This window comes from Lissotriton helveticus, chromosome 3_1, assembly GCF_964261635.1.
Source record: "Lissotriton helveticus chromosome 3_1, aLisHel1.1, whole genome shotgun sequence".
Lineage (NCBI taxonomy): Eukaryota > Metazoa > Chordata > Amphibia > Caudata > Salamandridae > Lissotriton > Lissotriton helveticus.
In genome coordinates this window covers 1,856,426,654-1,856,570,832 of record NC_136061.1, presented here as the reverse complement: position 1 = coordinate 1,856,570,832, position 144,179 = coordinate 1,856,426,654, and the positions used below count along the sequence as shown (strand labels likewise).

At 43.7% G+C, this 144,179-nt stretch overlaps 1 long non-coding RNA gene across 1 annotated transcript; it reads right to left on the bottom strand.

The window, feature by feature from the left end:
- Positions 1-69,547: 69,547 nt before the first annotated feature.
- On the bottom strand, positions 69,548-139,117 carry LOC144823905 (uncharacterized). Its single transcript, XR_013608856.1, has 2 exons — positions 138,788-139,117; positions 69,548-73,947 (listed from the first exon to the last, which is right to left on the bottom strand). It is a non-coding gene; the product is annotated as an uncharacterized LOC144823905 (long non-coding RNA).
- Between the last annotated feature and the right edge of the window lie 5,062 nt (positions 139,118-144,179).

Sequence of the window (144,179 nt, the reverse complement as noted above, 5' to 3'; positions counted from 1 at the left end):
TGACAGGGCGGGAGCCACTCGGCTCCCATCCTGCCATAGCAAACAGCAGACAGGAGCTTGCCCTGGGGGGTGGTGGTCCCCAGGGCCATCAAGGGCTCCAGGAGGGGGGCCGCACGGCCTTCCTCCCTACCAGTGCAAAGCCCCGGTGGTGGTGGTCCCTGGGCTCGGGGTCCGTAAAGGACCCCTGCATTTCCATATTTGGGGCCCGATGTAGGTAAATCTTTTTTACCACTTCTTAAATACCGATTCATACCAAATCGGTATTTAAGAAGTGGTAAAAAAGAGGAGGGCAGATGTAGGTAATTAATTACCGAATCGGAAGGAATCGGTATTTACCGATTCGGTAAATACCGATTCGGTAATGCCCATTGATTCCTATGGGCATTGAAGCCCATAGGAATCAATGGGCATTACCGATTCGGTATTTACCGAATCGGTAAATACCGAATTTTGCAAGGGTGCAGGGGGTGTCACTTTGACACCCTCTGGCACCCCAATTACAGGCATGTGTGCCATGTGACACACAGACATGCCCTTAGGGCATGCACAGATGTGCATGCACACCTGGATTCGGTATTTCACCACCCAATTGGATTGGGTGGTAAAATACCGACTCCTAAAAGCCTGTGGCACTGTTTGCAGTGCCACCTACATGTGAGATATACCAAATCGGTAAAATTACCGATTCGGTATTTTACAGAATCGGTAAATTTACCGATTCGGTAAATTTACCAATTCTGTAAAAATGGTCCCCTACATCTCAATGACCCATTTACCGGTCGGTAACGGCCGAATTCGGCCGTTACCGACCGGTAATGGCCACCTACATCGGGCCCTTGGTATCCCGGGGAGGTGATGGTCCCTGGGGCGTGTTGGGGGCTCGAGGCCCCCGGGGGAGGTTTTTTATTTTTAAAAAGAGCCCCGGGAGGTGGTGGTCCCCAGTGCAGCGTGTGGGGGATTGGGACCCCCCCACGCATTTTGTTCACAGCCCCAGGTAGGTGGCAGTCCCGGGGGCTGTGTGGGGCTGTGTGCCCCCCTGCAGTTGTTTCTGAAAGCCCCAGGGAGGCGGCGGTCCCTGGGGCAGCATCAGGGGGATTGGGACCCCCCCACGCACTTTTTTCACAGCGCCAGAGAGATGGTGATCCCTGGGGCTGCGTGGGCCCCCACGGGTCCTCGCTAATTAATTGGCAGTGCACCCGGGACCTGGGCCACCCGGGAAGTTTTTTAAAACAAAGCACTTCGTTTTTTAAAAATATTTTCGGTGGGATACGCAACCCCATCGCGATTTCCACCAAAATTATTTTAAAAAATGGTTTTTTTGGCACTGGGGCTCCTTGTGGGGCCCCCTGAGCAGGCCTAGGGTGTCAGGGTGTTCTTACCCTACCCCCTTTTATTGTTTTTTTACCTCTTTTTTCTACCTCTTTTTTCGAGTCACAAGATGGTTGCAAACACTTCCTGGTTTGGAGTGTTGCCAGCCAATCAGAGTGAAGCTCGTGTTCGGGAGGGTTCTCGAACCCACTGCTGCCCCAGATATAGAAACTTTCTTTTTCTAATTTATCAGGAACTACTGAACAGATTTATACCATTTAAAAAAAGGTCTCTTTCTGAACCAAGGGCTACATTGTTGCCAAATTTGGTGTAATTCCGTTCAGCAGTTCGGGCTGTAGCTTTGTCTAAAGTTTCCTATGGAGGACAGATATCGAACCCATTCTTTGTCTAATTTCTTACGAACTACTGAACGGATTTACACCATTTAAAAAAAGGTTGCTTTCTTGACCAAGACCTACCTTTTTGTCAAATTTGTTGTAATTCCGTTCAGCAGTTCGGGCTATAGCTTTGTCTACAGTTTCCTATGGAAATTTACATGACGCGAACGCGTTTTAGGACCCCCTTTTTTCTCGGCCCCCGCTTCACAATTCACCACGAAGCTTTCAATACAAGAGCTGACCGGAGCGCCCCACTAGTTTTGAAAATTTCGCTAAGATTCGTCAAACGACACCAAAATTATTGGGAAAACAAAAAACACTTCCTATGGAAACTAGGTCCTAACTATACCCATTGCGGCTTGAACCCTGCTATTTACAAAAATATTCTCCATCCAATTAGTATTGTTATTTTCTATCCCCTTCTCACCTACACTCTACTTTGCCACAGTCTTCTCCTTGTTCCTTAAAGCCACCCTCTTGAGATTCCATACCTTACCACTTCTCAGTCAAACTGCATTTCTCAAAACCTCTACAACTTCCTCCGGTTCAAAGAATTTACTTTCACCTTTGGTAGGTTTCTTCACCTGCACCTAGTCACCCACTTTCACCTGCACGGGTCTAAAGCCACGAACACCATGAACACTGTCATAATATGACTTATTTCTCAAATGTGTTTCATCAGAATTGGGGGGCCACTGTTCCACCTTACACTCCCTTAACCATTCAAGATTATACTTGTATCTGGGTCTTCTACCTCTCATTATGATAATTGGTGATTCTCCAGTGGTATCATGAACAGTAACCCTATACGTCCAGATGGCCTTTTTCACTTCCACATGCCAATCTTTTTTGCACTAAACAGCTCCAGCTCCTTGACTGACACTCATGACAAGGTGGTTAAACCTTTCCACAGTGCCATTCCCACTTGCATTATGAAGTGACGTTGTCTTGTGTTTCACTCCAATCCTTTCAAAATAACTTTTAGCCTCATCAGACGTAAATTGCACTCCATTGTCGCTTAGCAGTACTGCTGGAATACCCTCAGACACAAACACACTATCTAAATATTCCAAAATCGAAATAGTGTCCGCTATTTCTACGAACTCTACTACTGGAAATTTCTCAAAAAACAATAACATATTCCTGTAGTTCTCCTACCAGCCCCAACAGGTCAATAGCCACACATTCCCATGGTTGCCTTGGAATTAAACACTCACTCATTGGGGGACTCAATGTACACTAAGTCTTATCTGCGGAGGAGCACACCTTACAAGACCTTACAAATCTCTCCACCATTTTGTCCACACCTGGCCACTAGAACATCTCCTTAACCACAGCTTTGGTTTGGACTTTCTCAGAATGCCCTTAGTAGCACAACTTCAAAATTACATCACGTAAGCCACTGGGAGGGACAATGCGTTCACCCCTAACAACCAAATCCTTATCCACTGACAACTCCATCCTTACTTCCCCAAATGGCCTTAACTCATCAGACACTAGCTCCTTCCTAGGCCAACCAACATAAATATTTCAATATGCCCCGCAAAACACTGTCCTTATACTGTTCATCCTGTCACTGCCCCTTTTTTATGGACGGAGATCCTGAGTCATGCACCAGTGCTACCTTATAATCATTCCACGGGTCATCCACACATTCGTCTAAAGGAGCAGGCAAGCTTGATAAACAGTCTGCAATTATATTCTCTCTTCCAGGCATATACTTCATTTTATACAAAAAGTCCTAAATGCGCATAGACAATCTAGCAATCCTTGCTGAGGCAGACACACTCCCCTCCGTAGTCAAAAGATTTACCAATGGTTCATGATCACCCCTGATCGTTACTGATTTGCCCCATACAAATGCTAAAAAAAATCTAATGCCCGTGCGCAAGCCAATGCTTCTTTTTCTATGATGGAAGACCTTTCTTCCCCTGGTGACAGGGACCTAGAAGCAAACAAAATGATCTTGTCCTGCCCTTTTACATCCTTTTGTGACCCTTGTTACTCGCATCTGTGGTAATCCAGGAATCCAACCCTGGGTCCAAACTGCCTAATGCAGGTACCTTCTCCAAGTCTACATTGATCCTTCTGAACTCTTCATCACACAATGGACACCACTCGAACTTTACCTTCTTCCTAAGCAGTTGCCTAATATTGTACACTTTCTCCGCAAAATTGGCTATGAACTTGACACAATATTCCACCATCCCTAGGAATGATCCTACCTCTTCCTTGCTGGTTGGGGCGGAGAGACCCAAAATATCCTTTTCCAACTAGGGTTTTGGCCTGATACCATCCTCACTGATCACATGCCCCTAATAAGTTGCACTCCTTTCTGCAAATGTGCAGTTATTAATCTAAACTGTCAAACCCACATCCTGCAGTACACTCAAAACTTTTCTTAATCTCTCATCATGTGTTTTTCTTTCTACCCCGTGTACCAGGATGTGATCCTGAAAGAACAATACTCCCCCCCCCCATTCCCAAATAGTTTATGTATTAGGTGCTGGAAAACTGCGGCGGCGGATGCTAAGCCAAAAGGCAAACGTTTAAACTGGTAACATCCGAACGGGGTGATGAACGCTGTAAGCATCCTTGATTCCGGCGTAAGTTGAATCTGATGGTAGGCCACCGACTAGTCCATGGTTGAAAAATACATTGCCCCATTTAAGGACGAAAACATCTCCGTTATCTTTGGAAGGGGGAATTGATCAATGAAAATGCTATTGTTTAGGTGGCGCAAGTCCACACAAACAAATGTTTCCATTGCTCTTGCGTGCCACGACCACCGGCGAAATTCATTCTGAACTTTCAATCTGTTCGATAACATCCAAGTCAACCAATTTATCTAGTTCCTTACCCACCTCCTCTCGTACCATAATCAGTAACATCCTTGCTTTGTGTATGTTAGGGGTCACATTGCTTTTGAGTATGATCTCATGCTCGAAAGCTTTTAACAATCCTACTTTTTTATTGAAGACCTTTGAAAATTATTCTGCCAAGAGTTTACGTAATCTGCTCCCATCATCTATCACCAACACTTTTTCTTCACTCTTGGGATCAAGCACAATGTGATCTACCCGTCCCAGCACAGACGGTCCTTGTATTGCTAGATACAGTTTACCTCTCGTCTGCATGTCCTTAAAAGAAAAGACCAACATTCTAAATCCCAACATGTCAATGTTTTCCCCTGTGAAACTCTCCAGGTTAATGTCAGATGGAAACAGTTGAAGACCAATTTTGCCACGAAAATCACTCTCCCAAACTTTCTCATTCACAATTGCATATGGGAATCCGAGTCTGTATATATTTTAATAGGAACCCCACCTAATAATATGTCACACATAGGTTTGTTCTAGTTCAACCCTCCGTCCACATTAAGAACAAATGTACCATGTATGCTCTTAGTTTTCTCTGCTCCAGAATATTCGTTTTACTCCTCACTGCTGTTACTATTTGCTCCCTCATTTACACATTTTATTGTTCTTTTTTTTCCTGCAAGCTTTGCAAAGTGGCTATTGATTCCACAGTTGATGCATTTCTGCCTGACCGCTGGGCAGCTTTTATTGTAAGCCAGATGGTCTCTACTGCAACAATGGTAGCATCTTCTGTCATCACCTACATGTTTGTCTAGAGTTTTGTCTTCTGTTCTTTAGTAGGTGCCTTGATTTGATTGATTTGATCTCCACATTTATAAAGCGCTCTGTGATCTTACGGGTATCCTGGTGCTTGCACACGTGAACTAGATTCTGAGACTAAGGAGGGTGTATATTCAGAGGTTAAAAATATCACAGCTATATCTTAGGAAACAGTCAGGTCTTTAATCTTTTTCTAAACCGTGTCAGATGCCAGTGTGCCCACAGGAGTCCATGGTACTCCCACTGCCTCACCACCTCAACCACCACCTGAAATTTCCTCTAGGTAGTGTCTGGAGCAGGGGGGAAGGGGAAGTGGAAAGAAAGAGAGACTGCCTTTGTCTTGTAGAGTTGGTATCTTCTTCACTCTAGGGTCGTGTGGCACCTTCTATATCTGCACCTGGAGAGGACACAAGATATAAACACTCTGCCAGAAAACATTCAGGTGCATTAACAACTAATTATAAATGCGTGCATATGTTTAATCTAAGACTGTATTCCTTAACCCTCCCTTAATTACCTGGTCACTGCTTATGTAAGCGTTGTAATTCTTCAACTGAACTTCTTCTAAGTTCTTATTAGCAATACCTGAGGCTAATTACTTAACTACTAAACCTAACTTTGAGTAAACTAAGGTTAACTGTCTTGCTCAGGAGTTGCTTCCAATTATTACGCTAAACAAGTTCGGTACATTGACTGCCTAATTTATGGACACCCCAAATACCAGACTTTTGCAGGACGAGTCCCGCGCCGGCTCAATGAACTTTGGTTCTTTCTCTATTTCTTCTGAAATTCTCTTCTCTCAAAAAGGCTTGAATCCCTTGTTGCGCATGCGTTCTCTTCTGTCAGCGGTTCTGAATTTCTTCGCACAAGAACACAATGCGCTAATTTATGGTCTCTTGTGACTAAACACCATGCGCAACAAGGAGATGCTTCTCCTCGCTGAAAAGCTACAGTTGAAGTGCGCAGTTCCAATTACGAACGCGCACGTTGTTGGCTCTGCCGATCGTGTGCTGCTGAACACTAGACCGCCAACCTGCTCTCTGCCGATGTCGGTCTGTTCCGCCATTTCCTGCGCTACATTGTTGCAATGTTTTCAAACATTGTTTTAAACAGAGAATGGAAACTAAATATCGTCTCTTTCAACAGGGGTATTTAGACAATTTCTTTAGATTTTTATTTGTCTTGGGTTTAAGTCTCGCATGACTAGTAGCAGCCACAGCAGTCTTGACAAACTGTAACAGGTTTTCCACCTGCCTAAGTTCAGCTGGAAGTTTATTCCATGCTGATGCTGCTGCAGTACTGAAAGCCCTACCTCCTGTATTGGCTTTCCTAACCCTGGGCACTCTTTCCAATTTAGCGGAAGAGGAGCGGAGGTTGCGCACAGGAAAATACCACTCAAATCTCTTCTGTAATGGCTTGGGCCCAAGACCATGCAGAGCCTTAAAAACTATTCAGGGAGACTTAAACTGAATTATCTGCATGACTGGAAGCCAGTGAAACTCAGAGAGAGCCTGTGATGCCGACGATTGGCGTGGTTTCCCCAAAGCTAGTTTGGCCGCCATCGACTGGATTTTCTAGAGTATCCCAATCAGATATCTGTGAGACTCCAACAGTAACGTGTTACAATAATCCAGTCTACTTAAAATAATGCTCCCTACCACCAATGATCTTGCTTGTATAGGGAGCAACGGAAGGATCCCTCGCAATACTCAAATCAGAGCAAAACAGCTAGCAAATGTCTTAGTCACTTGGGGCTCTAAACAATCAAAACTGACACCTAAATTACGTACTACTTTAACAGGGGTCATTGGTGCTGTCACCGGGAATGGTCAGAAGTCCGTTGGCAACGGACGGGAAACCTTCTCGACTGGACAACACAAAATCTCAGTTTTGTCCCCATTGAATTGCAAATAGTTATTACGTACCCATGCAGCAGTGTCTTACATACATTCTTGACATTTTTCCAATGAAAGTGAATGGTAGCCTTCTAACGACAGAATCAGTTGGGTGTCGTCAGCATAATTCACAAGACTGATATTATGTGTTTTCATGATGGCAACTAGAGGTCTCAGATAGATATTAAATAAAATGTCACCCTGTATTTTGCAGTTACCATCCATGACTTTTTCCGAATCTGACTGCTTTAACTCTGTGGTGCATCTTCCCGACATTGCAGCCTTCTGGACAATCGCTAACACTTCCTCCAGCGGGGAATCCTCATTATGCACAATCTTTCCTGGATGGCTGCATTGCTAGAATGCATGACTAAATCATCATGTAAATTGCCAAATTTGCAATCAATAGACAATTTTTACATTCAGAAATGAGTTAGTTGAGGAATATGTTACGGCTTTAAAAAACATAGTCCTCACTTGTTGTTTCATCAATGTGCACGGTGAAATGAAACGCAATCAAATTGTTATGCATGCAGCATATTCCCACTCCCAGAAACATTCATGGGCCAAGGGTAAGTTGCCCAACTATTGACATAGTGAAAAGGGCAGAACTCACTGGACAGCATGCTAAAGCTGTCTTATGTGAAGAAATTGACACGCTGGTGAAAGAAACAGTTGTGAGGATTAGTTTCACAAAAACTACATCCCACCACAATGTGTTACTGGAAAGAAGGATTGTTTCGATAACAAAAATCATCTGCAAGAAGAATCCATTTTCAATTTTCTTTTACAGCGAGATGCTACTGTTGTGGAAACACTGGTCATCTGGAAAATGACAAAAATTCCTGCTCACAAGCAAACATGTTCTGGGTGTGGAGTATTTGGGAATTTTCGCAAAGTGCGTTGTACAAGGAAGGATAAGTCTGTGAAGCTAGTAGAATAGGATTCAATCTCAGACTCAGAAGACACGGGAGAAGGGGAAGGTTTAAACGTATGTGTTTTAAATATTGACATTGAAGTGTTAAATGTTAGGGTTGATGGAAAAAAGTATGTGTCATGTCTATTGATGGGGTGAACATTTTTATAGTTGCAGGTTCAGGTTCACCTTATAAAATTGCAGACAATGATGTTTGGCATGATAAGTTTGATCCTATTTTAGGGGTGGATGTAGAACCTACGGACATCAAAAACGTTCACTGGAGAAAACAATTGACATGGTTGGTTATAGGAAATTTCTGTTTAATTTTAAGGATACGAAAGCATAAGGTAAATGTGATTGTAAGTCAGTGGACCATCATTGCTGGGTCGGAGAGATCAGAGTTAGCTGGATAGTAAATCACAAAAGCACATAAACAGCAGACCAAGGTCGATCACAATGGTTCCGTAAGTTCTTGATATCAGGTGGTGCAACCGGTTCCTATGTAGTGTAGTTCCTATTATCCCAATAGGCTCTGCGCATTGGAATAATATCTTCAATAGTATAGACGTAGGACAGAGGTTAACTAGGTCTTCTACTGACGATATTAGACTTAAAGTTTAGTGTTTGCCAGCTAGCTCAGAGTTCACTAGGAACTTTCTCGAATAGACAAGGAGGAGTTTAACCTCCCTGGATAGACAAGAAGGGATTTAGTTTCTGACAACCATAGAACATGACAACTTTGCTCTCCCCTAATCAAGAGTGTATCTCTAGAGTCGTGTGAAAACAAAAGACAACTTATTTTACTCAGTCAGTTCAGTGCATTCTTAGTTTCACCAGATTATAGAGAAAAGGAAGAGACGGGCGTGTTCAATAAAAAGATGTTATTTATTGATCAGTCTCTTTTCTCATACAAGAGAAATGAATCGCTATTATTGCAATACTTATTGTTAAGTAAAGTGCATACAGTAATAACAGAATTATAAAATAATACTGTAAAAGCATTGATATGGTTTCTTAGCCATATGATACTTAAAATGGATAAAATAGATACATACATATATACATTGACTAATCGTACTCAACTGGTGCTTCTAACTACGCCTACCCCAATGTACCTGACCTAAGCCTAATACGTGGGCGGGAGTAGATAAGTAGCAGTTTAAGTTAAGTTTGCTTTGCCAAGGGTCTGCTTCAAGAATTCTCTGCAAGGGGTTATTCAGTTCAGTACCTGGGATTTAGAAGGCTGGAGGGCTGGTATCTCTATCTCAGGGCTTGATATCCCAGCTGCCTGCGAGGGCGGCTTGGAAGCGCCGGAGCTGGATTTCTCGGCAGGAGAAAAGGCAGCGTATCTCTCTCAGCACGTCAGAAAGGAGGGGCAGCGTCTGTGGGCTTCGCTGTCAGCTGGGCTCCTCGACAAGTCTCGCTGCTCCAATCTTGTCACCACCTCGTGTGTTTGCTTAAGGCAATGTCGGTATTATTTATACCTGAAAGGTGCCGAGATTGACGTAAGGATGGACATAAATACGTCAATAAGGATGTCATACGAACTGGTCGTTCGCACATTCTTTACTGAAGTTCTCGGCCAAATCAAAACAATGGCTGTGGGGATTTCCTAGGTCGTGGTAGGTTTGATTTGTTTTGAGAACACCGTATGCCTATTAGGGGGCTGGAGAAATAGTGCTTGCCTAATGAGATGACATGCGCTATGACCTAATCAGATAACGGGCTTCTGTGCCGTTGTATGGCTAATCAGATAACGGGTTTCTGTGCGGTTGAATGGCTGCTAGTTAATTATTAACCAGACAAGGGTCAGAAATAGGGGGATCAATACAGTACCCATAGGAAATACATCACACCCACTCCACGTAATCTATGTCCATATTTACAAATCTAGGCATAGTAAACAAAACTAGTAGTGCATGTGTATACCGAACCACCCCAAAATACAATCAAATGCATTCTGAAAATTGGAAATGTGAAATACACGAAAAGATGAGTATAGTTACTATATGCACTTCAAGCAGTATAATAAATGCTAAATCTAAACGCATATTTTGAAATCAGCATGAACGAAATGCGGAAATTACACATGAAATGGCTCTTAATACAGAAGAAAAAGTCGAGACCATCTCATCACAAAAATCATAAATACTTGTGAACATGCTAGAGGGTAGCTAATGTATCTAGAGTAGTTAAATTTAGAAATTTTGTTCTCTAAGAATAGTTTTACTTTAAGCAGAAGATAAGTGTCCCAAAAAATCGTAAATATTTTTGGAAATGGATGGGGGAAAAAAAATGTCTCGCTCTCCGTAAAAACTGGTGAGAAAATTTCTTATTGCTTTATTTTCAAAGTTGAAGGCCAAATTCAGGGTGTAGGGAACGCCGTGTGCCAGTTTGTTCAAAGTCATTCTTTCTGCTCTGGTGAAAACATCATATTGTTGAGACTTTCGAAAAAACTGTCAACTGCTTCTTGCGAAAGTTCCACTAACTCGGAAAAATTCATTAACATGCATTCATGAGCATGATTGCCTTCATTGATGTTTCGATCAGCATAGCTGACAGAAGGTCGTACCTGATCGATGCTGCTTTCATCTTGTACTTCACAACTCTTCAATCGTAGTGGTGAAGTCTTCACGAATGCCGTCATCAGGATTGGTAGCCGCTGGGGACAGCACAATGCATGAGCCGTTACCGGACCCAACAAAGTCTCTGCGTCCATTGGCACATCCGATTGTAGTGTCAGACAGGTGTCCAACACGCATTCTTCGCCGCATAGCAAGCACCTTAATACAGGCATAACACAACTTTGCCACATCGGTCTAAATGAAAGAAACCAAGTCATGTTTAAATCTCGTAGCCGTGCTAGTCCAAGGACTTTAGTTATGCGGTCCCGGTAGCCAATAGCTCGGATTGTTTCTTCCATTGTCGCTGGTGTCTTGTCTGTGACGTGGTTTGCCATAGCGAAGTAACAGGATAAAAAATAGGATGCCTGCCACTAGTCCCAAAAGGAGAGGAAGTCCGCCAAAGATGGAATGGACAAAATCAGGAAAAATACCCAGGATGGCTTTGAATGGGGTTAAAGCTCCCGAAAACACTGTCTTAAATACACTCGCGATTCCACTTGTATCAGAAAATTTAAGATTTCGCTCAGTATTTCTGCGAAATGTATGGGGGAATTGGTTGATAACAGTGAATGAATCTCAGCAGTTGTCCTTGCAACTTGGAGATCATACGTTTCTTTTGATGACGTTAACATGGTTGGCGTCTGTAGGAGCACTGTCTTCATTCTGCTTAAAGTATCAATTCGAATAGAAGAAATTTTCAAACTGGGCCATAACCTTGCCTCCCTGTCTCGGGCATCGTTTGGGAACAATACTCGTTCACAGCACATGACCTTCGTAGTCACGGTTATGAGATAAGGTTTTCCGGGCAGCAGACTGCAACATCTGCGATCTACAATTAGAATGTAACTCCCGTTCGAGAGTCTCCTAAAGAATGGTTCTATTTGTGTTGCAGGTGTGCCTAGCTGGTGACATGAAAGGTTATTTGAAGTCCCTTCACATGCTCCATGCAAACTAATACCCTGACACAGAAGTGTACCGCTTAGTGACCTTTCACAATTATTGCCACTAAGGAACACACTTTGTCCTTTATTACTAACACATGCGTGTGTATAGGGCAAGTTCCATGTTGACTTAATGTATCCTTTACCCAACCTTTCATACTGGCCTGCCTGTATATATTTTTGGCAGTATTGAAACTGGAAAGTTGTTATTGGAATATTTATTATCCCATGTATTATCCATTCAATGACAGGTCGTTCTGACATTGTCAATGGTAATCTCTCAAGTTTTTCAATGCTCAGAATTGTATAGTCAGCACCCTTCTGTGCCAAACTGATTTGTTTATCAGTAAGGTTAAAGATATTAAATAGTGACGTTGTGTTGATTAAACGCCAAGGCACATAGCCTGAACGCAGATTTTGTAACGTCCAGCCAAGTTGTACAATAGAACGCAATTGGGACTGACCGTGTTGTAACATCAGTAAGTCTTGCGATATTATATCGATTGCTGAAGACACAATACTGTCCAGTGAATATATTCTGGAGGATAGAGTCATTAACCCATTGTCCACAACAGAAAGTGATTTTTCCAAATTAATACGGTCAATTTCCCGTATTTTTTTCTGCTGTCTCAATTTGAGTTACTTTCCAAACTTCATTGTAAGCTGCATATATAGAGGCCGCTATGAAACGTTTTTGACGCTGTTTGCGTGGTCCCATAATGAAATCACGCAAGTCAGCACCCTCTTGAAGTAAAGTTAGGTGTTGCTTAATTTCTGCCAGTGTGGATGTTTGTAGCCATTGAAGGCAGAGTTTGCCCACACTGTAGGTAGTTACTATCCCTGGATGTTGTCTTTGGGAATATCTAGGGTCTGGCCTGGTCAATTTGAACCCCTGTATTTTGTTCAGGAATCTGTCTTGACAGTTATTAGTGTCTATGGGCCAGATCAACCATTGTTTCCAATCAGGATGTGTTCTGTTTTGGTTTAAAATATGGTTCACGTCTATCTCAACATCTATAGAGCTATTACTGTTCGTTGTTGGCTTTGGAATAGACGGTTTGTTTAAGTCTTTGATTTTGGCTAAGCCAAGACAGGTAGTTTGTTGAATAGTGTCATTCAAAAATATAATTTGTTCTGGGATCATACAGGCTCTGAACAATGATTCTATACCTTGTACTTGCCAATCTTTTGTACCCCAAACAGTTTTTGTTTCAATGTTATTGTTCCAGAAATCAAAACCAAATGTATTCATTTGCTCAAAAAATGAATCTGAATATATCAATTTTGTGTTTGTAAGCATGGTCTTCATACCTGTCTTATTCGACAATTTGAAATAAAATGTTTCTGCATTACTTGTGTTAAACCCTGAAACGTATAAATATTTATCATAAAATGTTTTAGAACTACCCTTTGGAGGAGTAGCACAATGTTCCCATTGGTTATAATTTAAAACATTTCTAGGTTGTGCAGATTTATGGAGATAATGGTTACCATAGTGGTTATAGCAGAACATTTGATCATAATTAGATGAACCCTGCAAATAATCATGTTCTGTAAATTTAGCAGACATTACTAGGTCAGACATCATATCATTTATACTTTCAAAGTCCCAATCATCAGCAAATGTGCTTGGTTTTACAAAGTCACTTAACGAGATCTTAAATTGGTGTGGATACTTCAGGATTTCAACCGGGCCATAGATTTCATAATCAGTATTGTCCCATGCTACACCGCCTGGTATAGGATTGGCTGTGAAGTTTACTGAAGAAAGTTCTCTTTTCTTGACATGTGAAGATGTGTGTGGTTTAAGGACCAAGTTGATTTTCTGGCTTGCTGTGTCCATTTTAGCATATTTTCCCTCAATGAAATGTCCCAAGCATAGTACCATGATGAGCCAAAGTATGAGGATAAATGCACCTAATGTCACCCAAATTTCAATCCATGGAGAAGTCAGATAGGTTCTTTTTAGTTGATGAAAAAGTTCCTTTGCTTTGTCTTTAAAAGTTTTTGTTGATGGCTGTACTTCTGGTTTGCTTTGTTCTTCTGAAGAATCATCGAAGTTGACGAAGTAGCCGGATGCCGTTCTGTCAATTGTTCCAATTGCTTCTGGATTACTTCTTGCTTTTGGCTTTTGCTTTGTTTCATTAGAAAAGTCTGTAGTTACATCATCGTAGGTTGTTGTTTCTTGATGAAAAGCTTTTATTTGGGTTTTAAGAGGTTCAAGTTCCATTGCTTTGTTGCATATTCCTTGTTGTTTCACTGTAGATTTTCCAAATGTGATCAGTCTTTCAGTTTGAACCTCTGTGGATGTAGCAAACTTTGGTGTTCTGCTACTTCTTGGGAGTCCACTTGGCCTACTATTTGTTATCGGCCACATGATTGTGGTTTAACCAGGTCGATGGATATGACTCGGTTCTCCTTTTTACCAGCAAGGGGCGGTAGCACTACTGATCTTGTCCCGTTGATAGACAAGACAGGAACTGCTTTTCTGTAAGAAGGCCCAAATTCCTTCTTTACCGCGATCTTCTCTCTGACCAGATCCCCGACTTTTGGAATCCAGACAGGCCTTGCTGGGACCGGTGGTTTTTCTTCAGTGGTTGTTGGCTGGTGTTTCAACTTTATGTTGCTCAGGTCTTTTCTTGTTTCATTTAAGTCCTGTAAAATAGCCAAGCGATCTTTGATATCAAAGCATTTTTCTTTAACCACTGAAGTCTGACTATCTAAGTCCTGGATTAACATTCTAGTCCCAAACAATAGTTCGTACGGACTGAGTCCTTTCAGAGAATTTCTTGGCAGGTTATTTAGACTACGTTGGACACTTATTAAATGTTTGACCCACCCAACTCCTGAACCTAATTTCTTTACTGTTATAGATTGCTTTATGCCTTGGTTTTTTCTTTACACCATCCCGTTTCCCTCAGGAAGGAAGTGAGAAGAGTCCCGCAATACAATGTTCATTCTGGCCAGGCACCCCCATAAGCTGTTTTAGAGCTAAAGGAAAGATTTTGGTCAGAACGTAACATGCTTCTAGTGTATATGCCATTCTAGACTTGCAAATCTTTATATAACAGTTCCGACGTCAGCCGAAAGTTGGGGTCTACTATATAAGTGAAAATAGTTTTTACATGTTAATGTGACGCATTATTCATACTGGTTTTTATTTTTTTTGTTGATTTGATACATTCTGGAGTGAAACGCCATGGTATTAAACCGTTTCTCTCGCCACTGCGATCTCTATTGCAGTCTGGGCAGTTTTTTACAAAAATGTGATGATGCAGGCTCATGCCTGGCCACCAGTACACTGATTGTAATTCTTCCAGAGAATCTTTTAGCTTAAGGTGTCTGAGACCCTCACCCATATGTGCGTCTGCTATTAACAAGCCTCTCCTGTCCGTTTTTGGAATTACTCTATCCCCCACTCCAGGGATTCGAGCAAAAGGGACTGAGTTTGCATCGATTATGTATGTATAATTGAGTGGGTAATTGATCGGTAGTGCTGAGCAGTCGCTTTTTGATGACGTTTTTACTGCCAGCACAGTTTCACCGTCAATGTATTTTACTGCACGCTTCTCTGTAGCTACGGAAACCGATTTAGTTGCTGCCGCTGTGGCTGTCTCAGCCAATGAATTCCCTGCAACGTGAACGCCATCACGCTGATGACTCAGTGAGTGTATCACGTGAGTTTTTGGTAGTTCTTTCTGTAAAAGAACTACTTGTTCCCAAAGCACTTTTTGCTTTATTGTTGCACCTGTGTCATCTTTGTAACCGTTTTGAATCCATTTCTGTAAATCGTTATTGTATGATTTGACGCAGTAATACGAATCGCACACTATTAGTGTCGGGAATTCGCGATCGGCATTATCTAGCGCCATTTTTAACGCTATTATTTCAGTTTGTTGTTCTGAATTATTTTCCACTGAGTGTGTTTTTGTAAGTAGAGGTCTTAATTTACCTCCGCGCCACACTTCTTTTACAATTTCGCATATGGCGTTGTAAGCCAGCTCTCCCCAAACTGAGGGTTGAGCATGACCGTCTGTATATATTACACAGGCGTACTGTCGTAAAGGCAGAATGTCGATTGGCAGGGGGTATTCTCTCTCATATTCTAGATATTTTAATTCTTTCATTTCCGGGTCAAAATAGTATTTTACTTTGTCTGTAGCAACAGAATTTACCCATTGTATCCATTCTGGATTCAGTGCCGTTGTCGGTAAATTACATGGTGTTGTTAGTGCCTCAAAAGCTGATTCTGCTGTTCTGACTGTAACCTGTCTACCGTCGGCTTGGTATTTTTCTTTTGCCACAGCTGTTTGAACTGCATGAACAATGTTTTCCTTAATGCTGAACCTTTTTTCAGCTTCTGTGTACAAATGTGATTTATATGCTATTGGTACCTTCTCTCCCTCATTAGAGGTCAGGTATGTGAATCCGCATCTTCCTGGGAAGACTCGAATCACAAGGTTGCGTGTGTTGTCACGTGTTTGTAATTTTGTTTTAACTAACATATCTGTTTGTAAAGATCTCAAAATTTCTGTGTGTTTTTGAGTCCAATTGATTCTTTTAAAATCTGGTTTTATAAGATCATAGAGAGGTTTAACTCTCTCTGCATAATTTATAATGTAAGTTCTTCCGAAATTTAGGAAACCTAGAATTGATTGTAAGTTTTTTAGTGTTCTAGGTGCTTGGATTACAGCACATTTCTCTAGGAAATTGTCAGCCAGGCTTTTGCCTTCACTTGATAGTTCATATCCTAAAAACAGGACAGTTAGATGGGCAATTCTTGACTTTTTAAAGTTGAATTTGTAACCCTCTGCTGCGAACCCAAGTATTATGGTGAGTATCCAAGTCATCATCTGTTAGATAGATGTCATCGACATAAGATAATGCCTCGTCATCATATATTTGTAGTAACTCTGTTACTCTTGCTGAGAATAATCCTGGGCTGTTCTTAAACCCCTGGGGCAAACGACAGAATTTTTTTTGCGCGCCATTTATTGATAACGCGGTCAAATATCTGCTCTCTGGTGCTATATTTTGACAGAAGAATCCATTAGAGATGTCTAATGTTGTTTTGTATTTTTTGCGCACTATGTTATTCATTAGTGCAGCACTATGCGAGTTTTGTACTGCAAAGGTTTTGCAACATGAGTTAAGGTGTCTGTAGTCCAAAACAAGACGATATGAATTGTCTGGTTTGGAGACAGGAAACAAAGGATTATTCATTTGTGAGGTGCAAGTTTCAATCACCCCCTGGTATTCCAGTTGATCTAGGATCTCTTTTACCCGTTTTCTAGCTTCTTGCTTAATTGGGTACTGCCTCTGTGCAGTAGGTTGTGATTTTAACTGGATTTTGTGAGGAGGAGAGTCCTCATCCCATCCCACATGGTTTTTATATAATGCAGGAGCTTGGGCTACTGCCCACTTTCTTGCAAGTGTATATTTTTTATGAATTGGAATATGATTTGAGAAGGCAGGCATAATTATTTCTTCGCCATGAGGGCACTCCCTGACAAACTCTGGTGGCCAGTCTCTTTCAGCTAGAAGGATATCATAGCCCTTGGAGAGATTATCCCAAAAGAGACCCCTTATTTTCCTAGTCTTATCCCCTTCTATACGCAATGTTATTTCATATATTTTATGAGGTTTGCTAACTCTGGTATCTGCAGTTTCCACCTGAATGTATTCATTTGTGTCCACTGTCTCCAGATGATTCATAAGGATCTTGCGAGCTATGCTCACTTCTGCTGCGCTGTCTAGCATTGTCTGAGCCCATTCTCCGTTTTTCAGCTGTGTCCTCAGTATTCTCGGCATGGTTGATTACTTTAATACTGGCTACCTTCTTTTTTGGAAACTGTAATTTTTTATTTTGATGAGCAGGTTCCTTGTCTTTGGACTTGACGTGCTCTTCCCTGTGTTCTGGCCGTCCTCTTCTTTCCGATTTCTGCGAAGAAGTCTGAAAAGATTGAGAGGGACGTGTATCAATATCTTGATATCTATCAGGTTTCTTCAGATTATCCCTATTTCTAAGGTTGTATTTTTTCTCAGAGGGCTCCCTTTGGGGAGACTTGTGTGTGGAAAATTAGTACGGGTTTGGTAAACATTATCTGCGCCATCTTGCCTTTTCCCCTGATGCCACACTTATTGTCGTGCGCACCCATCCATTTTAGGTGCCTCGATCAGAACCACCCTCTGCATGCCACTGACCCCCTCACTCACTGGCCACCCCCCGCTCTCACATGCCCTGGGTCATAAACCCCTCTTCAGCGCAGCCCTGCCTCAGATTCCCATCCTGTTCCCAGCGCGACACCTCCCTTCATTCCTTTCATGGTCCCAGGTCCCTTTGATACAAACCCCCTTTCCTGTGTGCCCGTTTGTCTTCCTCGTTCCCAGGCCGCCACCTAGCTCTGCGGATACTGTTTATTGCCCCCCCCCCGTACAGTAGGAAGCCCCTCCCATTAAAGGACCCTCGAGTTGATCAAAGCCCCCACCCTATGAGATCCGATCAACCCCCCACATTCCGTGAATCGGCGGAATGTCCAGCTGCGCGATGATCATAACCTGTTGTGACCGGGGTGGGGACTTCAACTGTAAATGTGTGTGGGAACGGGCCTGAAGGGGAGATTCCGAGGATGTCCTTTCATACTTCAAAGCATTGCAAGAATGTGTTACCTGCAATAAAATTCGTAAACTGTGTATAAGAGGCCAGGCCTCAGAGATGCGGTTAGAGCACCTCGTGACGATACTGGCTGTCCGAACTGATGTGTTCTCCTCCGGAGAGAATAAACCTTGTTTCCTGCCTTCCAGTCCCCAGCGCCTGCCTCTTCATTAATTAATATTTTGTGGGTTAAAGAGGCGATACCGCCGGGCAAATATTGATTGTGCTTGACCTGTTTTTACAATTGGCGTCCCAAGCGTGGGGCCCATCAGCGACACGTGGATCCAGTGGGAGAGGTCCTGACGACAGAGTGAACGACTGCAACGATCGGGAGAGCTCTTGCCCAATAGACCCTCGTCTGGCAGCCGATCATCCGTACTTCACTGGTTCCGAACAGACCTCTCTCGAGTGATCTACGGTCCTGACTGGGAACCATCAGGAGTGCCGTGAAAAATACGAGGAAAGGAGGACGATCGGGCGCTGGATTCGGAAGACAAGAAACTGTCCATACGGTCCGGGTAAGGTCGTGTAAACACGACGAACTGCGAAATGATTGTTTTATTTTTTTGGAAAATACTAGTATTGCTCTTTGTTGATTTATTTGGAGATTCGCTGTCTGCAAACGGAGAAACGACAGGCTCTCTCTCTCTTTGCAAGCAGTGAAGGATAGGTAACGCAGCCAGCGTGCCTATCTTTCTCCCCCACTGATTGATTATTTGTACCCACACTGATTAATTGTTTTTGACCCCGAACTACTGTTCGCGGATTGTTTTCTGGAGATTCTCTGTCTGCAAACAGGAAAGAACAGGTTCCTCTTTGCAGATAGTGAAAGGGTAGAGGACGCAGACCTTTTTGCGGGCCTACTTATTCTCCCCACTGATCGTTTATTGACTGTTTTGGTTCATGAGGTATTCACTGCCTGCAAACAACGTAGAATAGAAATATTCTGTCTAGTCTTTGCACGCAGTGATAAGATAGGCAGTGCTGACTTTTTGTCCTCGTTGTGAGCCGTCATGTCTGTCTTCGCCCCACTGATTGATAATTGGTTCAGCCCGGACCGTTTATTAGAGGTGGACCATCTAGCTCCGCTGGAAGGCACCCCTAATAAAGACATGTTCACAAAGTATGGATTAGTTACCATAGCCTATAGTAAGCTGTGGCACAGGTATACCAAAGAAAATCAAGAGAAACAGTGGCCACTGATAGGATCCTTCGACCTTGATAAAATAGAAACGTTAGAAAGAGCCCTTTGTAGTAATAAGACAACGCCTATTATGCTCGACAGTCTCGGTATGTGGCGCAAAGAAGCAATGCAACGAAAGAAAAGAGACGAAGTCAGAGTAGGTAAAGGAATATATCGACAGGACAACCCCAAGACACAACGACCCGAAAGTAATCCCCCGACACTACGCACAGGACGACCAGACTTAGGGCAAAACCAATGTGCTTTTTGTAAATGTTCCGGGCACTGGAAAGCCCAATGCCCGACTCTACTGAACGAGGGTAGGAGCAGAGGGCCGACAGAAATAACAGGCCGGCAGAAAGGGAAAAGGCGTGAGACAAAGATGAATCAGACTGACACGGACAGGCCAGATAGAACCACCACGTTTGATTATGCCCGATGGCACAGATTTCGCCAGACCGATTTCAGCGACATGTTTGAGTCCTCATAGATCGAACAACGCTAAGACGGGAAACCCAGTCTAGCTCTAAGTTACCGGGTGATGAACCCAGTACTACCGCTACTGTTCCCTAACACAAAAAGCCACCCTTTTCGGATAACCTACAGAAACAATACACAGAGTAGTCTCGGACAGATTAAGTATACATTCCATTAATGAACTCAAACTTCGAGTGCAATGGGACTGATCACTCTCTGCTGCCCCCCCTCTGTAAAAAGAAAAAGCAATTACAGGCCTGCATAGACAACCCCCCATTACCCAGACATGCCTGTCCAAACAAAATACCTACCCCCACTCCGGAAGTTCCCGAAATGCCGCAGGTCACCGGTCACGCCCATCCGGAAGGTGAAACACACAGCACGTGTGGGGCGGGGCCTGCTGACAGCCATCGATCGAGAAGATCGCCAGTGGGATGTCCAGGAGGCACCACGGGCCCGGCATGGAATGGCCTTCTCGTCCTCTTCTTCCTGGGGCGGCGTCCCCCGGGCCACGAGTAGGGAGGGGGCGGATGCAGATGACCCCCTCCCTCGTATCTCCTGGTCCGGCCATCACAAATACCTCCGCTGAAGAATTGGTACAGGGTGGGCTGGGAGGGAGAGGCAACGCGGACGAGCCTCTCCCACCTCCTCGGATAGGAGGTTTTCCAGCCCCGGTCCGGCCATCACAAATACCTCTGCTGAAACTGGTACAGGGTGGGCTGGGAGGGAGAGGCGACGCGGACGAGCCTCTCCCACCTCCCCGGATAGGAGGTTTCCCAGCCCCCGGCCCGGCGCCGAAATCCTCCAGCCGGGCGGCGCCCATACTTCCGCAGCACAGGACATGCACCGCGGCGCCCATACTTGCGCAGCACCGGACATGCAACGGCGGCGCCCATACTTGCGCAGCACCGGACATGCAACGGCGGTGCCCATACTTGCGCAGCACAAGACATACGATGGCCCTCAAGTGTACTTGTGGAGCACGGGAGGTGGGGTGGCCATCATGCATGCCCATGAAAGAGGGCAGTGTGGAGTGCACCGGGAGAGGGAGACGGCGCGAACGAGTCTCCCTCGCCCCCCCAGGTGGGGGCACCACAGCTGCACCCTAGCCGAATGCCCTGCTCCTACGGCACGGTGTTCCATTTTTTCACCCCAAAGGGTCTCTTCCACTCTTGCAGACTCGACGAAGGGCGGCTGCTGCGGGGTCTCAAAATGGCGTCTGGGCCCCCTGGAAGGCGGGTCTAGGCCGCTAGAGTAACTTTGACCAGCAATGTAACTCGGACGCTTGCCCACCGGGGCACAAGCCCCCACCTCCGACAGCATCCCCACAGCCTTGAAGATTGTACAAAAGTCCCCGGAGCCCTCGGCCCCTGCAGGCTTCCGATGAGGAACAAATGCCTTGATCGCCAACGAAATAACCAAGACATAGCCACCCCTTCTGTTAGCACGAGTTTTTGAACTGCCGAAAAGGACTCTGGTCCAACCGCCGGTTGTGGGAAACATTCTGTCCCTGATGCTACTTCCGGACTAACCCGGCCCCGCCCACAATGGCGCCGGTATCAATAGGAACTTACGAACACCTCGTGGTGTTTTTAGCTAATAAGACTTGATGTTCTGAGATATGTATATGATCCTTTGTACACTTGACGAAAAAGAGGGAGGGTACACTTGACGAACATGTAAAAAGGATCCCGTTAAAAATGTTGTTTTCAATGTACGATTTATTATGATATTATTGTAACTGATACATAACCTCGCTTATGACACCCACCCACGGTATGCATATAGGAAATTTGATTGCAACTAGTCCGACTGTGCTTCCAATTATGAAAGGAATGCCCCTTGATCCCTCAACTATCGATAGACGTTTTTAGTTTCCTGCAAATGAATGAATAAACCCTTTTTACATGTTTTTAATGCTGCAAAATAGCCCCCCCTACTGTACGCACTTTAGCCATCGCCGTGTCCGGCCAAATATGATTGCACCCTCATATCTACGCTAAACGATTGTGCAAATAAAGGTTTTCCAAACTATGAACAGGTATTGCATGCTTTTTGTAAAATGTGGGATCAGCGGGAGAGTTTTTCTGTGCGCTCTGCTTTGTTCTCTTTTTAAGGTTATTAGAAGACGGTTGCTCAGCCACGGATTGAGGATCGAATCTAAGGCACGATACTCTGCCCCCGAATATGCGACTGGCTCAGGAACTAATGCATGGAGAAGGACCTCGACTTCTGAGGACGGGTAAAATGGAGTGGTGTAAATGATAGAATGTTGTAAAGGTATGGTACTCAAAGGTACTAGGGAACGGGGTTGGCCGAAGAGCCGATATGCCTTAGAACATCACAGCGTTGGGAAAGATTTAAGGACCACGATAGCTAGATACATCTACCAACCAGATACCTCGCACTAAGCACCTCTGATTTTTTAACGTTTCCCTACACACGGCCTATAATGCCACACTCGGACCGTCTCCCTCGTGAGCAACCTATCGCTCGCCATCCTTGCCACACTGATGCCCCCCCCCCCTTGGCTTCAGAAACCAAGACCCCAGGGATTCTATCCCGAGGAGATAAGACGAGTACGTGGTAAGTAAAGGACTTTCGTGCCCATGCATTTAATATGCTCGAATGTTGTCCCCCTCCCTTCCCCTCTTTTCCTCCCTCTACAGGTTACATTGAAATCACGACTGAGGTGTGATGAAGATCTGAAGCCTCGCCATGTCTGATACATGAAGCGGACTAACGCTGCAAGGTGGCACCTATGCACACCCACAAACTGCTCTTGTAACGAAAGAGCCAATAAGTTGTATGATATGATGAAACCTGATCACCCCTAATCCGTGTTGCGTGAATGGGCACATCTCACGTACGTCTGAAACTATGAGAAAATGTTTTTATGCGACTGAAGCGTTGACTTAACTAGTCAAAGGACCGAGAGTGCGAGAAGTGCGACACAATGGTGCCTTTTACTCAATGCATGTCCCTTGTACCCGGCCTAATGCTCGTCCGTCCCAAACTGCATGCTTTCGAAATTCTAACACAGACCCGTAATGTCTCATGTTGTGAAATGCACGGAATAGCCTATCTTAATACACGGCCACTCCCCATGTCGCACGAGTACTATTTAGCCTATTGTTGCACATCTCTCTCTCTCTCTCTCTCTCTCTCTCTCCCCCCCTCTCTCTCTCTCTCTCTCTCTCTCTCTCTCTCTCCTCCACACTCTCACTCTTCTGAACGACTAGCACCTAACTGGCAAACCGCCACCCCTGGTACACCACCCAATTGGCTCCAAATACCGCAAGTATTTGCACAAATTTGTCTTAAGAAAAATCACCTTGATGCCATGTTACTACCTCTCCTTTCTGCTAAATATTGATGAAACTTAGGATTGGCCATAATGGAAAGGAAAGGTAAGACGACTGAGGTTCCCTAATCTGACCCGTAACAAGGGAACTACATGTCAGTGGCTTTTATGATAAAAATGCCTCAGGTAAACACGACCTTCCCCGTCCCGAATTGTCTCAATACCCAAACAGTAAAGGTGATCGAAACATCCCCATCTTCCCAGAATGCCCCCAGTTTTGTATTATCTGCCCCGGACGAGAGTTTAAAAACTGTCCCTCACCACCGGTTGTAAGAGATGGGTCGACTTACAACTAACACAGGCCAGCCGTTGTTCCTAGAAATGATTTGTTGATGAGCAAGCTACAGAGTTTAGAGTTCGAGAAATGTCACTGAACGCTTACCAACTGAACTGTGGCCTTCTGCTAGATAACGCCCTCATGACACAAAGCAAGACGATAGTCCCTCACCCCAGTTTGCTATGTTCCTAGTTGTTTTCCATAAGACTCCGGTCACCCCAAGGAATGAGTCGGATAGTTATCGCAAGCCCCCGGTTTTTTTAATATAAAGTAGTCAGGTTGTAAGAGACTATGTAGAAATTAGAGTGATGTTTGCAAAGTTAAGATTAGACCGAAATGAAGAAATTGTTACAATAAACCCTGTTAAAAGTAAAATGTTTAGCCGAAAGGTAGGATGCATTGGTAGAATGGAAAACTGTTTAGCCTATGTTCGTTCCTCAGAAAGATACCTATCAGACCATGGTGATAGCACGTTGCACTTTTTCGTAAAATATAAAGCCCTGGAGAACGGTATAGCTTCGTGAGGCTCGTACTAGGAAAGTGGGTCTCTGCCAGAAGAACTGACGTGACTGTAATAAACAAAATGCAATGAATAGGTACCAGATCTCGTACCACGACACTGAATGTAACACCAACAAACACCAAAGAAATAGTTACGAAGGAAAGTTATAGGAAATCCAGCAAGCCCATCATCAATTATTTATATGTTGGTTGTAAACCCCAATGTAACGGGTGTTTCTCAGTTGCTTGGAGCTGGGAGAGAAATAGACTTATGTGATTACCTTCCTCTGCCAGATTTTCTAAAGACTGTCTTTTCAAACTCATTTAAGGGTACCACTGTCGGAGGAGAGAAAGACCGGATGTGGGAGCACGCGGCCTGACTGCAGATCGTGGGACATCTGCGACATTGGCCAAGGCGAGACCGCAACAGTAAGAAGTCGCAGGACGAGGCACTGTTTTCGACAAATTGAGAGGAACGGGCTGATCTGATGCCCCTGCTCGATGATCAACATGTGCCGAAAAGTCCCCGCCCTCTGAACTCGGTCATGGACCCGCCTACCTGAAATTTTCCGTCCCCCTGGTCTGTTCCCGATCTGGCCCTGCTCCATCCCCTTTTCCTCCGACCTACCCTAAGGACTACTCACACACCCCCTTCTCCCACCTGAACTCTTTTGACAATCGACTCGACACAGGGCGAAAAAGGACCTTTTTGACCAGGAAAACGAGAAAAGGGTCATGCCCTGTAAACACAGGACCTAGAATAGAGCTGGACCCATAGCTCCACCGCCGGTGCTCAACAGTGCCAACAGAAGACTACAAAGAATGCTGAGAACTCACTAATAATGGTCCATGACCATAGGACTTCCCCTTCGAACAATGACACCCCTGATTATCATTTTTACTACGTCTCATTTCTCTCCCAGCCACCATTGTATTGATGGTGCTCCAACCGAATGCGATAAGAACTTACATATGTAATAACCTATCAGTTCATATTCCGAATGACTATAAGCATCTATGAAATGTACTCAACGCTCTCACTACAGAATCGTTTTTGTCCGATATTGCATTACTATGACTTTCCTGCAAACGAGCTTATCGATAGGCCCGCCTCCTAAGACGAAAGATTTTAAATGTAATGTTTGTAACTCCTTCACCTGGGTTCCTACTTCTTTACTTATGACCGCCACAGTAGACATGGATAGGAAATAGGCCAGCAAGATGTCTTGGAAATGTTAAAGGGAGGACTGTGGAAAATTAGTACGGGTTTGGTAAACATTATCTGCGCCATCTTGCCTTTTCCCCTGATGCCACACTTATTGTCGTGCGCACCCGCCATTTTAGGTGCCTCGATCAGAACCACCCTCTGCATGCCACTGACCCCCTCACTCACTGGCCACCCCCCGCTCTCACATGCCCTGGGTCATAAACCCCTCTTCAGCGCAGCCCTGCCTCAGATTCCCATCCTGTTCCCAGCGCGACACCTCCCTTCATTCCTTTCATGGTCCCAGGTCCCTTTGATACAAACCCCCTTTCCTGTGTGCCCGTTTGTCTTCCTCGTTCCCAGGCCGCCACCTAGCTCTGCGGATACTGTTTATTGCCCCCCCCCGTACAGTAGGAAGCCCCCCCCCATTAAAGGACCCTCGAGTTGATCAAAGCCCCCACCCTATGAGATCCGATCAACCCCCCACATTCCGTGAATCGGCGGAATGTCCAGCTGCGCGATGATCATCACCTGTTGTGACCGGGGTGGGGACTTCAACTGTAAATGTGTGTGGGAACGGGCCTGAAGGGGAGATTCCGAGGATGTCCTTTCATACTTCAAAGCATTGCAAGAATGTGTTACCTGCAATAAAATTCGTAAACTGTGTATAAGAGGCCAGGCCTCAGAGATGCGGTTAGAGCACCTCGTGACGATACTGGCTGTCCGAACTGATGTGTTCTCCTCCGGAGAGAATAAACCTTGTTTCCTGCCTTCCAGTCCCCAGCGCCTGCCTCTTCATTAATTAATATTTTGTGGGTTAAAGAGGCGATACCGCCGGGCAAATATTGATTGTCCTTGACCTGTTTTTACATGTGTCCTTGGTCCGGAGTTCTTTCTCTCCGCCGAGGAGACCTTCCTCTGGACTGGAATCTTTTTTCTTTAGGAGTGGATTGTTTATTTCCATCCCAGCTCTTTTTGTGAGTGTTTAGATTATTTTTAATAAATACTTTTTCAGGTTTTTCAATAAGTTGGGGTTTCACCGGTTTTCCACCCAAACTATCTCTTCCTAGTTCTTCATAGGATTTTTCTATGATTCTGGCAATTTCAAATGGTTGGTCTGCTATATCTGTCTCTTTCAATCTCTGGCGGATCGCCACATTTGCTGCTTCTCCTTTTATATTGGCTAATAATATTGCCGAGACCTGCTTGAAGTCTTTTAGTAATTTCATACCAAGAGTTAAAGCAGGTTCTGGACCGTATTCATCTTGAATTTGTTTTAGCACATCTGGTATTACTGACATGGATGGAACACCATGTGTTTTTGTGTAAATGGAAGCAAAGACTGTACCCCAAGTGTCACAGTCCTCCACATGTGGTGCGATTCCCATTGGAAGACAGATAGTCAGAATCCTGTGTTTCTCAACCGGGGTGGTATCTGGAAATACCGCCTCTATTTGAGTGATTTTTTGTGCTAACCAGAATGGAATTTGTTCCCGTTTTGCGGGTACTTTACCTAGACAGGACTGTATGTTCTGTGGTGTAATTTTATTTGTGTTCCCCTGGTGAGGGATCAGCTGTGGAATTTTAATAGCTGGTTGGACTGTTGAAGTCCGCATTACATATTGGACTAATTGTCTGTGTATTTTAATTAGTTGTTTTAGCTGTGCTAAAAGATCTGGTGCAGACATTTCTTCAATGTCTGGATGTGGTGTGTATCCGGCTAGGACCAGCCACGTTGCTCCTGGTCTACCTAGTGGACCGAGCCTGGTGATGTGATTATTATGTTTTAGGGCGCCATTAAACCAGAGCAGGTGCTCTTGGTATTTGAGTGGTATTTCCACCTCCTCGAAAGGAGTGTACTCATTAGGAGGTTCCTCTATTTTGTAATAGTGGAAGTCCTTTGTTACAGCGTTTGCTGCTGGAAAGTTTATCCATGAATAGAATACCTCTGTCTGCCGATATTCGTGTGCCTCAATTACGAATATGACTGTACCACCTCTCGGTGTCAGCCCATTTTCTATAAGTTTTAAAGTTATAGATTTCCTTATGTTGACCGGGATGAGTATTGCCTCCGGGTCTTGCTGTAGGAGACTATTGTCAGCCGCTATGAGTTCAGCTGCTATTCTAACTGTCTCCCTTTCTTCTTCAGCTTGTGACATTCTAATGTCAAGAAAGTTATTTTATTTATTTGCAGATCAGGTTTCTATGGAAACAAAGATTAGATGCACAATATTTTGGAACAGTGTATCCTTCAACGTTGAATAAACCAAGAACCATACATAGGAGTCTCCTCCTACTAAGTTTGGCGGATTTAACCTTTCACCCACTCCAGACGTCTTTGGAGTATTATGGGGAAAAGGGGTCTGTGTGAAAAAGCACGACTGAGTTACTCTAATGTCTTACGTTAGATTTATCGCCTATCCAAACAGTTGGGCGCCATGTAGTGTAGTTCCTATTATCCCAATAGGCTCCGCGCATTGGAATAATATCTTCAATAGTATAGACGTAGGACAGAGGTTAACTAGGTCTTCTACTGACGATATTAGACTTAAAGTTTAGTGTTTGCCAGCTAGCTCAGAGTTCACCAGAAACTTTCTTGAATAGACAAGGAGGAGTTTAACCTCCCTGGATAGACAAGAAGGGATTTAGTTTCTGACAACCATAGAACATGACAACTTTGCTCTCCCCTAATCAAGAGTGTATCTCTAGAGTCGTGTGAAAACAAAAAACAACTTATTTTACTCAGTCAGTTCAGTGCATTCTTAGTTTCACCAGATTGTAGAGAAAAGGAAGAGACGGGCGTGTTCAATAAAAAGATATATTTATTGATCAGTCTCTTTTCTCATACAAGAGAAATGAATCGCTATTATTGCAATACTTATTGTTAAGTAAAGTGCATACAGTAATAACAGAATTATAAAATAATACTGTAAAAGCATTGATATGGTTTCTTAGCCATATGATACTTAAAATGGATAAAATAGATACATACATATATACATTGACTAATCGTACTCAACTGGTGCTTCTAACTACGCCTACCCCAATGTACCTGACCTAAGCCTAATACGTGGGCGGGAGTAGATAAGTAGCAGTTTAAGTTAAGTTTGCTTTGCCAAGGGTCTGCTTCAAGAATTCTCTGCAAGGGGTTATTCAGTTCAGTACCTGGGATTTAGAAGGCTGGAGGGCTGGTATCTCTATCTCAGGGCTTGATATCCCAGCTGCCTGCGAGGGCGGCTTGGAAGCGCCGGAGCTGGATTTCTCGGCAGGAGAAAAGGCAGCGTCTCTCTCTCAGCGCGTCAGAAAGGAGAGGCAGCGTCTGTGGGCTTCGCTGTCAGCTGGGCTCCTCGGCAAGTCTCGCTGCTCCAATCTTGTCACCACCTCGTGTGTTTGCTTAAGGCAATGTCGGTATTATTTATACCTGAAAGGTGCCGAGATTGACGTAAGGATAGACATAAATACGTCAATAAGGATGTCATACGAACTGGTCGTTCGCACATTCTTTACTGAAGTTCTCGGCCAAATCAAAACAATGGCTGTGGGGATTTCCCAGGTCGTGGTAGGTTTGATTTGTTTGAGAACACCGTATGCCTATTAGGGGGCTGGAGAAATAGTGCTTGCCTAATGAGATGGCATGCGCTATGACCTAATCAGATAACGGGCTTCTGTGCCGTTGTATGGCTAATCAGATAACGGGTTTCTTTGCGGTTGAATGGCTGCTAGTTAATTATTAACCAGACAAGGGTCAGAAATAGGGGGATCGATACAGTACCCATAGGAAATACATCACACCTACACCCGCTGCTTAGGGATGTGAAAATTACAAATGAAGAAGCCAAAGCGGAAGGTGCACTCAAAATGAAGTCAATGGAACAAGAGATGTAAGGTGAATATTTCTTCTTTTATTCAAATTGTTAATTTTCAATAAGCATAGGCACAGCCAACGCGTTTCGTTCCCATTAGTGCCGTGGGAACTTCATCAGGGCATAAGTATGGAAATCACGAGAAGCAAAAAAATATATAGGAATAGCAGTTTCCAGACGGAACTTCTGGAATATGTAGTCCTTAATCAAAGGATTCTAGGAATTCTATATCTATCATACGTCCTGGTTCCCTGGATATTCCAAGTTGAAATGTGGCTTCATATAACTCCAATCCTTAATGACAGACAAACGAAATATATTGAGTTCAAATTAGACCTGATTTAAGCGTAAAGCAGCAATCCGGCACCTCGCTTGTAGTGAGGCAATAACGCGGTGTGAATAGCACCAACGATTTACCCCAAAAAAAGAAGAAGTGGAACGTAGCGGTCCAAATACGACATAGTTCGAGCGTGGTCCAGCAATACGGCACCTGTAATAGGGCACCAGCGATGAGAATCACCACGAATGGAACAATCAAGCCCTTGGTCGTATTTGGAGTTATTTTTACATACTATCGCCTTATCATAAGCGAGTCCAATCAGGATATCGAAATCCACGAGCTACACCTTCCTTACTTATTCTAAAGTTCGCAATAGTTCACTCAAGACTCTAAGAAATCGTTTTCTATATACTGCCAATTAATTAGTCGCTTTTGATACTGTCTGCTCTTCGGGCATATATGAAGCCACATTTCAACTTGGAATATCCAGGGAACCAGGATGTATGATAGATATAGGATTCCTAGAATCCTTTGATTAAGGACTACATATTCCAGAAGTTCCGTCCGGAAACTGCTATTCCTATATTTTTTTGCTTCTCGTGATTTCCATACTTATGCCCTGATGAAGTTCCCACGGCACTAATGGGAACGAAATGCGTTGGCTGTGACTATGCTTATTGAAAATTAACAATTTGAATAAAAGAAGAAATATTCACCTTACATCTCTTGTTCCATTGACTTCATTTTGAGTGCACCTTCCGCTTTGGCTTCTTCATTAGCTGGATAGTACTTTGAATCCCAATAGCCCTGAACCAGTTTTATCACTTTACCCTGAAGAAGAATTTACATTTTAAATTCTCACACCAAAATATTTACAGGACAAGAGGCAAACTGTTAGGATTCCTGTCACACTAAGGGTCCCTCACCTTAATTCCCAGCACTTGTGTGGAAGTAAAGATCTTCCACCACTTCACTCTGAGGTTAATCTATGGTATCAGAAGAGAGTACTATAACGGTGACTAACCCTGGAGAAAGGTGTATGGGAGAGAGAGAGTGAATGAGTGTTCTGGTGTGCCTGGAGTTCCCATGCAAAGATTGGTGGGTGGGTGTTAATTCCTATGAGCTAGACTTCTAAAACTCCAGTGATAAGGAATACTCCTTATGCCAGGAGAAAAACTATGCAACAAGAACGCAATCACTTAGGACAGCTATACATGAGTGCTCTACAATTAGCCTGAGGTGTAGGTCCTTAATGGAACATACCTAACAAGAATTACTATAAGAAATTTGAGTTCTTGTGGAGGGCCCTTGAACACTGACATTCCTGTGCTTAATCCTGAGCCTGTATCCTGTACTCTCTACTCAGATGATTCTGAACTCTTTATCTGTCCTTAAAATTGCGTAAGTTCTGACAACTAAACCTTTTCCTTCATCCAAGTGTTTCTTATTCAAACTCAAATTGCTAGGGTGTCTTTGAAGATAACTTGATAACAAAACTAGAAGTGCCTGGTTAGTGCACTAACCGAAGGTCCGTGCAGTGGACCAAATTAACTTGGGCATTGGGGGTGTGTGACAGAATGAGGGTCGTAGTTAAGGCGATGGGGGTATGGCCCCACCACCTAAACAAACAGAATCCAGGGTTCAAGATTATTAAATGCTTTCTCAAAGAGACAGGTAAGTGTATCTGACCCCCAGCTTCCAGGCTACAGTGTCCGGTTCAGTCTTGTTGCAGGAGGCAGGGCACGGAACTCATGGACAGCGTTGAAGAAAATACTCATAACATTATGAGAAGAGGAGGTAAAAGAGCTCTCCCTTCAGACAGGTCGATAAAGCCAACCCAAGGGCCGTATTTGAAAGCCGTATTTATAGCCTGTTGTGCAAGTATTTGTCTGGAGCCTTTTTGACGATTACTGAGTATTTCTTGCTAATTACAGGGCTGTCTCCGGCAGGAAACTGGTGCAGGAAATGGAAAGTTGAGTAAACAAACACATTAGGGATTGGAGCCTTCTTGAATATTCCTGAGCCTTTCCTGTCAATTACAAGGCTGTCCTGGGCAGGAAATGGAAGTTTGGGTAAACAAACATATTAGGTAATCCAACTGCAAGGAAGACAGCAGGAAACTGATGTCTTTAATTCGAAGGCAGGGCAGTTTAACAAATAACAAGCAAACATATCAGGCAGCCTTGAGCACAGCAGGAAACGTTTATTCAAGCAAAAATTCCAACAATGTGCAATTTGTTAAGCAGATCTTTTGACAGTCTACACTTACTAAAAGTACATAGAAGGCCTTTGAATTTAAACACTCAGCAGAGCAGAGTACATGTCACCTACCTAACTGGAATATAGTGGTGATAATGAGGAACAAACAGCGGAGGCAAATTGGGGTGTTTTAGATTCAAACATAAAATTATCCTTAAACCTAAGAGCTGTCCTTTGTATACACAAAAATAGGGAATATGCCCATAACATTAAGAGAAGAGCATGCTAAAGAGCTTGCAAAGTTGCACATGTCTGCTGTGATAGGAACAGTAGAATTCTTTGAATGGGTTGTACCCTTAGTAGTGGCGTAACTTCCCAATGGGAAGTTGAAATTGTATCAATCTGAGAGACCATAACAAAAATGTTTTAGTAGACCAATTTCCCTTACCCAAAAATTATTGAAATGCTGCCCTTAACCAAAGGTGTTAAATGGTTCAACACTATGGGCTAGATGTAGGTAAATCTTTTTTACCGATTCTAAAATACCGAATTTTACCGATTTGGTATTTTAGAATCGGTAAATTAGATGTAGGTAATAATTCGGTATTTTTTACCGAATCGGTAAGATTTGGTCATTACCGAATCGGTATTTGCCATTGATTCCTATGGGCCTAGGCCCATAGGAATGAATGTCAATTACCGAATCGGTAATTACCGATTCGGTAAATACCGAAAAATTCAAGGGTGGCACTTTTACACCCTATTGCACCCCTGATTAGTGCTTGTGTGCCATGTGGCACACATTCATGCCCTTAGGTGTAAATGCACAAATTTGCATTTACATAGGAATTCGTTATTTACCACCAACTAATAGTTGGTGGTAAATAATGAATACTTAAAGCCCTGTAGCACTGTTTACAGTGCTACCTACATCTCAAAACACAGATTCGGTAATTTTACCGAATCGGTAATTTTACCGAATCGGTAAATTTACAGATTCGGTAATATTACCGATTCGGTAAAATTACCGAACCTGTGTTTTTTAATGCCCTACATCTCAGTATCCAAATACTGGTCAGTAACGGCCGAAAATCGGTATTTTCGGCCGTTACTGACTGTATTTGGATACCTACATCTGGCCCTTTACATCTTACTACTGACTATCACCTGGTACCACAACATCCTGAGAGCAGGAGTCTCACAACTTTTGTCACCCTATTTGGATGTTACCATTTTCTGAAAGTACTGTTTGGCCTTGCCTCTGGTGCAGCTATGTTGCAGGGGCCAATGCACAATCTGTTTAAGGATACCAAATATCAGTCTTCAGAATGACATCCTAATCATGGATAGGAGTAGAACTGAGCATGAATTGGCACTAGATTTTAACATATTAGAATAGAAAGGCTTACCTGATGACTACAGCAAATTTGCAATAATACAACATATCTTAGTCATGAGGGAATTGGAGAGGGTATACATCCAAGAAAGGCTAGGAAAAGCCATAAAAGCTTCACCTACACCTACAATCAAGGATGATGTAAGGGCACTTTTAGGCCTAGCTGAGTTTTATTTGAAATTTGTCAAAGATGTTTTGAGTAAAATATACCATATTCATAAACTTTTGAAAATCAAAAACAAGTTTGAACTGTCAACTGAGAGTCAGATCTCCCTACAGGGGTGTGACCCTGTGTTAAAAATGTATAGTGAGAGCAAATGCAAGCATTAGAGGCATCGGTGTTCTTTTAACTCAACTGGATACAAGTGAAAAAGAAAGTGTTATTGCTTTTGTTTCTTGTTCTCTGATAGCTACTGAAGTGAAGTATTCTGTTATTGAGTGAGAAGCATGTGTGTGGGGTCTACAACATTATAGACAGTACATTTGGGGCACACATATTATACGACAGTGTGATCACAAACCCCTCACAAAAGTACTAACTACCAAGGAGTTGCACGAAACGTGCAAACATTTCACAAAATTTTCTGTTAGGTTATTAGATTATAACTATGAATAGAGTACACTCATGGGGTAAAAAAGGTGACAGATGTTTTAGTCCATTTGCCTCTGCTTTTGAAATGTGTTCCCAATGACTATCTGAGAAATATTGTGTGGCATGTATGAAAAGAGCGATTTCACGTATACCTGATGAAGAATGGTCAGTCGCCAAGGAAAATGATCAGGTGATGGTGATGGTGAAAGTATGTGAAATGAGAAAGGAGAGGGATGAGTTGTGATGGTATTTAAATAAGTATATTAGTAACAATGTATGTGGAATAGATATATGAGCACCAGTGCAATGTGTGGTATTGTACTGTGTTCATTCTCTGTAATGTAATACAGAACTTCTGAATGTGAGGATTCTGTGGAAGACGGGCTCTCTGGATCTGTGTTGCCAATACGCTCCCCGGTCATATTACAGTTCCAGGATGGTTATGAGGAGAAATATAACTTGTCTTACAAAGTTCTGGTGTATTTATCTTTACAGCCAACTGTTGAAACTTGCCAATCTGTGTCTTTTGTTGGCAGAATTCCAAAGGATGCAAATATTAACTTTTGGCCATCAGTTCAAGACGATGAAAATAAATTGTATTTGCCAAGATAGCCATCTGAATATTAGTGCATAATTTCTGATATGATCTACTTTCCTTTGCACTGTGCTTTGGATCTGCTTCTTACAAGTAGTCAAATTAACCATGCTTGCCACAAAGACCCACTAAATCTGCCCATTACCACGTCTCCCATCTTCCTCATCACAGTCCTAACATGTGACATGAGTCTTCACATTGGGGATTTCTATTTTTTTAATCTTTTTTTTTAACTCAGCCCCTCCTTTGTATAACTTATTCCTGGTCCACAGCACTTCCTGTCTTGTCTCTTACCTCCTTTGGGGATAGGGCTTTGATGTTCTCCCTTTCAGTAAGTGTTCAGACAGCTTTCCTTTCTATCAGTTTCACTGCTGTATCTTGACAGTCTGTTTGAACTAACTATGCACTTTTGATTTGTGTACGTTACCACTGTGTTACTGACTCAGCGACATTGTCTGCTGGCTCATGTGTTCTTTTAATATGTGATGTTCTGTAGGTTTTATATTGGATATTAGTTTTTTGTTTTCCCTGTCCTGTCTCATCACGGATACTCCTTTGGTGGCATGCTGCTGGGGACGCAAGGCATGGTCAGCACTGCGGAAGTGTTGGTTGGGGCAGACCGTGCTGAGCTGGTCTTAGTTTTAGTGTTCCTATGCCATTTTGGCTGTAGTATGCACTCCAGGGATTGTATTAAACACAGGGCCTCATTTATGAGATTCTCACGCAGGGCAGCACAGTGCAGAAAGTCACCTCGCTGCGCTGGATTTAAGTCAATACGGTACATTCCTGTCCTTTCCCTTGCACCGACGCCCTTTTGTCAGCCTGGCACCAACGCAGGAACCCGTGCAAGGGTGCCTGTGTTGCATGCAGGATTGTTTTGCAGAACGCAGCACACATCGAAAGAGGAAGAAAGGAGGGGAAATAAAGATATTTCTCTTCGTTACTCCTCCCTTGGGAGCACCCGCGCAACGCCCAAGGAACACCTACCCAGAGCAAAGTAACTCAATGCAGCAAATTTTGCTGGGTTGCGTTTCTCCAGATTTTTTAAACCATGCAAAGCAGCTTTGCGTGTCTTCAAATATCTTACTTAGAGGTTTGCCTCATGCATGTCCCACATTGCGTGGTGCAAACGTGACGCAACCCTGTCATAAATGAGGTCCTAGGTGCCTGGGGTGTATAACAGGCTTGTCCACCTGCTTTCTACACTATGAGGGCCCTTTGCTATTGCCATTACAGGAGAGACCACATATGCGTATGCATTATAATAGGTTGCAACAGTGCTACATGTGCACAGGTGGGATTTCAAGAGAGTATTCCCTCATTTGGATGGGGTGTGGACCCTAGCAAACGAGGAAGCACTTTGCCTCTGCACATGCGCCATATCACAGTTTCAGAAGCAGAAAATTATTAGGAGGCACTGCAAATCTTGTGTAAACCTTGAAAGGGAGAAAAGGGACCACCTTGTAGAAAGATGCAGTGACTAACTGAAAGGTAACCGCCTGCCTCAAATAACCGGCAGCCTCAAATAACTGATCCTTCTATCACTAATGTGCTGTTTCCATTGCAGGAACATGTTTTCGACTACAGTTGGAAGAGCGCATTTGTTGTGATGAAGCACAGTCTTTTTTTTTTAATGTTTAATAAGTGGACAAATGTGGATACAATATAACATATGCCTAAAAGCACAATAATATAAAGGATAACAAAGAAGCAAAATATAATAGGCAATAAATCATAGTAGAAAGCTGTTTACATTTTAAAGATATTATGGGGAAAAGAAAAGAAGGGGGAAAGGGAAAGAAAGAGGGTAAATAAGGGGTAGAAATAATAATTTACAAATCCTAATTAAGAAGGAATATGATAAAAATGCTCCATAAAATATAATATATGATAAACAAGTCAAAACTGTTGGAATAAAGATTTGCCAAAATTAGAGAAAGGAGGAAAGAGTAAAGAAGAAGGAATTCAAGAGTGTTGGAAGTTTTCAGAACGGTGGCGAGAATCAGCATTGATTGAAACTTTGTTTAAATATATAGTTAATGGTAACCAAGAAACATCTCTATTAACATGTGGCTTACATTGGGATGCATAAGCAACATCTAACCTATGATATTGGCAAACAGTATTTCACCATGACTTAGTTGAAAGTTTTGATAAACATTTCCAATTTAACGCAATTTGCTGAAATGCTAAAGCTAACATGAGATCAAATCACCCTTTTTCACTAGATGGCAGAGTGATGGATTCTGATAAACTTCCCATAAAGAGAAGAAGGTGGGATATGGGAGTATGGAAATTAAAAGTGGTGCATAAACGAGACCAAATTTGTGACCAAAAAGAGACTACATTGGGGCATGAGAAGAGGAGATGAGAAAGGTCTGCTGAGGGGAACTCACAAGACCAGCATTTCTTGTTGTCTGAGTGTGTAAAATTAGCTCTAAAGATGGGTGTGAGATACATTAGAAAAAACATAGACTGAGTAGTAGATGAAGATCTAGAGATCCTCAACGACCAAGCCCATAACCTATTCTACATATCAGTAGAACAATGAAAATCTAATTCCGATTCCCATGCAAGTTCCACCTCGGTTTTATACGATCGGGAGACGTAGAGTAGTGAATCTTGTGTATTTGAAGAGTCATCATTAGGGAGGGAATAGAAGACATTCAAAATTGATTCCATAAGAGTAGAGAATGTATATAAAAATATACTAGGACATTTGAATGTTTCTTTAAAAATTAGGAAAGAAGAAGGAGAAGTTCCATCAAACAAGTCTTTCACCCAGATAATCCCTTTTACTCTCCAGGAGGACCAATATACAAATCTAATATTAAAGGTAATAACACGACTATGCCAAAGAGGAGAATGTATAAAATAATTTCTGGTAATGGTTTTAGGATGAAATTAAGGCTTTAGGGAATTTTTGGCAGTAAAGGAAAGAACTTCATTAATCGAGAAGGGAGTGAATAAATAACGTTAAATTTTAAACCACAGGGGTGTAAATAGAGAAGGTTCCAAGAGGAGCCAATGAGAAGCTTGTTTTAAACAAAAAGCTTTGTGATATAATCAAAATCTGGAAAGTTTACTCCACCTACAAGTCTCGGTTTCCTTAGGTGAGATAAAGAGATTCTAGACTTTTTGTTTTTCCACAAAAACTTGGAAAGAAGAGAATCTATTTTTTTTAAAAAGGTAACAGGAATGAGGACTGGAATCACAGAAAAATTGTATAATAGAATTGGAGTAAACATCATCTTGATAGAATCAGGATGACCCCACCAAGAAAGAAAAAGGGGATTCCAAGAAGACAAAAGCTTGGAAATATGATCAAGAGCAACAGTCATGTTTAAGTTAACAGAATCTGTAATAGAATTAGAGAACCAAATACCTTTATATTTGTTTTTAGTACTGTTCCAGTGAAACCCTGTAGGCTCAAATTGTTGTTAAAGGCAAAATTTAGTAATTGGTAAAACTTCTGTTTTATCGGAATTCATTTTATAACCTGAGACTGCCGAGAAATCAGAAATTTCTTGCAGTAAGAAAGGGATGGAGGAGTCTGGATTAGAAATGAAGAGCAAAATATCGTCAGCATAAGCAGATAATTTCAGATGATCATCACCATTTGGGAAACCAGAAATAGAGGAGTTGTGGCGAATACGAGGGAGGAAAGATTCAAGAGAAAGAACAAATAAAAGGGGAGATAGTGGACAACCCTGTCTGACGCCACTATGAAGTGGAAAGTATGGCGAAATTTGGCCATTAACGATGGTGGAAGCACAGGGAGTAGAATATAAGAGAGGCCAGAGCAATAAAGTTAGCACCAAATCCATGCCAACGAAGAGATTTAAATAGGAAGGACCAGTCTACTCTATCAAAGGCTTTTTCTGGGTCAATGGAGATAACCGCAAGAGGAAAAGGTAAAATAGAAGCTTTGTTTGAAACATTAAAGAATCAACGAGAATTGTCAGAGGTTAGTCTACCCTTGATAAATCCACATTGTTCTGGACCTATCAAATGAGGAAGAAAGGATTCAAGAAATAATGCTCATAATTTGGTGAAGATCTTATAGTCAACATTTATTAAGGAGATGGGTCGATAATTCTTGCAAATTTTGGGATCCTTACTGTCTTTATGAATAAGGCAAATGGAAGCCTCCATAAAGGTACCGCTCGCTTTGCCCATGGAGGAGAAATGTTGAAAAAGTTTTACAAGTTTTGGTAACAATAGATTAGAGAAGTGACAATAGAATTCAACGGAGAATCCATCCGGACCCGGAGATTTGTGCAACTTTAAGGAATTCAGAAAAGACAAGATTACCTAAAGTGAAAAATCTTTATCTAAAGGAGTGAAATCTAAACCCAGAGAAAGAGGAGGAATAGTACTAAGATAATCATCAATTTGTGAAGGAAATGGGGGATTTTCAGGAGTATAGAGATCGCTATAAAATTTTGTAAACTCATTTAGGATTTCCTGATCCTTGAAAAGAATTTTACCATCCGAAGTTTGAATGGAATCAATGAATGTTCTTTCTTTTCTGGATTTTAGATATTTAGCAAGACGATAACCAACCTTATTGCACCCACCGTAATATCTGGCACTACTACGAAGTAAAGTGTAAGATGCATTGTCTGTTGAAATTTTATTAAAATCCATCTTTACCCGAAAAAGCTCTTGGAGGGTGGATTCCGAAGAGGAAGTATAGAATAGATGTTCTAATTGTTTGAAATAGGCTAATAAAGCCCTGTGTTTAGTAAGGGTCTATGTCTTCTTCTTGGAGACAAAATCTATAATAAAGCCAGTGGCTTTAAAGCTATCCCACACTGAGACTGTGGGGGTATAGAAGAGTTGTCATTTATAGAAAAGAATTCTTCAGCAAAAGAAGTGAATGAAGATGAGAAAGATGGATCTTGTCAAAGATAATTATTAAATCTCCATCTGGCAGCACACTCTCTTAATCTGCGTGTGACAGACGGTCGTAAGTGGGACAATGCGCTGTATTCAAAATTCTGCCCCTGGGCCAGTATAGCAGATAGACTGCACTGCAACGTGGCGCACCTTTTACTGGGTGCATAACAGGTCAGTACGTCCTATACAAATGAATGTGGTCTACCCAGTGCAGACAAAATATGTGCGCCTGCACTGGGAACAGCGCATTAGTGAAAGGTGGAGCAGCTGTTTGAAGCAGCTGGTCTGCCTTTCACTGTGCAGGCAGCAACCTGACCTTTGTTTTAAAGGCGGTCAGAGATACCCATGTAGTAAGTGAAAACACTCGCCTGCAGGGAAATCTCTGGGGGAGGCATAGGATCCTCTTTTCCCCCTTACAAGGGGGACCCTTGAGGGCATACTTACTGTGCACCACCTCTGTGTAGCACACAATCACTACAAATTCTGACTCCCTCTTTGCAGCTCTGCCCATGTCTATAATGTAAAAGGAACGTGGGAAACCCAATAAACCCTTGGAGGCTTGGGACATGTAGCAATTGATAGGTGAGGATGCCTACAAGGACCGAGGTAAATCAATGGTTTATAAAAAAATATATATAACATTGATTTAACTCGGTCTTTGTATGTAGTTTTATTACCTTGTACTCTTTCCATTTGCTTTAATTAAATAATCTGCGTTGTCAAAATATGCACACCCGGGTCTAAATTGTTTTTTGGTTGATTTATCATGATACAAATAAGCCAACCTGATTTCTGATTGTTCATTAGTCAGTCACCATTGGTGGACTTGACAATAGATTCATTCAAGCTATTAATGTAGATTCAGTTTTTCTAAAACAAATCCCTTGTAGGCATCCTTACCTATCAATGTCTATAATGTGGCATGGAAGTATAATGAATGCCACCTGCCGATCGCACCAGCAGACATGTAATGCTGGCACCAATCTGTACTACAGAAGGGATTACACAGGCATCTGCAGTCGCTTTTGTAATACCATCATGCTCCAGGGTGGCACAAAGTGGACACACACACCAGCTGCTCTCTTGATTATATGTACCCAGGTCTACTCATGGGACCGTCTTTTGTGGTGTGTTGGGTAGATGGCGTTTTTTTTTAATATGGCATTAGTTTCCATGGCTTGATTGTTGACTTGATAATGCAGGAAAGCTGGAACTGCAAATTGTTCCTGGTCCAAATATTTATATCTCGGTTCTTGTGCTTTTGGCACTCTGGTTTCAGTTCTAGAAGTGGACAGGTCGTAGATGATGCCATACTGGGTGGATGTTTGTTCCTGCTTCTGTGACTTTTCTGCTGTGGTGTTCAGGTTCTTGGGTATGTTGTTTTCATAGTTTGTGGGAATCATCTTCTGGATGCGTTAGGTTTTTTCTTTCTTTGCTTGTGGAGACTTGTCCTGGGTGCTGTGGCTTTATGGGACTTGCTTCCAGTCGCTCCTCGTTGTTTGGCATTTCATAGCACCTTTTCACTTTACTGAGTTTCGGATACGTGCTTTGCTTTGGGTTTTGTGTTTTCGCTGTTTGGTTCTCTCTTGCAAGACTGTGGGCCGGATCGCAAAATATTTTTGACTGGCAATGGCATTTCTTGTCCTCTTGGTAAGTTTAGGGGGGCTTGGTGCAAAGACCTTTTTCTACTGTATTTTGAAAGCAGATTTCTGGAGGGGATAATATGTGGCTGGAATGTTTGTATATTTTTGCCTTTGTGGCATTTTATTGTGGTGATATTTTCCGTTATTGTTTGTGCTGCATTAGTGTGACATATTGCACTGTTGTAGTTGAGTTATGTTTTAACTGTTTTGTTGTACCCTGTTATTTTTCAATAGTTATTTCATTTTTACTTATGTATGCTATTTTGCTATGCTCTGTTTAATGTAGACATGTAGACATAGCAGCGTGTGATGCTACATTTCCAGCCAAAAGGAATACATGCCTTTGAAGTTCCACAAGCAATCTTTACTATTGTGTAGGGTTGTAAAATAGATAGTGCTGCTCCTTCTCTTCAACTCTGTAACTCAGCCCAAAAGTGCAGCAGACTCATTTTCTGAAATTAACATTTGCAGTGATCAATGTATGTGATGCGGTCCCCTCTCTGCACTGTGTAGTGCATGCAGATGGTGTTCTAAGGCGGTGGCTGGACTGTCAGATAGTTTCTGTTTTCCTCCCCTTCATTCAGATATATGTTTCTGGCTTACTGTAGGTTTGCCCTCCGGTTTGAGTCTCTGCAATGAATATCCTGCTTCCGCTTCTATGGGTTGTCTTGGCTTTCTGTTCCCACTCCAGGGGGCATATTATCAAGGGATTTATCTCCGCTTTTTTGGCTTTAAAAGCCAAGAAAGAGGAGATAAAATGATCTCCCTATTACCTAGCTGTCGCTAACACCAGTTAGCGACAGCTAGTAGGAGATAGCGACCATCTTGGGCCCCGCTTTGCATATCAGAGAAATTTATCACTAATGACATGCAAAGTGGGCATGCCAAGATGTTAGCGACTGGAAACAGTCGCTAACATCGCTATCTCCTATTACCAACTTTTGGAGATCTAAGCGCGAATATCTCCAAAAGCTAACACCTGCCCTGAGTAGTTCTTAGCCATGTAATCCAATGGGAGGGGGATAACATGGCTAAGAGCATTTGCTCGGTAATGCATGAATATCGCTGACTTTTCAGCGATATTCATGCATTTCGGCCGATTTTTATCGCTTAGGAGATAAACCTTGATAATATCAAGGCTCCTAAGCGATAAAAATCGTCGCTACACGGCGATATAATTATTGCCGCTAAGCCAACCTAGCGATAATTATCGCTAGTTGTTGGTAATATGCCCCCAGGTTTCTTTCTTTGGCCACGGGTTTAGTGCAGACGTTGCTGATCTAGGTACTGAAAGGCACATCTGTTTCTAGCACCTAGACACCCCATGTGATCGTGCCTTTTACCTATGCTGTGCCATACTGTGAAGTGTGGTGTGTCTGCTATTTGGAGTTTTCCTGATAACCTAGTATCAGCCTTTTTCTCACCCCAGGTTACACAATCAATTGCCACATGTGTATTACTGTTTCAGACACCGAGGCAGCAAGTCCCGATTTAGATGGGTTGCTCCTGACTTTTTTAAGTAAAAATGGCTCATAGTTTCTCCCACTTAACGCCAGGGTCGGGGTTGGGCAAAATATAGGCCTGGGCACAAAACAAAACTTGGATAGCTAAAAAAGTGGCTCACAATTGCAAGTCAGCCTGTTTTAAAGTTTGAAGACCCGCTGTAAAAATGTTTTGCAAGCTATGGAAAACTGATTGGTTTTTGACAGTCGTGGCTGGCATGGCTCACGGGTGGGGTGGCGGGGGAAGAGAGTGGTCACGTGGAAAGGCGGGGTCACGCGAGGAGGCGTGAGTTTGAATAATGTAATTTTTTTTTACCTTTCCTGGATCCCGTATCTTTACTGCTGGGTCTGCTCCTGCTTTCCTGCCTCTGCAGGAACAAGAAGCAGGCAGCCTCCCTCCCCTCCCCTAAGCCAATCACAATGCTGCAATGGCAGCTTTGTGATTGGTTGGGACGCTGACCACACAGGCGTCTATGGGTAGGCCATTTTCTCTATGTAGGCTGCATGCTGCCTCCATGCAGAAAAGGGAGAGTGCGCATGACTGGTTTGATTGGCCCCAGAGGGCCGACCAAACAGTCAGGGCCCGCAGCAATGAGAAAGTCACTCCTCCCCTGCCAGAGTGCAAGACCCGCCCACCCCAACCAAACCCTTCTGTTTTCTCACAGTGCAAGAAGCAGAAACATAAAATTGTATTTATAATACTGTTTTATGTTTCTGCTTCTCGCACTGTGAGAAAGCAGTGGGCGATGCTCCTCCGCCCACATGAAGGAACCGCCCCTAGTTTTTGTCTTGGTGCAGGCAATGTTTGTGGTAATATCAGGGAAATAAACAGTACAAACTGGCCCACCTGGCTATAAAACAGGCCCAGAAACTGCTAAAAAAAGAAAAAACTGCCCACAAACTGATCTGTCAGACCAACCCATCAGGCACTCTCTGATTGCCCTATAGGCCTGCCAGTCCAACCATAAGGCACCCTCTTAACTGTTTCTAGATAATTGCATGAGTTCCAGTGGCTCATGCCTGTCGTTCATTGGTTAGCTTTCTTGTGCTTTAGCCTCTCTGAGTAAAAGTTGTGGGTTCTACCCCCACGGTGGCCATAGACCTAATGCTGTTTAGCGAAATTGTGAATATTTATTGTTATGTGTAGATTTTCCTTAATTCTTATAATTGCAGGTTGGTTCTGTAAGTCAAATACTTGTCTTTCATCTGCACATCATGAGTGCAAGTCCCTGGTGAGGCCTATTCAGACATTCAGGCATCTGACCTTGCTAAAGTGAGTACTGTTTAACTGTCAATAATGCTTTTTAAATCTGGATGCTACAGTGCTGCAGTTTGTCATATGGGTGTAGGGCAGTTCTTCTTGCTGTCCTCCGCTGAGTTCCTGGTTTCTTTGTACTCAACGTGTATTAGGCTCCTGCTCTTCCTCTATTCACCCTTGCAGTTTGGTGATTCCTGCCGCTTTCTCTGGGTTTTAATGGTAGCTGCTCACTTGGGTATTGACTACTCTAGGCAGCTTGTGCATTTGCTGGTTCTGAGTGCATGCTCTTGATTCTGCATGGCCAGAGTATTAACCTTTTAATGGGTTTTGAGGACTTCTCTGTCTATTGTGTTTGGCTATATGGAACTAGCCCAGGTTTTGTGGTGGTCTCCTTGTCTTGGTTAAGTGGTCTTGTTGCTCAATGGCAATGCACTCATTTGTGGACCTGGGGTATATCATTTGTGCCCCATTTTGTGCCCATCAAGGCATATTCCATCTGCAGTGGCAGAGACAGGGGTAGGCCGTCGTGAGTTGCCCGCCAGGGAACTGTTTTCAGCCTGTTAGTAGGCGTTGCCTCTGCCACTACCCGATGGGGTAAGATACCTACCACAATAGGGTTGGTCTCTATAAATACATACATTTGTGATTGCGAGTGCGTGTGACCCATGCACATATGAACCTTTAGTGACCCAATGCTTTGTACATTAGGTTCTCGGTCCTGATGAACTGCCGTGATCAACAATGACAGTAATTGGCAAGAAACAAGTCAACCATGTTGTATACTACATTTTGAGCTAGATTGGACAACCGTTTCCACTTCCAACCACTTATTGTTTTAACCATAACTAGGGGACCCCAATATTAAAGATGCCAGGATGCGCCTTAGTCATTTTTAGACTCACATCACACCAATCACACCTTCTCAACATACATAGTGCCCTAACTCTCACACTTCACATCGGGAAAACAATAGGAGATCCGGCAAATAGCCCTCCTGAAGGGACTGTTGGGCATTGCAACGCTGGGCCAGAGAGAAGCTGCCCCAGGATGAAGCATGACACCCATTAGGGTGTGTGAGGGCCACTGCTCCTGAGCAATCATATCCCCCGATATGGTTCCTCAGTTGATCTCCCCCCCACCCGAAGCCTCCGCTCTGCCAATCTCGCCCTTGCCACAGTTCCTCGTATCCGAAAAACCACCGCCGCCGGCAGATCCTTCTCCTACCTCGCCACCAAGACCTGGAACGCCCTCCCTACCAGCATACGACAGACTCAGGACCTGCTGGCCTTCAGAAGACTTCTCAAGACCTGGCTCTTCGATCAGTAGCGCCCCCGCGCGCCTTGAGACCCTCACGGGTATGTAGCGCGCTTTAGAAATGCAATGATTGATTGATTGATTGATTGATTGCTCTCCGACCTCCTCCCTGTTTCATCTTTTCTTATAGGAACTGCATACTCTTTGTATTCACATATTCCAGCCAGCTTCTGTGGTGCCCTACCTGTGTTTGCTATATGCTTGTCTTTGACCCTGTACAGGGCTCCACTGCTTTTTGGCTAGGTTTGCACTATAGAAGTGCCACATACATATTTACCTGTGTTTGCTGATCTATCAGCCTGGTGGAATCTTGGGTTGCTTTCTTCGTCTTTTTTAAGTATCTACCATTTTCTTGCCTATGTTTGGGTTTGTTCCTGATTTCCTACATAGTCATTAAACCATTCATAGTGCATTGATTACATATTCGTCTTTACACTTGTGGTGGGTTGTCCTGTACCCTTGCCGTAGCTATTCAGTGCTATGATTTTCTATGATGGTGAGTTCAAAGTTGGTGCTGCTGCAATTAGGTTGAACAGCCCCATTTGGTTGCAGAATATTTCCATGTGGTTTGCATGGCACTATGACTTCCTAGATTTATCTTTTTCTTGGCTGATTCAGTTTACTTGAGCCCTCTTCTACCTTGGGGTCAGAGGAGTGTACTTGGCTTTGAACTGGGTCGGCTGTGTCAGCTTTTGACACTCATTCTGCCTGTTGGTGGTGACCTGGGACCCTGTTTCTTCCTGGGCTCTCTCATTCAGTAGCATGAATCTCTGGTTTCATGGGGCTGAATCTCTGGTTTCATGGATCTGCATCTCCAGTCTGGGGGTGTCACTGTCCTTGTAGGGCTCTCTACTCTGGTTCCTCGCCATGCTAACTTGTTAGCTTTGTTTGTTCCCTGCTCACTTCTGCAGTTAATGTTCTGTGCTTCATCCTACTGGGCTCCTGCTGTTCATGTTGACTTTGTTCTGCCCTGATAGGTGTACGGACTTGCGACCTTTTCTTTCTAAATATTTTAGTAACACTATTTCCTTCGATGGGGCAAGTCAGATCCCATCTATGCCATCCTGTGTCTGGCATAGGGATTGTTTTCTCCTTTGTGTTCATCACAGGGTGTATATCCCTGTCAGTGTGTTCCTGGCGGGTCCTGGCCTTCTTATGGGATACATTTATGTAAAGTCTGGCAGGTTATCTTGTCTGGGTTCTGAAGGTGGCAACTGGCAATGTTTGACACCGAATGTCCAGCCATGGACTCGTTTGTGCCCTCTTGGGCTCTGCCCCTGGTTGTTCGTGCCCCTTTTGTGCCTGTGATCGTCTAACATTCTCTGAGTTTTCTAGCGGCTCTTGCCTCAGCTTCAGGATGGCCATTAAGGACACTTTTGTGTATCGCAACTTGTTTACAGTTTTCTTCCTGGTAGAGTGTGTTTTTTCATGTATTCCTCAGGGTCCCTTACTTTTGGGATCTGGTTTTGCAGGTTGTGTTCTGGGCTCCCATTTTTACAAGGAGTTTTCCCATTGCATCCCCATCGTGTAATGGATCCTCTTTGTGTTTGTTGCTCACACGACTCCCTTCTACATGTCAAGGGCTGTGTATGGCCTGCTTAGTCCCTTAGGCCCTAGGCAGGGTCAGTGCTCCCTCTCAGTGACTGATCACTGATGCATGCTTTTTATTTTGGCAGACTCCTTCGCATCTGGGCTCTTACTCTCTCATACTGATGAGCTTTATGTTCCTGCTACTATACGAGGGGAAAGTTACGGAGAGCAGGTTCATCTACTTTCCCTGGTGTAGCTCTATGGCTTGCCCATCGACATTTAAAATAAATGATACAATCTTATGATTGCCATCTATGTCTTCGTTGCTCAATATAAAATCTGTTACCTTGACATGTGGTCTCATCAAAGCCTTTACTAAGACCTGCCTTAAAACCATGTGTCCTTAATTCAACACACTTAAAAGTGCAACATAGGGATCATTAGGTTGTCAGGTTCTCTCAGATAACTAGTGCTCATGAAAGATATCACATCATGTCATTCAAGGAGCAAACTGGATAACGTCCTCACAATAACCTTGGTTGTTCGGAAGACTTCTCTAGATGGCAAGGATTTTATAGGGACTAACAAAACTGTGCATATTCTTTAATACTTTCAAAATTGTACTAGTCTGCAACAAGGCTTTTCTGAAACTATCTGTTTTAAATTCCCTTATGAGTTTTCAGGCTTGAACCTTCATGTTACCACATGTCTGCAGTTTGTCATATCTCCATTCCCCATTCTTTCAGCCTTTGCTCAACCAAGTCTATCTCCATCAAGTTCAAATGCATCACTTTCAATTTCGATACTTATGATATTGTGATCCATTGTCTTCCCTTGTCAATAAGTGTGGTATGTTATTTTGAAATACTTAATTTTGGAGTTTAGTCATTTGGATCCCAGTGCCAAGCACGGTGTGCCAGCTTGAGTGTTCTTCAGTACTCCGATCATTATTCTGAGTATTATAAGTAACAGCACTCACAACGTTGGTCTCATAGACTATCACACATTGCTGTTGAACTTTACTTTGTACCTATTCAATTGCTTTTTGATGCTGGTTAGCATTGGTGTTAATGTGTTTTACCATTTTCTTGATATGACTGGTCCAGAATGTATTTCCTGTAAATGAGAGCACTTGGTATTTCTATTCTTTGATCAATTTTTCTTCCTTGATATCAAGAGTTAATCTGTATCTTTGTCTACCAACACGAAAGTCTACCACTTTTCTTTTCTACAATTTCAACTGTAATTACCCAACCTCAAGCACAAGCAGTGGTTTGATATAGGCTATCCGGCGCCACTTAGAAAGTCTCACAATTTATTCTAGTACAGAAGTTATTTCTTACGGTGCTATAAGGTAGAAGGAGCCACTTAATCCTTCCAAACATGAGCATACGCTTCAGCAAATTCCAAAACTCCTTAGCACACGTATATCATAGTACAATCATGTATAGGCGTTGCCACACATTTGACACAATCACAGTACGTAGTTGTCAGTTAGTACAAGTATTATATTTATTCTTGATCGCTGGAAGTTCTCCACACAGCCGACACGTGTTTCGTTGTGACTGGGAGTGTAACCCACGACTTTTTCAAGGCTATTTCCAGATCTGTTCTCTCTTAGTTAATATGCGTTGATAATTCCAACCCGCATGGGGGTTCTACGGGGGTCTTCTGTTATGCTATCCACTTTGTGTTGTCCACAGTGTCTCCACATCCCATTCTATTTTAGTTTGCTTTCGCCCGTCTTGTTTGGTCCGTCGGTGCTCCCCGTTAACAATCGAGCGAACGCGCTGATTGTTAACGGGGAGCACCGACGGACCAAACAAGACGGGCGAAAGCAAACTAAAATAGAATGGGATGTGGAGACACTGTGGACAACACAAAGTGGATACCGTAACAGAAGACCCCCGTAGAACCCCCATGCGGGTTGGAATTATCACCGCATATTAACTAAGAGAGAACAGATCTGGAAATAGCCTTGAAAAAGTCGTGGGTTACACTCCCAGTCACGACGAAACACGTGTCGGCTGTGTGGAGAACTTCCAGCGATCAAGAATAAATATAATACTTGTACTAACTGACAACTACGTACTGTGATTGTGTCAAATGTGTGGCAAAGCCTATACATGATTGTACTATGATATACGTGTGCTAAGGAGTTTTGGAATTTGTAATTACTCAACTTTGAAGTCAATTTGGCTGCACTAAGGCTGTTCTAAAATCATTTGAGACTGAATTGAAGTAGCGTGGCTGCAAAATCATATAAAAGGGATTTATTGGCCGCAATGTTCAGCCTAAGTGAATCATATAATCCCAGAATCAATTGGCTTTCAAAGTTTTCAATGTAAGGAATAAAAAGAATGGATTCCAGGCAGTACTCTTGTCTAAGCTCCTCTATTTTGTCAAAAGAAGTAGTATTCCTTCAATTAAAACCATAACTTACTGCTACTGAAACTAAGCAGATGATTATTTTGTGCCACTACAATTGTATAAAAGAATAATCTGCCTGTTACTCACGGTTCTCATTATAAGTGGCCTGGAGTTTGGCCTGATATATATCAGTTTTGATTAAAATCCAACTATATTTAGTCTGAATTTTTAAAGGGCAATAAATAACTCCCACTTAGGAGCTTGTCTCTAAAAAAATAGACTAACTCGAAGACTTTGGTGCTTATCGCACCAAAGCCTGTATTTCCCAATAATAACGGACATTTTTCATCTGATAAATTTCGGCAGGTTTGACAGTTGGAATTGAATCGGGGAAAATTGTGGGAGTTACCATACACATTGCAATTAACTGGGCCACTTGTAATTAGGGCCCATTGCAAAAAATCTACACATAGATTACACTATCTCACTTCTAGAGTATATATATTGACCACCATTTTGAATGCCAGACATTAATCGAAAGAGTACACTTGGTGAAAGACTGCATGGTTGAAAGTGGTCATTTTGGAATAACCTCCTTAATTTTCTACATGTTAAAATCGACATTTAATGCATTTTCCACGCGATCTTTTTTCTAATAGTGAGGATTTGTATTTGGGCCTTTTTTATACAGAAGTACCATAACTCATATGATGCAGGATCCAGGCACACTCCCTGGGAACATTGTGGATTTAAGTATCTGAGTACTTTCATCTACCATTCTTGATTTAACCTAAATGGATGTGAATTTTGGTTCTCATACTCAGACCTCCCGGTCTTTTCGCACTTCAGGGATGTTGACGTTTTTTAGCGTTGTGACTGTGTGTGAGAGATTCTACCTCATTAACTTCTAAGATATGACTAACAAAAAGTATTTTCTAAGTTGTCAATCAAAAGCTATGGAAAGACCGGAGAGCCAAAATATAGTGTATGTCAGAATTTCCCTAAATACCGACTTTCCACTCGCCACAATTTAACAAATCCTGTCCTATATAGCAGGGGAAATGCCTTCATTTTTTTCTTTGATAATTTTTTGTAATAAACTTTCCAGGGAAGACTTTTTCTAAGAGCACTACTGGAAATTAAAAACAGTCACAGGATTCCAGGTGTACTACTGAGAATTTATTTGTTTAATTCCTTCTTTTTCCATGCATGCACAGCCAGTTGGCCATGCACAGTCTACAGTTGGACGCTTGAAAATGCCTACTCGATAGTAAAATTGCATTTCTAGTTGATTCATTTGTTTTGTGTCAACTGAGAAAATATTTTTAGCAAAAGGGCAACACGAGGCCTGTCGGAGGGAAAGGAGCAAATGAACTTGCGGTTTTGAGGGAATTTTAATAGAATATAGGGTATGTTGTTAAAGTTAAGAGTATCATGGTGATGTACTATGTTGCAGATCAAGTAATCATTGAACCTTGCTTTTCCCCTGAACGGAGAACGGACAATTTGAGAGACCTTAAAAGCATTGTTAACATTTTGGTTAAGTTGAACAGATTTGAAACATTGTTAAAGGTACTGTCACAGCATTGACGTGTGTTACCCATAACTATGTGCATATTAATGTGAAGATAATACCTTGAGGATAATGGCTTAAAGAGTATACTGAATTGTAATCAAAATAACAATCTAAGAAGTCTATAAGAGTATTTCCTAGTAAGGGAGAACGCATATTAGACCATGGAACCAAAGTCCTCCACATGATTTAAGATGAAGGTTGGGTAACCTAAGAGATGGCACCTCTGAAGAGGTTTTGTACTGAAGAAAAATTAAATAATGTAATTGATATTTTGTGTTTTAGACTCAGCCATGTCTGGTAAGAAATATACTAACTATGCAATGACCCATGGTAACATTGTAAGTCTTCGTCATATTTGAAACGGCACACTGAACAATGGTTTAAAATTATGATACCATTTTGTAGTGTAAACTCCTATTCACAAAATGACGGGGTTTGCAAACACAAAATAGTATTTGGACATGAACTGAAACTCCTTTGACAATCTGAAACTTCGACTTATAAAAAAGGATATGTGACTCAGTCCGGAGTGCAATTAGGTAGGGGGCATAAAAAGTATGTCCAATCCTAATTGCGAATCGGAATGGTATGCATCAATGGTTTGTGACTGCATTGCCTTTGCACACAATCAAAAAGTTACCAACACCTCAAAGGAAGAAGTAACTGATTAGCAAAAGGGAGAGCTGTCTCAGTGGGTGGAATGGTATTTGGTGGTCTCAAGGAAAGTGGGCTCCTCTCCAAACAGAAAATATTTTTGGGGTCGAGCCTAGACAGTGCAGCTGTCAGGTGATATGTTGTATGTACTTTGTGGGGTCTGACCCATCCCACCAGTTCGGATTGACTTCTGTCTGTGTCAATCCAAAATCATTGCCTGCAATTGGCTAATGGTTGGTGCATGCCCCACCTTTTCTTGGAAGTTAACTCCCATGGAGTATTGCCTCGGGCATGAGCAGCGCCGTGCACGCTCGCTTGCCTGCATCTTCTTGTTTGCTTCTGCCTGAATGCACTTTCAGTGGGCTGACAGCAATGAACCTCTGCTTCAGATGCACAGCACCTGCCCCGCCCCATAGAGTATTAGCACAGGAATCTTGTTTTGTAATTGTTCTCAGCACCTTTAATTTATTTACATGCCTCATTTGTAAAGGAACGGTGCTAAATAAATAGCGGGGTTTTCCGCCTTGCTAAGAAGCGTTCCTCTCTGGTTTTTGTTTGCTGTTTTATATATCAACCGGAAGGTATCAGATACCATTACGTGAGCACCAGTTCCTTTACAAGCGGACACATTTATTTTTAGGCACAAGGAGATTACGTGATTTGACCAGGATCACAGGATGTTTGAGCAGTCCTGACGAGACTCGAACCGGGTTCCCTAGCTCCGAAAGTCGAATGCTCTAGCCATTCTGATGCTCTAGCCATTCTGATGTGCTGCTGTACAGCCAAGTACATGTGTATTCCAGAGCTCTTGTTGAAGTGCTTCGGTTCTGACAGGTGAGGGTGCCATGACAGTGTCTGGGGCAACATGACCTGAAAGAGCTGAGCGACGATTCCCTGCCACAAGAAGGCTACATGGGGTTCAGCATAGGGGCGCGATCTATGTTGATTTATACAAAGGACCACGTAGTACCGTTTGCATTGCAGATGCCTTATCAGGCCTATAAGAGAGTTCAGGGAGTGTTTAAATGCTTACACATGATGTGCTGAGTCCATCAGTAATGCACTTCCTGTCTGCCTCAGTTAATTGAACAGTGGCCTTGCATACAGAAGATGCTGCAGAAGCACTGCGTGAAGATGGTGATACGTCAATTTCCTTCCCACTAAAAGCACAGTTTATGTTACTGGCAGTGTCTGTCTGAGCCTTTTCTTTGCTTGAAACAAAATCTGCCTTGTGCCTGTGAATAGATAACTTCCACAGTGGTGGATTGTTTGTATGAAGGAAGTGGTGTGAACCTCATGTGCACAATTTGGTCATGTTGTTCCTCCTCTATTGAACTAGGTGGGGTGATCCACCTGCTGTTCCTAGTGTTTACCTTTTCCCATGGCTTTCTGACCCATACATCATGTCTGCTGTTATATACATGACTGGCCTCCCCAGCAGGCCCATGCATACACCTGAATTAGTTGTGCATTTAATCACGTTCTCACAACATACATATATACAGTGCTTAAACATTGTGACATAACCTCTTTGGACGGTTTTTCAAGTCTGCACATTAGATAAGACAACAGGCAGCTTTCTGATACCCAAAAGACATATGCACAAATCCACTGTGCTTTCACTGTTCTCTCCAGGGATTGTAGCTTGCAGTATGTTGCAGTGTTGATGTTGTGTGCTTTTTGCTACATTGGTGCATAGAGTCCTATGCTCGCTTGCTGAACAGAATGTGTAGCAAAAGCGCCACTTCTCATCTATGGTCATTTCTACAGGTGCGGTCCACTTCTTGAATTATTCAAAGGGGGCTGGTGGTGGCATGCCTCCAGCAGAAATAGTTCTTGATTCACTGTACATGCCTTATAATCACAATAGCATTGCCTCTGTACTTTGCTTCTCCTGTTTGAATGATTGTTGCACTTCATCTTCCCCTTTATTGGTCTTCATCATAGCAGCAAGTTCAGTTTTCACAGTTCTGTCATCAGTTTCCAAGTGAATTAAGTTTTTGCTCCTCAGTTGCGCCCATTCGGTTAACTCTGTCTGTTGGGTGGATCTGTTCCACCAGGGGACTCTGACCTTAGCCAAGTTCATGCTTTTTCCAGGCAATCACATTTTCTGACCCGCAAGAAGTTGCTGCAAAGCTCCACACAAGCCATGCTCTCAGGCACCAGGCACCCCACCTAGCCTCTCTACACCGACAGCCAATATGGATGATTTGCAAGGCTTTCCAGGAAAGGCTTTAAAGGGAGTATTGATTGCAAAGCAATGTAAAGATTGAGGCCAACTTCTCACTTAAACAGTCAAGGTACATTTTCCTGCATGTCATCTCGTCACACATCACAAGCAGACTATGTCCTTTCTTTGGTACAGTGTAGTGCTAACTCATCTTTCTGTAGTGCAGAGAATAATTTCCAGTTCCTTTATGCATATAAACACACTGTCATGTTCAATAAAGTGCAAACCCTCTTTGCTTGTGTCAGCTAATAATATTTGCAGGATGGAGTTGTATTGTGAAACAGGCAGTGGCAAACATGATGAATTCCTCCTCCGGTTACCCCTCCACCCGAAGCCTGCCTCAGCTTTGCTCTGGGACACATTCTACACTTTTGCACATATAGCCTGTGGCACTAACCGGGGGAGGAAGGAACAGTCTCGGCAGATATCTTATTAGTCTAAAATAAATTATTCAGGAAGTAGGGCTGGAAGCAGATAGAAGGAAAATATAATGGAACTGGTTTTCCAAGACGATTTGCGCTATGAAACCCTGCTGTATGCTTTTCAGGAATTTGCATGAGTCGAATAAGTTCAGAATGAGGCTGCCGAGAAGTAATATTGCTGCCATCCAGCTAATGTCTGAGGAACAGCCTCCCATGCGCCTTCTTAAAACTGCGCAAATCTACTTCGTAGGCATTAAGGGCCAGATGTATGTACCTGGCATTTTGCGATTCAAAAATAGCGATCTTTACCAAATCGCAATTTTGGAATTGTGAAATGCTATGTATGTAGGAATCGCATAATATTTTGCGATTCCTTATTATTACCTAATTGCGATTTGGTAAATAGCTAATCACTATTATATAATATGATTCCATTCATTCCAGTGGACCTACAGACCCATGGGAATGAACGGTATTACATTTGCCATTACAAAATTGGTAATCGCAAATTAGCGAATGAAAAGCCAAAGGTGCCCGGGGCCTAAGGCCCCCCTGAAGCACCCCCAAAATGTAAATAGTTCAAATGTGTGCACAGCATTGCACTTTGAAAAATGCATTTATTTTGCATTTTTCGCCATTCGCACATGGTTACCTCAACTTGAAGTTGATGGTAATTAACGTTTCCTTAATGCACAGTTCACATTTAGGAAAGGCTTCTTACATGTGCAATAGGGATTCGCAAATTGCGAATCCCTATTTGCATTTGCAATTTTGGTAATCGCGATTACCTACATTGTGAATGCCTAAGCCTTTTATAGGGAAAGGCCTTTTTCCGTACACAAATGGGCTGATTCTGCGAATCAGCCCGTTTGCGAGCACAAAAAGGCTTGATGCATCTGGCTCTAAAGGAAGACAAGGAAAATATTTCCAGCCAGTAGAGAGGGAGCATGTGCTCTGCTTAAAATATATACAAATATTTATTGTATATCCTCTGTAAAAAGGTTGACAACCAGGGCTGCCAAGTCAAGGTCCCGGACATGACTCTCCACATGCTGCTGGTCCCACAGCACAGTGCACAGGGCAGCATTCGGTCTTGGGATGCGCAGACAGCAGCATGCATAACCTGAAGGAACACACTTAATAAAAAAGGAATATAGGGATTGTAGGGTAGGCATAGGTAGAGTAGATGAGCTTGAAAAAATTTACATTTCAACTTTTTATCTACAGCATTTTGTTCACTTCTATCAAATCCGTCTTTGCGTACTTGAATGCAGTAGCAGTTGGAGATGCACCTCGTCTCTGGTTGTTGCATCATGCAATGCTGTTGGCTTATTTGGCTGTCTTAGTTCAAATGTAGGGTGGGAGCGAGAGATGACGCCATCTCACATCGGATTTATTCTCAGAATCTGACTGGCGCTAAGGAAGAACGATGAAAAGTCAACATAAGTATACGGATGACAGAGCCATTTAGAAATGAACAAGGAGCAGTGTGTGTTTGCATATCTACAAGGAAACAGCAGGAGGGAAACAATGCTCCAATGAGCGACAGAGGCTTTGGTAGGGACAATTCTCTCCCCCAGGATTAGTGTTGGTAAATTTTCTGCGAGGCAGCAAGGTTTTTCTTCGGTTTTGTGCTCGAGCTGGTTCTTCTGTCAACATAAAAATCAGAAGAAAACAAAACCAAGCACATTGGAAACAATTAGAGGCAATGAGAGGAGAGGATCAAGGGGCAAGGGGCACTAGAACCACCAGGTCCTGCATGCCTTTTGTCCTGGTACAAGATGGCAGTCTTTAAAAAGAAGGTCTGGACAAGGAGACCATGCAGTTGGATCTGGTCATTACCTTGAAGTCAGTGAGTATACTCATGATCTTAGCTGATGCACCCACATTCTGAATTACTACAATAGCCTTGGCATTCTGATGGGCTCTGTAATGTTCATGCACTTAGATTAGAAAGACTGCAGACCGAACGTGTCCTTCTTTCAGGATCGATGTATTGCTCTTTCGTTTGTTTATCCCGTCGGTAACTTAATTCTTGTTTAACTTGTAGAAACTCCCGCCAGGAAAGAGAGCACCTCCGATAGAACTGTGAGCACCTTGTAAACCAGAAGCGCCTTGTGACATGAGAATCCTGTGCTAACTGGACAGCTAGGATCTAAAATCAGACAATATATATTAGATGGAACCTCAAATGATACAGACATGGTTGAAATGTTAATCATTTTGTTGGTTGTGCATCCAGCTCAAAATTATAATTTTTATCGCTTTCATGCTTGTGTTTGCGAAAATGTCATTCCAGTTTACAGCTGCATGGCCATTTTACATCAGCACAGTTCATATACACATGTTATGCACAAATCACATAACAATTTGTGATCTCTCCAGCTACCACATTCCAGGCAGTGTCAAACAGACCATGTCTGGAATGAAATACAATAGTGTGATTCAGAGGATAACACAACTGCAAGAAACGTTTGAGTTATACGCAGCAATGTTTTTGTATCGCCATCTGATTGTTTGGTTTCTGTTGCTTTTGTTCTCCCCTGAACACCCTTGGTGCTAGCTGCTTTTCCGGTCTCCTTGGTAATTCCTCATTCTAAGTCCTCTAGACAGTGCTGCTAGATTCTTCTCTGCTGCTATTGGTAATTTCTCATTCTAAACCCTCTACACAGTGCTGCTACCTGCTTCTCTGGTCCGAGTGGTAATTCCTCATTGTAAGGCCTATAGACAGTGCTGCTAGCTGCTTCTCTGGTGTCATCAGTAATTCCTCATTCTAAGTCCTCTAGACAGTGCTGCAGCTACTTCTCTGGTCCGAGTGGTGATTCCTCAATCTAAGTCCTCTAGGCAGTGCTGCAGCTCTGTCTCTGTTCTTTCATCCACTACACTAGGTAAACGCATTGTCATTTATAACAGCAATAGCTCCAACTCTAAAATAATGCAAGACCTATCGCATTGCAAATGCTTGTTTTAAGTAGCATCTGTTTTTTTCAGGAACAGAGCCTGCTTTAAAGAAAATGTTTCCTGTTTCGTAATGTGAACACAAAGAAGCAAAATCTGCAGTCCCTTGGAGGCCAACATTTTTTGTTGGTGGCCAGGCCCATGAGTTCATAATATTGGGTTGTCTTCTTATCAATAATTAGCTATGTCATTTTGCAACACCATCTTAATGGGTAATTTGCAGTGTGGAATCGGTTGCATTGTAAAATGATAGGATCATCACACAAATGAACCACTGTTTGTATATATGCATATATATATATGTATATATATATATGTTTGCAGTCGCAATCGGCAAGCCAAAGAAAGCGGGCACGCCAGGTAACCGGTATATTCAGCTGCTTTATTTTCAGTGAACTTAAACACTGACTCGTTTCGGCTTCCACAAGGCTTTTTTTCAAAGTGTACGTAGATGTATGTATATATACATGCCTATTTGCCCCAGTGTTTTGAAATGGTGGACACCGGGGCTCATTTTTAGAGATTGAGACGTCTGCTTCATCATCAGAATGTGACCCAGAGCACGCATGGAGAAAGCAGAAAAGGTAGAAAGATGTAATGGAAAGATAAGGAAACAGTAACAAAGTCAGAAATCAGGGTTGGAAAAGAACCTGCAAGATTGAGATAGAAAGACAGGTGGTGTAGAGTCATGGAAGAAAGAGGCGCGACCTGTAATTAAAACTACGGAGCCATGGTAATTCGCAGTCTCAGCATTCACCGACAGCTCCATTCCATAGGCATGTGAAATCCTAAAAGGGAAAGCCAAGAGTCCTTAGAATGCCAGCTCTAACAAAGAGTGCCAATGACCTCAACCTGGATTGAGAGGATGTGTGGTCCATACACAGCTTGGAGCCTCTGGGGAGTCAGGGCTCAACAGTGAAAGGAGGATGGGATTTGATAGTTGAGATTGATATGGATGTACTTGTCAATGATGATGAGACTTTTGGCAGTCTTCGATTCTCCGTTTGTAATACGAATCTTTCACTTGCCCATGTTGGACTATATAAGTGGTACTTGTATTGCAATTACTCTAATCTTGTGAGAAAATGCGGGATCGGCTACTATGATTGGTGATTGAAATTGAATTTTTTTGATACATGTAGCAAACACACCAAATAAATTACAAAGTCTGGAGGAAATAAATAGACAACAATATAATTATAATCGTTTCATCGTGTTGTACAAAAGAATTGTCATATAGCTCCTGTATATCCTTATATCGTGTTAAGTTAGCATAGGTACATTTGAGGTTTAAACGCCATTTTTCTTTCTTGCAACTTCTGCACACGACACTTAATTGTTGACTTAGCTTTCAACCTAGTAGTTTGCCGTGATGTATGTGAGAATAATATGTTATTGCTCTGATAACAGCTTTGCTTAATAAACTATGTCTGCACGAAGAGTGCTGAAGTTTCAGGAACAACACGATATGGAATTGTTATGAGGTCTGATCTCCACGCCTTCATAGTCATAACACAAGTGCAGCCTTTGCCAACTCTGGTTTCAGGCGGGATTGATATTGCTTTGCACGAGGCACATAGAACACACTTGATGCGGTGCACATGCAGAGAGAGCGGGTGTATGCTGATGTGATTCCTTCATGCTAGGACACTAAGGTATGGGCCCGCCCTGAAACAACCCAAAGAGACCTTCTTAGCTAATAATATAATATATGTGTTAGGGAGGGTGAGATATAAGTGTTGTTAACTCTTATTCATTACAGTATGTTAACATGCTGTCACCATTCGCTTTTTATGTCTTAGTAACTATGCTGATAATTCTGCTACTGATAATAAGTATACTTGTATTATCTAAGATACTGCGCCTGAGAAGACGGCATTAGTAAATAAACATTTCAAATGCACATGTGTCTTCTTTACTCCATGTTCTGGTTTGTAATGATAATATAACGAAAGAGTGTTCATGAGTCCCACGTAGCCTGAGGTACTGTAAGTTCATGTTCTGGTTTGTCTAAACATTGGGAGTTTGATATGTCCAATGAGACACTGTAGCTAGCTCGGTAAGGGGTGAGTTGGTTGCTAAGGTGAGTTTTGGGACACCCTAATTTGCCGAGGTTCCACTCCTCTGTGCACAGTTCTGTGTGAGAACAGAAACCCTGCGACATGGCGCCCAACGGTTTCGGTGGTCTTATATCATGACACTCGAGTAGTTTATCGTTCATACCTTAACCCCTTCACCTCCGTTTCCGGAAAGCGGGGTGTCGGTGAAACCTACCTATTTTTTTGCGATAGGTATTATTCAAGCTTGATTCTTTCTTAAACGGTTTCTTTGAATTGCTACCCAGTTGTGCTACAAAGTATTCTTTGTGTTTTCTTGTTTCCAGTGTTGTCATGGCGGCGGTGGCCATTGCGCAGCATAGTCGCGTAGCGGTACGCAACCATCTTCAGACGTACCAGGTCCCGGTGGATGGGATGGCTGTGATTTTCGTGGTATGTGCAGATCCAGCGTTCCCTTACGAGTTGTTTTACTCTTGGGTTACGTTTCCGGCTGTGGACGCTAATTCTTGTTTGTTCCACTCCTACACTGCCTCGGCTGTCCCGGCTGAGTATACACCGTACAGGGCATTGGAAATACCTATTGATCATTGGCAGCATCGAGTTTGGTTTGATGGCGCCCTCCCCCACTCTTTGTCCGCTGCGAGGTTAGGTCCACTCTCAATTCCTGGCACAAATTGGCCTGCGTTGGGTGGCTTTACCCCGCACCCGAATCACGGCGCTTGTACCCTGCAGGAAATTCGTAGGCTGCATGTTGTTTCCATTTCCGTGATTCGTGCATTAGTGCAATACATCGGTCGCCACCTCCCTGGTGGTCCCCAGGGGGGTGCGGCCGTTCCCATGGATCGAGGCGGAATGCGTCTCAATCCAGTGATGGTTAATTCGGTTTTTGGTGCTCGTCCAGTTGACAACGATGACTTCCCATTCTGGCTTGCTGAGAAGTTTGATCAACTGGAGGCGGTTTTTCCGAATTCTACTCCTGCTGATAAGCATAGAATGTTGACGATTACTTTACCGAAGGATTTAACTCCTGAACTTGTTGACTGTGAAAGCTGGGGAAAAACTTTTGCGGCAGTTTATACAAGGTGCTTCGGCACCCCGTCTATGACTGCCCTGCCTGACATCATTAGATGTGTTCAGAATGATCACGGTCCGGAGGCAGCGGTTGAATTGGGTATGCGCCTGTGTGGTTCTTTTGAGATTGTATGTGATCTCATTCTCTCCAATGTTAAAGGAGATGCAGTTAACTTTCAGGTGTCGAATGCTTTGGCTGCTCTGCCCGATGCCGACAAACCCCGTCAGTTGGCAAAAATTGTAGTGGCCGCTTATAAGACAATTGGCCGCACAAGTAGAGGTCTGAAATATTTTGCAGTAAAGGAGAAAAACCAACCTCAGGGACAATCTGCAGTTGCAGATGTCCCGCCCAAGTCCAAAAAACAGAATTGGCCTAAAAAACAGACACAGGGGAAGCAATATAAGCAGACTCAGGATTCTTTTCCTGCGCTTCAAGCTCCTGCGCCGACAGAGAAAGTATATGATTTGCGCGATCGCGCGATGATTAAATCACCTGATCGTTTTCAGGGTTCTGATCAACGCTCTCCTCGTTCCTTACAGGAAACATCGGCCCCAAAGACCGGTGGAGGAGGGGGTGGACGTGGACGTGGTGGCCAACAGGGACGTGGTCAGTCCCGCCAAGCTGACGGCGCAGTGAAGCAGGAGGATTCTACGCCTAAAAGACCGCAGTTTGCGAAAAAGAAAGTCGCAGCCTTAACAGCGCATCGATATGCCACAGATAGTGAGAACGCGGCTTCGGAATCTGACGTGGGCTCTGACCTTGCTGGACAGCGCGGCGGAGATAACCATAGTCAGAGAGGCGCTGCGTCCACTACTGAGGGTGACAGCGACTGATGTCTACGTTGTGATAGAAACAGCGGATACGAGACTTGCTCCCCCTGAAAGACTATATGAAATTGTCCTGTTAATTGAAGGTGACATACAGCGTACCGTTAAAGGTGTCTTTTGGGAGAATCTGTCTTCTACATATGATATTTTACTTTCGGAGGCTGACTGGCCCCCACCTTTTGTGCTCGCGGCGCCGCGAGGGGAGGAGGTGATCCTACCCAGTTTCGCGAAAACTGTCTCGAAAGAGCATGCGCAGCATTTTGCAGACGAGTGGGCTCGGGCTCTTGCGCCGGCTCTGTACCGTAACCAATGTGGTTGGGATAGATTGTCGCCTTGCCACGAAATTCCGTTGCGGTCTCAGCCGCAGCCTCAACCTCAATATCCCATTCGGCGTGAAGCTAAATCTTCCGTCGCGGAAATCCTTGAACAATTGGAATATCAGGGAGTTATTGAAACGTGTGTGTCACCGATGAATAATCCCCTTTTTACTGTGAACAAACCTGACGGATCATATCGTTTGGTTTTGGATTACCGGCATTTAAACTCGCATTGCCGTAACTGTGCGGTACAGAATACCCACGGCTCTGCCCTAGTGGATAGTCTCGTGCGTAAGCGTTTCAAGACAACGCTTGACATATCCAATGGTTTTTATGCCCACAGATTGGACAGCTTTAGCTCCCAATGGACCAGTTTTACGAGCGCTGGAGTCCAAAAGCAATTCCGGCGTCTTCCAATGGGCTATAAGAATTGTCCTGGTATATTTACCGCTCGCATTGTCTCTATTCTGGAGGCACTCGACCCTGATGCTTTTTCGTATGTGGATGACATATATCTCACAGACGACGATATTTGGGAGCATCTGTGTCGTGTAAATTCTGTTATTTGCAACTTCGCTGACATGGGTTACAAATTTAACTTTGCAAAATCGCACATTGCTGAACACACAGTGTTGTTTTTGGGCTATGAGCTCAACAATGAAGGTAGAGGTTTGGCTCCTCACTTCTTAGAGAAGTGCGCACAATTGCGCGCTCCTACAACACTGAAAAATTAACAATCTTTACTGGGCTTTTTGAATTTCGGAAGGACATACATTCCGGAATATGCCCAGCGTGTCAAGCCGTTGTATGCGTTAATACAACCTACTTTCTCAAAATCATGCTGGCTGCCTGAGCATTCAGCCATTTTGCAATCCTTGCAGGCTGATCTGCTCGCTTCTGAATACTTACTGACTCGTGATAACCACACCAACCTGGTGATAAGAATAATCCCAGGGGCGGTGGGTTTCACGTACCTGACTTTTAATGAGGGAGACACAGTGCCTATTGCTTACAAGTCACACTTGTACACTTCGGCTGAATTGCGGTTTCCCACTGTGGAGAAAGTTTTAACTGCTGTACAGATGGCGATTCTTAAAGAACGAGCTCTGTCACAGGGGAAGCGCATGTTAGTGGTAACACCCTGTCCTCATTTGGAGGCAGTCACGAAAGCCAGTGTACCGAATTCAAAAGCTTTGCACCCTCGGTGGATTCAGTGGGCTGCGTCATTGACATCCACGGATGTCACGTTCATTTTTGACGCTTCCTTACGGTCGCAAGAGTACTTGCAGTATGAGTTCGTTCATCCTGCTCCTCTGGCTATGCGACCTTTGGAGGACTTCCATTGCATCATTTACACTGATGGGTCAGCGCAGGTTGCGCATGGCTCTAAACATGCCTACGTTTCCGCATGCGCTATTGTGGTAGGTGCTATGTTGAACGATGAGTTCATTTCCAGGGAAGTGCACACCTTGCCCCTGGGCGATTGCACTGCACAATTAGCTGAGCTTTGTGCTCTTTTACTAGCGTTGGAGTACGCAGATCCAAGTGTTACTACTCTGATTGTAAGTGATTCTTTCTACTGTGTCCAGTCTTACAATGAGAACTTGTTCTTTTGGATTCAAAATGAATTTCATGATTCCAAAGGTAGCACAATAAAACATAAAATGATCTGGGTTCGAGTGGCAGAGCTTAAGGCTTTGTTGCCTCTCGTTTATGTGATTCATACTCTCGGTCATCAGCGCGTAGGAGTTCACGCTGTTGGCAACTCGCTTGCTGATGAAGCAGCGAAATTAGCAGTATCTACATACTTAGTTGCAGCGGTTACTAGGTCACAAACCAAGATTGATAGCGACATCTTGGCAGCAGTTGCTGCCTCTGAGAAGGGAAGTAAGCATCCTGCGGGATTCCCTTCGAAGTACAAATACCATTAAAGTCCCGAAAAGGTTCCTTTTGTGACAATTCCTGACGTTGGGGAACGGCTGATTCCCAACTCGGATCGCAGAGCAGACTTGATTACAGCGGCACATGAGGGTGTGGCGTCTGCGCATGCGGGCGTCTCGGCCACTGTAACTCAATTACAACAACGTTTCTGGTGGCGGGGACTGTACAAACAGACGCGTGATTATGTCCTTCTTTGTGACATATGCCAGCAGATTAAACCTTCAACTGCTACGCGTCCGCCACAGACTCAGTTGTACATTTCTAATAAACCACTAGGTTGTGTTTATTTGGATCACTGCGGTCCTTTTTCATCTGATACTGCGTATAAGTACATCTTAGTAGCAGTTGACTCATGCACACGCTTTGTGTGGGTATGGCCACATAGCAGCGCTGATTCACGGACTGTCATTAGAGATTTGCGTATCTTTATAGGGATTTTTGCCTGTGGTACCTTCCATTCGGATCAGGGTCCGGCTTTCGCCTCTAAGGCGTATAAGGATGCCATGACTTCGTTGGGGGTCCAAGTCAAGTTTTCGTCTCCCTACAGACCTGAGGGTAACAGTGTAGTTGAGCGAATGAACCGTGATTTAAAGCAATCTTTGACAGCCCGAGTTATAGGCACTGGCAGAAACTGGCTGGCTCACCTCTATGGCGTGCAGCGTGCTCTTAATAATCTCCCTAGAAGGTCTCTGGGTGGGCGGACCCCATACGAAATGCTCTTTGGCATCAAGATGTACGTCCCTGACCTTGACGGTCTAGACTATGTGGTTCGCGCCACTTGCTTTGACGCAGATGAACATTGCAATGTTTTACAGAATCTACAAAAGACCGGAGACAGTCTTGCAAAGGAACATTTGCCCTCCACGTCGGATGATGCGTTGCAGATCCCGGTAGCTGGCTGGTTACCCCAAGTTGGCGAACTGGTTCGAGAGAAGATCGATAACAAGAAAGAATTTGGTCCTTCCTATCGAGCTCCGGTTCCAGTCCTTGGAGTGAAAGGCACAAGAACTGTCATTTTACCACCACTTCCTGGACGTAAGGAAAACAGGTTTATTTCAATTGACAATGTCAAGATACACAGAGTGGCCGATTCTTCTTAGCATGACACCGGCTGTTTCCTGTCCTTCCATTGTGAGGAATTCAGTTATGCCCACTGCTTCTAATATTGAACCTGAAGTGGCCATCGAATTACCTGCTGTTTCCAGTCCGTTATTAAATAATTTACCCGGAACTAACATTGATGAGATAGACTATACCTACCCCACTGATTTGTCCATGCCTGACCTGCAAGCTCGTTTAGCCACGGAATCCAGATTTTCGTTTGACTCTGCTTCCCTTGCCTCGAAGAAACACTCTCGAATTGCAGTTTATGCTAGCCTGTGTAAAAAACATTTTTTGATACCCCCTTGGACTTACATTTGGCTGGTCCTTTTTTCAGTTTACCTTTTTATGTCAATTGGTTTCGTGTTTTATTTTTTTCGAATTATGAATGGACACTATGTCGAGGAGAGAACTTGCATTACTCATTTAAATGGAACTTTGGCCCCACTTTCCTCTTCACATTCTACACACAGATTAAAAAGAGACTTGACTTTGGTTAACATCACAGCATGGCCTGTCCTTGATGGAATCGTGTGGGATGCAGTTCGGTTTCAGATTCATGGCCCAACGGAAGTCGTTAATGTCCCTAATGTACTTAGAGTGAATATGGGGGATGTGGTGAAACAAAACATTCGTTCTGATGACTGGGATGTCAAAGCTGTAGAAAGTTTATTTTCTGATTTGCAATACTATGCTGCATTTGATGCTGAGGATTTATATTTAGAATCGGCTAATTATGGTGAATTATTCTGTTACCAACATTATGGCAATCACTTCTTACACAAAACATCATCCAGAAGGGATGCTGTTAACTTTACTCAGTGGGAACATTGCCCAGCGCCTCATCAGGGGAGTTCTGAAACATTTCTGACAAAGTATACTTACTTCACTGACTTTAATCAGTCCAATCCCGAGTCCTTTTATTTTAAGTTTCGAAAAATGCCAATGTCCAAGGTTAGACTTACCGATACTAAATTGTTGTATTCCAAGTCCTTCCTTGATCAATTAGTTACTGGAGGCTATGAGTTATGGAAGGATACGATAGACCTTAAATCAGTTTGGGGTTCAAAGGCCTGGCAGGTACAAGGCACTGAGGCTTTGCACCGTGCATGTCTCATCCCGAATCATATGCTGTTTCTGAATGAAACAATTTCCCAGACCACGTGCTTTGGATTGGCTACTTGTAAAAAATTAAACGCTCCTTCTTTCCCGGAGTTAGAGGAATATGATGGTTGGAGTAATTTTACTCAGTTATCCATTAGAGAATTACAGACTCTACTTCTAAATTCCTCCTTTAACATTTCCAGTGTGAATCCTAAGGGTTGGCTGCTTTGGCACCGTAGTGCTGATTCTTGCCAACATAGATTTTTGAATTTAACTGACGGTTTTAAAACTGTTAGCTCTGATCCCCGTTTTGACTTAGATCATACTGTCACATCGTATTCTGTAGGCAAATTGTGTCAAAACTGGCTGAAACATTCAACTTTACCTGCGGTTAAGAATCACCTTTCTAAACTAAATGCAGACGTGGACTTGAATGATTTCATTAAAGGCCCGGCTAGTGGCAGGTCGAAAAGGTGGTTATATGGGGTTTACAATGAAATTTGGAAGCTATCACAGATTGAGGCTGCTACACGCCTTAGGGCTATTGATCAAGCAAATCTTGAGAAAGTGCTTGCAGTTGTCGACAATAGCATTAATGTGCTTTCCTCTAGAATTTACACATTGGATAATATTGTGTCGTCGGTCGTCGACATTGTACATGATGAAGTGTCAGTATTGTACCATGGTCAAAATCAATTACGATCAATCATGCAGTTTGCATGGACCCTTCAAACACTAAAAATGGGTAAAGTTCCCTGGGGGTACATGAACGTTTCTTCTTTGTTTGCACCGTTTAATTTGACTGACAAACAACGCTTACTTTCAATGCGTGATGCTTCCTTTTCTATGTTACATATTGAAAGGTTAGAATCTTTACCTTTTTCCGTGGCTGAAGCCACTGCTGCAACGTGGCTTATCCACGGTTTAATAACGCTGCCTTTTGCTTTATATAAATTTTCAAATTGTATGAAATATGTACCCATAGGTCGTTATGAACCTTTAGGTAGCGGTTTCCTACATGAGGTCTGGTCACTCCCATACACATACAGATGTTTTAAGGATGACCAGGAAGTTTATCTGACAGGGGAGGAGTGCACCGAGACGCCAGATCATTCTTTAATGTGTAGACACATACAGTTACACGGTTCATGCAACAAGGACCGACCCAATATGGCTTGCGTTTTACAGGGCACGCCAGTTCCTGCTATCATCCCCACGTTTAAATTATTAGAGAATGGTAGTTATTTAATGCTCAATAATGAGGACTGTTGTAGGTTAATTAAAGGCATTCCTTTCATAGTAACAGTAAGTGAGCGGGTTTTTTGCTGCAGAAATGTGCTTTATCCTCCCACACGTGAACATAAGGAGTCTTCCATCTGGCCACAGATACCGACCTTGGGAGCAGAATTCAGCGTCATGGCAAGAATAAGGGCTCTTTTGTCCCAGAAAGAGGTGGCCTTGAGCTCGGCCCGTGAAACTTTCGTGCTTCACATTGCAAACACCCGTACAGAGGTTCAGGCTCTTTTAAATACTGATTTGCCTTTGCATTTCGGAGCGATGGTTCGAACTATCTTTAACGCATCCTCCACAAAAGGCCTTGCACATTTTTTTAAAGTTGTTAGCAGTGGTCTCGTGACTTCCTTTGAAAAGATTTTTGGAGTCATCCCTGCTTTCTTCCATTCTATTTTTTCATCCTTGTTTGGAGGGTTCCCGTTTTTACTTGCATTAGCAGCTGGCGCGCTAGTGGTTTTTTGTCTCTTCAAATATGGATGTCCATCCTGTGCAAGACCCCGCGCAACAGCTACTGACGCGGTTTCGCAACCGCATGCTTGAATATTATGGCACACTGCCGTTGGCGACATTGAGCACGGCATATGGATTATCTTTTCGATTCTCCTACTTCACCTGTGTCCAGCCTGTATTCCACTGCCTGACCTGTGATTTCCAGTGGGCCATTGATTTGTGTCTCTGCGGACCGGTTTCTCCTGACGTCGATTTTAATCAACTGATGAGTCCTATCATTGCTCACGAGTTGGTTTGTTCTGACGAGAGGATTATGGCCTTAGCAGTGGCGCATGGACTAATTGGTCCCTGGGATGTGTTGTCGGCAGCACGGAAATTCTTGGAACTGAGTTTTCTTGAAAACCCACCGAGCTGTCCTCTGATGGTTATAGAGGATCCGGTGCTGGAGGAACACGTATGTTCCTTTCATCTTTTAAATTGGATGGCTGAACTGTTTTTGGATGCGGACAGTGACTTCATATTGGAGGCTGTTGCTGCTTATTTTTCATATACAGTTTTGTCATAGACACTGCTTCGAATTGACTTGCTGATTTATAGCATTTCGTTGACTTATTTGTCATGAGTTTTTAATTTTTCTTGCCTATTGGCTTGAGCCACATTATATTTTTGGGCTATTTTTTAGCATTACCTTTTTTGATCTTTAGTTTCAATTCATGCTCGTTTACTGTTGAGTTCTGCTCTCATGAGATGGCACTTCTGTTATCATATTTAGTCCGTTCTCGGATCATGGGGGGGTGTCATATAGCTCCTGTATATCCTTATATCGTGTTAAGTTAGCATAGGTACATTTGAGGTTTAAACGCCATTTTTCTTTCTTGCAACTTCTGCACACGACACTTAATTGTTGACTTAGCTTTCAACCTAGTAGTTTGCCGTGGTGTATGTGAGAATAATATGTTATTGCTCTGATAACAGCTTTGCTTAATAAACTATGTCTGCACGAAGAGTGCTGAAGTTTCAGGAACAACACGATATGGAATTGTTATGAGGTCTGATCTCCACGCCTTCATAGTCATAACACAAGTGCAGCCTTTGCCAACTCTGGTTTCAGGCGGGATTGATATTGCTTTGCACGAGGCACATAGAACACACTTGATGCGGTGCACATGCAGAGAGAGCGGGTGTATGCTGATGTGATTCCTTCATGCTAGGACACTAAGGTATGGGCCCGCCCTGAAACAACCCAAAGAGACCTTCTTAGCTAATAATATATTATATGTGTTAGGGAGGGTGAGATATAAGTGTTGTTAACTCTTATTCATTACAGTATGTTAACATGCTGTCACCATTCGCTTTTTATGTCTTAGTAACTATGCTGATAATTCTGCTACTGATAATAAGTATACTTGTATTATCTAAGATACTGCGCCTGAGAAGACGGCATTAGTAAATAAACATTTCAAATGCACATGTGTCTTCTTTACTCCATGTTCTGGTTTGTAATGATAATATAACGAAAGAGTGTTCATGAGTCCCACGTACCCTGAGGTACTGTAAGTTCATGTTCTGGTTTGTCTAAACATTGGGAGTTTGATATGTCCAATGAGACACTGTAGCTAGCTCGGTAAGGGGTGAGTTGGTTGCTAAGGTGAGTTTTGGGACACCCTAATTTGCCGAGGTTCCACTCCTCTGTGCACAGTTCTGTGTGAGAACAGAAACCCTGCGACAGAATCAGATCCTTGGCAGTTAAAGGCAGAATTTTCAGAAGAGTGGCTCAAGATAGAATTCAAAGTTTAGCGACTATACCAGGTAATCAAACAAAATGTGTTAATACAAATTTAAAATAATATATTTATAAGACAAATAAAAAAATCATACAAGACAATTCTCACAATGGAAACTCAATTATGCGGTCAGGGAGAGAAATTCACGGGTCTTACTCTGTGGGTGAACTGATTAGGTGAAGAGATTGTGTGGTAAAAGTGAGAGATTTTTCTGATAAGTGGGGTGATTGAGCATAATGTGACCAAGTCACTCGGAGTTAAGATCAGAGAAGACTCTGAAATGTTACAAGTGAATGATGGAGGAGACTATGTGATGAGTATGCAAGATAGAGCAACGGCAAGCGATGAGTGTTGATGAGTGAAGAGACTGAATAAAGGGAAGTGTTATTACGCAAAGGGGCCTATGGATTGAAAGGGTGGATTCTTGGGGAGTGAATGTAAGCGTGCCTGAATACGTGATTGGGTTGATGCATGACAAGCAGGTGTGTTGTGGGGCCATGTGAGGCAGAGAAACATTAGGCTAATATTTCATTATTAGTAGGGATTTTATTAAGTGCAACATACACTCTAAAGAGTCTGTTGGCTCTAGTAGGGACACGTTCTGACCATATTGCCAACATAGGTTGGAGATGTAAAGCTCGTTGTCAAACAGCCAAGTTGTAATGCTTTTCTGAATTTAAGCAGAGAAGGCTCAATTATGACTAAGCGAGTCTTGGTAAACATGAAGACAAGCATTTTTACCATAAGACCCAGTACTTCCTGAACATGGCAGCGCAATTTGCTACGCCAGAATAATTCCAAAGAATATGCATGGTTACCTCTAAAAGCAGAAAGTTGCAAAGAAAAACCTTGCTTATGCGCAAGCACGGTCCTGCCATGCCCCCATTAATACCACACACAAAATGAAGAACAGTACAAGGATTGTACAAGGTGTACATGTATATATATATTTATTTTATTTCACACAGGACTGCCAAGAGTTACATGTGTCTCGGAGCTGGGTACAGGTGCACAGTATATGACATCACCATCGAGTGGTCCCCGTGTACTTGCCAGGGGATAGGGTAACAATTTTTCATGAGTCCGCCTGCCTGGTTCACACAATGACATACCAAGTGAATGCTAGTGTCTGCTACAATCGAGGAAGCAGTGCGAATGCTAGGGGACACGGCGCCAGCCGCGGTACAGTGCTTCGGGTCACAATCATGGGACAAGCTAAGACTACTTTAGGTTTCAATCTAGTATATTCTATAGTCTAACTGCATTATTGCATTTATACGCTTGTTTCTTTAAAATTCAAAGTAAAGAAGGTACAGAATTGGGGCATGGGTGGAAGAAGATGGACAATCAGTGCTGTCTATTTAGGAAGTGATTTGCAATTCATTCAAAGTGTCGGCAAAATTGCATATTTCCAGAAATATGTGTGAAAAATTGTTAGGGTGGTTTTCCATGTTTTGATGCTGTCAACTTATTCCCACAGCTTCACCCCCTACTGCCTTCTTTTGAGTCCAGCCATCACATTGGTACAGGAAACTAGAAACACGTAGTAAATGAAAAGTTACCTTTCCTCATATGTGTACATTTTGCAAGTGCCACTGAGAGTGATTCACAGGACGGTGTAGGCAGCCAATGGTATTGCCTAACTGTACAAACCCATATTTGAGTCTAGTTGCATGTTTAAGCGTTGCTTGTCTCACAAGGATCATTGGTTGTAGTGGTAAGAGTTGCACAATTAGAGTGGACAGCTTAGTAAGAAAGAGTGTAAATACTGTACCGAAGAATTGAAAAGACCAATCACCAAGATAGCAGCTACTATGTCTTCTGATGAGTCAAGCGAGTGGTCAATTGCAACAAGCAGTAGGCAGTGCAGCTTTTGATATTGCCCTAAGATCAGTTGAGCCTGCAGTACCAGTGTCCCTTACCTCCCTGCCGTATCCCTTCCTTTCATGTCTGACAAGTGGCCTCCCTCCTCCATCAGCTTCTTCACAGTGAACATGTGTTTCCCTGCCTACTTCCCTTCATCTGCTGCCACGAATGCTAAAAGGTCTGTCAGGCAGTGTTCATCTGAGTATTTGTATTTTAGGCCACTTCAGCATCCAGTCAATGCGCTTAGTCAGTGTTCTGCAGGCGTATTCCGTTATTTTAACATGATAGCCAGTAAAACATAGAACTAAAAATATTTCTCTCCATTACTCAAAAAAACTACCACAAAGAGCAACAAAAGTGCAAAAAGAAACTCAAATCTTTTTAGAACTACACCGTCTTCCCTGATGAAAATGTATACAATAGGTATTATTTCAATAGGAAGTACCCGTATGTTTTGTAAAGGTGCCACTAGGAAATGAAAATAAAAAGCAGAGTCCATTTTATAAGTGGAAGGAAATGTTAGTTAAAGATCCGTTCAATTGGTAAGGAGGGTGAAAGATAATCGAAAATGTATTTCCTGACTAAGAAGGTGCCGAAGAGACAATTAGGCAAAGTATTCTAGTGAGACTGACATATACCACGAAATTAGTTTATCTTTTGTGATAAGATTAATAGCTATTTTTGAAATGAAAAAAAACGATTCAATACTTAAAATACAGGCTACACATTCAACAAAACAACTAGGCAGAGCCATTATGCTCATACTACTATGAGTACTACTACTAATAAGTACATAATTATAATATCCAGAGATCCAATCTCCATCTGAAGAATCTTGGAAGTTGGATGTTCAGCCTCAACTCAAAAATTAATCAGTATGGGCGCGTCTTCCTGAGTATTCTTTGAAGTATCATTTTACTGAGCATCCAATCCCATGAATGCCTCAAATGCTGCTGGTACCAATATCCAACGTCATTCTTAAAACCAGATAGATTTTGGACAGGAAGACCTACATTTCAAATACCACATACTCACCAAAACTCCTTTGCCAAATATCTTACTCCCATGAAATTGCCCATTATCAATATTATTCCACACTGTTCACCACAAACGACACTGCTAAAAATTCCACACAATCAATATGTAACTTATGCTCCACCAAAGAGCACTTTCCCCTAGTAACGTAAAATCCATAAAGGCCCATTGTAGGTTCCTACCCAGTTCTGTACGACTACAGGGTAACACTTAAACATACAGCACTATCATCTATTGCCCAACAGCCCACATCAAGAATCTCATCCTTACAACCTCCCTGAAAACTCGTCTGCCATTTATACATATTGTGTTACCTGTAGAATTAATGGTCTGCAGTCCTTATCTGGTTTGTTTTCAACCCTTTTATGATCCTAGAGCAATTTGCTGAAAATAGGTTCTCTTTGCAGAGCTCAGCAGATTAAGCAGTGGGTGATGGATTATGAGAACCTTCAGAGTTAAGAATTTCTAGTGGGCCTGTCTAAAGGGATTTGTATATATTTACAACAGGCCAACACCTCCAGAAGGTTGTTAGAGAAGGGTCGGAATAGGTTACAATTCCAATAGCTGATTCTGCCACATCTTTGCTGGCTCCGTACATGCACCAGTCAGACATCTGGCCTGTCCATCACTAAGTTTGAGCAGACACTAAAGCTCATCCTTGCTGAAAACAAACTCATACGTACTCTTTTTGTGGAGGGGTCACTTCACAATGTTATGTGAGATAATATAGAAGAAAGAAAGGAGATAGCTGAGTATTGCCAGACTTCAGGTAAATTGATCAATGTTATGTTCAATGAAACGTTTCGGCCATGGTTTCCATGTACGGAAAGACTAACTCATTCCAGTTGAGGTCACAAACAAGCATCTTGATCAGGCAAAGGGAAGCCATAATTTAGCGCAATGTATAAGATAGTATATCAGCCAACTCAAATGATAAAGCCTCAGTGAGATACCTCTCTGAAGAATATCAACGCCTATCTTTCTTGATTTCGTATTATTAGATTATGGGAAGGTGAAAGGAAGTTGTTGGAAACTAAATCCATTTTTAATCTTTTATCCTCATCCCCTAAAATAGGTGCAAATGTGCGTGTATAATGTATGTAAAATTGTCCCCAACCAACAGAGTATGTGATTATATTCTGGATCAGGCAGCTAGATGCAAGAAAGAGCAGCCGTTCAGCATGAAACAATAACATTTTCTCAATGACTTTTGGTGCATAATGTGCCAATAATAGTTATATGTCCCATTTGTTAATAGGTCAAAGAAGGTGGGATACTGTCAATTGAGTTAACACCGCCATTCTAATGTACCCACATTTATTGGTGAATATGAAGGAAAGAGGGGTATTTAAAGAAAAGCGTATGGGAATGATGTGATCGTGACACAAATGTTACCCTGGGGTTTTGGAAGATGGAAATTTACATGTCAGATGGTACAGGAAGTGTGTCGTACTACAAGACATTGCAGTAAAGTTTGAAACCATTCCAGAACCATCCGTGATCCATGCTTCTCAAATCATGGGCTGATAGGGAAGCACGCGTGGAAGGCTAGTTCAGCATCAGCTACTCACGTTATGCCATGTTCTTGACATCATTGAGAAGGAGTAATGGAATACTGTAGCCAAGGAGAGATTACTGGAAGCAAATGGATACCCTCCCGGTGTAGAACTGGCAATGCTCTTAAAACTGGACATCCTAGAGTTATGTAGGCTTATTTGACTATCTACTTATATTTGATGAGTATGTGTGGTATCCGTTACATGCATTTGATATTTAAACAAACTGTACAGTGAATTATGTTTTTGTTTTTCTCTCCTTCACTTAAGTTTCATTTTTTCCGAGCAAAGAAAGCCACTCCCAGAATCACAGCAAGAGCCGCCACTGCCACGCCTCCTGCAAGGAGCAGCGGTCTCATGTTCTCAAAGAAGCCGCCAGTGGGCTCCGCCTCGCCACTGTCCCCCTTGCTGTCCAAGTCAGGGGAGGTGCTGGAAGGCTCCTTGCTCCCAGTTTCCACCCCAGTAGGCTTAGGGGGGTTGCTATTTGTTCCTGCTGAGACTTCGCTGGCCCCTGGGGTCTTCTTTGCTGCAGGAGTCGGGGTTTCTTTGGATGCGCTTTCCTTCTTTTCAGCACCAGAGGCGGGAGCTGTCCCGGCACCAGGGGCAGGTCCAGTGCTGGCTTTTTCAGATTTTCCACTCTTGCTTCCAGTTGACCTTCCTTTTGCCTCCATGATGAATTAGAATTAAAGATCTTTTTTTCTCCTTCCCAACGGAGAGTCTTGGCAATTACAACTGTTGCAAGTGGTCCAATAAACAAAGGACTTCAGTACACCATTAAGATGAAAAAAGTACTTAAATCTTCCTTGTGGTATTGCAGTCACCAAAATGTCCTGTATCAGTTCGGCTCATTCCCTTGCCCTGTTAATGAGATGAATCCTGCAAAACAGAACAGAGCAAGCCACTGTTAACAATGTAGAATATACTGCAGTCAAATCTATTAAAGAAAAAGTGAATAATATATTTATGTGTTCAACTGAATATTTAGAGCCATTCAGAATTACCAGGGTAAATGCCCACCAAGTTATATCTAAAGATAAGATAGAAATCTGCATCCACATATCGACGGGTAGAGAGAATCAGCTGTCCTTGGGCAACAACCATCCTTATTGGCATATAAAAGGCATAGTATTCCAGAACTAACCAGAGTTTCACCTCCTCCCTCAGGACTGCTGAGGACCTCCCTTCTGCTCGCAGGTCAACCACCGAAACACTAGTAACACCAAGGAGAGCTTCCTTCATTGGCTTAGGGATTACAGGTACAATTGTGCAGATGCAAAAGTAATGTTGTGAGCACACTTAGATATTTAATGCAAGCCTGTAGATTATCGAGCTTACTTTCAAACGTTTTTCAGCTTAAGTACCACATTATCCTGTGTTTCGATGCAAATGTACCTCACTTAAAACTCATAGTATGCCTTGCATGACCACAATTGTTCCTTTTATTTAATCCTTGAACATAAATAGTTTACATTTGACTCCAGAGTACCCTCACTTAGTTACATTAATAGCCTGCACTTTTGTATGATACATTTTGATGTGTTGACTCCAAATATACTGCATGAGTGCTACTGCAGAGCACAAAGTAAGATAACTGATTAATTTAACACAAGCAAATCCTGAAAATAGGTTAAACACTCTTGAATTGAATACGTCTTTAGGATTTTCTGTACCATACGTTTCTTTGCTCGATCTCAAGGGCTCAGGGAAGGCAATTAGTTTTCTAGAGTTTACACTATAATAAACAGTCGCCCACTTACTTCAGAATTTAAGTACCACCAACTGGAATTTTTGGGGACCAATCTAAAGGAGACACAGATAACATGCTCAAGATCATGAAGTGCATCCACTCAGGAGGCCCATCGAATCCCTGCCCATTCCACATCTTCCCCAGAGCAGCCGCCTCCATCGCCAGCCAGCTTTGCCACACCATCAACTGCCCCATCGAAACCGCCACCTATCCAGAACGACTGGATACACGGCAAGATCAACCCCCTGCTGAAGAAACCATCTGCCGAACTGACAGAACTCAAGAACTTGTGACTCATCTCCCTCCTCCCCTTCCCAGCCAAGGTCATCAAGAAGGCCATCAACGCCCAACTCTCTGAGTTCATCGAAGAGAACCATGTCCTGGACACCTCCCAATCGGGCTTCCGAAGCTACACACAGCACCAAGACTGTTCTCCTTGCCACCACCAATGATATCTGCTCCCTACTCGACTGGGGAGAAACCACAGCCCTCATTCTACTGGACCTCTGGCACGGATTTAACACAGTCTCCCACCGCACCCTAATCACGAAACTCCACTGGTTCGCATATTCATACTAGCTTCTGCACACAGCCAATGATGGACAAGTCCTACCATATCCTTACATAGAAAGTTAATGGCCTCAGTGACAAATTCAAATGAGGTGTGATCCTTAACCATGTCAGGAAACTGGGTCCAGATGTTCTCTTCCTGCAGGAGACAGACCTAATGTGTAACCATTGCAAATTTCAGGGGCACCAGGGATACACTTAGGTGTGCTAGATGGGTTATGCCAAGGGTGCGAGGGGCTTCGCCATTCTCCCCATAGGTAATTCGATCCCACCTGTTCTATCAAACATTTCCCCAGACCCAGCGGGTCATTTCATCACCCTCATAGGAACACTAGAGGGACAAACATGGTCTATTGTCAGTGTATATATCCCCTCGAGACTATGATCAACTCCCTGCTAACTGCTCTGGTGGCCCAACTCACCTTATTGCCCATTGGCATCGTTCTAATGGGAGGACACTTTAATGCTGCGATGAACCCAGTATGTGACATCCTCAGTAGTAGGTCGACTGTCAGATCAAACCTTCTTAAAGCGTGGAGAAGTGTGGCTCAACGGTTAGAAGCGGCAGACCCGGAGGCTGAGGTCGGCCTGGGACCAGGGTTCAATTCCCCACGCGGCCGGGTGCAGGACCAATGTCAGCGGGCCGATAATTCTCGCCTCTGTGCCACTCTAACCATGGGGTCCCACGCTGCAACTCTGGGCAATAGCTTGCTTAATCTCCACTCTGGCCCCACCACCACCGGGGATGCCTGGCTTCACCTTGGGGATGCCCTGTAAAGGGACCATCTCACAGGGAAAGCCAGGACGGGTTCCCCAGTGGTAAGCGCTGGGACGCTCCAGGGTAACCACGCGCTCTATAAATCCAACATTCATTCATTCATACATTGCTTCAATTGGGCTGTGTGACATTTAAGGCCTTATTACGATATTGGTGGTGCAGCACCAGGTCAGTCCCACTACTGCACCAGCCAGAGCCGTGGTCAGATCACCCACCAGATTTTCCCTGAAAATAGGCGCCCAATGGGAACACCAAAAATAGTTCCTTCATGGCATGGACTGTTAAGTCCATGCAGTGTAGGAACAGGGGTGCATGCACACAGGGGAGCACATGTTGTGCCCTCTGCATGCATCCCCATGAGGGTCCGTCCCCCTTTGTTTCCTCTGCGCCACGGTGTTCATGGAGTAGGAACCTCCATGAACTTCCAGGAAACTGTAATATGCTTGGCAGGAAAGCGGTGGTCACACCAAGCATATTGAGGCCTCCCGACCACCGTGGCGGCTGTCGTGGGGAAATGGCGGTCCGACCACCCTAATCATAATATGGAGGTCGGGAGATCGCCACCGCCACACCCACATGAGTCAGGCGGTCCGTGGACCGCCAGACTCATAATCGGGCGCTTAGAGGCAATGGCACACAGGCACCCAACGTTTTATCTAACTCTCACTGCTCCTTTTCACGCATAGACCATTTTTTATGCCAGCTACAGGCTAACCAGGGGTGAGAGTAGTGAAAATCCTCCTTCAGCTTATCAGACCATTCTCTGGTAGTGCTACACCTTGAAGGAAATAGGCAGACCAATCTGAGTGACTGGCGCCTCTATACATGGTGGCTACAAGGCGGCATTTCATCGGCCTCTGGGATGCAATATCTACATACTTTTACACTAATATTAATTTAGGAGGCCTTCAAGGCACTGGCCGATGGCCGGATTGCACTCCTTATCACCGGCTCCAAAAAAAGACAGAGAGCAGGAGGTAACTGCAATTTAAACTGAAATAACAGACTCAGGGGCATATTCTCAAGGAGTTATCGCCGAGTTAAGGGCACTTTATCGCAGCCAAAGTCGCGATAAATTTAACACCCATTCACAAGCTGGTGCTAACAGCCCATAGCACCAGTTTACCTGCGATAGCAGCCGCAAAAAACATCGCCACAGATGACACCAGCAACTATCGCTAATGAGATGCAGGGTAGGCGTTCCCGAGCAAAAAGCAGCGACAACACCACTCCGCAACATTCTCAACGGCCAGCCACGTCGGCGATAAGATCCCAAAACAGGCAATAAGGCGCGTTAGCAGCAGGAAACTAACACCTGCTCTGACCTGGTGTAAAATCAGACCACAGCCTGCAACACAAAAGGGAGGCCAGCCCAGAGCCACACCTGAAGAACAACAGATGCCTTGGAGCCACTGAACATGCAGGCCTGACACCCAAGAGGGCAACAACACCCACCGCCACCCTCCACCCTCCACAGGACCACCCGCCCCCCCCCACCCTCCGGACCAACACAGAGGCAGTGCAGACAAAAACAGCGACCCTTTGAAAACGCACCAACCTCACAGACCCAACAACAGAGAATGTCATTGCCCACTATAGGCTCAAAAGGACAACCCTCCTCCGCATCCTGACCACCATTGTACACAGGCTGATGGTACCAACACAGCAGACAACCAACATCCCACCTCAGAGCAAGCTGCTGGCCGTGATGCACTTGTTGGCCACTGGTACCCTCCAACCAACATCCGCACAAGTCGGAGGAGTCACACAGCTAGCTCAATCTAAGTCCCTCACAAATGTCATGGATGACACCATCAGCTTGGTACACCACTATCTATACTTCCCATAAACTGCACAGGAACAGCCGGAGACCAAGCAAGGTATCTATGCCACAGCTGGCTTCCCACACGTGACAGGGGGCAATTGACTGCACACATGTCCTACTAGTGGCCCCTGGCAACCCTGCACACAATAAGCGCAACAGAAAGTGCATGTATCCCACCAATGTGCAGGCAATATTAGACCTCCGAGGAATCCTCGCCAACGTCGCCGCCAACACCCCAGGCAGTCTGCATGATTCCTACACCTTCCGACAATCCATCATCAACCTGCGCTACTAGGATGGCGCCCCCGGTAATGCACTGCTCGTTGGCCAATACCAAATGAGCACACCACACACCTCAACTCCACAATCATGGAACTCACAACTCTGGGGATGCACATGTCACAAGCTCACATACAACATGCACTCCCACCAGACACAACAGCACAACTGACTGTGGGAACCTGGGCAAGCCATGTACATTAGCCATCAACGGCATGTCACCTCAGCCACACAATACCAGGATGTGGGAAGAGGTGGGGACCAGACATGTGTGAAGGAGGCAAGTGACTGTTGAATATGTACACAATGCCAGGTGTGGCCTGGTTGTGCTGGACAGACTGCAGTATGCAGAACACTCACATATTCATGTCAAAAGACCCTGCTAGTGTATGGAGTGCAGTGGACAGTGGACGCAACCATGTCACCCCAGCCAGTGTTCCCCCCCATTAAGCGTGAGCGGAGTGGGCTGGCCCGGCATACACCAGGCCAGCGTAGGGGTGTTAATAAAAGGACCGTAACTCTGGGCGTGGTCCTCTTCTGGAATGCCCAACATCTCTACCAGGGCGGCACCTCTCACCCCGCCACAAGGCCGTCGCCGTCGCTGCGAGTGGAGTTGCCTGCGACCCCGTGCGCCTGCTGCACCCCGGGACGCTGGTCCCCAAACCAGTCCTGCCTGCCCCTGTACACGCAGGCCTCAATACCCACCTGTCAACACCGGCGTGAGTCGAAGAGGGCCCACCATGTGCCGGTGCAATCTCCAAGCCCAAAGGCCGCGACCTTGGCAGCCTCCTCTGACCATCACGGCCTCCGCGAGCAAGGCCTACAGTACTCCTTTCATGTTGACATACTCTACCGGCAAACACAGTGGACAAGTAGGTCACACATTTGGAACTGAGTCTTTATTACACCATGGCAGAGTACATTCATAAAAGATGAGTTCATGTCACTATACTCCCTTCGATGTGGTGACACCAAGTCTGTGCATAGCATCACAACCACACGTGCATGTGGGCCCACGCGGACTACTGCCCTCAGCCTACGCTGCGCACGAGTAGGTCACACATTTGGAACTGAGTCTTGATATCCTGATGGGCGAGTTCATATGTACAAGGGACGTTTGATGTCACTATACTCCCTTCGATGTGGTGCCACCAGGCCTTAGTAGTACATCACATCCACAAGATTCTGTGGGCCCACGCGGACTACTGCTCTCGGCATAGGCTGCGCTCGAGTTGGACACAGAATTGGAACTGGACGTCGATTATGCAAAGGCAGATCACATATCATTACACGCAAGGATGATGCATTGCATCTTAGCGGAAAAAAAGGATCATCGTTACGGAGGTGGTCAAACACCACCGACAACTGCCCTCGTGTCACTAACTCTGTGCATCGCAAGCCAACGACACGTGGCTGTGGGCCACCGCTGACCACTTCCTCCGGCCTACACTGCAGTCCAGTACCTCACAGAGTCTTAATTTAGCAATGGTGGAGTTCATATCAGTGTACTGGCATCATCACAGACTACATCCCCTCTCAACCCTTGTGCCACTAAGTCTGTTCCCTGACATTCATGGACACTCACTGGTCGTACATTAGTGGCGACTGAGTCTATTGACTAGGGGGTAGTTTTCATCCTCATGTAGCTGATCCCGAATTGGTTCTGGCAACGAGGCTGTCACTTTCCACTCCACCATTTGCTGCATGCGGATAACATCAGACCTTCCGCATAATGCCCTGTAGGACACCTTCCACTGTCCCCCACAACCCTCCGCAACATTCACCTTCGACATCAATGAGGACTCGCCCAGTCTGCATGGCCCTACCTTAGTGCACTGCAAGTCACCGTCCCGTAACAGGGTGTCTGTGCTGGCCGCTGTACATCCGGGGTCACTAACTTTGTGCTGGTCAGGTCCGGGACTGCTTCTTCTGAGATATTGGATGGCCCCTGAGGCGATGGCCTTGGGGTCATCACCGCTATGTGTCTGTGGCCCTGCGCTGTCTGCTGCTTCCGACCTCAACTGCGGCCCACTAGGGCTCACACATCAAATCGAGCCCTGACTGACCCGGACGTGGCATCACCGCAGGAGGCACACGCCACCCTGCCAGGACCAATTCTAGTTGCCAACTGCCAGTGTCGAAACGGTTGTACTGACAGACTGACGGAGTTGCTTGCACCTGTCGTGGATACCATCTTCTGCCTGATCCCCTGCTCAGCACGCCGGCTGCCACTTACTCAGTGCACCCCGAATCATCGTCCATAACTGTTTAGGTTATGTGCTGTGGAGAGCTCACAAAGCAATCTCACCTCAGGCAGTGTGGGACACCTGGGACGACGATGATGGAGATGATGCAGGTGTGACCCCCCCTCCCACTCCCCACCACTGCATCTGCCTCAGGAATGTCCAGAAGGGACACAATCCTAGACATTCTCTTCACATGGGCGCGTTCAGCTTTAGTGCCCCAACCTCAGTGCACTGAAACTCACGGACACTTCAGTTTGTATGTTGGGTGACCACTGTACTTGCTCCGGCTCCCTCCATGTTGCTCAGCAGTTGACTCTGTTATGCAGGTGTTTTCATTTTCCGTTGCACTGGTGTCCACTGTTCAAGTCGTTGCCAGCACAAAGCACTCCGTGTGGGCTGGCATACACTCCCCCCCACACACATCCAGCACAGGCGTCACTGTACATGTGGCCTGCCAATAAATGGCTGAATCACCAAGAAGGAGGCAGACTTTCTGACAATGTCGGAGGGGCGAGTTCCTTATTTTTATATACTACCGAAAACACATAAGAATGTGTTCCCCCCCCCCGGGAGACCAATTGTCTCCGGTCTGGGCTCACTTCTGGAACCCCTCTCACAATACTGTGATTTCTTTCTAAGACCTATAGTACAATCAACCAGTACCTATCTCAAGGACACTAAGAGTTTTCTCCATTTGCTCAGTACAATCACTTTGCCCAGTGACCCATGTTTCCTTGTCTCGATGGATATCGAGAGTTTGTACACCTGCATTCCGCAGGATGAGATCATCAAGGTAGTTAAGGAAGCACTAGACCGAGTGGTCTGGAGTTTCAATACTACCCGTGACTTTGTAGTTGACTGCGCTACCCTCGCCCTGAAACGCAACTTTTTTGAATATGATGGCCAGATCTATTTGCAAGCAACAGGGACATCAATGGGCAGCACCTTTGCCCCATCGGTGGCAGGGCTCTATGTGTTTGACTTTGAGTCAAAACACATACTGCATCCCATGAACCCATACGGCAATAACATCGCCGTATGGAAACGCTACATAGACGATTTGTTTATGATTTGGCAAGGAGATGAGACCACACTAACAGAGTTTTTCTCATGGGTCAATACTTGCGATGACCACCTGAGATTCACCCATGAACACTCCCACGAGGAACTAACTTTTTTGGATGTTGCCATCAGGAGGGAAGGTGATCGGCTTGAGACAAGTACCTTCTACAAGCCGACCGCAAAAAACAATTTACTACACTTCACCAGTTATCACCCACGGGCACTGCGGGAAAATCTTCCGTATGGCCAGTATCTGAGGTTAAGGCGTAATTGTAGCAATCTGTCTACCTACAAACAACAAGCTACTGCATTGACCGCCAAATTGGAACACAGAGGGTACCCGAAGGGGATAATTAAGAAGAGCCAGAAGAGGGCTAGACACCAACAAAGGGATGCTCTTCTGGAAGATAACCCCCCAACAACAAATGGTGAGATCCCTCTAACATGTGTGACAACTTTCAACCCGCTATCAAATGCAGTGAGCAAGTGTATATCCAAAAATTGGAGGATCATCACCAGCAATAAAAAACATTGGCAGAAGCCTCTTTTTTCATATGAAAGGGCTACTAGTCTCAAGGACTCCCTGGTCCACACGCGACCAAGGGATGACAAAATTAACAATCAAATACCAAATTTTCTCAATGCATGGGGTTTACCACCGGTCACTGGTCACCACCCGTGTGGGAATTGCAATATTTGCCACCTCACCTCCCACACCAAGTTCCTTGACCTGACAGACGGCACACGCTGGGAGCAGCGCTGCCATACAAATTGTAATACCTCAAATGTCGTGTATTTGATTACATGTAGGTGCGGACTATTATATGTGGGAATGACATCCAGACGTATAAAAATCAGAATCTGCGAACATCGCAGTAATATACGTTGTAAAAAATCATCAACCAAACTGACATCACATTTCTTACAATTCAATCATACACCGAATGACCTAGAATGGACAATCCTTGAGCACTTGGATAACGCTTCTGAATCCACGTTATTTGAGAAAGAACAACGCTGGGTGTATCGCCTGGGCACTAATAAAACTGGCCTCAACGATGATATACCATGGGCTAGTGTGCTCAAGAGATAGAGAGGTTCAGCTTTGACTTCACTTGACAGCATTTCCATCTAGCTAACCTGCTTAATTTCACCGCTTGGCAGAAGTAATTCCTGAGTACCCTTTAAGTACCGCACGATACACAGAGACTGACCTAATATCAGATATACATAAAACTTATGCTCAATTATGAACACACTTTCGGGTTTCCACCCCCCTTTCCCGTTGAAGTGACCAAATGCTGGCCCTTTTGGTGGCCTGTATCTGTATCCTTATTTGCGGTGTAACTCTCATTAGAATATAGGCAAGGTATACACCGTTTAGGAACATTCACCTCCAATGCATATATTTTTTGCCATTTGTGTACATGACGGGAGGACATCCGTTGTTTAATAATAACCTTACACCTGGGGTCCTAATATAACTTACGGACATTTGTGTGTTTAAATAGTTTTGGCCTTTTTGACATTCTAACAATCGGGTTGGGCTATCCCGAAATGCATTTGCATCTGAACCGGGATTCGAACCCCATCCCGTGCACTCTCCTTTCCAGGTCTATTTCCCTTTAACCTGGAGGGCGCGTCACTAAGCAAAACATGTGATCTACCCACGTGTGCCTCAGAACCTATCACGGAGCATGTGTTTTTAAGCCACTCCCCCCCCCCCCGGCCTCTCACGGCATTCCCGGAAGACAGCAGCCGAGCAGGTACATTGCGGGGAGCCGCGGAGGTTAAAGTAAGTTCTTCTTAACACCGACCTTCCCCTAATCTAAGTTTTCCGAGGGTCCTGTTCTGGCTAACTCCGTGCGGTCTTGGTTTCCAACAGATTTACACCGCGTGAAGATGTCCCGCGCTGTCTGTTCCGACGGGGCATGATTTTGCCTCCAATGAGGTTGGTTCATTCACCCATTTCCTCTTCTTAGAAGGGGGTGCCCTTGTCAACTCATTGTTATCGATCCTCACTATCTGTGAGTTTTATTAACATACATACCTTTCTAAACACTGCATTTTTTACCACATCGTTTTATAATGGTGAAACGAACAATACACTGCTCGCCACGATTTACCCAGCCGAGCAAGTGACTGATACCCGTTACATTATTTGGACGGGAAATCAAGTTGATCTAGGTGCAACTAACCCCATGATCTGGGGTAACACCTCATGTTTGGCGTTATGCTAATTAATTCTGACACCACAACCTGTATATCACAGTGATCAGAACTGCATCTGATAGAAGAAATTAATTGGCTAATTTCTCTCCATGTGTGTTTGTTTGTCTGTCTCCTTTTCCTTTACAGGTTTTTTATGTATCGCTACTGAATCGGTAGTGATCAAATCACGAAAATTTCCTGATTTTCAACACTGTACATATTTTTCACACTACGAGCCTCCTGGGAGGGTGCGCCTTAGCGCGCGCACACCACCGGAGGACTTTGGCTAAGGTCCTGACGAATGCTGAGCAAAATGCAACTTACAGCAGAAACATGTTGACCATTGTTTGATTCTGATTAGGACTCCGGTTCCTTAATTCAGAACCTGAGGAGTCCGTCCACCTTGTTTTTATTTAATGCAGGCTGGCCATTATTAAAGATTTTTGTAAAGGCACAACGTTGCATTTTTTAATACACTTACACTTTCACTATTAGTCACCTCCTAATTTCGGCACTGTTGCACTCACCACATCCTGCTCCGCTGTAACCAGGCGTCGTAGCACGCTGGGGGGACACTCGGTCACCCCAGCGGGGACCCAATGATGAAGCATGTCACCAATTAGTGGTGAGTGAGGGTCCTTCTAATAAATAAGGTTCTTCCCTCTTTTCAGCACAGGGTGATTATTAGGCCCTTTAGGTTTCTTCCTCAAAGTAGGACCCATCGGGCGTACACAGGGAGACAGTTTTTCCTTTCCTTGCTAGGTGCTAGCACGTGTGTGAGTATTGATCACATTTGCGACACCAAGCGGGATAATATCACACTCTTTTATTTTTTATTTTCGATATGATTTAAATCCCAGTCACTCCTTTGTTGTTATTATATAATTAATCGGGGTACAGGAGTGTCCACTCATGCCCTCCCTCTCTTGTTGTTATTGATCTGCCAATAAAGGAGCCAGGAGCATGTGCCCCTAGCCAGTCCTACAAACTATATAAGTGTGTCCCTGTGGCCTTGTTGTATGCATGAGGGCACTTGGCCCTGCAACATTACATTGTGCTGTGTACAGCGGGCGCAGACATGTCACCGCAGGCAGCGGGTTGGAGCTTGGACATGTAGCTTTGTCGTCACCCACTCAATTCGTAAGGGGAGTGGCCTGGGCTGTGGGCTGTCATAAGCAGAGCCAATGTGGGTGTGTGACTGCTATTTGCGCGCCCCTGCATGGTTCGCTACTGTTAATGTGCATCTGTATGTGTATCTATGGCAGTGTGGGTCTCCTTTGTGGGGTGTAGGTGGTCCTTGATGGATAATAGACACCCACGTATGTGATCTAGTTCGCTTTCCATGGGTTCGGATCCCACCCACACCTGTTCGGCCACCTCCTTTTGGCATTTTGACACCTGGCATTGGGGTGGGTGGGTGTGGGTGGGTGAAGTGTTGTGAGCCAGCTGTGCTTGCGGGTGCTTCCTTCTGTGTGGTCTGTTGCAGGGTCTGTGTTCTCCTCTAAGTAGCTTGGCTGCCTGGGTCCCGGTGGTGAGTTGTGTGGGATGTCCATGGGTATTTGTAAGGCAACGGTGTCGAAAGTGTGGTGGTCCTCTCCGACATTACAGATGTGTGGTCTTCTGTGCTCTGCTGGAGGTGTTGTGTGGCCCTCTGCAATGTGAAGGGGAGATGCATGTTGACATTGTGTTGACATGTATGCTGGCGCATTGTTCTTGTTTACATGCAGACTGTATGACAATGTACATTGTGACTGTTTGGGAGGTGCAGGATTTTGATGCGGGACCATGTACATTTGGACTAAATGACGGATGTGAGGTTGTACGCGTACATTCCCATCTGACAGTTTCCTGCTCTGTTGGATGTAGTTGGCCTGTTTCTGCACATGTGCGGAGCCAGTTGTGTCCTCTGTTCTGCAGTGTCGGGGTTGCACATTGTACCACATTGTCGTCAATGTGGGTGTGCTGTTGTTGCTATGTGTGTGTGCTGCAGTGTGCCACGGGGATCAGGGACATGATCCAGGGTTATTGTGGGTGTGCAGTGTGCTACTCATCGTTGTGCATGTAGGTCAGTGTGCCCATCTCCCCCCGTCCCCCCAGTCTCTGGTCGTTGCTCACCCTGTTGATGTTTGGTCAGGTCTTCTCGGGCTGTGTCCGTACTCCCTACTCCTTGCACTGTCTCCACACTGATGACTGTGGCCTCGGTTTCCTCCAGTTCCTCTTGTGGTGCAGGACTCCCACCTCCAGTCGCCGTTGCAGCCTTCCTGTTGGCAGCGGGTTTGTGCCTGGTTTAGGTTGTCACATCATGCCAGCGCCTCTTGGCCTCCTCGATTGGCCTCCTCGACACTCCGACTACATTCACAGTAGTCTAATTGTGGGTCAGCTGATGGTAGTGTTCTGTCACCTCCGTGATGCTGATCCAGTTATCCAGCGGACTGCACCCTGTCTTCCTCTCCCTCTTCTCCATCTTCTCACTGGCCTTCCCCGACCCCATTGTTCCTGCTGGTGGTCTGTCGGAGTTGTGGGGTTCACATCAGCCTCTGTGCTAGGTCAGGTTGTATCCATGTTGCTACGCACTTTAGATTGTTTCTGGTGTGTTATATTTGTAGCTTTTATAGTGCATTTTCCCACCAGACGTGTAGGATTTGCAGGCCTGTCGCTGGTTTTCACTGGTTTTTGTAATGCGATTGGCGTCATCGCAGGATTTTTTGTGTTCACGTTTTGCATTTTTGCGGCGTGACGTTTATTTTTTACGTGGAAATTTGACACGTTTTCTGGAGGCTATTGCATGGTACCGCCATGTTGAGAATGCTTGGTTAACAGGGCGTAATTTTCCCGAGATAGACTGCGATGTTGGAAGTTGCATTGAGTAACTTTTGCGATAGTTATCACATGTTCTTGTGAATATGCCCCTTAGAACGCAGTATCGCTCTCACGGGGGGTACAGAGAATACATTGCAACAGCTAGCTGGAGTAGTTGAGGTAATGCGACAGTTTAGACTAAATAGAGCCAAGCACAATTGGATAGAGTCTCAACATCTTATTTATGAGTGAGGTGACAAAAAGGGACTTTCCTGTACTGACGGACAACCCAAGACCTGAAATCCAGGGTAATCCAGTGTGTGCTTCACAGCAACGGTGAGCTGGCCTATGCAGCTAACTTTGTCGTGGAGACCTTGGCGAACTTTCACTCTCTGCTCTATGAGAGCCCCCCCCCACTGCACCTACATAGCAGTGTATCCCCTAAGGACAACCCATAAAAAGGAACTAGAGGCCGCAATCACAACAAACGACATACAAAAAGCCATGGTCTCCCTGAACTTTGGCAAGATCCCAGACACGAACGGGTTCCCAACAACATTTTTCATGTGCTACCCCTCCCTGCTGGCCTCATTTTTCCAACTGTTTCCGAGGAGACAGCAGAAAAGGGCCACCTGACATGGGATATGAGAGGAGCAACACTGTCATCCATCAAAGGGGAAAGACCCCTCTGACGGCATCTCTTACTGCCCGATCTTGCTGCTTAACAAAGAGATGATAATTCTAGTCACAAACTACTACAGGTCATTCATTTTTCAACAAACCGGACCAGAATGGCTTTATGCCAAAATGCAGAACTAGGCACTGTATCCAACGATTGTAACTAATTTTTACCAGAGCTTGGGCATTGCAAGAGACAACAGTCCTAGCGTTGATTGACTTAAAAAAGCGGTCCACTTGCCCTTCATGTTCCACATCCATCGCAAGATTAATTTTGGCACCCGCTATATGTCATTGATCCGAACGCTATGCTATAAACCTTGGGAGCTGGCCCGGGTTAATGGTGTGCTGCCTTCCCGATTCTTGAAAGAGGCACCAGGAAAACTACCCCCCTTCCCCCTCCACTTTGCATGAGTATTTGAAACCGAGAATTCCAATTCACAGGTATCTGCTGGAGTCTCTTGACACTGGTATATGTGCAGAAACCAGAACAATCTGTGCCTAGACGGCTAGATATATTACCTGTCAATGGCGAGGCTTCCAGCCTAATGTGGAATAATGATAAATGTCGATACTCACCTCTATCTAGTCCTTGCCCCCCTGACACTGCTAACTGTCCCCTTACATGGACAGATAGATGGTTCAAATACCAGGGAAAACACTTTGACTTAAACTGACATCAATCCTTGACTTTTAACATCATCACCTTACTCCTTACCATGTACAGGGAAATTACAGCCTGGGCCAAACTCTCCTTATCAATCATAGGGCACTGAGCATTTTTACAATGGTGACCTTGCCACGATTCATGTACATCTTCCAAAACTTCTCCTATACCATACCCCCATCCCTCTCAGCCGAATCAATGGTTCACTCAATACATTCCTATGGGTTGGAGCACAACCAGGAGTCTCTCTTACTCAGTGCACACAAGGCCTGTTTGCCGCTTACGTTTTTGGGTATCACAACTGGTGAAAATAATGACTGGATATTTTGGCGAATTGAACAACACATCCTACTGCTTAGAGCAAGGCATCTTACAAGCCAACCAGGGGGCATATTTACAAGCCCCTATTGCCACCACAACATGCTATATATTAAATCCACAACCAACATCCCGCATGGAACAAAATTTATGACCAGAGCATCACCTAACCTCAGAGCGGACGGTTTACAACCATTACAACGCAACTTTTACCACGCAGTGCTGTTACAACGCAGGTTTTACTACGCATACCATTACAACACATTACACTGGGGGGCGCTCTAGGATAGGGAATAAGTTTAATTTACTATCCAACACCTTCCCTACTATCCACGGGGACTGGAGTTGGAATAGTAAATTAAACTATTCACTATCCATCACCCCCAAGTGTAATGCGTTGTAATGGTATGCGTAGTAAAACCTGCGTTGTAACAGCATGCGTGGTAAAAGCATGCGTTGTAACGTCATACATTCAGAGCGGACATTTGCATAACAATCTTCAAGAATGGAATAGTATTGATACAAGCCACTAACGACGAACTGGAAAAATTTGAGAATATCTTCTCAGCCATAAAATGTAATATGGAGAACATGAACCCTCGACTACACCGGGCTCATACTGACGATTCTGTCTCACACAACAACCCTACTAGTAGTAGCACAATAACAAGAGACCACCAAGAACAGGATCAAGTTACGCAACTAAGAGACTCGAGGCCTTTACAACTCCAGAATTCGTCTACAGACAACTTAGTCTCATTCAACAGTAATCCTATAAGTATAAATATTACCCCGACCAGAGACCACCTGGAACCGGATCAAGGTACGCAATTAAGAGACACTAGGCCTTTACAACTCCAGATTCTGTCAACAGACCTAGTCTCACCCGACAGTAACCCTATAAATATTACCCTGGCCAGTGACCGACAAGAACCTAAACGAGATACGAAAATAAGAGACACTTGGCCTTTGCAACTCCAGAATATGCCAACAGACAACCTAGTCTCATCAGATATCGACCCTATAAATATTACCCCAAACAGAGACAGACAGGAACACAAACAAAACAGCACTCCAGCTAGAAGCCCACAGGAACAATTCATTCAACCAGGAGCCATATGCGGAAAAGAAAACATATTAAACAGGAATGAATTAGAGAGAACGCGAAATACAAATAATAATAACAACAGACGTGGTTCACCAAACCTGGATAGAACGATCAACGACGCAAGCAATAACAAAGTAGAAAAACAACCAAAGGAAAGTACCAAGAAGTCTTTGATACATTGCTCAGAACGGAAATGCGGGAACAAAAAATGTGAAGATCGAAACATATTGAAGAGTACTCACTCTGCGGCACCTAAGATCATGAGTAAAATCTTCGAGATCCATGCACAAATTAGCAACTTATCACAGGAAATAAAAAACGCTATGAAAGGGATAGAGAATCTATGTGCTATCACAGAAAATACTCACAACGAAGTAGAACTCATCAGAGAGCTAGTAAACACAGCATTCGATATCAACAACAAAAGATCAACGCCAGTATCAAACAGACAAAACAGACCAGATAGGAATCAAAATTATTTAACTGAAGAGGACATACTATCTCTACTCCGAGAATACGAGACATCAGACCCCAGGAAGGCGCAGGAAATCAAAAGTGTACCGATAGACGTCAACAGAACAGCTACGAGGAATGAGAGGAAACTAAATCTCAACAACTTACAACAAATCCATCTAACCACTAATCCGTTAAACGTGATCACAACCAGAACGGAGGAATCTTTAAAATGTCTACTGCTCAATTGTCGATCCGCAGCGAAGCATGCCTCTGACATAGCTGACATCATCATCAATCAGGAAATAGACATAACAATCCTTACCGAAACCTGGCTATCTGAATCCTCGTCCCCAGTCTTGGACCTTCTGGTGCCCCCACACTATAACATATTGAGATTGGACAGACAGAAAAAGACAGGGGGCAGTATTGCCTGTATCCACAGATCGAACGTAGAAGTCTGCCAATTTCAATCCGACCCCCTCGAATCATGCGAATACCTAGGGCTCAATGTAAGATCGGCAAATAAACAGATTTGCAACCTACATGCCATATATCACCCACCCGGAAACAAAGAGAACTTCATTGACCAACTGATGGAGATCATCACTGCCAACGCCAACACCAACATTAATAATATATTTTTAGGTGACTTCAATCTACTCTGGAACGACAACAACGACAAACAGGTCAAAGCCTTCAAAGACTTCTTAGCCGAACTAAAACTATCTTAAGCTTGTCTTCAACCAACACACTCGAAAGGAGCAACATTGGACTGGATCATCTCAAAGAATAATGACATCTCAATGCTCTCCACAAAACCTTGCGACTGGTCAGACCACCACGCCATAACTTTCCTAATACCATCGCGGGAGAAGATAAAAAACATTCATACTAACAAAAAGAAAAGATGGATACGAGATACCAGAGACTCAAATATGGATATTCTAATTGAAAGCTGCAAGAGAGACTTAAACCCACCTGTCAACATGAAAAAGGTGAACGACCTAACAAACCATTACAATACCTCAGTAACGGAAATAGTCAATGCCACCATACCACTCAAATTGAAAAGAGTAACGGAAAAGATTAAAAACCCATGGTTTAATGGAATATTGAATGAAGAAAGACGTATTTTGAGACGCGCTGAAAGAAAATGGAGACAACACCCATCTTCCCCTGAACTGAAATCACTCAGAAAAATCAGAAGCGAATATAACAAGAGGATCACCAACACAAAAAAGGAATTTATCAGAACAGAATTGGATAACGCTAAAAACAGACCACGAAAATTGTTTGAAATTATAAAACAGCAATCAAACAAGATGGCAAAATCTGTCCAAGAGGTCACCAAAACGCAACTAAGTTGTGAAGAATTCTCTACCTTTTTCGCTAACAAAGCCAACAAACTATCCATTTCCATCTAGATGTGGCGGACGACGCGGATTCAACTAAATTGCTGGACATTACATCCCCGCTGGGCCTTACACCTTTTGTGATGGGTCCAACACATGAGAAAGGGCATACCCTGGACCAAGTGTTTTCGTCGGCCCCGATTGTTGATATTGAAACCCTGCCGGTGCTCTGGACGGATCACAGGCTGATTAGGTTCTCCGTGTTAGAGAACGGGCGAACGAACAGCAGCGCCCCTATACAGCCCAGATTAGCCTCGAGATGGCTGCATAGAGTGACGCCTGACATGTTGGAGCAGGCGCTTGTGGATCATCCATGCCCCTTCTCGGGCAATTTGGAACAGGATACTGAGGCTCTCCAGCTGTGGCTGACTGAAAGGTTGAATGACCTTGCCCCAAGGGCGGCCCCCCGGTCCACGGCAATACGGCGATCTGCGCCGTGGTTTACGGAGGCGCTGCGCGCAGCTCGTGGCCAATGTAAGGTTGCTGAGCGAGCCTGGCGCCTTCAGTATGACGGGATGGCCAAACTTGCCTACAGGGCGGCTGTGAAGGCTTATCACCGGGACATCCTGTGTGCAAAGAAGGAATATCTTGCTAGGAGGATCGAGGCGTCGGCGAACTCCTGTAAGGAGATCTTCGCTGTGGTAAAGGAGTTCACGACCCCCAGCTCCAACCTGCCCCTTCCAGTGTCATCTGACGCGTGGGCATGTGATCTGGCCAGTTTTTTTACAGATAAGATCAAGGCGATTCAGGCCTCCTTCTTGGAGGGATCGGAGAAGGGGTGCTGCGGCTCCAGGGCGGGACATGTTCCATCGTCCATGTCTGTCGCTGTGCTGTCGGATTTTCCAGCTGTTTCTAGCGATGCGTCCCTGGCGCTGTTGGCCAGCCTTAAATCGGGCTCGCCGCTCGACCCCTGCCCTGCCAAATTTCTGGCCGGGATGGCCGCGGTGGTGAACCCACTGGTCAACCCCCTTCTCAATGCCTCATTGAGGGAGGGGAGTGTCCCACGCACCTGGAAAAGGGCGATGGTGATCCCCCTCCTGAAAAAGCCTGGTTTAGATGCCGAGGTTCTGGCCAATTACAGGCCAATTTCTCTTCTCCCGGCTCTGGCCAAGGTCACAGAGAAACATGTGCATGGCATCTTGTCCGGTTTCTTAGAAACAAACAATCTACTTCATCCATCCCAATCCGGATTCCGTCCTAATTTAAGTACGGAAACGGCTTTGCTGGAGGTCTCGGAGGTCATTCGGGAGACTTTGGATGTTGGTGGCAAGGTCATGTTGGTCATGTTAGATCTGTCGGCGGCCTTTGACACCGTCCCCCATGAGGCGCTCCTCGCCAGGCTCCATGACATCGGCCTTAGGGGGACGGTGTTTAAATGGTTCACATCTTTTCTTGAGGGCCGCCGCCAGACGATCTGGGTCTCTCAGAGCTCCGCTGAGATGCCGCCACTGGGAGTCGGAGTTCCACAGGGATCTGTGTTGAGCCCGACGTTGTTTAACATCTTCATGTCCCCTCTGGCGGCCTTGGTGGAGGCTTATGGGGCCCAGATCGTCTCATACGCGGATGACACGCAACTTCTCTTCACATGCGGAAAAGATCAGGCATTTGATGGAGAGAGCATCCGGGGGTGCTTGGAAATGGTCTTCGACTGGTTCCAGCGGAATAGTCTGAAGGCCAACTCCAGTAAGTCGGAGGTTTTATTCTTCGGCTGTGCCACTGACCCTGAGTGGCAGGAATGGTGGCCGTCGGATATGTGTTCTCCTGCACAGTCATCACTGGTCGCCAAAAACCTGGGAGTTAAGCTGGACAATAAGCTTATGTTGAGAGCGCATGTCCTTGGTCTGGCTGGCACCTGTTTTGGCATCCTGAAGATGCTCCGCAAGTTTTTACCATTGCTGTCTGTGGAACATGGATAATCTAGAAGATAAAGATACCACCGCCCTCATGTCAGAGATGGAGGTTTGTGGCTTATCTCAGTTGGTGACAGTACCTACCCATAAAGGAGGGCACACCTTAGATGGTATTTTCACCAATCTACAAAATTTAGTAATAACTGACATCCTTCCCATGACCTGGACAGATCATTACCTAATATTAGGCACGATAAAAATTAGCGATGCACTTTCCGTTAAACCACCCCCTTCAATGCGGGACTCTTTTAAAGCATGGAAAGATATCAGTATTCCTGACCTTAGAGTATTCCTGGATAATTCCAAACCTGTTTTCTCTACCGACCCAGAGACAGCTGCATCGCAGTATCAAGACTGGCTGGTCCACGCGACTAATGAATTAGTACCAATAAAACAAAGGTCCAAAAACAGAAGTGCTCCTTCGGCACCCTGGTATACGGAGGAACTTAAAAAACATAAACAGCTTTGTAGAAATAGGGAGAGGCACTGGAGGAAAAATTATGATGAGGAAAGTAAAGATAAGTACAAGAAGCTGTTAACCCAGTACAAACTATTGATCCTGGAAACTAAAAAGAAATATTATAAGGAGCAAATTGAGAAATGTAGTAATTCCAACAAAAAGCTCTTCGATATAACCAAACAACTGGCAGGAGCAACTCCTGATCTACACCCTCCAGCCTCACAAAAGTTTTGTGATTCAATAGCCTCCTATTTCTTTACTAAAGTAAATGACATCTTCTCGTCATTCACGTCATCTGAACATCCAAAAAGTAACGATTCAAGGAGGCCAAAGACCGACAAAACACTCTCGCAATTTGCGGAAATTTCGGATAGTCAAACCCAGGAAATTATCAAATCCATTAAATCCGGCTCAGCACTGGACCCCTGCCCATTGAACACCCTACGCCCTTTAATGGATATCCTGATCCCGGCGATAACTCACATCTGTAACCAAATGTTTTGTACTGGAACTTTTCCCATCCCTCTAAAGAAAACTTTATTGAAGCCACTCCTGAAAAAAGAGGGCCTAGATAAAGCAGAGCTAAAAAACTATAGGCCCATTGCCAACCTTCCATTCCTAGCCAAAGTGGCAGAAAAGGCCATGAATACTCAACTTGCGGAGTTCATCGAGCAAAACCAGCTGCTCGATGAAACGCAATTCGGATTCCGTAAGTTTCATGGTACAGAGACAGCCCTCATTAAGGCAGCGGATGACATTCGTCTGATTCGAGATCAGGGGGGTTCAGCATTATTGGTTCTTCTGGACCTATCGGCCGCCTTCGACACGGTCGATCATAAGATCTTGGTCGATCGTGTCGAGGGGATGGGCGTTAGTGGCCTGGCCAAGAAACTGCTAGCATCGTTCCTGGCGGACAGATCTCAGGCGGTCGCCTTGGGACAATTCGAGTCAACGGAGTTGTCCCTCCCATGTGGGGTACCCCAAGGTTCATCCCTGAGTCCGACACTCTTCAATATCTATGTGTCGGACCTCGCAAACACCATCAAAGCGCATGGGATGAACCTTACCTCATATGCTGACGACACCCAGTTGATCCTGACGGTCAGGGATGATGGGGAAGCAGTGGCAGAAAGTTTTAAGGCAGGACTGCTGGCTATCGGACGATGGATGTCCGGAAGCCGCCTAAAGCTGAACTCTGAAAAAACAGAGGTGGTAATGTTTGGTCACCTTAGTCCTAGCTGGTCCCCGGCATGGTGGCCACCATCTTTTGGAGCCGTGCCTAAACCAACTACGAAGGTGAGAAACCTAGGTGTCACCTTCGACGATAACCTGAACTTTATGGCTCATGCCAACCAGACGACCTCGGCAGCTTTTTATAAACTACGCCTGGTAAGAAAGATCCTACCATTTCTCCCTGAATCTGTGGGTAGAACCCTGATAAGTGCTCTTGTTTTGTCAGCACTAGACTATTGTAATGGCTTGTTTGCCAACGCTCAAATTAGAGTTATTAAAAAAATGCAACTAGTACAGAACGAGGCGGCCAGGTTACTCTCGGGTGTTCCGAGATTTAAGCCAATAACTAACACCCTAAGAGATCTTCACTGGCTGCCTGTAAAAAACCGAATAAAGTTTAAAACCTTGTGCATTGTATATAAAACACTACACCAACAAGCCCCACAATTTCTGAGAGATCATCTTACCCCATATCAGCCTTCTCGGCTACTTCGGTCCGCAAAGATGAACGATCTGGTAGTACCACGCACTAGATTGGTTAACTGGGGAGACAGACGCTTCTTGGTGGCTGCCCCGAAATTGTGGAACACACTCCCGCAAACCATAAGATCCAGCCCTAATTTGCTGGTATTCAGGAAGCAGCTGAAAACATGGCTGTTTAACCTCTAGAGTCCAGAAGCCAAAGTTAGGAGAGACTGCAGTTTACAGCGCCGAGACGCCTCCGGGCATTTGTTCGCGCTATACTAAATGTTAAAAATAAAATAAAATAAATAAAACATAGGCGGATTACGGTGCAAGCTCTTATTGGATCCAGGTTGGATTATGCGAATGCCCTCTTTTTAGGTCTCCCGGATTATTTGGTTCAGCGCCTGCAGGTGGCACAGAACTCTGCTGCTCGTGCCATTTTTGGCCTGCACAGGCGAGCACGAGTTTCTGTGCTGCTGCAGACGCTTCACTGGCTGTCCATCCGTAAACGAATCATATTCAAATCTTTGACGCTGATGCATAAAGCACTTTTTGGCTCAGGCGCCAGGTATTTGCAACGGAGGCTGTCCTTTTACTGTCCAGCCTGCTCACTCCGGTCAGAATCTCTTTTCATGGCCGTGGTTCCGCGTGTGAGAAAGGCCCGCACTGGGGGTCGCTCTTTTAGCTTTAAGGCCCCTCAGCTCTGGAACTCGCTTCCGTTGGTTTTGGGTAGTACTTCTAATTTGCTTCAGTTCAGGAAGAGCCTAAAGACCTGGCTTTTTAACCTCTAGGCCTTCTATTTTCTTTCCTTTGCTGTGTGGCCTGTTGTTTGTCTGTTGTGTTATTGACACTGAGCTGCATGTGGAAAGCGCCGGGACACTCTTTTAGAGTAGCCGTGCGCTATATAAACTTAATATAACATAACATAACATAACAAACTGGAAGAAGAACTTAAGATCGCTGCAGATAACATCAATGACAATACACCACCATCACAAGCTGATCCAAATCATGCGGACAAGACGACTAAAAACAGAGCACACTGGGATTCGTTCAAATTATTGAACCAAAATGAGATTGTTAAAACACTAGCGACCACTAAACCCAACAACCTTTATAACGACCCATTGCCATCGAAATGCCTAAAAGAAATCAGCCATACTTTGATCCTAATATGGACAGAAATTATAAACGCCTCACTCTCCCAGGGGGTCCTCCCAGAAAGCCTGAAGGCAGGACAAGTGGTCCCGATCATCAAAAAACCCACAGTCGACCCAACAGATCCAAACAACTATCGCCCAGTGACCAACATCCCTTTTCTGGCCAAATTGATAGAGAAATGTGTACAGAATCAGCTGAGCAGACATATCGACAACTTCTCACTGCTAGATGACTGTCAATCGGGATTCAGAGCTGATCACAGCACGGAAACAACTATCCTACACATTGTCGATGATGCACTTCGAGCACTAGATCGCAATCAATCTTGTCTACTCATCCTAGACTTGTCATCAGCATTTGACACAGTTAATCACGAAAATTTACTGAACAGACTTCATGACAGGATGGGAATATCTGGCATTGTACTGAAATGGTTCGAATCATTCTTACAGAACAGAACTCAGAGATTCCTAGGTAACCAATCGCTTTCTCGTTCATGCCCAAACACAATCGGAGTTCCACAAGGATCCACATTATCTCCTTCATTGTTTAACTTGTACATTGAACCGCTTACAGAAATTCTGAAGAAATCAAAAATATCGTACCACATGTATGCGGACGACACGCAACTTTACATCAAGATTTCGAACCTGGAAGACATTACCACAATGAATGAAGCCCTCAAAATATCGCTAAAATGGCTAACCAACAACCATCTCAAGCTAAACGCAAACAAAACAGAATTTTTACTTATCACACCACAAAAGAATCAATCCGTAGTGAAGGAATGGTCCAAAATGATCACAGCGTTAAATTGCATCCCTACCCTAGTTGACTCGGCAAAATCACTCGGAATCACATTGGATGAGAACCTTGATATGAAAACTCATATCAAAACAATGGCAAAAAACGCACGTTTCCACTTGAACTATTTGAGAAAAATGAAATGTTTTCTATCGGAGACTGACTTAAAACTAGCTGTGCAATCACTGGTTATATCACAGATCGAATATGGATGTACAACGCTAGCAGGACTACCAAAAATCTCCACAGCACCCCTAAAAGCCTGCCTCAATGCAGCAGCAAGGCTTATTACAGGATCGAGGAAATTTGACCATATATCCCCTCACCTGAAAGCTTTAAACTGGCTACCATATGAAGCTAGAGTACAGCTGAAAATAGCATGTATCACTCATAAAGCGATTCATCACAACACACCTAAATATCTCGCCAACAAAATAGAAATTGCAGGAAGAAATAGACCAGCCAGAACTGCAAATTACCTACTCCTGAGACCACCAATCTTCAAGAAGAAAAGAACATATGAGAGGTCATTCTCAGGCGTAGCCCCCAGAATTGGGAACTCCCTTCCCGCAAACATCAGAAAAATCACAAACTCTATCATATTTAAGAGGGAAATTAAGCTCTTTCTTATGAGTAAGTTCCTCCCATAGATACGACATATCGCCATCTAAGACTTATTATGGGGCGATCGCTAGAAATTCACCATAGGAAGGGAACTGAAAGAGCCTTAAATGAAAACAGTATATTAGATACTTATAGACTAGGTCTAAAGTAATACCAATTAAGTTTTTTGTTGCTAAGATCTTGTTGACTTCTACACATTGTTGTTTCAACTCATGCCATGCGATGTTAAGCGCTCTGATACCCACGGGTCTTGTACACGCTATAGAAAACTGGTAATAAATAAATAAATAAATAAACCTCACTTTTTGGGACGTGGTGATAGGGGCTTCGCCTTATTTACAACGTGCATTGTGCAGCACACATGAAACAGAAAAACACCATTGATTGTTTATATGCAGGAAGGCATCCCTTCCTGCACATAAACAATCATAAAAAAAAGACATTTTGTAACTTCTATGTGTGCCACATTAAGCAGCACCTACAGAAGTTACAAAACGTCATTCAAAGATTGTTTATGTGCTATAAGGGACACTTTCCTGCACATAAGCAATCTTCCCCTGCAATGCAGACCATCTTGCACCAGGTGCAAGGGTGCCTGCATTGGCGCTAAACAGCTACATTTAGCACAAACATAGGGGGAAACGCAGGGCTGCGCCATATTGTTGTAAAGTGGCGGACTGCGGTTGTTACTTCCATGGTAAGTATGCCCCCTGGGGTCTTAAAGAGATATTGGAACTCACCTGGGGACATTGGAACTCACCTGGGCACTCCTGATCTGCTGGCACAATGCCCTCGAGTTTATCAAATGGCATAAGACCATTATCAATTAAACCCCACTGTGGTGAGGGTCCAGGCTACTGCAGGTCTCTGGGATAAAGGGGTTTGAGCCTAAGACCTAATCAGCATTTCCAAAATAGGGGATGTCAAGTCCTTTGGCGCACTGTCCGCAGAATTCCAATTGCCCAAAAGTCTATTCTTACAATATTTACAGCTCCGACACACTCTGACAAAATACAATCCCCTCCTACAACATGTACATCAATTCAACTCACACGAGCCCATGGTGATTATGGAATGCCTAGAAGAAAAATGGATCTCCTGGATTTTGTAGATCACTGGTGGTGAATGCACTCGATCCCCTAATGCATCTCTGGGCCCACTGTCATCAGGACATCGGCCCACTTAGGGATAAAGAGTAAAAAGCCAAGATGGCCGATCGATGTTTAGCTGTATCGGCTAGGCTTAGACTAATCAGTTTTAAATTCTTCCACTGTGTGTACTACGACCCAAATAAGTTATGGTATATGGGATGGATAAAAGATATTCACTACACGAGATGCTTTGTAGAATATGCAGTGTTTTTCTGCATGGTATGGAGATGCTCTCTCATTGCTGCATACTGGACCACGATTCCAAATACACTTAGTGGCGTAAGTGGTCTATATACTGAATCCAACTCCTAGGCATGCAATTTTCGGTATTGAGGAAAGAGGGGCCAACAATGTGGGAGTTCACCATCTAGTAACCATCGGCCTTCTGGCGGCGAAATGCGCAATTGGTCAATGCTGGATCACACCAGCCCTTCCAATGATCGCAGAGTGGACAGGGGCAATGGACCCATGTGCAGCAGCTGAGAAATCAGTTTACACAGCCTGTAGCTGCTCATGAAAAGACAATAAGATATGGGATGCACTGTGGGACTTCTCCAACTAAATGTACCTTTTTAGGATGATTGCTGGTCTGGTTTCCAATACCACGTATGTGAAGTTATGCGCTGTGTAAAATTGTGTGAGTAAGCTATACAATGTTCAAAATATTGTTATAAAAGCAAAAAAGAAAGGTTTCTAAAAAACAAAAAAAGATTCCAACTCACATCATAACTGCTCATCCATAAGTGTGAAGCCCCAAGATACCCACAGTTTTAATTACAGTATACGTCTTGCTTGATTCCAGCATATGGGGCTGTCAGCAACTGGCATTCTGGCCTGATACCATTGTCATTGGTTCATTAGTACTAAGGGCCCTATTAAGATGTCGGTCAGTGAGCTTCTGACCGCTTGTCGGAGGCTCACCGACCAACATTGTAGATTTAATGTCTGACCGCCTAATTACAATGTAGGCGGTTGGAGTTTAAACTGGCCGATCAGACCGGCTGGCTTCCAATGAACTCAAGGAGCCCGTCGGCCAGTCAGAAGCCGCACATAATCCTCTATGGACTGCATTTCTGCCGTGGGGATTATGATATCAGTTTCCAACAGGCTTTTCATGTCGGGCATGAAAAACCTGTCATAAAGCAACTTTTGGGGCCCCCTTGCCTCAGCGGCCTCCGGCTGGGGGCCTGGGGTGCACCTATGGTGCCTCCCAGTTAATCACGGCGGAGAGATTAACAGAAACTCCCTTTTCTCTATGGGAGCTGTGCTATGGCCGATTTACGACCGCAGCAAAAGTGCCCATAGAGAAATGGGAGCTTGCAACAGCACCATGTGATAGACCGGAGCTCAGTCGGTCCTGAGACCGCGACGATGTCTGTACTAGGCAACTCCGACCGGCATCGTAACAAGCCCCTTAATGTGCTCCATCCACCTCTCCAAGATTCATCATTCAAGCGGCACACAAAATGTCTTACCGTTGGTCTAATAACCTTACCCCATTTGGAATCTATTATTTCGCACTTTTGGCACTGATGTTCCCACAGTTGTCACCCAAAAGGCCTCACACTCCTGTGTAACCCCAAATAACATTTGACACCCAAAGCTCCCACATTTGGTATTTCTCAATTGATATCCAAACTGTGCTTGTGAAAATTAGGGTGTTATGATATCATCCAGTATCTAATTCCTACCGCATTATGGAAATTCCAATCTATGCTAATTAGACACTTTTGAAAACTGCAATGTATGTGGCCCTATGGAAACTGTATAATGTTATCAAGTTTTCGGGGAGTATGGGCTGGGGACAGTAAGAAATCAGTTCCAAAATAATGTTTCCTTTTGAAGCCTGTTGGATACAACATATATATTATATGTGAAAATAGTAGCTTTAAACTGAAATAACCAGAAATAGGCTATACATAGCGCGCTAACTTTTTCTTGTTTGAATTTGAGGTATGTCAATTTTAAGCATCTAGGGCCCGATGTAGGTAAGTCTTTTTTACCACTTCTTAAAAACCGATTCATACCGAATCGGTATTTAAGAAGTGGTAAAAAAGAGGAGGGGAGATGTAGGTATTTCAGATTCAGTAAATACCGAATCGTTAAGATTCGGTATTTACCGATTCTGTAAATACCGAATCGGTAATGCCCATTGATTTCCTATGGGCATTGAAGCCCATAGGAATCAATGGGCATTACTGAATCGGTATTTACAGATTCTGTAAATACCGATTTCAGCAAGGGTGCAGGGGGTGTCACTTTGACACCCTCTAGCACCCCCAATACAGGCATGTGTGCCATGTGGCACACAGACATGCCCTAAGGGCATGTCTGTGTGTCACATGGCACAGGTGTGCATGCACAGATGTGCATGCACACCTGAATTCGGTATTTTACCACCCAATAGGATTGGGTGGTAAAATACCGAATTCTGAAGGCCTGTAGCACTGGAAACAGTGCTACCTACATCTGGGTTTTACCGAATCGGTATAATTACCGATTCGGTATTTTACAGATTCGGTAAATTTACCGTTTCGGTAAATTTACTGAATCTGTAAAATATTGGCCCCTACATCTCGAAAACCAATTACCGGTCGGTAACGGACGAAATCGGCCGTTACCAACCGGCAATTGGCGACCTACATCTGGCCCCTAAAGACATAATGAATTTTATGAAATTGGTCCAGAGAGGCTTGGGAGATATGGAAGTCTTTGAAAAGCCTCTCAATAATTTAGGGTTATCTTGAACATGTTACACAACACTGTATAGTTTACATTGGAAGTAGTTGATGCCAGTATATAATAGCTGCATTTTCAAATTAATTTAGAGTATGGTAGATTTCACAATGATCGTTTTCCTAAAAACCCATACAGATCCAATCAATACAATAGAGAGCCCCCTATGTAAGCACTGAAAAATGTCAGAGATAGGTCATGCCCCCAAAATCTGAGGTGGTTGTAAACTTAAACAGAGAGGGAATGTGATCATAAAATTCTTGACAAAGTCCAATAAAATCCAATTTAATAATTTGTGATAATTCATTTAATCTTAAAGCAATATCTGACGAACAGTAGTTTACGTTCATTACAACCTTTAAAATTTCAGGCAGCTGCTTTCAAATAATTTTAGTTTAACTTAAAAAAAATCCTATACACCATTTTCGAAGTCATCATTTGCCTCATTTAGATTTGTGGAGCAAATCTCTATTCAGGCAAAAAAAGGTGTTTGCGTTAGAACCCAGATTACAAATTGTAAAGTAATTTCACAGCTTAATGTTTTCCCTGCACAAATTCTTCCAGATATGACCAGGTTCTACATGGAGGAATATTCATATAGAAGATAGGTTTTAACAAGAGAAGGAGTATATAGGATCAGTAAGACCAAGATGTGATTTTATGTTCACATTCTCCTTTTGAGTAAATCCAAGATACTTGGAAGAATTATCCATGTAGTATTTAGAGACGTAGGCCCTCAATATGATTGGCCCTGGATAATCTTGGTTATTTCCCTGCCTCTTAATTGCCATTACTCTGGGTCTCAGTGTTTCTACCATTGCGGAAATAACAGGGATTTCAAGCTTTTGGGTATATGCATGAAAATCACTCTTTCCACGCCGATTCCCACATGTTTTCCACACCACAGCTCATATTTAAGCTGGGCTGGTAATTCACATTACTGAGTTCACTAGAATTATCAGGCCACTCTCAATGAGGGCCTTAAAGTGAATTTAAGATATTATTTTTTAGTGAAAGCAGAATGAGAATCAAGTGAAAATCCATGATTTTTATCTGAACATAAAAAAGAACATGTCCTTGCTTGTCCTCTGGTAAATGCAATAAGGAAACCTAAGGGTCAATTATCTGATGTCAAATTACTGAACTCAAGCTCACACTACATGATTTTTCCTCTTGTGATTCTATTGATGTGGTATATGGCTTCAAATAACCATCTGGTATGTGAGCAATAGCAATAGAAAGGTGATAAAAGCATGTCCTTTAGATGAATAGGTTATTAAAAATTAATGAGCAGTAATCTCTCCCTGCTTGCCATTTTAATTAGCGTACCACATTGTTGCACTGATAGGAGTTCATGTTGTGGAAGAAATTAAAAATCCACTTAAAGGTGACAACTTCACATTGGCATCATTACAACAAAAGACACTACAGGTACCCCGGCACTCAAAAAGTGATACCTATTTCCCCTTATGTCCAACCTTTATAAGCAAGAATGCATTTAATTGTCTCAATGTATCACTGATAACAGGCAAAGATGGATTCGTAAAAAAGGATGTACTTTTTAATTTAGGCAAAACGATAGATTAGGACATCATAATTTTCAAATAAGAGACATATGGGCCAGATGTAGGTAAAACTTATTTACCGATTCTTAATTACCGAATTTTACCGATTCGGTAATTAAGAATCGGTAAATAAGAAGTGGGGGTATGTAGGAACATCCAGATGTTCCATTTACCGAATCGTTAAGAATCGGTATTTACCGATTCGGTAAATACCGACCGGTAATGCTCCATTCATTCCTATGGGATTTGAAGCCCATAGGAATGAATGGGGCATTACCGGTCGGTATTTACCGATTCGGTAAATACCGATTTTGACAAGGGTGCAGGGGGTGTCACTTTGACACCCTCTAGCACCCCCACAAAAGGTTCAGGGGCCATATGGCAGGCAGACCTGCCCTAAGGGCAGGTCTGCCTGTCATATGGCACAGGTGTGCATGCACACATGTGCATGCACACCTGAATCGGTATTTTAACATCAAATACAATTTGATGGTAAAATACCGATTTTGTAGGCCTTGTGGGACTCAGAAGAGTCCCACCTACATATCAATTTTACCGATTCTGTAAATATACCGGTCGGTAAATTTACCGACCGGTATATTTACCGAATCGGTAAAATTACCGATTTTCCCTGTTTACCTGCCCCTACATATCAAATGCCAAATACCGGTCGGTAACGGCCGAATTCGGCCGTTACCGACCGGTAAAACCCTACCTACATGTGGCCCATAGAGACCCAATGTTCTTTCAAAAGAACATAGCAATTAGAAAACTAGTTTGTAAAAGATGTAAGAGGCTCTATAGTCGTGATCCAACTGCACAACAGCCGACACAAGTTTCGTCACATCCGGTGACTTCCTCTAGGCTTTTGACGAAGAAAAGTTCTCTTTAATTGATAGATACTATTTCTTAAAATTGGATAACAACCGTGGCCACGATATGACCGATGTTACTCGTGGGCTGCTGCCCGCCCACGAGATTACGAGTGAAATTGTGGTCTAATGCGCGGGCAGGCAGCCTGGCGGTCTTGCGACGGTGTAGTAAAAAGGATCAAATGTGAGCCTTAAGCTGCATCGCTGCGGGACCACCACTGCGCGTTCCAGCAGGGCATGGACTGTAAAGTCCATGCCGTGTTGGAACTGGGGTGCCTGCACACTGGGGGGGCACAAGGTGTGCCCCCCTGCATGCACCAAAATGCAAGGGGAACCCTGTAGGGCCTCTTTTGTTTCCGGACTGCCAGCAATTTCATGGAGTAAGAGCCTCCACAAGACCACTGGTGGTCAGGAAACTCGTAATATGCATGGCGGTGGCACAGTAGCACGACCAGCATATTGTGAGTCCCTGACCGCTGCGCCACTGCCAGGGAATGCAGTTCCCTGGCGGTTGCGGCGGTCCGATCGCCAAAGTTGTAATACGGTGGTCATACTGCCGGTGAGGCGGTGGCCGGTCCGCCTCCACCATGCCACTGTGAGTTTGGCGGTCCACGGACTGCCAAACTCATAATCAGGCCCTAAGTAGATAGACTGATGAAACAGAGTCTTTTTTAAAATGTCTCAATAGATTTCAAGATTACATCTAATATATTTTAAACAGTCATTACTTTGTATATTTTTTTGTTCATATTGGGATTGAGACATATATATAACATGATTTGGTTGTGTTATGTTGGGTAAGTGTGACTAGATCCATTGGTGGTTACTTATTCAGTATATGCTTTCTTTATATTTAGTTTAATTTAGGTTAATAATTAATTTTCTTGTACATTACTTCTTTAACATAATCTATTATTACAGTTGTGCTCAATTACGATGTTCTTGCTTCACTTAATTTTTGGGGATTATTCTGCAGGACACATAGCATTTTCTAATTTCCTAAGACTCATTAGTTAATGTAATAAATGGAGTATTAGACGAAGACATTACTGGAATGCAAATACCATAGAATCCCCTAACTGACTGTCACATGTTTATGTTTATCGCTGTTGTGTATAATTGTAGGAGCTAGAACTTTGAAGTCTTGATTCTTTATGTTATTTATAAGTGACAAGACAAATCGCTTTTGTATTAGGGTTTTAATGATTGTAAGTGTTATTATTAGGGTTTCCTGTTGCCATTCAGAATTTTTTGTGATTTGCATTGGGTATTTTCCAAAACTTTGACACATTGTTAAACTCCTTGGTTATAAATGTTAATGCATTTGGCCACCACAAAAAATGTATGGAAAATGTGTTTTGAGTGTTAATAAAAAACATTCACAGGTAACATTAAAATTGTTACAAGACTTAAAATTGAAAGAAGAAGGTACCTAGAAAAAACGATTTGTAAACATTGTTAGCCATTTTCACGTTTTCTGAATGTTTTTCTAAATACTAATTCTGTGGTTGGAAAAAATAGTCCCTGGTGTATTTTTGTGGTGCAGGAGTGTATACCCCAACCATGTGTGGCTATTCACTTCCATCCGCCTTTGACACCAACAGATATAAAGTCAAGGAAAAAGGGATTTCCAAGCAGAGCGAAACAGATTAGTACCTTTTTTCCAAAATACATTCGGTAGGGGCTGCAAAATATAGCAGTAAGAGAAACAAGTCATGGCTATGGGGGTTCAGGCTGAGGCATATGAAGCAGCTGATGGAGTCACTTACTGTTATTATTTAGTGAACAGTGTGCACTATATACAAGTCCGCTGGAATTATGCGGCATGGGAGTGTCAAATTATGCGCAGGGTTGAGGAAATTATGCAGCAAGAAAAGGCAAATTATGGTGCGTAATGCGGCATATTTTGTGATAGTATTACTTAGTTATTTTGACCTTTTTACACTTGATAACACTGTCTGGGCATTGGTTATACCTCATTAGGACCAGTTTAACAAAAACAATATAGCAATAAGCAACAGAAAGGAGACCAGTCAACCTTTACAAAGGGCAACACGTGTTGCTACGTTTTTAGTAACTTTTGAACCATCTGAGAAACAAAATTCTTTTTTGTTAAAATCTGCAGACTATGGAGCAGATGATGGACTATGTGGCATATGGGGCAAATCTATAATTATGCGAAAATGCCGCGCCCGCACAATCGTATAATTCCCGTGCCCTGACTATATAAGTTTGTATTTACTCACTTTCATTCTGACCTCTTTCGTACAAGTTCTTAAAAATTCACCTGTTCCATCAACTCTTTAATTAACCCTCAACTGACTCTTGTCACATTCCCCTTGCTATCCCAGTCCTGTTGTCACTTTTAGAAGTTCTCAATACCGTCCTCCTAAACAAGAAGGCTTCGCTGCAAATTTGCATAATATATTTAATGATGGTGGGAGATCCATTACCTTTCATCATGCCGATGATAAATATTTTTTCTTCCATACATGCGACTTTCCTTATGCAAATCATTGTCATATCTGATTGTGGTTCAAAAGAAGCTAAAACCACAAATCCCAGAATGCGGTGAGGGTACAATTAAAGCCCAGACCTAGAACCTCGTCAATATTATTAGTAATCTTCTCTCCTTGTAACATGATGTCCCCATGCCTGGCATCATGTACTGGGTTTAGAAATCACAAATAACTGTGGTTTCCAATTTAAAATAGATATGTTAAATTTTTATTGGCGAATCAAAATCTGGGTTGTTAGGTTTAAACTGCAAGGTATAGTTGTTATTCAGAAGTTGGAATTCTTAGTTATGTGGACTGTGATCCTATAATTTTAATTCAGCATATAGAATTTCAAGTGATGTCAAGCTACTAGAATCATGCCCATAGTGGGCATCTACTTTTTGACTACGCATATGATAGTGTCATCTCTAAAAGAACATTACGCATTTTTAGAAAGTGACAGTAGTGTGTGTTGGCATCCAGCAGCGCTAGTATGTCACCTTTATATTAACAAAGATAAGGGACTGTTTCCTAAGGTTTTGTGTAGGTGCTCGTGTGGTGTAAAGTGATGCAAGGATTGCGTTGATGTACTTACCATTATAACAGCCGTTGGGCACAGCGCAAAACTGTGAAGTGATACACAAGTGCCCCCGCAACTGTTAGTTAATAATCACCCCCATAACAGAAGGAGCAACTAGCATGGCTAATGGACTATTAAGTCTCAAAATGCACTGAGTCGCAGAATTAGCATGGAATAACATTCAGAAACTAGTAACGGACCATTAAACATCCGATTTCTCATTATATGTAAATGTTTCAAATACTTTTTAATAGTGAAGGACTTCATTTTTACTTTTTGAGTAATTGACACACACCTCCTTATAAATGTTACCTAAGATTTACGTTGCTGTATGTATTGGAGTTTATTACTTATCAAAACATTGTGTGTGCAAATAAAAAAATTATGACATTTCGGATCCATTTTTGAACATTTCAAATTGTACTATGAAGGACGTAAATTTTTTTTTTCTTATATAATTCGAAGATCTTTTCTACAAAATGTGTCTCCTTTTTTCATCCCAGATCAAGTATTTGAGCATATATATTGTTTTACAAAGTGTGTAATGTATATATGCATTTAAATTTACTCTCACTCTGTTGGGTGTTTTTGTGTTTTTTAATGAGGAAGCCTGTGTTTCTCTATTTTGTGCAGTCTAGGTTAGCCAGTTTTGAATGCCTGCATTCATTCTACAACGCCTTACATGTTTGGGGCAGTGTCAGAAGCTAGCTTGGGTATTACGTCAAGTAGTAGGGGTTACACATAGGATCAGCATTACATTTGGGACAGTGTGCTGAAAGGGCGTTATAAAAATGTGTTAAAAATGTACTTCATGTTTCGTGAGGCACTTTGGAAGCTTGAACGTATCCGTATTGGGGAAAATGGAAACTGGGCATTGTGGACGTATCACAGCTTTTTGGAAACAAGAAACGTGACCAATTTGATAACTCGCATGAAACCACACAAGGGCATCCTGGAGACCAAGACATACGCCACCGAGGGCATTTAGGAAACTGACCATGGATTGGAAGAACTAGAACCTGTATGTATGGGCAATCTGGGTTATTATGAAAACCCTAATGTGTACTAACTGTGTTAATATGGAAACTGCAAAACGTATGCAAAGTATACCCACAAATATCACTAATAATCATGGTAAAAAGCGCCAAACTAAATATGAACCCAGGAGCATGTGGCCAATATGTGCGGCCTACAGTATTATTAAGTCTATAGTCACATTTTCTGTAATATAAAACCCTAAAAATATGCTGATGATGTTTTTCACAGCAAAAGTGACAATTCTCTCAAATTATTTATGAAACCTGAGTATGTAACATCCAAGTATGACATTTGTTTGAGGAGGGGCGAAGACAGAGCAGGAGTGACCAAAGCACTCGCTGCTCAGAAAGGTAAGGATTAGTGTGGCACTGCCAACAGCAACCCCAGTCTGCCATAAGAGTAAATACCATTGTTTAAAAAAAAAAATGGCAGTCACATGACAGTATTTTGGGACTTAGGAAGCCATGTAATGGTTCTATGAACTGTGAAACTTCCATGTTCTCTGGATTATTAGGTCAGTACTCCTACATTTTCTGGTCTTCAACGTCTTGCATGCATTGCTCTACCAACACATACTGAGGGCTTCAATATGAATCTCTATGTAGTGCCAATAGGGTCACTAATATAAGTTAATGGCCGCAACGGAATTACAAGATCTGAAAAGCTGTTGAAATCCCTAGGTGAAATTTCTGGGAGAATTTAGGACCTACCAGTGGAATTGGTTATGGTATTCCCCATTCCCCTGGTAATTCCTTGGCTCTTAGGGGGACTTCATGGTCACACTTGTATTTCCCCTGATTCACTCTCGGGGTAGAGAATACTTAGAGGAATAACAAGGCACTTGGAATGATACCCGGTATGTTTTACACTTTTGTTACTATCACTGTACAAAAAAGGTCAATCAACACTATCATCTGATTCCTCGAGAAATTTAATTTAGACTACCACTCATATCCTTAACATGTTATTCATTAAAAAACACATTCCATGCTGCAAGTATCTAAAATTGCCTAGACTAGAATGGAGGCATAAGCAAAACCAATATACATCAGCAAGAAGACAGGCCACCAAAGCATTACTGGAGTGTTCCAAAACTCTGCACTTTTCCATATAGACACTTGAATTGCCACCAAATATGATCTGGCAGTAGTTTGGCAATGCAAGCCATGGTATCAAGCAGAAGAAACACTTTTATTTGTCCTCTTGACACTTTGCAGTGTTGAACATCCCATGCTACATCACTCAAGTGTGTTGATACATCCAAGGGTCAATATTGTGTTAGAAATGCCCAGGGCTGGTTACAAGACAAAATGGTCTGTGGCAATGGAGGTCTAGATTAGCCTTTTATATTGGGATGATGATCAGCACTGGTTGTGAATGGCTTTTGTCAGGTTCTTTAAACTAGAATGTTGATCAGCTGTGGTTGTGGATGCCTACAGCCAGGTTCTTTAATTTAGTATAATGATCAGCAGAGGTTTTAGCTGACTTAAGGGTGGGTGCTTTAAATTAAGATAAAGATGAGCTGTGGCTAGGTATGCCTGCGGTCAGGTTTTTATATGGAGATGACGATGATCAGCAATAGTTGTGAGGTCTACAATTAGAATTCTTAAACTGAGAGAATAGTAGCCACCAGTAGCCGTGGATGCCTATGGTCAAGTTTTTTTAAACTGTGACAATGGTGATCTGCAGTGTCTGTGGACGGTTATGGTCTAACTCCTTAAACTGGGATCATGATGATCAGCAGTGGCTGTGGATCCCTATAATCAGGTTCTTTAAACTAGGATGATCAGCAGTGGTTGCCGATTCCTACGGTCATTCTCTTTGGTTGTATGTTCGAACCACGCATGCATTTACCACACATGGCTTTTCAACGAGGTCCGAACCATGAATACATCATTAGAACGCATTCCTTTACCATGCAAGTCATTACAACAACTTGCTTTAGGGAAAGTGCTGGACTTTGGAATAGTATAATTTATTATTCCAACTCCAGTCTGTGCAACAGTAGGGAAAGTATTGGGTCTAAAAGTCCAACATCAGTCCAACAACTCTTTCCCTAAAGCAAGTTGTTCTAATGACTTGCATGGTAAAGGAATGTGTTGTAAAGACCCATCCGTGGTTCGGACCACATTTTAAAGGCACAGCGTTGTTCGTGCTGCATTGTTAAGGCGGTTTACCTTCTCTTTAAAGTAAAATGATGATATTCTGCAGTGGCTTTGGATGGCCAAGGGTTAGGTTCTTTAAACTTGGCTCATGCTGATCTGCAGTGGCTGTGGATCCCTATGGTCATGCACTTTAAATTGAGATGATGGTAGTCAGCAGTGACTATGGGTGCCTAACGTCAGCTATCCATGTGCCCTGCTTCCAAACTGAAAACACTGCTGATGATCAGAGTTCTGGCACTACATGCCAGGATAATTTAATCACTGTGCCCTCCAGGGAGGCTCAATAAGAGTGTTCCCAAGGCTCAGACTTCATTAGTGCGCAGTCATATAACTACAATTGGAAATCTGGGAGACCGCCACTGCCAAGACTTACTTGGGATGGGTAATTATTCAGTTTATTAGTTTATGACAGACTCAATGCTGGTTGAAGGGCTCTCTTCACTCAGGCACAGCCTAGTTTTTCGGGGCATGCAGGAAGAGCTACACCGTGATTGGAAACCGCAAGCATGTACTGCTACAGGCAGTGGGGGCAGCCGCAAAGCTAAAGTAGGGGATGGGGGAAGATAGGGGATTAGGGGAATAATGTATATATTTTTAACTTACATGCCCTGCCACTAACTATGACACTGCCGGCTGCCTCTGTGCTTCTCTAATCCTGGCAGTCACTGGCGCAAAGTACAGGCTCCCCACCCAATCCAGATGCTGCTCTCATGCTATACCAAGCATGAGAGCAGCGTGGGGATTGGCCTAAGTGGGCTGTTCAGTTGCTATCTCAGGCACAGGAAGCCTGCAGCTTTTCTCCAACCCAGCTGTCAACACAGCTGGGTTGGAGAAACCCAAGTGCCCATGTCTGTTTGGTCAGCCTAAGATGATCGGCCAAACCGACATGCGCACTTTACAGTGCCCATCACTCCTCCTCCCTGCCATGGCCCAGCCCCACCCCGCCCAAGACTCCCTGGCTCAGTCATAGGAAAATAAAATAATAATATTCTTTTATAATCATTTAATTTTTTTCTGACTGACTTTGACCAATGGGGTGACGCTCCTTCTCCATTACGGAGGAGCCACCCCTGGTTACAGGTATGAATATGAACAGGAGCAGAGTGACAAGCTCTTGTTAGTTGATCCGAGGTTAGAAAAATGCCAGGTTTGCCTGGTGCTGGTCACACAGTGAAAGAGAAGAGGGAACTAACGCCAGGTGTTTGTGCTATGGAGTAGCAACCAGCCTGCAGGAAATTAAGGTAGCTCAGAAGAACACTTTCCTATTACTAGCCACAAAAAGAAGTTATTTTTTTTATGGGGATAACTATTTGTTTTTGCCAATTCAGGAGCTCTGTTCCATCCATAATAATCTCATCAATACAGTCCTGACTTTGTACAATATATATATATATATATATATATATATATATATATACACACAGAAACATGTACGTACACACACTCACAAGCATGTCCTTATGTATTCTAGAACTTCTTTATTGTTTGTGTACTTTTATGCCGCGTCACCCTTGCTTACTATAGTGTTCCAAGAGAAGCACTAGTGTATATTTTACCTGCTGAGTCATTTCATAATTTGTACCAAAATGAAAAAAAATGAAAGTCTGCTTTGATATTAATTAAGTGTTGTTAATATTTTTAATATGTTGAACATATATTTGTAATGTTTATGTTGTACCAATGTACAAATACTAGTAATACCTTGCACTTTTATGACTCGCACATTCAAATAAAGAATATTTGATTTTTTTAATTGAAAGCTTGCTTTAACTTTCAATGTTTTGTTTTGTTTAGAAGAGGTGGTGCTTGGAGTTTAGACTCTAGTTCACCAGGGGGGGATACGATTAAGATTTCTGATCCATTTAATGGATTTTATGGTTTTTTTGGGGGGTGGAGCCATGGTGGCGATTGAGAACAGAATGAGGTGATGGTCAGATCAGTCAATGTGGATGAGGTTGGAAAGGGAAGCCAAGTCATTGTTGGCAATGATGGTGTCAAGAGTGGCCCCTTTGGTGTGGGTTGGAGATTGGCAAAGTTGTTTGAGGTCACTGATCTCTAGAAGATTAGTGAGGAGGTTGCCTGTGGAATCGTCGGTCTCATTCCAGTGGAGGTTGAAATGTCCTAGGAAGAGATTTTCTGAGTTTGAAAGTGAGGATTGAGTAAGAAGTTCGGATAGTTCCTCAACGAAGGGAAAAGGATCACCAGGAGTGTGGTAGATATTATGTGGTTAAATCGGGGGAGAACCTTGAAACTTAAGTTCGGCTTCAGGGTATTCAAATGTTGCTTAACAATACACAACCAGATTTTGATCTGGTCATACTACAGAGACAACTCTACTAGCCATCATGAGAGAACTTAAAATGAGTCTGGATCAAGGAGGGACAGCAGCAGTTATTTTGCTGGATCTCAGTCCTACCTTTGATACAGCCCTCTCATGCAGGGTTACAGCAAAGATTACAAACATCAGGAGTAACTGGTTTAGCACTGAATTGGTTAACATAATTTGTGGAGGATTGAACCTATCAGGTGTATGACAAACTATTTCACTCAGGGATTTTCTCACTGAACAGTGGAGTACCCCAGGGATCTTCACTGAGTCTCACTCTTTTTATTTTGTGTGTAAACCCATTGACAGAGATCGTTTAAGCCTGCGGTCTCCCAATTGCATCATATGCAGATGACACACAGACCGTTATCTCTTTAACTCAGGATAGCCACTTTAAAACAGACCAGCTTAAACCTTGCCTAAAGGAGGTTGCAGATTGGATGGCATCATGCAGTTTGTAACTTAATGGAGACAAAATGGAGGTGATGGTGTAATCAGCAATAATATTAATTGCTGGTCCACTGTCTGCCGGCCTGAGTCTCCAGGCAATTGTCCCCAGCTGAAAGTTATGATTAAGAGCCTTGGAATCTGGCTGGATTATAAACTAGCCTTTGAGATTCAAGTTAGGAAGCTAGTGGCCAGCTGCTTTGGCATTTTGAGAATGCTAAGAAAGAAATTAAGCCTCCAACACAAAGGATCATGGTTCAAGCATTGGTTCTCTCTCTCCTCGAAAATGGAGATTCTCTTTACTTAGGCGGCCCGCAATATATCACAAGAAGTCTGCAGGTGGTTCAGAACATAGCAGCTTTCCTGCTTTTAAAGATATCAAAGTAGCAACATGTGTCAAGCTCTCTGGCCTCTCTGCATTGGCTCCAGGTTAAACAGAGAGTCCAATTTAGGACTCTTTGTATTGCTCATCGAGCTCACTGTGAAAAGCGTCCTCGGCTGCTTCAACATATGATGCAAATATACAGGCCCTTTAAATAGATGCTTGAAATCCTCCACCCTGAACCTAGTTGAGATTCCAAGGGTTCGGAAATTAGGGAGTGGAGGTCGGGTTTTTTCCTGTCTAGTGGCAAAATGATGGAACGAATTGCCTGTTAGATTAAGGAAGATGAAAGATAAAAGTTGCTTTAGGAAACTGCTGAAAATCTAGTTGCCTGTGTAATTGTTATTGAGAACTGAACTTATTCATAGCTCTGAAAGGCCCTTTTTCGTAGCCACACTCTAAACAATTTCCAATTAATTGACCAACCAGGAAGAAATTGCTTTCCGGCAGAAAATCTCCCCTAAGGCACTGACACCGCATGTGTGGTAGTATGCCTCATGAACTCCAGAAATCTATCCCATCTCATGATCACTTGTTCATCATACAGATTTAACTCATTTAGAATTTTAAAATACGATTGGGCGCACTCCGGAATTGTACTCTTCTCAGGGCTCTCATCAGTAGGCACCTGCAGCTTGGACCACACGTTGTCTCTACCAATGCTGCCAATACAACTTCTAACCATCATACTCCTGCAAGTGTGACAATTCGGACTATTTCATGCACCCAAAGCTATAAGAATGGCTTGGGTGGCAGGCAGTAGTCATTTGTAATGTATAGTGAATTAATAATTAGCTGTTGTTTTGGTCATCTATAAATTAGCCAGACAGCGCCAACTTGTGGCAGACTGTCTTAGAGCCCTGGTGTTGACAATTAAGTGCTGTGCCGAGCACTAGAGACCACTTGCTCAAATTAAGGACTGCCCTCCCTACACAAACCTCTCTTTATGATATCTATTACAGAAAATAAAAGATTGTCCTCTATCATAGATGTTATCTAATCTTCTTTGGACACAGTGCTTTCCAAATCTGCACTGTCGTCCTCCACATTAGCTACAACGTCCTCAGAGCAGAGACAAGATCGCAATCTCCCTCAGAAAAACCTGACAAATGAAATAGGCAATCAGCAACTCTGTTCTGCCAATCTGGAACATATTCGATCCCACAATCATAGGCATACGGGTCCTCAACACTCTCACAAGCGGCTTATGATCGGTGCTCAACACAATCTTGCTTCTCCAAATGTATGTTCAGAAGTAGGTGATAGCTCGAGCTGCAGACAACGCTTCACGCTCTATTACAGAGAAATTTCTGTCTGTGCTTGATAGTGAACAAGTCTTTTCAGACTTACCATGTATTTGAGCTTGTCCTGCTCAAATCTGCATAAACTGCTCCAAACACCACAGAACTGGCATCCACCATTTACACAGTTTTTAGATCAATTTGGAATGGAACTAATACTCCCGTAGATGGTTTTGTCCTCTATCTCAGTTCCATAATTTTTATAGGATGGCTTTCCTTTCTATTCTTGAGCACTGCTCAATTTGTAAAAAAAAAAATAAGTTCCAGAGGTCTCACCAGGAGGTCACTGTAACTTGCACCACACATTGCCCCTCCCATGTTGCCAATAATAGTAACAACACAACTACTAACCATCACACTCCTGCAAGTGTGACATTTCAGACTATTTCAGGCTCCAGGGCTATAAGAATGGCTTGGGCGGCAGGTAATAGTCAGTTTTAGTGAATATTGAATTAATAATTGGCTGTTGTTGTGGTCATTTCTGATTAGCTAGACAGCGCCACCTTGTGGCAGACTGCACAAGCGCTGGCGTTCACAATTAAATGCCAGTGCCGAGTACCGGAAACCACCGGCTCAAATTAAGCACTACTCTTGAGTTTGTCCCAGCCATGGAACAATTATTCCTTTCTCTTGCATTTGATTGGATGAATTTTAACCTTCCAATGCCGCTGCCATGGAACTCTTTTTTTAGTTTCACTTCTCATTTAGCACTCCGTGGGAGTGCACATTCTGTTCCTCGCTCTGCTCCTTCAGCACACAGAATGAATTTGCGCTCTTTCCCTTGCTCCCCCACCCATTCCTAACCTGACTATTTCCTGCCACCCTACCTCTGAGTACTCCACACTCTCTCAGACCCCCTGCCTCTCTACCCCCTTCCCTCTCTCTCGCTCACAGCCCTCTCTCTACTTGATGAAGACCTTTAGCACCTCACAGATCTCCCAATAAAAGAGGCTGAAGAGGCATGTGGCCTCTGTGCAGCATTCCAAGCATTGGAAGGCGGGCTTAGTGATGCCCTGGATTTTGTCCCAGAGCATTTTTTGTGTCTTTTGCACCCAATTTCTCTAGTTTTCTCTCCTTCTCCATCCCTTCCACTGCCCCCTTTCCTCATCCACTCTAGCTTTAAACAAGCCACCGCCACTGTTGGATGCTTTTAAAATGTGCCAGCATTGCCAAATTGTATAGTGGTGACTGTCCATCTTAAAAGTGCGTACCTTCAAGATGGCACCATGTGCGCCTAGTTCATGGGGTGAGGCAAATATTGCCCTAGTTCTAAAATCAGGAAAGGACCCAGTGGAGTGTGGATCTTATCGTCCGATCTCGCTCCTAAACAATGACTACAAGATCTTTGCAGCAATTTTGGCTGCACGTTTGGGAAGCGAGATCGGTACGATTATCCACCAGGACCAAAAGGGCTTCATTCGGGGTCGCCAGTTGGCCGATTTGACCTACGACTTGGTCGGGGCAATAGATATTGCTTCAACTTTTGCCCTGCCTCTTGCGATTATGACACTTGACGCAACGAAGGCATTTGATAGGGTCGATTGGCCCTATCTAGATGCAGTAATGAAAAAGTTCCAATTTGGTCCCAATTTTTATCGAGTAATCAGTTTGCTATATAAAGACCCGAGAGCTAGCCTCTTGATTAATGGCACCCGTACAGAACCTTTTGAAATCCGCAGGGGGACAAGACAGGGGTGTCCACTTTCCCCCCTCCTGTTCAATCTTTATGTTGAACCTTTTGTTCAGACCCTTAGGGATGAAAGAAACATCCAGCCCTTCTCTTTCTATGGCTGGGAGAAAAAAGTCGGGTTGTACGCAGATGATATCCTCATATATACAACCGATCCCGACCACGCTTTCCCCAGGGTTATAAAAAGAGCCGAGGAATTTGGGAAGTTTTCGGGCTATGAAGTCAATGCCGGTAAAACTAATCTCATGGCTTGGAACATCGTAAACCTTCATTTACCCGGTGACACCTTCAATCCGCTATCTGGGAGTTAGAATTACAAACAATATAAATACTTTGGCCCAGACTAATTTAGATCGGATTTCCCGTGAATCTAAGGCACTGATGAAAGCATGGTCCTTTCTGCCTCTTACTACCTATGGGAGAACGAGTTTAGTAAAAATGACCATTCTTCCCAAATATACATTTATATTTAACACCATCCCGTTGGCATTTGATTCAAAGCAACTTCTTAAATGCCAACAAACCATTCATTCTTTCATCTGGGGTTTTAGATCTACCAGGTTGGCATGGAAGAAGCTAAGAAGAAGGAGAGAGAAGGGGGGCCTTGCTCTGCCAGACTTGGAATATTATGCTTGGGCTTTTCACCTGTCCCACTCTAGGATGTTATTAAAGACCCCTGAAGATAACCCAAACGGCTGCATGTTTAAGGCAATGCTATCTGGCTCTAATCTCCCGCTCGACGGATTTCTGTTTAAGTTTGGGCACCAGACATACTTCAAGAGAGTGAGGCTAAAGACCCTACATTTGCTTGTAAAAGAATGGACTCAAATTAAAGCTAAGGTTGGGCTGACATACTTTTCCAATCTCGCTCCTATTGGGAATATTCCAGGGCTCTCTCCGCACCTGGCCGATAGCTTTACATCTGTGCTATTGGAGGCAGGGATATCAAGATGGGGAGAGTTGGTGGTAGGAGGGAATTTACTAGAATGGGATGCATTTTCTGAGAGGGTCGTCTCACCTTTATCCTGGTTTACATACATACAATTGTCAAGCTGGTTCCGAGAACAGACAAAGAAAAAGGTCAAACTCGGGGGATACAGTTCCTTAGAGAAAAATCTAGTAGAGAAAGTTAGGGGTGGTAAGGAGGTTGCTCTTTTCTATTGGAACATTATGGAGGAAGCGGATGGGGACTTCAGCCTCCCGGCAGAACTGTGGGGAGGGAATGGAGAAGTCCAGATGGAAGAACTATGGATGAGATCTTTCAGTCTCTTGTATAAAATCATCAAGCCTGCCTGGCTGAGGCGCAATCCTCTATTTACTTTGCATCGCGCATATTTTTCTCCACAGAGACTGTCTAAGTTCCAACCGGAGAAGTGCTGCAATAAATGCCTCCTCCCAGCAGCCTCGGATGTCCACATGTTCTCGGAATGTCCCAATATCAGCAGCTTCTGGCATGAAGTTAAGGCCTCTCTAGAATCAATACTTAAAATCTTGATTTCTTTTTCTTGGTCTTTAGTCATTTTCGGACTAAGTGATAACATCGGGGGTTAGAGAGGGCTTTTTTGTTTTATGCTATTTTGTTAGCAAGAAGACAAATCTGCAAAAATTGGGTCAATGTCAATCCACCGACCCATGCAGAGTGGCTGACATCACTTTATGAAATATCTAAAGTAGACATGGCAAGGGCTTGTAGTCCTCGTAGTCTGGGTTTTTGGAGTTTTCTACGTGAGTGGCGATAAGTGAACCCGGGGGGTTTTTTTTTTGGTTTTTTTTTTCTGTTTCCCCGGGTCCGATGATTAGGCCCCATACTCCAGGTCCAACGGGAGGCTCCCCCACGCCACGAAGAAAGTGGGCCAATAGTCTGTCTTAGGCTTTGATGGAGTAACATCGTCCAGCGGCTTATCCCCCGCCAAGATATCTGGTCAGTCCCTGGGAAGAATGGAGCTATTTCCTGGATACCTGTCTTTCAGGGACTTGTCTTGGTGGTCGGATAATTCTTGGAACGATAAAGCGGCTAATGAGGACAAAAAAAAAAAAGGATGGCACCATGTGTCGTGACATGACCTGGTGATCATCTTAAAAGTATATGATATGACATTTTCATACTTTCAACATAGTCACCACATTGCATGATGCATCATGGTTTGACACAACGTGGCAACGTATCTAGAAAGTAGGGGAACTTTATTGACTGATACATTCAAGCTGCCCACCACATTAGGCAGCGTTGCCTCATGGAACATGGTGGCTATCCAGGGCCGGACTGGGAACCACAAGCGGCCCTGGCAAGGAGCTCCTCGGTTTAAGAACCAAGTGGAAATTAAGAAACATAAGAACACTGGGCCAGTGAACTAGGACGACAATTAGCAATCCACGTGGCTTCGGCCATCAGATGCAGGGTCAAACCATCTTTGCCCCAAATACAGCACTAAGTCACCAACCTAAACCAAGTAGAAGGGCACTAATCATGTCACTTACACAGAGACTATAAATGTGGCTCCTAATTATGTTTCACTGTAGCTGACTTGGGTTAGGTAGATGGCCACATGAGGTTGACCCACACAAAAAACCAAAAGACATCACACAGCATGGACCACATACGCACCAGGTGTGTTTGGAAGATTCGCCCTCCTACACTGCAGCACTGTGGTAGAACTTTTTTCCTCCAAACCACATCACCCACACTCACTCAGGCAAAGGAGTTGTTGAACAGCCTGCCCCTGTCTGAGACCCTCCATTGGAGAAATCCACAGTTGCAGACCCAGGCCTGTCACATTAATGCAAATAATTGGCAATCACAGCTTTGTATAAAACCACATAACAGATTGGTTTGATATAAACGCTGCTGCCTTTTTGGCCCATAGCCAAGTGCTCAAAGTCTGCTCCTGTAGCCAGTCTGATGGACGGGAATGCACTTCACTTCAAGCTAATCTTCAACCTTGAACAGTATGACAGCAGCTAAAAATCCCATTAGGCCGCTGCTTCGGCTGTATTAGAACAAACATTTCTGAAATATCCTCATCTATAAAATATGTTGCTCCTCCTGCAATGGCTGGAAATAGCACTGGAGCCTCGGCACGAGACCGCAGCGCGGGACCGCTGTTTGCTAAGGCAATGTGAGCTTGGCGTGACGACTATTGGACTCTACCGCATCCTCTCTGTCCGAGTGACGCCACCACGCGGGCACGCGCACGCATCAACCCACCACCGGCTCATCTGCGCCCTCACTTTGGACTCAATGCGGAGTTCGACCATCTAGCGAATGTAGTCAGATTTGTAAAACAATGCATTTAATGCATTTTATTGTGGTTATTTATATCCCCTGCACCTACCCAGGGGAGCTGCAGATTGCTCCACAGAGGTCAATTAATTACATGCCAAAACATGCGACAGAGGCACAAACAGACCTTTATAATAGCAAACGTGGGCGCACACGATTGCATCACTACAGCGAGGCATCGAATGAGTGAGGCGGGAGGAAAGGGATGCAAAAGAGCAGAGGCGCAACTAGAGGCAAATTTCGGGGGGGGGGGCTGATAAAAATTTCAGGGAAGGGGCTAATTCTTCCAGTCATAGGCAGAGTGGAGATGCAGGGGTTCTAAGAAGGGGTGAAAAAACAAACAAAGCTTCGTTAACAAGTGAATGGTCTTTTAAAGACCTGTGAAGTACTCGGGTGGGGCTGGCTGCTTAAAAACTGTCTGTGTGTCAACCGAGCAAGCTGTCTCAGCCCGGGCTGTTATGCATGACGGGGGAGGGGGGCTGAAGCCCGTTGAGCCCAATGGGCGTTGCCCGCCTGGAAAAGAGTATGGTGAGTGTGGGTGAGATGTGGTCAGGCTTGCTGTCAAAAAGGCTGGCAGCAGCTTAGCACCTGGGTTTTAGATGGCGAGGGAGGAATTCACTCCCTCTCTCTTGCTCAGTTACTCTCAGCATTAAAATAGCCTAAAAATCCCCCCCCCTCGACTCCTGCCCAACTACTGTACTTGCGATGGCAGCCTATTCTATCAATTCTACAGTAAACAACATATTTAACACCTCGCTGGAAAAAGGCGAAAGTGCTCCTGCTGCTAAAAAAACATCAGCGATTACAAGCAAGTGGTAAATTATAGACCCATTTCCCTTCCCCCTGCCCTTTTGAAGATTCTGGAAAAGGAAGTTAATCACCATCTTTCCCACTACTTGGAAAATAATCAAATACTACACCCCAGCCAATCCGGCTTCCTCCCTCAGTTCAGCACAGAGACTGCGCTTCTTGAAGTGGTCGAACACATAAGGAACACTCTATACACCGGGGGCAAAGCCATTCAGATACTACTGGTCAGACACTCGGCCTTAAATTGGCTATCAACATTTATGCATCAACGTAATCAGGAAGTATGGTTTAGTAGTTCCGCAAAGCTCGACCTCAAAAACAACGGCAACTGGACCTCCTTCAACCTTTACAGCGAAGAAACTATTCTAAAAAAGCTCATGGCCTTGAATCCCTCCAATCACTTCTCGGATCCACTCCCAGCATCCCCCCTAATAGACTTCATTCCGACGTTAGGGCCTCTATGGACTAGGATTATAAACACATCTCTGCTGCAAGGAACCACCCCAGACATCCGCAAAGACCTAAATAACTATCGCCCTGTATTCAACATCCGTACCCTGGCCAAATTATTAGAAAAATGTGTTCACACATAGTTTACCTACCACATTGACCACTTCAACCTGCTCGATAAATTCCAATCTGGCTTTCGATCAGGGCACAGTACCGAATCTGCCATGACCCACATAATAAACGACGCATTATAAATATTGGACCAAAACAAAGCCTGTTTACTAATCCTGCTGGACCTATCCCCCGCCTTCGACACCCTCAAACACGACAATTTACTAGACCTCCTGAAACATAGAATAGGACTATCTGGTATGGTTCTCAAGTGGTTCACTTACTTACTTCAAAACAGAACACAAAGATTCAAGACCAATCAATCTTTATCCAAACCCAATCCAGTCACTTTAGGAGTACCCCAAAGATCTTCTCTCGCCCGACACTCTTCAATTTGTTTATGGAACCACTCACCGAGCTTCTCAACTCTTCAAATGTCCAAAACCACATGTACGCAGACGACACACAACTCTACATTAAGGTCCGCTCACTTGAAGACATCAAGTCCCTCAACTCAACACTTCAAAAACGCAGACCTGGCTGGCAAATAACCACTTAAAATTAAACACCCTAAAACATAATTCCTCCTAATAGCACCCCCCAGCCAAACAACCATCATCATGGAGTGGTTGAAGCACTTAACAGCACTCGACGGCCAACCACTCATGATCAACTCTGCCAAATCACTAGTAATAACTCTGGATAATAAGCTAAATATGCAGAAGCACATCAGCGCAGCAACTAAAGGAGCACATTTTCAGATGAACACCTTAAGAAGACTGAAACCCTTCATACCCGCAAATTACTTTAAACAGGCAGTCCAAACTGCAGTAATCCCCAGAGTGGAATATGGGAGTGTCGCTCTCTGCAGCCTTCCCAGATCAACGACAGCCCCTCTAAGAGCGTCTCTCAACACAGTCGCCAGACTAATCACAGGCTCCAAAAGAAACTGTCACAGCTCCCCGGACCTGCATGCCCTTAACTGTCCACAATTTGATGCTAGAATCCATTTGAAAATCCCCTATATGACACACAAAGCACTGCATCACAAAACCCCATGATACCTTGCGGAGAAATTAGTACTATCAGGTGGTAACAGAACCACCAGGAGTTCTTATAACCTTCTACTGAAACCACAACGATTTACCAAGAAGAAAACTTATAACCGCACCTTCTCAGGAATGGCCCCTAGGATTTGGAATGCCATGCCCCCAAAAACAAGACAGAACCCTCACACGACATCCTTCAAAAAAGAAGTGAAATCGTTTCTCCTGGCCAAATTCACTTGAACTATTAGATGCAGTCTTGTAGATATTTGTTATGCTGGCTTTCAGTCCCACCCTGTTTTATATTTGATGCCCTTGGCTGCTCTTGTTGAGTTCCTAGGTGCAAAAGTCATCTCCTACACAAATGACACGCACCTTCTTTTTGATTGTGAGAAGGGAAATTACTTAGATGGGAAGCTTATCTCTCGTAATCTCACCAGGGTTTTCATTGGCTGGACATGCACCACTTGAGGTGCAACCCAGATAAAACCAAGATTGTGACTTTCGGAGACGTCCTTCACAATTTAGTGGAAACCTGCTGGCCGAGCGATATACCGGACCCCGGCTCCCCCAAAACTGTGCGTAGAACTTAGGGATCAAATTGTCAGCTCCCTCTCCTTCCAAATGCAGATTCAACGCCTTGCTGGCTTCTTGCTGGCTCCTGCTTCAGCTTGCTGAAAAATGTTTTACCTCTTCTATCGGAGTCTGCTGGTAGAAATGTGTTGCAGCCCCTGATCACGATGAGACTAGTCTATGGTAATGCTCTTTACCTTGGTCTCCCTATCTTCTTAACAGACTGCAGGTGGTGCAGAATTCGGCGGTGAGACTGCTACGCAGGCTTCCACCTAGGTCTCGCCTGGCCCCTCATTTGAGGGCCCTCCACTGGCTCCCTATAAAGAATAGTGTGGCTTTTAAGGTTATGATCCTAATACATAAGGCCATGCATGATACGGGCATGGTCTATCTCAAAGATAGAATCAGCAAATACATTCCAGCTCGCACTCTGCGCTCTTCCTCTGAGTGCCTTGCAGGAGTGTCCCGCATCAACCGCCTTAGAATAGGAGGGAGATCCTTTCCTATTTGGGTCTGCTCAACTGGAACAAATTTCCATTTGATCTTCGTTTAGTACACAACCGGGACATTTTTAAGAGGAGGCAAAAGACCTGGCTCTTCAAACAGTCAATCTAGGTGCCCTGGTCGGTTGCCCACTGCCTGAGTACTGAGACACTCTGTCGAGTATCTGCGCGATTTACAAACCTGATTAACATAACATGAGTCAGGATAGAGCAGCGCTTTATTTTAATCTAGTCGAGGTGCCATGATAAAGCCTAAGTCAGTGATGGATCAGTATAGTCTGGGAGAGGAAATATGATCTTGAGAACAAGACAAAACAAGTGCTAGGCAGTCTAGGACTTTTTTAGGTGCTAAATCTGTGAGGCATGAGTTAATGTAGAATGTCATGGACATGGCAATTGTCGCAAGAGTGGGGATTTCTTCTTCGATCCATGACTCTGAAGCACTCGGAGTTGGTGGGGGTTGTTAAAGGAGAGGTGGGTTGGGGATACAAAGGCTCAGGTGATGGTGAAAACGAAGCTTATGGCCAAGTTCCACCCTCCTCTCACCCCACTCATTAATAACATTACGCCTTTGACACATCAGCACAGAACAGAATCTGAACTTCCGGGTGTTAAGTTATACCCTGGAACTGGGACTTCTATCCCCTCTATCACCACAGAGTATAAACTACTCATGTTGAGACACACGAACCAGGGCCACTACTACAAGTTTCTTTTACCAAAGTTACTAATTTCAGGTTCTTTCAAAACCATTAGTATATTACAGTAATCAAGGTGATATTTCATATATGTCAAGTGATAGTATGCTTATAATATTTATGTGGGCTCACAAATCTGCACAATGAAAATATCCACCTTTAAAACCCCTACGTGCAGTTATGAGAGATTGGAATGTGTCAAGAGAAAAGTGAGCTGAGGTCCCAAAACAGCACTGCTGCACCACGTCTAAGGGCACTTAATATGGTGGCTGAAATAAGTTCTGTAGAAGATGCCATCAAGAATTTAAAGGACTTATATACCTCTGGAGGGGAGGGAGTGTGTGTGTGTGTGTGTGTGGGGGGGTATCTTCAGATGGATTAAAACCATTGGTCGCAGCCCAGGGGACAGTCACCAAGGTTGTAAGGTGTGGTGCAGGATAAGTGCAGGAAAAAGCCTATGAAGAAAGATGACATAAATCTGTATTGCATGGGGAGAGGATGGAGGATAGGTGTAACAGAAAAAGTTGAACATACTAGAATTGAATGTGAAAATATTCCAACTGAGATAGATTTTTAGAACATGGGATCAGGGCGAGACCTTTCAGGGATCCCAGCTTTGGAGTTACAGAAAGAACAGACCTTTGATGGCTACCAAAGTCATTTACTGGCCACCCCTGGCATGTAGTTAGTCCCTCTCATAGAATATGCATCGCTAAGGCGTTGGGAACATCTCTGGGTGGCTTTTTCAAAATAAAGTGGGAAACCTAGCTATCAAGTGACCATGGCTGGCATTTGATAACCACCAGCGAACCTGGTTGTCAGCCCTTGCATACAATGAGCACCTCTACAATACAGTAACCACCCTTGGTATTTCGTGGATGGTTCTTACAAAAAGTAGGTATGCATTGGATCCGATGGCTTATTGTCGGCATCTGAGACGTCCGAGGATCACCTGTTCCTTTGGTGCATACATGTTGATGTTGCTGAACCTTGGCTTCTGTTGGACGTACCTGACTACTTGGTGGCATGCCTGGCGTACTGCCATCTATTGGTCATCCTTGATTTATGTGGCCATTCCAAGCTGCCAGGGAGTTTCACTGGTTAATAGAGGCACCCTAGAACAAGGTGAGCATCCCTAAAATACAATGAGCATCCCATGCTTCTTGTGGGCATCCCTGGCTTCTGGAAGGCATACCTTACACAGGCCGGGAACCCTGGCTTCGTATGTGAATTCAGTGCGATAAGGTGACCACCACTGGTGCATAGAGGGTATAGCTATCTATAGCATATATTGTCTACCCTCAGGATCTTGGGAAAAACAAATGTATTTACTAAAAATGAAAAGAAGATATTTGGAGCAAGCTCTATGAATTTTAGAAAGAGAAAGATTATGTTTAAGCAAAAATAGTGAATTCACCAAACATAGCAAGCTTGTATTTAATGGCAATATTTTGGCTTCTAAAAGAATGGGAAGATGTGTCCATTTGAAGACATTCATCAAATATAAAACCATTGTTTTGGGGGCACACAATGAGACCCTTTCTAAAATGCATTTAAAAACAATATTTGTCAATCCATGCATACTGATATTGTGATATTTGGAGCTTTGATTTTTTTGGTGCCAGAGGTCATTATCTTCCACAGCGGCACTTTCCTGAATTTTGGAGAAGTTTCATCATCTGTACATTCTAACACAAGCATATATACATTGTTAAACCTAAAAGACATGTGTAGTTTGGTGAGAGTTTATAACACGAACTATACATTTAATGAAAATGGTTAAGAAACCATGTATATTTTACTTCTCCCATCCTTCCTCTTCCTAGCAAATTATCAATGATCTTATGTGGCAGATTATCTACTTCAGAGGGGTGAAATGGGAAATGGAAGTAGAAGCGAAGGGACATTCTATGTACAGTTTGAAAATCAGGAGGCCATGTCAAATTGAACACTCATATTACCTGAGATGCTTTTAACCATTTTTGGAGAACGTTTCCAGATAAATACACAGTTTGCCCTTAGAAGACGATTCTCCTCACCTAATATTCCTAAAAAGAGTCTGCTTCCAAGGCACACCTGGTATACTTCTTCAGTGTTCTTTCAGAACTCACTGTAAAAGTTACTGATTATTAGGACATTTGTCTAAAAATGTGCATCTTGTGTCCACTTTTTTTCAACATTCACAGGAAGCTAATTCTTTCCCTCTACCCAATTATGTCCTAGTAGGGGTCAGGCTTGTCACTTTCTCTCACTCAGTACAATTGGGGTAGTGATGTAGGCCCCATGCTTCCATTGGTTACCAGCCACCTCTGATGACAGTTGAGCACAGAACTGAAGGCCAAGAAGCTTCGTAAATGCCTCATAGGACTAACTTTGCTTTTAAGGGTATAATTACTTACTGAACAATTAAATGAGTAGATGAACTAAGCAATAAAATAAATGGTTAATGGGCCTAAAAGTTTGATTCATCAACTTGGCCAAACAGCTGAGCATGCTCCATTAGAGCAGAAAATAGTGATTTCTTGGAAATTAATGTGTCATTAAATACTGCCATACAGTGTTCCCTGATCAACTTTCCTTCTGGTTAGATAAGGCCCATATTGCACAATATTTCATGTCAAGCATTCAAATCCAAATATTTAATTGCAACTAGAATTTATTTTGATAAGATATGTAGTCATGATTAGACTGCATTTTCCTGTGAGTTTGCCTCCACCAGCACCTAACATGGTCTTTACCTCTTAAATAAGATAGTTGGCATGGGATAGCGGCAGGGTCTCACATTGATAGCCACCCATGGGCTATTTTTTAGGTCACACTTTTTGGCGGAACACATGTGCTGCAGCTTGGCGATGATCTGTTATTTCTTAAAGAAATCTCTGAAACGAGCTTTTAGCCCGCACCTTACTTACAATTCGTAGGATCCTTATTAGTCTTGTTTGTTGCTTTCTAATTTGTCAGTATGTGCAAGGTGTCACTTCCTTGTTTTTGTGTAGTGCATGGATCAAGTACAGATTGATTTAACTAGTAGTGTCTGTCCGCTGCTTCTACTGTGGTGAGGTACCATTTCTATTCTTTTTTCAGTTTTTTTTTTTTTGCATTTTTAAATAGTGCGAACTCGACCCGACCAGAAGGTATTGGGCACTTCACATGAGGTTCAATTACATTACACAAGTTCACATTCATGTTTTTGGTAGGAATGGGAGTTTAAGTGATTTGCCAGGAACGCAGGTGATGCTGAGACTTGATCCTTGTTCCCCAGCTCTAAAGTTGGAATCTCTGGCTATAGCGCCACATCCTTCTTCCCCTCACACCCACTCCTCCATTAGGTTGGGCATAATGTTTTTTTGGCCATGTTGCAGAAAAGCTGCTGTACAACATGCCAGAATTTTTTTTTTTTTAAACTCTATGATGTGGCCAACAGACCACGTCATAGCTTTTTTACTTTGTTTACTTCCAGTTATGTTGCGCAGTGGCTATTCTGCTGTGCAATATGGCCACAAAAAACACACTATCATAGCCAATAGATCTCGCATAGGCGAGACCTATTGTCTTTGCCAATGCTTGTTTTTCAGAGTCATTGTATGTTTACACTTCCATTCGCCATTGCAGAATTTGGCTTCAGTGTACGCTTTCAAGTTTGCACGTAAACTGTTAGTTCAGGCCTTTTCATGGGCTGTGCATTGCCTGATTTATGCTATCGTTAAAAATGCAAGAATGTGATTCATTGTGAAACATTCGGACCCATTCCCTTTTATTTAATATCGCCTCTATTAACTAGATTACGAAATGCATTCTTACACATTCAGTTTTTGCTAATGGATATGTTGAGAGCATCTTTTATGGTCAACAAATGTAGAGATGAGCTATGATGCCACTGTGTGTAGTGTAAGACCATTTGACATATTTTATGTTGTTACAAAATGTACCTTGCCCAGAAATAAATGGTTAAGGCCCGTGTTTCTCGAAAAAGTAATACAGTCTTGTTAAGAGGGCATACCTATTTTCGTTGGAGGAAAAAGTACAAGGATTATTGGCTGGTTTGAAAAGTTTATTGATTTTGTGATAAATTGTATTTCTAATGACATTTACATTTAATTCTGAAGTAACAGGATCAGTCCTAATCTGTTTTTAGCTTCTTTAGTAGCAGGCTGCTCTCTACCTGTTTTTATGTTTTCTGTGTATTTTAACTGACATTTGATACTATTTTGTATATTGCAGAGCTTTTAATTAATTAACAACAATAAAGTTAATCTTAGACCCGCAGCTTTCAAAGTTCAGTGGCCACTGCTGATGGCAGCAAAAAAGAGAATTGAAGGGGAATAAGGTTCAGAAATGCTCTAAAGGGCTCGCTTTGCTTTTATGGATATAATTACCATACTGAACAATTAAATGGCGAACTGAACTAATCAATACAATAAATGTTTAATAGGCCTAAAAATACAATTTATCAATCTAAACAAACAGAAGAGCATGCTGCATTGGAGTTGGGGATAATGCTTTGTTGGGGAAAGAAGGGATACTGCTGGGATTGTATCAGAGTACATTGAAGTGGCAAAAGATAAAGTAACAGGATACAAAACAATTTCCTCAATCCCTTTTCTACTTCATCAAAAGCCTGCATAACTTAATTACTTAATATATATTTGCAAAGATTATTGTTACATTTTCAGATTATTATACTTAGTGGTCACTCTAATTCTAAGCCATCACACATATAAGAATTGTCCCTAGCAAGACGTTTCAACCATCAAACCTACTGAGTTTTTCCCAAAAATTAATGTTTCAGACTCTCGGGGTACCTATGCAATCACAGTTAGTCATTAATCGAACAACCTCCCACTATAAGCAGGAGGCTGACTTGTTTCATTCCCCATCCAAATATAAATTACAGACATGAGACTGAGTACAAAGGTTATATGAACAATTGGTTAGAAACTATAAGTGCACAGACTATTTGCTCATGGTTAGCAGTACATGGATATTAATCAGAAAAAATGAGCCTTGCGAAAGCTCAGAAATAATTGATAGACAGAATGCAGAACATTGTCATACATTCATCCCGTTACAGAGATCTGGGCCTAAATCCATCCTTTTTCTGCTCCCCATGCCATTGCAGTTTGAACCCAGCCATATACAAATCAGTCTTGACCCTGGGCCCAATGGGAACAGTCCTGCCCAAACTGCCAGGCCCGGTCCTCACTGAACTGGAAACAAGCATCCTAGGACCGGATTCGGGATTTCACTCCTCATCAGCCAGAATAGCTTGACTCCAGTGGCATGGAGAGCATGGGACCCACGTCTAGGCTTACTCGTCCCATTCCGGTGACAAATGCAAAAAGAACAATTGATAGACAATTGTCATACATTTACCCCATTATAGAAATCTGGGCCTAAATCCATCCTTTTTTTGCTCCCCATGCCATTCCAGTTTGAACCCAGCCATATGCAAATCAGTCTTCACCCTGTGCCCAATGGGAACAGTCCAGCCCGAACCACCAGGCCTGGTCCTCCCTGGAATGGAAACAAGCATCTTAGGACCGGTTTAGGGGTTTCAACCCTCATCATCCAGAATAGCTTGACTCCAGTGGCATGGAGAGCACATGACCCACGTCAGGGCATACCCGTCCCACTCTGGGTGACAAATGCAAAAAGAAAAATTGATAGACAGAATGCAGAACATTGTCATACATTCACCCCGTTACAAAGATGTGGGCCTAAATCAATAATTTGTTTGCTCCCCATGCCATTCCGGTTTCAACCCAGCCATATCCAAATCAGTCTTGACCCTGCGCCCAATGGGAACAGTCCAGCCCGAACTGCCAGGCCCGGTCCTCCCTGGACTGGAAACAAGCATCCTAGCACCGGTTTCGCGGTTTCACTCCTCATCAGCCAGGATAGCTTGACTCCAGTGGCATGGAGAGCAAGGGACCCACATCTGGGAATACCCATCCCACTGGGGGTGACAAATGCAAAAAGAACAATTGATAAACAGAATGCAGAACATTGTTATACAATCACCCCAGTACAGAGATCTGGGCCTAAATCCATCGTTATTTTGCCCCCCATGCCATTCCAGTTTGAGCCCAGGCATATGGTGAAACCCGAGGATGCTTGTTTCCGGTCCAGGGAGGACCTGGCTTGGCAGTTCGGTCTGGAGGTACATGAGGCACAAGGCAGAGACTGATTTGGATATGGCTGGGTCTAAATTGGGGTGGCAGGGTGAGCAAAAGAATGAGGAATTTAACCCATATCTCTTGACTAGAGATGAATGTTTTGATTTGATTTGCATTCCGTCCATCATTTGTGTGTCTTTTGCTTTCTTGCCCTAAGTGTGCTGGGTATGCCCAGATATGGGCCAGGGCTCACTGTGCCACTGGATTCAGGCTAGACTGGCTGATGAGGAGTGAAACCCCGAAACCAGTCCTAGGATGCCTGTTTCCAGTCCAGGGAGCACCTGGCTTGGCAGTCGGTCTGGACAGTTCCAATGAGGCACAGTTCAAGACTGATTTGCATATGGCTGGGTCTGAACTGGGGTGGCATGGTGCACAAAAGAACAATGGATTCAACCCAGATCTCTTGACTGGGGGTGAATGTTTTGATTTGTTCTGCATTCCGTCCATCATTTGTGTGTCTTTTAATAAATATGGTGAGTCACAGACATACTGAAGGGTTACAATTGTGTACTTTTTCTACAGGCCCAAGCCTAAAGTCATGTTCCATGTAAAAGTGGATGAGGTTCTTCTGGGTGTGGGGATGCAACCCCAGTTGGGCTTAAGCACCCATCTTTTGTTCCATACATCAGGCTATCATAAGCTGTGCTCCTTCAGACAGGTTTCAAGGTCTCTGAATTTTAAAGAGGCATGGATAGATTGACATAAAGCGACACCCTACTAGTATGACAAAGTAACTATAACGGGGCATACTGAATCACAAGATACGTTCTAGGGATATGCCAACGGTAAAAGAAACGTCTAGTAACGATACATTAACAGTCAAGGGAAATTACAAAAATACCAGCCGCGGCAAGTGGTGGGAGTACCGGCAGGGCGGTGACGTGGGGAGGGGGAGGGGCAGGGTGGGGGTAGTAATGTATGGATTACAGACTTTAAAAGGTAAGTAAACATAAAAATAAATAAAACAAATTTCGTTGCACACACTTCATCACCAAATGCGATGCAGCGTGTGCAACGAAATTCATTTTATTTATTTTTATGTTTACTTACCTTTTAAAGTCCGTAATCCATACATTACTAACCCCCACCCTGCCCCTCCCCCTCCCCACGTCAACGCTCGGCCGGTACTCCCACTACCGGCCGCAGCTGACCCTTAACCAGGTAAGCTGAAGATAAGAAATACATTCAACATCAGGGGACAAGATGAAGATAAGAGATACATTGACAATGATGAGACATGCTGAAGATAACAGAATATTTTGCCTTAATGGAATGTGTTAAAAATAAGAGATGCACTGTGAAGGAAGTAATTATTTATTGGAGTGCTTGGAAGTCCATTCAAAGTAATAAAGACACTAACCTGTTAGGTCCAGTGAAAGGTGTCAGTAATATAAATCTGAGCTCAAACATGGTATCAGTGGCACAGAGCATTCAGGCTTAACATTAAGGGCTTATTACGATATGGCCCGTAAAGGCTCTGACTGACGGTCGCAGCCTTCAGGGCCGTATCGTAATGGCCGCTCCATTTACTTTCTGACTGCTTAATTATGATCTAGGCGGTCGGAAAGTAAACTGGCTGGTCAGTCTTGCTGGCTTCCCACAAGCTCCAGGATCCCATCGGCCAGTCGGAAGCCGGCCAGTAATCTCAAGGGAGGGCCTTTCCACCCTTGAGATTAAGATGCACGGTTTACAGTATGGTTTTCATGCTGGCATGACTGACATCGAAACCATGTTGGAAAGCTTGCTTGGGGGCCCTCAGCAGGGCCCGCTTGTGTTTTCGGCTCCAGTTGGGGGCCGAGGGGGCACCTATTGTGCCCCCCGTGGATCCCTGGATCCCTCGTCCCTGCGGGGGTGCAGTGACAAATGTATTTATTACGGCCGATTTACTGCCGTAATGCATGCTCCCATAGGAAAATGCAGGATTGCAACTGAACAGTGTTTGTTGCATCCTAATGAGGCAGTAGGGACCGATGACCAGAGGTCGGTCGGTCCCAGTATTGAGTCAGTGTTAGGCGGACACAATTCCACTCGACATCGAAATCGCCCCCTAAATGTGTAAAGTATTTAGAAGTACAAAGACGGTTAAAAAGCCAAAACATAATGGAAATGACACTCCATTTATAAAAATGTACTTGTTACAGGGCAGGCCCTATTAAAGTTTATTGAATTCCCGGGTGCCCCCCAACGTGTTGTCCTACCAGGGAAATTAACACACCTCCCTACACCCAGGCCATTGTCCCTGCTCAGGGAGTAGTTTTAATTTCAGATTAAAGTTAAGCACTTGCTGGACAACTGCGATAGGGCTAGAGTAAATTGGCCTCTGGGAGTTTTAGGCCGGAAAAAGATAACTTTCTAAAAGTTACTTTTCCAAAATGTTTATGAAAAAATCTGAAATCACGACTAAATCGGGTTTTTATAATAAATATTAAAAATAAGGGTTTTATTATTTATCTAGTTTGTCTCAAACCTGAGGTAGCAGAATTAATATTCTAATCTGTCCTCTAGTTTTCCCATAGGACAGTGAATGCCTTCCACATTGAAAATTGCTTTTGGGACTTGTCACTACAGGGACATAGAAAAAGTAAATTACTACATATCTATTTTTTTATATTATGTCCCCTACCTTGAGGTCTGCAAGACCTGCATATGGATGACTTAGGATAAATATTTAAAATTAGGGTTTTTCTGCTGTCAAAAGTGTCATTTTGAAAGGTCAGACTGAAGGTTTAAACTGCAGCATTCAGGTTACAATGGTAACCCTGAAGTCATGAACTACCTGCCACTATTTTAAGTGTCACAATAAATGCTACATTTGACAAGTAACATTTAACTATACGTAATAGGTGTCTTTTTATGGCCATGTGTGAAACCTGGATAGGCCAATTAAGAGTTAGTCAGTTTATCCATGTTTTAGGTGTGAAAGAGCATACACTTGGACCTGGACAGCAGTGTCCCAGTGCACAAAGTCAAAAACAGTAGCCTCAGTCCAAAAACGAAGATTGGCAAAGCAAATAGGTCTCACCTATACGGGAGCTACTAGCTTTGGCAATTTCTTATAGCCGTGTTGTACAGCAGAATGGCTGCTGTTCTGCACTGCTAAACGTTTACAGTGTGGCATAGAGTAGAGTGGCATAAAAGAGAGTGACATAGAGTAGAGTGTGTGGAGTGGCGTAAAATGATGTGGATTGGCATAAAGTACCGTAGAGAGGAGTGGCATAGATCATTAGAGTGGTGTAGAATGGTCTAGAGTTGAATGATGTACAGTTGAGTGGTATACAGCAAAGAGAAAAGTGCCATGGAGTAGAGTGAATGAGAGTGGCTTAGAGTAGAGTGGTGTAGAAGTGACGAGGAGTGGAATAAAGTGGCGTAGAGTAGAGTGGTGTAGAGTCTGTATTAAATGGCTAGCAAAGGAGGCTGTGATGCAAAAAGGATAGCCTCTGCCTGGGATGTATGGAGAGTAATAAAGCCTGGACGCTAGACAGCCTTTGGTGAATAAAATGGCACAGATCATGTGATAAATGCAGAGCCAGAGCTGAACGGAGGGCTGGGAAACCTGTGGTGAACGGAAAGCCAGAGAGGGGCAGGGAGTTTGTATTAAATGGAGTGCCAGAGACTCTGTGAGGAATGGAAAGCGAGAGATCCTGCAGTGAACGGGGCAGAGGGTGTTTGTGATTGATAGAGTCCCACACATCCTGTGGTAAATTAAATGAATCGAGAGAGAGAGAGAGGGTGGGGAGCCTATAGTGAATGAAAACACAAAGATCCTGTGATGAATGGAGAGCCAGAGCAGAATAGAGGGTTGGGCAGCCTATGGTGAATGAAGGGAGAGCCCATGAGCTTTTGGGGAACAGAGCACAATGGATGAAAGTAGGACCAGGGCAATAAGAAGACAAAAAAGCAGTGATTTAGAGTTGGTGTAATGGAATATGCTCAATTTTCTGGAGCATGTGATAATTTTGGATTAGAATCCACCAGTGGAATTCCACCATACTAGCCCATGGTGATGGAAATTCCACTGCTAGACTCTCTAGAGTTACTAAGCGCTTTAAGTGGGATGAAAAGATGGAGGACACTGGAAGGGGTGAGGGCAAAGATCCTTTCTAAGAGGGGTGGCCTGTGTAGATAAGGGTGTGCCCTAAAAACGTGAGCTAAGCTCCAGTGCGTTTACACGGTGTGCCACTCAAGTAGTATGTTGGTATCTCTCTCCAAGCTTTCTTTTATTGCTTTTAGACATGACACAGAACCAGCCGCGGTCGGTAGGGAGTACATGCCGGGGCGGTGACGTGGGGAGGGGGAGGGGTAGGGTGGGGGGTAGTAATCTATGGATAATGGACGTTTAGAGGTAAGTAAACATATAAATAAATCAAACGAATTTCGTTGCGAGCACTGCATTGCATTTAGGGATGCAGTGCACACAACAAATTTAGTTTTATTTATTTATATGTTTACTTACCTGTAAACGTCCATTATCCATAGATTACTACCCCCCACCCTGCCCCTCCCCCTCCCCACGTCACCGCCCCGGCAGGTACTCCCCTACCGACCGCGGCTGCACAGAACAAGTAACATACACTTAAAACAAGTCAGACTGATTGGGTTTGCCAATGCTTATTAGCTTGTGAGGTAAAAGAGTAGCAACTATTTCATTGTGACTAATTAGAATTGAAAATATTTCGATTCTGAAAATATGAGACTGAATTAAACAACTAGGGTCTGGGGAAGGGATAGTAGTTTGGGGAGTTTCTCAGTCACTCCTGTTCTCCACTTAACATGCCTTTCCTCTGCAGTCTCTCACTGTCAGACAGTTAGGACATTTTTCTCTGATCATCTTTCTGAAATCTTTCATCTGCATCTCACATGTTATTGCCTATCTTTTCGTCGCTGTCTTTTCACTCTCTCCTTTTGCATGTACTTCTTTGTGTCACCATGGTCTCCCTCTCACATACACACCAGCTCTCACATGTAAACACAGTATTTTATTTTATTTCAATACTGTGAATAGTAACAGCTGTGTATACCTCCTTCATACACTTTTACGTAAAATGGCAACTATAATTATGACATATATCTTTATGTAACATCGCTTGCACTCTCTGCAGAGAGTCCAAGAATTGGATGTGCACGTAGTCTGAACAACTTATGTGAGAATGTCACTCAGCATTCAGCTTCAGCTCCAGAACTATTGTGCCCATCGTGAACTCTTACCCACATTCTGAACCCACCCAGACACCTGGGGGCGACTATGTTCCTGATATGTAATATGTACTATACAAGATTCCAATGTTGCATGAAAAAAAACAGCAAAAACAAAACATCTGGAAAAAGCAAATAGTTTCGGGCAATGCAAGATGAAGTAAAACATGTGAGATACAAACAGGACCTGCCTCGTGGACATGGGTTCCCAGGAGTGGGTTTCACAGTCATTGTTGAATAAGAGATGTTATTTTGTCTATAAGTTAAGGACATAAATATCCGGCCCTGTTAGGGCCGGTTTTGAAGTCAGTTTTTAGCAGCCTGAGAAACGGCAAGACCCGACCCGCTGAAATCCGTTGATTTGCCACTTCCCTCGGACTGACATAGAAGGTGATCTGCTGTTCTGCCAAGAAGGAGGTAAGAAGCTGAAGAGGTAAGACGAGCAAAGTCGGAAAGGTTCTATAGAATGGAGTGTCCTGGTTAAGGACAGGCAGTGAGTATCTGTGGTAGGAATCATAGGGTGTGACGGACATCCACCGAGCATTCAGTTAGACTGATGATGGCAATGTATGCATACGCCTTTCTATTATGGCTTGCAGGTATTCTGAACGCAGTAAGAGTTCTGCAGCCCAGCTTGTGCACTAGTGACGTAACCTCTGTCGTCCATCCACGCGAGATTTGTAGATATACCGACTGTAAATGACCTTCAGAGATCGCGTCCTCCTTTAACAGTATTAGTAAGACGCATTCGAGATATACTCCTGCACGCAAACGACACTTAAAATAAGGCATCAGTGACATCTCTAAAGCTACGCTGTGCTTCAAGTCAAATAAATTTCAGCTCAAAGAGCGCTGCGGGCTCAACCGACGCAAACACACTACCAATGTTGCCCCCCATAATTTTTGTTTTTCATAATAGAAATAAGATCTGTCTATCGGGCTCGCAGGAATGGCCGCCAGCCTGGATTCTAAAATTCAGGTTAAGCACAGACTACTGCAGCAAATGCTCAACCCACACAAATGTATGTGTTAATTGATATTAATATCGACACCGTTAACTATTATATAAAGACAAGATAATCCTCGTCCCGGCTTCTCTCCGGTAGAGGTTATGCCAGTGGTCGTTTTTACCAGAGAGCTGCTGCGCACTTGGAACGGAGCTGCAGCGCCGTCTGCAGAGCTGAGGGGGTGTTCAGGGAGGGAGTCGCCCCTGGCAGCGTTGGCATGGGTTAAGTGCAGTGCAAGCACTGAACGCTACCAAGCCTGGGCACGAGAGATTGCCAGGCATTTGCGACCTGCACTTCAGCGTAAATCCCAGCGTGAGGCATCTGCAGAACACGCACCGTGTGATCCCAGCAGTTCGGTCTGCACTCCTTCTCGAGTTGATACCGTCAAAAATGACGTGCACGGTGCAAACGGGTTGTCCCCTCTCGTAGGATGGATTGCAACCGAGGGGAATTCGGAGTGGTTAAGAGTGACTGAAGCATATCCATAATGTGCATTTTAAAGTGGATCGCAGGCCTGCAAACGCGCGCGCGATGGTGCGCCCCACACACCTGCGCTGACCCACAGTCACTAAAGGATACGCAGCCCATAACTCCCAATATATCCCGCCTGCGCTCAGGTTACCGTTTTTCCAAGACTGCAACCCAATTGTTCCCATACCGCACTCCACTCTCCCCCAAACTGCACTTCACTCTCCCCCACACTGTACTCCACTCTCCCACACTGCACTCCACTCTCTCCCACACTGCACTCCACTCTCTCCCACACTGCACTCCACTCTCTCCCACACTGCACTCCACTCTCTCCCACACTGCACTCCACTCTCCCAAACTGCACTCCACTCTCTCCCACACTGCACTCCACTCTCTCCCATACTGCACTCCACTCTCCCATACTGCACTCCACTCTCTCCCACACTGCACTCCACTCTCTCCCACACTGCACTTCACCCTCTCCCACACAGCACTTCACTCTGTCCCACACTGCACTCCACTCTCTCCCACATTGCACTCCACTCTCTCCCACACTGCACTACACTCTCTCCCACATTGCACTCCACTCTCTCCCACACTGCACTCCACTCTCTCCCACACTGCACTTCACTCTCTCCCACACAGCACTCCACTCTCTCCCACACTGCACTCCACTCTCTTCCACATTGCACTTCACTCTCTCCCACACAGCACTCCACTCTCTCCCACACTGCACTACACTCTCTCCCACACTGCACTCCACTCTCTCCCACACTGCACTTCACTCTCTCCCACACAGCACTCCACTCTCTCTCACACTGCACTCCACTCTCCCAAACTGCACTCCACTCTCTCCCACACTGCACTCCACTCTCTCCCATACTGCACTCCACTCTCCCATACTGCACTCCACTCTCTCCCACATTGCACTACACTCTCTCCCACACTGCACTCCACTCTCTCCCACATTGCACTACACTCTCTCCCACACTGCACACCACTCTCTCCCATACTGCACTCCACTCTCCCATGCTGCACTCCACTCTCTCCCACATTGCATTACACTCTTTCCCACACTGCAATACACTCTCTCCCACACTGCCCTCCACTCTCTCCCATACTGCACTCCACTCTCCCATACTGCACTCCGCTCTCCCACACTGCATTCCACTCTCTCCCACACTGCATTACACTCTCTCCCACACTGCACTACACTCTCTCCCACACTGCACTCCACTCTCTACCACACAGCACTACATCGCTCCGTGCTCATGCCCTCCTTAACTTCTGTCCATGCCAGTCACTTCCCCCCAAGCCACCGTCTATACCTGTAGTACCCCCGACCCCTCCCCGCCCTTTAATACTTCATTCACTCCATCAGTCAGTTCCTGCTCCCCCCCCCCCCCCCCCATGCTTCCCATCTAGGTCCTTCCCTCCCCTCCCCTCAGCTTTTCAAACTGCAGTCCGCCAGCACCTTCCTCCTCCCTGCCCAGCCGCCCTCGGCCGCAGTCCTCGCGCCCGCCCCTCCTTACCGTGCTGCAGCGCATACCTGCTCCTCTCCAGGTTGCAGTGGGCGCCCCTCCCACTCCCTTTCTATAGACTCCCTCCAGCAGATTATATAATACCTTCCCTGGGCTGCACTTATCGCTCCCGCCGCTTCAGCCTGTTCTTCTTCTTCCCCAGCGGCCTCATATGACGACCATACCTGCTCTCCTCAGCTCCAGTACATCCATGATTTCCTCCCTGATGCACCCTGCCCCTACCTCCCCTCCCTCGCCTTTACGTAGTCCTTCCCAGCACTCGCTTCGTTCCTCCTCTTTCTCAGGTTCCCTACCTGCTCTCTCTCCAGGACGCTGCTCCTGCCCCGGTCCCACCTTGCCAGCAAGGATGCTCTGCAGCTTGGGAGCTTCCCACGATGCACCTCCCCTACGCATCCAGGAGTACGAGCCGTCCAATCAGAAGGCTGCTTCTTTCTGGTCCAGTCTCGCAGTATCGGCTGAGGCAGAGTGGGGTGAGACCAATAGGCCGTGAGTGGGACGCTCGGGTCCTCAGTCCCCTGCTCCTCCTATCTCTCTTTTTGCATTACGTGTTGCAGCAAAAGCCCCCCTCCTGGCCGACCCCATTCCACCGACACAGCCCTTAATGTAAATATCCAATGCGAACCTCCCCGTCCAGCTATTCTCAGTGGACATGCACGAGCAACAGAAACGCAGGAGCTCAAGCAGGCGCGCTCCCGCGGCCTCCTACGAAGATCCGTACCCTCTGTCAAGAGCGCCCTTGGCGCCATCTTTCCCCATATTTCTGTTGAGGGACGTTTTGGGGTCGTTCCTGAGATACTGAAGCACAGTTCTGCCAACCTGCTGTCTCTCAAATTAGGGTGAGGTCAGCTGTTAAAGGGGATTTTTTATTTATTTATGTAATGCAGTTTTATATAGCGCGAACTTTACCCAAAGGTGTCAGTGCCCTTAACAAAAGAACCCGTTAAGTTACACAAGAAGATACACTAAACACGCTAACAAGTTGCATATATACAGTTACAAAGGTACAGAAGAAGGACGGAGCACGCTAACGAGTTACATATATGCAGTTCCAACACTATCTATTTGCATATTTATACATTTTAGTGTATGTTCCTCATCAGGGGTAGTAAGCGCCATGTAAATGCAATCACAATATTTAATTTATTTTTTACTTCAGGCCATGTTACACAGCAGCTCACTCTGCTGTGCAACATGTTTAACATCATTGACATAGCCAATCGATTTCGCATAGGCGAAGCTTATTGGTTTTGCCAATGCTTGTTACCCTTTGTTTTCTGCAAGTTGCTGGAATACCCTTAGTACAAACAGAAATCGTGGTTCTGCAGATCAATATCATGACCCCATTACCCTCCCAGCCCACATCATCTGTGCTTTCTGCTTTTGTACCTTAATATACTCTAACTTCCTGTCCCAGGTCTATTCATGAAGAGACATTTTTTTTGTATTTTTTTTAATTCAACGTATTTTTTTTATTGATATTGTAAAAATAAAAAGGTGTCAGTGTTAAGTTAAAAGCAGGAGTAAAATACATATTTACAAGCTGACCTCATGAGAGTGCTAGATGACCGAAAGGGTCAAGAAATGGGTTGAATTATTCCAGAAAGTGCCTTTGGAGGAGGATAGTTTTAAGATCCGTTTTGAAGGTCCGGTAAGAGGTGGTGGTTCAGTGAGATGAATGAAAAAACAACTTACAATTGTGCTCTTTGAATATTAATGGCTGAGGCAGAAAGGCAGACGAGGTAGATTTACAAACGTAATTTTTTTTTTGATATACTCCTACTCCAGGAAATTTGGACCATGGTACCTACGCCGATCTGCGGCTTCAAAGAACTCCAGCAAACTGCGACCAAAAGTAAAGCATTAGGCAGACCATCTGGTGGTCTATCAATCTACCTCGGCACAAGTATACAATGGTCCTTCGAACAGATTGAGCTAGGACAAACCTGTATTCAATGTGTAAAAATCTTACTACCGCAAGATCCATTTAATTGCCTGCAACATAACAATGATGAAATGCTCTTAATAATATGTAATATATATACATTCATCCAGCATCAAAAGCTAAACAAGATAAAATTATGAACAGCCGCGGTCGGTAGGGAGTACTTGCCGGGGCGGTGACGTGGGGAGGGGGAGGGGCAGGGTGGGGGGTAGTAATCTATGGATAATGGACGTTTAGAGGTAAGTAAACATATAAATAAATCAAACGAATTCCGTTGCGTGCACTTCATTGCATTTAGGGATGCAGTGCACACAACAAATTTAGTTTTATTTATTTATATGTTTACTTACCTGTAAATGTCCATTATCCATAGATTACTACCCCCCACCCTGCCCCTCCCCCTCCCCACGTCCCGCCCCGGCAGGTACTCCCCTACCGACCGCGGCTGATTATGAACCTCAAAGTGTTGATCAAATCATTGCAATCAACTTTCCCGCAGGCAGGAATCGTGCTGTCTGGCGACTTTAACATGTTTTTACTCCAAGCGGACCAGGCACAAAAGAAATAACAAACCAAACTCGATGGGCAAAATATTCCCACAGTAATTACAAACTATCGTAAGAAAGATCGTTATGGCCAATTCTGTGCTTCAATATTAGCCGACACAGAGATCATAATCTTAAATGGTCGCTTCCCGCAAGACCAACCAGCAAAAGCAACCGGAAATTCCAAGCAGATACATTCTTTCCTAGACTATACAACAGTGGACATTGAGCTATTACAAAAGATTTCTATCTATCAAATAACACATAGAGTATAGAGTGATCATAGCCCTCAGCTAATTTACTTTCAAATTCACACACCAAGAGCAGTAGAAAGTAATGTCCTGTCCGAAGTCTTGAACCCGTACAATCTAAAAAGGCTTGCGTGGAATGGCAAAAACGTGGATGGAAAAATGAAATACCTAAAACATTCACAGTCGATCACACAAATCCAAACTCAATACAGTCATGCGCAATTTGGGTCAATATGATCACAACGGTGACCTCCAAATTCTCATCACAGAACAGACATCCAGGGAGTAATCAGAGGGCACAGAAAACAGAGCCTTCAGGCTCCTTAGTGATAAAGAAAAGGACATTGAACCGAGAAATGAGAAAACTACGTAGAAATGCCCCAACAACTAGTGAAGGGGAAAAGCAACAAATACATCAGTTAGGGCAGAATTATAAAAAAGAAGCTTGGATGGTAAAGCAACTCTACAAACTGAAATTTGGCAAAAATTACTGTAAACAAATGAATCACATAATAACAAAAAATTCTGTGCAGAAATAACATAGCAAACGGATTTTTCCGCCAACATAACGCAAACATCCTAGAGGCAGACTGGATAGCCCATTTAACCAAAAATAACAAGGACAAAAACATCAATTACCAAATTAAGAATACAGATTACAATGCAGCATATCAACTAAAAAATGACAACTCGGAAAATCTGTTTGAGGAAAACTGGATACGAACAAACCAGGTCGAAATGATCATAAAAAAATAAGATCCAACTTAGCACCAGGCCCAAACAGCCTACCGAATGGTCTATTTAAACAGGATAAATCATTTGGGGCAGAATTTTTGACTCTACTATTCAACCATGCTTTTCAAACAAACTGCATACCAGCATCTTGGAGAGGAGCGTTCTGCATCCAATATTCAAAGCGGGTGCAAGGTCGGATCCGGCGAACTTCAGACTATTCGCCCTAATGAACGTAGAAGTGAAACTATATGCATCAAATCTCCTGATAGCTTTAGAAGAATGGGTCACTTCTAGTAAGATCATTCCAGTCACACAGACAGGCTTTAGACCTGGTGCAAATACGATGTGTAACCTTCTTGCCTTGAATCTCATTGTTGAAAAAGCAAAGCGAAAATCCACCAAACTGTACACCTGCTTTGTCGATCTAAAAGCAGTGTTTGACATGGTACCCAGACCACTCTTGTGGCAAAAAATGGCGAATTGAGGTGTCCTATAGACTGTGGGGAGCGCGAAAATCACGCTCCACTCCAAAATGCACTGCATCTATAGGATACTGAGATCCAACTTATTTTTAATCCATTTGTCCATGTTAAATGTTTATCCATATTTTAACCAAAAAGTTTTATCTGCTTTTCATCTTTACTTTCACTCTTATCCACATATGCGACAAATTGCGTTTTAGGAAACTTTACGTATCAACTTGTGCCAATCCAGGCTTCTTTGTGAATACGAATCCAACACAACAAGTAGTTCTGAGCAGCGTCTTTATTCATAACCCAATGCATTTCGGGCAATTCTTTGCCCTTCGTCTGGGGTAACTGAAAATTAACGATTACAAAAAAGTCCATTAATATTGATGACCACACCTCATTTTAAATTAACACATGTATCTTATTTTGACAAAAACGAATTTTTTCAAAAACAAATCTTTTTTTCTCTTTTTGATACAATTACAAAAACATGACATCAATTAAATTTGCAAGTGCACTACCTTCATTGACTAAGAATATCTTCCTTCACGAAACACAATTAAAACCGGAGTGAATTTAATTGCCGATGTTTCATGCAAAAGCTCTATCTTGCGCTCGTGCGTTTTTGTTCGAAATCAAGATATTACAGGGTACTGTTACCTAAAATTGTTTAGAAAGGAGCATTCAACTATCCTTACTTCTTACTATTGACATATTCACATGTTCAGTGAAAAACGACTGCTTTTTACATCATTACGTGCTTGTAAAGTTTATCGATCTTATTTCTAATACTTCACCAAACATACCTGCTTTCATGCTCTTCTCCTCCCTGAGCAGGAATAAATTCAAATTTCATTGTCGAACTCTCACGCATCCAATATTCAAAGCGGGTGCAAGGTCGGATCCGGCGAACTTCAGACTATTCGCCCTAATGAACGTAGAAGTGAAACTATATGCATCAAATCTCCTGATAGCTTTAGAAGAATGGGTCACTTCTAGTAAGATCATTCCAGTCACACAGACAGGCTTTAGACCTGGTGCAAATACGATGTGTAACCTTCTTGCCTTGAATCTCATTGTTGAAAAAGCAAAGCGAAAATCCACCAAACTGTACACCTGCTTTGTCGATCTAAAAGCAGTGTTTGACATGGTACCCAGACCACTCTTGTGGCAAAAAATGGCGAATTGAGGTGTCCTGCCACTATTACTACAGGCCATCGTCAATTTGTACACATTTACTTGGGTTATGCGTTTCTCAGCAAACACAGGGCCCAACAGGAAAAAATACCAGTGGTACGCAGCAGGAAATAGAATAGAGCAGTGTGACTCTTATAAATACCTGGGAGTAGTGGTCGACACAAGGTTCACACTGAAAGAACACCTAAACTCCAGAAAGCTCCAGCAAACAAACTTTGCTACGCAATAAAGGACAATTAGGTAGTAGTGTTCCCTAAAAGGGAAGAACCGCTCATCAATGAGACTAATGTTGTTCAGACTAACAGTAATGAGCGTGAGTAATTCTTATGATTGCTGTAAGTACAGCGGGTTGCTCTGGTAGCTTGAGACACCTACTACCAAAAGGTGCTATCAGCACGTTATTTAAAAGTATGCATGTCAATATCTAAAAAAGAAAACGGCTATTATAGCACTCCTGTTACAATTATACTGATCCAAAACAATAATGGATAATTATTCTTAACAGTTATAATCAATATATTCATAAACTCATAAGGATAATGAGA